We start from the raw sequence: 128,087 nt of genomic DNA, 5'->3' as shown, positions 1-128,087 counted from the left end.
AGAACGAGAGGAAACGGCCTCAAGTTGTGCCAGGGGAGGTTCAGGCTGGATATTAGGAGAAATGTCTTTCCGGAGAGAGCGGTGAAGCACTGGAAGAGGCTGCCCAGGGAGGTGGTGGAGTCACCATCCCTGGAGGTGTTCAAGGAAGGTGTGGACGTGGCACTGCAGGACATGGTTTAGTGGGCATGGTGGGGTTGGGGTGGTGGTTGGACTTGGTGATCTGACAGGTCTTTTCCAACCGTAGTGATTCTGTGATTCTGTGGATCTGATGGTGGGTCCAGTGACAACCACCACACAGAAAAGACCTGTCAAGTCATCAAGTCCAACCATCAACCCAACCCCACCATGCCCACTACACCGTGTGGTGAAGCACTGGAAGAGGCTGCCCAGGGAGGTGGTGGAGTCACCATCCCTGGAGGTGTTCAGAAAACACGTTCATGCGACACTGCGGGACATCACAGAATCACAGAATCACTAAGGTTGGAAAAGACCTGTCAGATCATCAGGTACTGGAAGTTATGAATATAAATGTTTTACACAAATTATTCAAGGTCAGCCTGAACTAAGCTCAACATTTGCCCATACGTTTTGCAACCAGCATTATCAGCTCTTTCCTTTTTCACCCTTCCCCTGCAGAACTCCAGGAGCAGTGAGAAGAGAGCAGATACCTCAGAAGCAAATACACCAACAGGCACTTTCTGTAACTCCTCACCTGTCACAGAGACGTGGTTATTTTCATAACGCGATGCCGTATTGGAAACAAGCTATTGTAAAGTGAAACTTTAAATCCTGGCTGCTTTTTGTGCCGTCTTGGATGGAGGGGCACTTCCATGGGGATGCATTGCACAATACAGTCTTTGCTACATGTATATTGATATAAAAACAACAAAAAAAGTTGTTTCACGTTGGTTTTATATAATGAGGGGGGATCCATTCCATGTTTTTTAAGTGAACCGATACCTGAGGTGAACGCGAAATACATAAGATTTGCCAAAATGCATATTAACACCTTGCTTTGCTTAAATCCTGACATTCTTTGGGCTGAAATGTTAAGCCTTGCTGCAGTGCCCCAGCCTTACACAAAGACACTGCACGCGGCGCCTTCCGTAGGTGATTAGTAACTGCAAGGATGAGCAATCACAGCACCAAGGTTCTTCAAGTAAATGCTCTGCCTTCCAATAAACTGAAATTGCCCAGTGACTGCGTAAACATCCTTCAGATGGCTTGCTTTCTGACAGCAAAACTGCACCCAAAAAACTTGAGTCAATAGGCAAAAATCGTCTCGCCTCAAATAATTTGAATCAGTGGTTTACTTAGGTAAGCGCTAGACGATTGATGCAGCATCGTATGAGTGCAGCAGAGCATATAAAATGTGATCGGAGTAAAATATGAGAAAACAATGAGAAAGAGCCTTCAGCTTAGAGCAAAGGTATAGGGAAAACTTTTTTTTCCAAGAAGCAAAAATCTCCAGATTCCACATCAATGAGGGGGAATAGCATTGGCTGGGCACAGGTTAAAGAAAATATAAGGGACATCGGTACGTACAAGGTAGAGGAAGTACATAAGGTGTTCACAGAGTGTGAGATCGTGCATGTTTATGCATTCGTATCTCTGTGAAACCTCAATTGAAAACACATTTTGTTCGCCTATGGATTTGCCGTTATGGCATCGGATGTTTACAGCGCTTGAGTTCGTAAATGAAATCACTGGTAGAGCACAAAACCTCTGTAGTTTGCTTTGGACCAACTTTTAACACCCTTACCCCCACTTCTCCCCAAAAAAGCTCCACGCAAAGCAAGTGTCTGCTCCAAGGGTCTTACACGGAACCCGCAGGAACAACTGCCCGATGCCGGTGGGAAGAGGAACATTTCTCACTGTTGCATTTCACCCAGGAAAAAAACCCGCTATTTGTACCCAACCTGCGCTGTTGCTTACATATTGCTAATAGCACTAGCTGCATTTTAGGGCAACTTCCCACCGTCGGCAGGCGCGCGGGCGCTGCTCCGGCTGCCCTGGCTGCCGCAGGCCCGTGCCTTGGTGCCGTCCTGCCCCAGGTCAGCGACTCTTCGCCAGAGCTACCGAGCGTGAGGTATTTACTAAGCCCTCACCGTCCGAAGGGAAGGGACGGCGTTACTTCTAGAGGACGGCCCTTCAGCGCTGCGCTCCCTTAGGAGGCTCTGTCCCAGGGTGCAGGGGTGCCCCAAGGCAGGGAGCACCCCGGGAAAGGCAGCGAGTGTCCTGGGGTGGGGAGCATCCCGGGGCAGGGAGCATTCCAGGGCAGGGAGCATCCTGGGGCAGGGAGCATTCCAGGGCAGGGAGCATCCTGGGGCAGGCCATGAGCATCCCGGGGTGGGGAGCATCCTGGGGCAGGCAGCACCCAGGGATGGGCAGCACCCCAAGGCAGGCAGCACCCAGGGACAGGCAGCACCCAGGGAGAGGCAGCACCCCGGGGACGGGCAGCACCCAGGGACAGGCAGCACCCCAAGGCAGGCAGCACCCCGGGGACGGGCAGCACCCAGGGACAGGCAGCACCCCGGGGACGAGCAGCACCCAGGGACAGGCAGCACCCCGGGACAGGCAGCACCCCGGGGATGGGCAGCACCCAGGGACAGGCAGCACCCAGGGAGAGGCAGCACCCCGGGGATGGGCAGCACCCAGGGACAGGCAGCACCCAGGGACAGGCAGCACCCAGGGAGAGGCAGCACCCCGGGGACGGGCAGCACCCAGGGACAGGCAGCACCCCAAGGCAGGCAGCACCCCGGGGACGGGCAGCACCCAGGGACAGGCAGCACCCCGGGGACGAGCAGCACCCAGGGACAGGCAGCACCCCGGGACAGGCAGCACCCCGGGGATGGGCAGCACCCAGGGACAGGCAGCACCCAGGGAGAGGCAGCACCCCGGGGACGGGCAGCACCCAGGGACAGGCAGCACCCCGGGGACAGGCAGCACCCAGGGACAGGCAGCACCCCGGGGACGAGCAGCACCCAGGGACAGGCAGCACCCCGGGACAGGCAGCACCCCGGGACAGGCAGCACCCCGGGGATGGGCAGCACCCAGGGACAGGCAGCACCCAGGGACAGGCAGCACCCAGGGGACGAGCAGCACCCCGGGAGAGGCAGCACCCCGGCGCGGGCAGCACCCAGGGAGAGGCAGCACCCCGGGGCGCCCATCCGGGGGTGCTGCCCTTCCCAGCCCCCGGGAACGGCTCCTCGGGCCCGAAAAGCCGCGGGGGGTGGGGGTGGGTGTGCGCGGAGTCCCGTCCCCGGCAGCCCCCTCCGCCGCCCCTCGCCCCGGCCCGAGCGGGAGGCGGAGGGCAGCCCGGGCTCGCCCCCCCGCCCCGCGCCGCGTCACTCACCGCGCAGCCCCGCAGCCGCCGGACGGGCTCCGCAGCCTCCCGCCTGTGCGCGCGGCAGCCACCCGCCCCGGGCCGCTCCCCGCTCCCCGCTCCCGGGGCCACCCCCGGCGGGGAAGAGGGGCGGGAGCTCTTCGGCGCGGCGGCGGGCGGGGCCGGCGGCAGAGGCCGGGAGGGCGGCGGGGGGGCGGCCCCGGGCCGGGCCGGGAGCGCCGGGGGCACGGCGGAGGGGCGAGGGAAGGGTGCGCGTCCCAGGGACGGGCTGCGGAGCTGCGCGCACCCCTGCGGAGCTGCGCGCACCCCTGCGGCTGCCGGCGCCGTGCCTCCGGGAGGGGGAAGCGCCAGAAGGGCGGTGGGAACACAGTCCGCCCCTCCCGGTTGGGAGAGGGGGGGCACCTCCCGGGGTCCCCGCGGCGGCCCCCGCCTTCTCGTCAACACCACCCTCTCCCTCCCGCCTTCCTTCAGCGCTCCCGCAAACTCCCGCCGCGTTTAAAAGAGCTTTTAACGAAGTAAATCCCTCGTTACTATCGCCCCTTCGCTCTTCCAGGCGGGGGGAGGACCAACTCGGCTCTCCTGCCAGCATCCCCCGCTGCCGCTAACTGCATCAGCCCGAACATCGCAGCGAGGCCATTTGGGGGGCAGACAGGCGGACGAATGAAGAGGAAGGACGAAGTTTGCCCCCTCCAAGAGTCCAGGGTTTTCCATTTGAACCTCCAGGCCGCTTCATCCCTCTTCCAAAGCCCAACGCGACGTCCGTGCGCCTTTCTCGGAGCTGACAGAGTCGATAAAATCATCGTGTGTGAGCGGAGCCAGCCTGTACCCCACGGAACTCCAAATACCAGCAGTTTCTTTTTAAGCACATATCTTGTTTCCCCTCTGTCTTCTTTTAGTTCACACTACGTTTTCACTTTTCACAGTACTGCTTCCCAGCGCAGCCTTGAGCTACACAAAACCTACAGCTTTTGAGCTGCAAAACCAGGATTCACAGGATTTTCAACCAGGACACCATGATCTGGTGTTTCTCACCGAGGCCTCGTTCATTGCTACCCCTCCCGGCACGTATTTACTTCTCCTTGGGAAAAACACGGCAGCAGCCCTTACAGGACGTGCTCAACCGGCGTTGGCAGAACTGAGTGGTGTTTTACTCATCGATGATGCATTTAAGGGAAGGTGCCTGTCGGGGGGCCCGAGTGACCAGAGTTTTGTGTCCTGCTGACAGGAAGCTAAACTGAAAATCACCCATCCGATACCTTTCATAAAGTGTGGTTGCTTTCTTTTTTCTCTCTGCTTAGTTTTTCACACCAAAGCCTGCTTTTCAGCACGATTCTTTCTTAGTTTTTCGCACCGAAGCCTGCTTTTCCGCACGATTCTTTCTTAGTTTTTCGCACCGAAGCCTGCTTTTCCACACGATTCTTTCTTCACTGACTTGCGTGGAGCACAAAGCTCCAGGAGAAAGCACGCGGTGCTTGCGGATCATGAAGAAAACAGCATGCTCCCTGCAGTCGGGTGTCTCGCCACCGCCTCTACCCTCTGCTTGACTGCAACCGAAGAGCCGAAGCCCCGGGTCCTGCTGCAAACGGAGCTGCGAGGACGTTGTGCCAGCCTCCCTGCTGCACCAGGCAGGGGATGATGTCAAGGAAAGTACGGAGTCATCAGTTCTCTGAGAGGAGGGGGTGTCTGCGCTTCTGAAAACGGAGCTGGGGAAAGCACCAGCAGCAGTTGGCAGCAGAACGTGTGATGTTTGGTGGTGACAGTGGCCGGCTCCGGAGGAGCATCTGTACCGAGGCAGAGGAGGGCAAAGCAAGAGGCTGTAACAAAATGCCGTTAGTGGTTGTAGCGTGACCCCTTACACCCCAGGCAAAGCCGTGCTCTCTGAGGTCCAGAAGACGTGCTGTTCCAGCAGCCCGGTTTTCACGGGGTGAAGCCTATATGATCAAACCCAGCGTATGCCAATGCATATGTAAATGCAAGACCTAAGGCAGCTTGTTGAGCCTGCACTTCAGGGAGTACCAGCCGCCTCGGGTGGAGCTTGCTGGCAGGAGGAGAATTACAAACTGCCTCTTAGCAGACCTCTGCTGCCAACAGCAGATGATGGTGGTTCCAGCCAGGGAGGCAGGGAGCGCTTCTCGCACCCGTGGGACACAAGGTGCGGGTGCCTGCTGCTACCTCGCCGCCTTATTTCTGCAGAGCTTCCAGGGATACAAAGCCGAAAGGAATCTCCATCAGTAGAGGCCCTCACTGTGTTGAGGTCGAGATGCTGTCTGCTTCAACCCACCTTCATAAGACGATGAATGCTGGAAGAAGGAAGAAGAGTCAAGAAGGTGGACTTTCCTCATAGATAGTGAAATAAAACATTACATGATGTAATGAAATTTGACTGTGTACTGTCGTGGCAATTCATGCTCAGCTTCTGGAAGTCAAAGGTGAAATGCACGTAAAAGGAGACTTCTAAAGCAAAGCAAAACAAAACAGAAGACCAGGAATGGCTTATTCAGCCATTGTGTCCATTGGCTTTGTAAGGAAAAAAGTTGCTATCCAGAAACGTAAGAAGTTTCCAATGGTGAAAAGCTGCCTCTTTTCCAAATATTTTAACGAGAATCAGGGAACGTTAAAGCTGATGATGGAAGAAGGCTGGAGCCCAGTCAGAAAATAGGCGAGTGCTAATGTTAAAAATACTACTGGAGGAAAGAGAACTCAAACTCAAAAGTGAAATCAGCAGGTGCAGCCCTTACACTCTCTGGTTTTGTCAGGTCGTAGGTCTGGAAATAACCTTGAGAGAGAAGAATTGCGAAGGAATGGCAGTGAGTCACCAGCGCCGAAATGATGAGAGGGGCAGATCCCTGGGAGTTACTTATGGGGGGCTTAAAAACCCACCCAAGAGACGGCGACTGTATCCAAAAGCCCTGCTGTGGTTGCCCTCGGTGGTCAGTCAGGAAGGAGTAGTGTTTGTTTATTTAATGGATTTCCTCCATAGCATTCTCTGGAGTTCTTGATTTCACCACATTGTCTAGTCCAGCTTAGGAAGAGCTGTTGTGATAGTGTTTGCACCCCCGCTCTTTCAAAGGTATGCCACGATTTTTTGTCTTCGGTTTGTGTTCAACGTAATTCCATTTTCTTGTGTCAGCAAAGACAAATAATTATTAAAAAAAAACCCCAAATACTTTCTCTGCCTGCTTGAAGACCTCAGAGGCTCGTAGACTGCTTTCAGGCTGGCATCCCTTCCCCAGTCGAAGGGTCACTCCTTCCAGCCTGCCCTTTTTTTTTAATTTCTCTGAATATCTGTTGGTTTCTCGCTCTGTTTTCGGTGATGAGGTTCCAAAAGAGAGAGCAGTTTCTAGATCTGATTGTACCAGGGACCGCACAGGCAAAGCTGTGCATCAGCGCTGCCCTAAATGAGAGGTCTCTGGCCACGCCGTGAGCACTGCGTTGATCTCGCTGTCAAAACTGCGGTCGCATTTTGTTGCAATTTCATATTTCGTCTGTGGTTTTTTTGCAGTGCTGCCAACCCTCCATCACTGGCCACTCTCCCTACGGACGAGAAGGTCTCCAGTTTTTCCGTGCTGAGCTTTAGCTGCTGATTTCAACAGTTGATAACCAGGGCAGGAGGGAAGAGCCTTCTCAATAGCAGGGCCACCACCGGCAGAGGAGGACAGGGACTTCTGGAGCAGACAGAGCCAGCAACACCAACACGCTGCCCACCAGCCCGCTGCGGTCACCAACCCAGCGTGCAACACCAACACCAAAGCTTGAGAAGCTCGAAGAAGGTAAGACTAATTCAGTGTTGAATACAGGAATAAACAAAATCACATCACAGATGCTCTTGTTTGGAATTATGATCAGTTCTTTGATCCAATTTACCTCGCAGGGCCGTGAGTCCCGTCAGCGCCGTGGAAGAGGTGGGACCACTCGACGTGGCTGAGGGGACACAACAGCTCAGGCTGCTGAATGTCAAACCGCAGCCCAAGCACAGGCAGCTCTGCTTCCAGGAACCGAGCCTGCTCTGCTCGTTAGGGCTACGGAGAGGATTAGGGGACCAGAACATCTTTCTTATGAGGACAGGCTGAGGGACTTGGGTCTTTTTAATCTGGAGAAGAGAACACTGAGGGGGATCTTACCAATGCTTATCAATACCTAAGGGGTGGGTGCCAGCAGGATGGGGCCAGTCTTTTTTCAGTGGTGCCCAGTGACAGGACGAGAGGTGATGGGCACAAACCTGGTCATAGGAAGTTCCACCTAAACATGAGGAGGAACTTCTTCACTTTGAGGGTGGCAGAGCACTGGAACAGGCTGCCCAGAGAGGTTGTGGAGTCTCCTTCTCTGGAGATACTCAAAACTCGCCTGGACGCATTCCTGTGCAACCTGCTCCAGGTGACCCTGCTCTGGCGGGGGGTTGGACTGGATGGTCTCCAGAGGTCCCTTCCAACCCCTGTCAGTCTGTGACTCTGTGATTCCCGCTGCCTTTCTTCCTTCAGCTTCTTTAATGACTTTCAGCTGCTCGGATGTCCAGCTCCTTGCAACCCAGGCGGCAGAGTTTTGGTCCACGGCACTATAGTAATATTGCAGTTACTGCTACAGCAGTAGGATGGGCAATAATTCATTGCACGTCTGTCTGTCTTCAATAGTGCAGGTAGTTGGTGCGCTGGCTCTCTTAGTTTTCCATCTGCTGCGCACGCCAGCGATTCTCATTCAATTTGCCTTAACCCAGCAGGATGAAATCAGTTACTTAATTTGGTAAATGCAATTGCTCTGTCTCCTCTTGACCGCATAACCGAGCCAAGGAAGGCTGAGTTCATGGGGAGAGCATGGGTCCGACAGTGCCAATCTAGAAAATTGTATAGATGATGCGCGAGACACAGCGTCACCCTGCATCCTGTAAGAGGTTAAGAATTGTGGGTTTTTCTAATATCCTTGTGGCAAGATTAATTCCTCTCCGTTAAGGAACAACTTGGCTGGTTTGGTAAGTAGCAATCCTGAAATCTCCTTTGATGGATCGCTTCTATAGTTCGTTTTCTATTCATTGTGTTCAATGCTTGCTTGGATCTTTTATCCAAGCCCTGCTCCTGTTGCTTTGCAAGTGGTATTTTCATGGGATTTGACTCTGTGAAGCTGACATGCAGTGAAGCCAGTCTAGGCGCAAACCACAGCCTCGCTTCTCACATCCTCTTCTACGAAATGCAGGTTTGGTTTCAGTCTCTGCTGTTGTGCTCAGTCCTTCTACCCTCTGAAGGACTCCTCATATTCCCTCTTAAAGAATTAATCCTCTTGAAGGCTAAGGAATGTAAGAGGCTATACCAAATAGTGTAATTTTTAATGAATATTCCCACTTCTGTTGTGCGGCTGTTCCACCTGCTTTCATTTTCCTGTTGCAGCATCTTTCAGAAGGCTTTTGCTGATCCAGGCATTTATTTGCAGCTTTGCATGCATCTGTTGGTCACGACCTGGGCTTTGATCTTTTGTCTCTGCATTCAGAAAGCCCCGGAGGTCTACTGCTGTTATTTAGCTTTGTGAAACATTGAAGTTTTTTATCCCGTTTTAGTCTCTGCGGAGTATTTATCTGCCACTAAAGCTCCTCCACAATTTACTGACACCCAAGTGCTTACAGACCTTTCAGCATGGAGTAGTCTGGCAAATGCATATGCAGAATAAAAGCGAGCGCGGGATTACTCAGAAAACATTTCTATTATCTTCATATTCTTGTACCGTTCCTGTTGCCAAATGCTATACGGTGCTTTCGGATTTTAGATCCCCAGGCTTTACCAGAGGTAGTAATTGTTACTATGTGGACTCTGTGGATAAGAAACGGAGGCAAAGTGACTTGGTGAAGGTCATGCAGCCAGTCCGTGACTAAGCTGGGACCAAACCCCAGCTCTCCTGTGCTTCAAACACTAAATCAGAATTAATGCTATGTCCGACTGCAGAAAGCATGGTAATGGTGGCAGAGCAGCAGCATAAATGTTTTAGAATTGTAGTTGCTGATGCATATTTAATGCATAATTTACTACGTGCTGACTTTATTTATTATGTATTTGTTATGCATTTCGTTTAACTAATTTTCAAGTATACTTTTTGAAGGGGGACGGCAAGCAACAAGACCCAAAGGGAGCGTGTCTCTGCCTGATGTGCACCGTGCTGTTGGTAACAGGGCTTGCGCCCGAGCAAGATCACAAGCTCACACCTGATACACCCTGTACTGATGCGATGGGATGGAGATAAGAGCAGGCAGTGGATGGCTCGGCTGGTCTCTGAGCCTGCTGAAGCTTTGAAGAGACTTCACCCAATGTCTTCTTTCTTTTTAATTTGTTCTCTCCTTCCTTTCATATAAAAAGATCCTTTTCACTTGGGTTGTGCTAGACCTGTGAAGAGCAGTGAGACACGGCGTCATGGTGCACCTCGGTCGTGAGCTATTCTGCTTTGATATTTAATGACATTACGCATAGACCAGTGGGCAGCTGCTGGCTTGCACCAATACTGCTGTGGCCGAGCTCTTCCCCAGGCTGGTGAGGGACGTCTCTGCAGGCCCCCGGCTGTCTCTGTCTGGTGGACAGGGACACCAAGCTCAAGCGACATGGGGTCCCAACTTCTTTACATCAAGGGACATGGAGTCCCGACTCGTTTACGTGAAGGGACATGGGGTCCCAACTCCTTTACGTCAAGGGACATGGGGTCCCGACTCCTTTATGTCAAGGAACATGGGGTCCCAACTCCTTTACATCAAGGGATATGGGGTCCCCACTTCTGCACACCAAAAAAGCCTGCCTTGTGCAAACGCCCCACACACTATAACTTCAGCAGCAGCCGCTTTCTCCGTGTTACTCATTTGGCATAAACAGAAAATGTCTTGTCATAAAATAATTACATAGAAATTTCACTTGCATGGGATAACGTACAAATGAGTTTGCAATCGCGCGCAGGCTGGGTGCGAGTTACACAAGAGGTCGACGCTTTTTGTTGCATGCTGTCTGTGGGTAGAGACATTACTCAGCGTAGACTTCCTTTATGTGCCTCCAAGGTGTATAACCCCATGGTACAACGAAGCCAAACAACCCATGAAACTCATTGCCAAACTGACAAATAACCTGTCGAAATCGCTGGCACAATATACGGCTGCCAAGAATATAACCAAGCTTAGAAAAAGTTTAAAAAAGATTAATATCAAGAATTAGAGAGCGTGTAATAGTTGAGGGAGGGAAGAATAAAATGTCATCATGATTTCATTCAAAGCACTAGGCCATCCATACATTCAAGGGTTGCCCATATGCAGATCCTGGTGCTGGTCTTGCATGGGTATAGTTCCATTCCCATCACTCAGGGTGCTGGTTTACATCCCTAAATCCCACACTTGGTGGAAAGAAGCCACAGGCGGGATACAAAGGGCTTTCCAAGGGCAAAACCAGGCAAACACAAACAGCAGAGCAAAGGGCACGTCTGACAAGTAAAAGTTGAAACCGAGGGCACCGTGTGGTATCCGGGTATTGGACTGTTACCAAAATTCCTGCTGTCTTCATGCACCGCTCCATTTACCCACCGATGCCTTCATTGCCAACACATCACGGGTATCCATCCCAGACCAAGCCTGTCGCCTCTTTTAAACCGTTGGTAGACACAAGCACTGTCCAAATGGGTTAGAAGGGAGGGAGAGGGGGAGATTTATTGTATGGTAGAATAGAACAGTTGGAATATATATACACACACATATACATATACACACACACATATATATGTATTTGTGCCCTTCTCTTTCCATTTTCCCCGGTAACCAGTCCATATTCACCAGCTGCATCCATGCACCCGTGTAAAGGAGAAGTATTTCCCTCACCCCCAAGAACTCAGCGGGAGCTTTGCCGCGTGCACGGTGGGAGCGGGGCAATGTTTCATCCCCGCACCGCTGCGTGCTGAGAGCTGCTGAACCGCAGCGGAGCTGTGCTCCTCCCGGCCACGGATATATTTGCAGGTCTCCATGCCGGAGTGGGTTAGCAGGGCTGGAAATTCAACCCGCAGGTACCTGAAATGTAAGAAGACCAGGCTTTCAGCCTTGTTTTCGGACGGGACGAGCATTTTCACCCACGGGGTTTGGTAGTTCAGGCGATACAGGCAGCGCGAGTCTCAGGATGTGGACATTGAAAAAAATACCTTCCCCATCTCACATTTGGGCTGCTGACAGTAGGTGGCTGTTCTTTGACAATTTCCTTCCTGCACAGGCAGCAATCACTAATTTTAGACTTGCTTACATGTAAAAACCACACTTCTGGCTTGGAAACGGTTTGCTGCTTCTAAAGAAGAATCCCACCCCGTCTTGCCAGGTAACTACTACTCTGTAAATTTAAGCGATGGATCTCTCGGGTTGTTAAAAGGAAACAAGTACAGCACACGACAATGTTGGTTTGAAGGTATCCAGGAGTAAACAACAAAATCCATCCACTGGTGCAAGAGCCGTTAGAGAAACGCATACAGCAAAAATTGAAGGAAAGATTATAATCTCCGGCTTTAGCAGTTCCACTGCAAAAAGTGATTTCGTAATAATGAAGTGGATAACTCTAGCTAGGTAATGATGCATAGGTCAGCATCTACGTTAGCTTTGTAACTTTTAAGTCTTACGAAAATTTATCAAGTCTTGCTCTTTCTATTCTACGGATTTTGGCTCGGTCACGCACAGTCAGATGATCCTTTTGCCTTTTCACGTGTTAACGGCATTCCTACAAGACACGTTCCCTGCAAATATTCCCTGCGCTATGCGGGGCCAGCTCTGTCGCCCAGCACCCTATGAGCTACGCAGGCTGCTCAGGGAGCAGAAATCCCACGTACGTGTATATATTCAGAGGCTCTTTGTGCTACTTATTGTAAATGGCGACTCAAAGCTACATGCAAATACGACGGGATTCTTGCGAGCACACCGAGCTGCTAGCAGGCTGTATTTAAGCTCCCAGTCCCCCCCGTCAGCGATGACAGGAGCCCTGTGCTCTTTGCTTTTTCGGCTGGATGCAAGGCGGGGAAGGCAGCATCTGCAGCAGGCTGCTGCGGGCTGTCTCCGATGGGAGTTCTACGCGCAGAATTTCCCTCAGCTCCCGCTGAGTTTTTGGGGGCTGAGGGAAATATTTCTCCTTTACACAGGTGCATGGATGCAGCTGGTAATATGGATTGGTTACCAGGGGAAATGGAAAGAGAAGGGCACAAATATATATATATATATGTGTGTGTGTATATGTATATGTGTGTGTATGTGTGTATATGCATGGGTGTGCATGGGCGTGCATGGGTGTGCATGGGCGTGCATGAGTGTGCATGGGTGCACATAAGTGTGCATGGGTGCACATGGGTGTGCATGGGCATGCATGGGTGTGCACAGGCACGCATGGGCGCACATGGGTGTGCATGGGCGTGCACAGGCATGCATGGTGTGCACAGGTGTGCATGGGTGCGCGTGGGCATGCACGGGCATGCATGGGTGCACATGGGCGTGCATGGGGGTGCATGGGGGTGCATGGGTGTGCATGGGCACTCATGGGGGTGCATGGGCATGCATGGGCATGCGGCTCTGGCACCAGCAGCCCTCCCCATCCCAGCCACACGCAGTGTCACCTCCACCGGCTGCGGCTGCCGACCAAAACCAGACGGTCTGCGCTGGGCCATGAGAGGTAGGAGAAGAGGAGCGGCAGAGCAAACCTCACGGAGGGTGTTGAGTGCTCAGGTGTTTTACAGAGTATTGTAACCTTCTTTTACGCTCGTATTCCTTAAAAGAATTTGGAGTGTTTCCTTAAAAAGGTGTGGGTGATCAGCGAACAAATACATAATCCAACCTCTTGCATTTCCAGGGAGTTTCTGGTTGCTTTAGGACCATTTTGCAAGACCACCTCTGAAGTGCCAGGCAAACTTTTAAATGATTTCACGACGGCTCAGCAGGACGGAGACTCCTGTAGTTCATGTTCTGTATTTCAGAAGATCCAAAATTCCCTGCCGTGTGCCAAATAAACGCCGTTCCGCTGTGCCACGTTCTGCTTCACACAGCAAGGCCGAGGCGCTGACAAGATGCTGTGAGGAGGTGATAAATCCCTCACCCAACGTGAAGAATCTGCCCGGTGACCAATGTAGAGAGACTTTAAATCAGCCTGGCAGACGATGAAGGCTTGTTCTTACCTGATGTAGGTTTTATTATTGAACAGGAGGGAAAATGAAATTGGGTTATTCTGTCATACAGAAAAGATTTCATGGTCCTGGTACCCACGTCTGCTGTATGATATAGAAATCCTCCTCGGTGTAGTGTCTTTTTGTTAGGAGCGATCCCAGGATGTTTTACACAATTCAGTCAGGATGCCTAAGGGATCATTTTATCCATCTTAACTGCAATCAGCTCCAGGGATTAAATGCTCCAAACATTTAACATGAGAATGATTTTGAATAATAATTGAAGCATATTGCATCCTGCAAAAATCACCTGCTCTCTATTTCAGTTCTTACGGGAATCCAAGTTTTATGGGTTTTATGCTTGTGACAATATAAGGTAAGTTTAAAATTGTGATTTACTGGCCAAAGCATTCCAGGCAGCCACAAGAATTTGTTGTCGATTAAGGAGGCAGATTTCAGATTTGGAGTTCTGCTCCAATTCTGCTGTTCGCGATCTCAAAGGCTGGTATGTGCCACGGTCATCGCTTCCGATTTTTTAATCACAGCTACAATTTCTCTCAAAATAATCTTCCGATGCTTTGCGGAAAGCAGGTCTTTATATCCACCGACTCCCCGTTCATGGCTCTCAGGCAGGAGACCAGCTCTTCGGGGACCAGTGTTTGCTCTTGAACATCGCTGGCCAGCATCTGTCCCCACTGGTTCTCCAGGAGGGACCCGTGTCCCCCCTGGGCTGGGCCGAACGCGTGGCTTTGCCCGCTCCGGCTGCTGTTTAAGATGAGGTTGATCTTCTCCAGCAGACAGACGTGGTGCCCCTCTCCCTCCCCGTCCCACAGGTGGGGAACAGGGCTCGTGTAGTCTCTGAAGAAGATGTTCGTCTCCGGTTCTGGGAGGGGCGCGGGGGGCTGTGTTTGGTAAAGGTTGGCAGCTACGTACCCCGGCGTCTTCCCGTCGGACACCTGAGGTTTGTAGTCACTGATCTGCTCGGGGGCCGTGATGCTGGCAGGCGCTGTGCTCCCCGGGCGCTCCCCGGCCTCGGGGACCTCTCTGCTGGGCTTCCTTCTGGTGGCCACGTTCTTGTACCCCATGGGTGCTGGCACCTCCTCGATTTCCGTAACTGTGGAGTCACCGGTGTCCAAGAATGGCTCATGGAAACTGCTGCTCGTGAAATCGCTCTTTTCCTGGAAAAAAAAGAGTGAATGTAGTAACAAACCGGCAAATTTTACCGCTGGGAGAGCTATTGTTAGAGCATCCCAAGGAAGAAACTGGGCAATGACTTGTTGCCTTCATCTCGTCTTCCTTCCCGCCTCTCTCATCCAATCCACCCCGTGAAAGGGACGGCAGTGAGGTGGACGAGAGGAGACGGGGAGCAGCTGTGCCTGTTTCCATGCTTCTGCGCACACTTCAAGGGCAGCTTGAGTCAACTGTGGCCACTGAATAAAGCGTATATTGAGGCAAGGTTTAAAGACCTCAGCTAAGCTGGGCTCCCATGCACCTTGCAAATGCCTGGGAAATGATTCCTGATCAGTTCCTGGTCCCTTAGAGCTTAATCCGCTTCCCATCCGTGTTTCTCACAGCTCTGGAGCGAGCTTTAATCTAAGGGGAGACAAGGGGAGAAAAGCTGGGAGATAATGGTGCAATTACCTGAAGTGACTTTATCACGCTGCTGTTTTCCACATGAGGAAAGTCTTCAAACAGCCACTTTGGCAAAAGCGACACGACGGTGGCGTTAATTCTTTACCGAAAAGAAAAAATAAACCCCAAGGTGTTAGTCCATTTTATTAGCGACTTGTTCATGGCGGGTGAAACTGTCCCCTGGCAGGAGGGGCACGCACAGTGCATCCATCCTTCACGGGTGGCTTGGAACCCCCAGGTTTACCCCGTTTGAACTCCTGCTCTTCATCTTTCGACCTTATTCCTCCAGGTTTGATTCTGGAAACTAAATGACTCTAGGTAAATGGGGAGGTTTGGGAACGTTTAGGCTGGATATTAGGAGAAATTTCTTTCCGGAGAGAGCGGTGAAGCATTGGAAGAGGCTGCCCAGGGAGGTGGTGGAGTCACCATCGCTGGAGGTGTTCAAGGAACGTGTGGACGTGGCACTGCGGGACATGGTTTAGTGGACATGGTGGGGTTGGGGTGGTGGTTGGACTTGATGATCTGACAGGTCTTTTCCAACCTTAGTGACTCTGTGATTCTGTGAAATCCCTTCCATAAAACTTGTCTGTATGTGAACACTTTGCTAAACTGGGAGGTGGGGGAAGGACCAAGCTATGTGTATGAACCAGAGCAGGCAAGCGTGCCCTGAACTGGTGACATCAAATACACAGCAGTAAGGAAAGCTCATTTTCCTACAGCCAAAGCTGCTGCAGAAATGAAAATCGTTTGCAAGAGTTTTTAACTTCTCTGAGCTTTGCTGATGTTCTCGTGCATTGCTGTGTTCCTGGTGTCGCCGAGATGCCTGTGTTTCATAATTACGTCGAGAGCAGAAGAATTAGGCTGGGTTCAGGAACCGAAAGAGGCAACCCCTCGACATCCTCGAGCCCCAGGTCTCCTCTCCCCTATTTCTTGGTTTGTCGGGAAGATCCAGCCGACAGCTCTGCGCCACAGAGGTCACCCATTCCCACAGACCTGTGTCAGGGACAGCAGTGCCCGGACTCCTGGACACCCCTATTCCAGTTTGTGAGCATTCACTGTTAAAAACCAGTATTAAGAGCCTCCCCATTGGGTTTTTCTGCTGTTGCACTCTCCCGTCTCTGCCTGTCCCTCGGGGTCCAGGCACAAGGGACTTCAGCATCCCCTCCTCAGTCAAATCTGGGAATAACAAGTCCAAGGACAAAACTTACCTACAGAGGCTGTGTTTTTCCTCTCTTTTCCTACCCCTTATATCTGTGTAATAATATATCACATGTCCCTAAGGCTGGCCTTGGCAGAGGAGTGGTTTTTACTGTTTTGGTTGGTCTCTGCCTTACTGTAGAGCACATAGATGTCTTTTCATATAGCAATATAACTAATGGGAGAAGTTGTCCTTAGTCAGAGCAGGTTTCTGCAGTTAATTTTAAAATATTCTGGAAGAAAGGCAGGAGTTGGAAATAAGGAAAAAATTGTGAAGAAAGCAATACCTTTTTCTGGCTGATTTTTTAAACATCAGAATGGCAAAAACAACCGATAATATGACCATGCTGACGCCCAGTCCCAGGAAAACTCCAATGTCATCGTCTGAAAAAAGATTGGGAGGAAAAAGGTCAATCGGGTGGCCCTGCTCCACCGCCCCATCTGCCACGATGTTCGTTGATGTAAAGGGCAGACCTTCAACAAAGCAGCCTTCAGCATTTCACTTGCCCTTTTGCTCCTTGATTAACGAAGCAAAGCCATAACAAAAGCAAAACCCAAACTGCTGTCCTGTTGCGCTGTGCTGTGACCAGAGCATCGCGGGTGCTGTGGCCCCGTCGCCTGGCGATCGCCACACACGCCATGCATGGGGGGGTTCAGCCAAGGAATTGGAAGAAGTGTGGTCGCTGTGTTTAACCATTTCCTACGCACGCCTTACCTTCCAGAAATGCTGAAGTGAATTCTTCAGCTTGCGTTGCTTTTGCTTTTGGTTTAAGTACTGCAACAGATCATAACGTAACCTTTATCAGAAGACGTGCAAACCAGAAGCGTAACTGAAGTTAGAAAAATGGATGGGAAATGCTTAAACGAGTCTCTGGTTCAAACTGCAAGACTGAAACAGTCTGTCGCTGTTATGCTATATGTTAACATTATCCTATGTTTTCCCTGTTTTCTTACATTGCTTGTTGCAATGTACATTATATTATAAGCCTGACAAGAAAGCGAAACTTAAGGCATGCATCGTGCGGGTGCTATTCATCTGTGAGAGCACTGCAGCCTTTCCTGCCATGTGGCTCATGTCCCCATCAAGTGAAAAGCTGCTTTTCCGGCCCTGACCTCTCCAAAGTGTAAGGGAGCTTTTGCTTCCCCATCACCAGATGCTGCAGGCACTGCTCGGGCTAAAACTTCCACTTCTGGTCAAGGAGAAAGTCTGGCTTACCAAGTCTGAGCTACTATCTTCTTACCATGGGAGATCTCGCTGTAGGTGCTGCCCAGGATCTGGTGGTCCTCCGAAGGGACTTAAACAGAGAGAGGAAAAAAGTGTCCGTCACTTCATTTGGAGGACAGCGGGTGACATAGAAGCTATGGCTTATTTTTATTTTGCTGATATTATTTAAAAAAATGAATAATGGTATCATGAGAAAAATAAAGCCCCCTGAAGTAATTAGTAACTCCAGCTCTGGCTGCACTCTACACAACCTCCTATTTCTCAGAAATCCAATTAAACGAGATGCTGATGAACACATAACACTGATTACAAAACATCTTCCATGCGTGTCGCTCCCCTCAGCACCTGAAACAAGAATTTAGTCTTCCTGAGGAACTGCACATCATTTTTCATGAGCACCTGCGGATTATTTCCCACAGTGTCCGAACCCCATGGACTGAATTTTCTGCTAATACTTGTTTGTGTGATGGGCTGTGCGGAGAGGGAAGATCTGCAGCTGAAGACCCTGCCATGGCAAGAAGTGTATTTTGGTGAAATAAGCAGCAAGCTTTCTTCCCGGGCAGATTCAGCAATTCCCTTGGGATCTCTTCTCCCTAACAAATACACGGTGCCGTTGCTGCTACAGAAAAGGGATGAGGCTCCAGGCCAAGGGCGATCCCACTGCTGCACTGGGGCTTGGACGGAACCCGTAGCCTGGACCAGAACCACAGCTACGTGCTCAGGGCAGGCCACCCACCGCATCTCCCCGGGGTCACCTCCCTGCACGGGGACCGGGGCAGTAAGTGGGTTGTGGGGAGGTGGGTGCTGGTCTCTTCTCCCAAGTGACAAGTGATAGGACAAGAGGAAATGGCCTCAAGTTGCGCCAGGGGAGGTTCAGGCTGGATATTAGGAGAAATGTCTTTCCCGAGAGAGTGGTGAAGCACTGGAAGAGACTGCCCAGGGAGGTGGTGGAGTCCCCATCGCTGGAGGTGTTCAAGGAAGGTGTGGACGTGGCACTGCGGGACATGGTTTAGTGGGCATGGTGGGGTTGGGGTGGTGGTTGGACTTGGTGATCTGACAGGTCTTTTCCAACCTTAATGATTCTGTGATGCTGTGAAGCGAGGGCTGCTGCAAGGACACGGAAGATAGTCGGTGCCCTTTCACCGCGAGCAGGACGAGAGGTGTCATCTTAAACTGCAGCAGTTCAAGCCTGGGTCACGAAAGAGGACAACCGCTCTAGCAGCAAGGCTGAGGAGCAGCGGGGTAGGTTGCCTTTTCCTGGGAATCCAAGAGCAGTTTCAGCAAACATCTGTCGGAAACGGAAGCAATACAGCTGATCTTCCCTTGGGAGGGGGTAATCCTCCTTTCCTGTTCCCTATGATTTTCCTATGTCTTACAATGGCGGCAAATGTTGCTGATGATGTGGTTGTGGGTCCGTGTTGTGTTTGAAGGAAGGGAAATGTCCCCAAAGCAGTGGGCAACGTAAGGGGCCCCTTTTGCAGAGTCATCCGTGCAAACACAGCTCACGCTGGCAGCAGGATTGTCCCAGGACGGCAAATTGCCAGCTCTGGGAAATTCAGGAAGGGCAGACTCGCAAGTGCATCTTTAGAAGCACAAGGATCCAGGTGCTTTATGAAATCCCTTATTTGCGCGTCTGAAAATTCCACCGTACCCTTCAGTTAGGCTGACTGCTTTAGGAAAAATCCTGCTGCTCCCCATGTTTGCCTCTCTGTCCCTGAGAGCTGGCTGTCCCAGCAGGGCACGGATGAGGGCCGAGACAATTAAGGATATCCAGCATAATATATCCTATATATGTATTATATATATAATGATATCCTAAACAACATGGGCCACCTCATTTCAGCCAGTGATTTCTGCAACAGAGTCAGTAACCCACCAGTTGAGACTGGTTCAGATGAAAATGAGTGAAAACCTTTCGGAATTTGCAGCCTTTAATAAATGAAACAGTGGCTGTCAAAGGATGGAGCTTACCCAAGCCTGGTGGAGCAAGCCCTGTTCCCCTTGCTTCGTGTTGACCAACACAAACCCAAGGCCAAATGCAATTTTTTCCTCTCCAAAGGGCAAAAAAAACCCAGAAAAGGTACTGTCTCTGATTTTGTGCATTTGAAGCATATGCGTCTCCTAGCAGAGCTCCTGGAGTTCATATTCCAGTTCCCTGAGCAGAGTGTATCCACTCGGCTGGAGTGCGCTGCAGACACTGCGAAGCATCTCTCGAATATATGGGATTGTGGAAGGCAAGTGATGGAGTACATTATTCTGCAGCCTGGGAATTCAGCAGTTTTGGGGGGCAGGTGTTGCTGGCACATTGAGCTTGTATAAATAAAATAAAATTCTTAAGATTGCAGTAATGCCTTACTGATGATGGACGGGCTCAATCTGAATAAGGAAGATGAAGAATGAGGTTCAGCCTGCGGGGTCAAGCTGGAGGACTGTACTGCGGGTGTCAGCTGTGGGTTGTGCTGGTGCTTGGGAAGCAAACCTTGTCGCAGGCACGAGCTTCACTGCTGCCCCATGTCGGTACTGCCCCACATCAACCCCCACGCTTTGTTAAAGGAGTCTGTGCAACCACTAAGGCTGACGTCTCTCTTTTTAAGCATTTAACATATTTCTAAGCTGTTTGTTAGTGCAAAAGTTAGAGCATCATCCTTTTGACACCCAGCTCTTCCCCCTTCCACGCAGACGGAGACTTGCTGCCGAGGTTTACGCCCCACTTGAGGATCAGGACCCTGGAAATTCATGTCACCAGAGCTGGAGGTGCCCAAACCCCGACCTGCCCAGAGCCAGAGGCTGTCACAGAATCACAGAATCATTAAGGTTGGAAAAGACCTGTCAGATCACCAAGTCCAACCACCACCCCAACCCCACCATGCCCACTAAACCATGTCCCGCAGTGCCACGTCCACACCTTCCTTGAACACCTCCAGGGATGGTGACTCCACCACCTCCCTGGGCAGCCTCTTCCAATGCTTCACCACTCTCTCCGGAAAGACATTTCTCCTAATAGCCAGTCTAAATATCCGTCAGTGTGTCCGTGAGGATAACAGCTAATAGCCAGGCTAACAGCCGTGAACGGCCCGGGATGAACCAGTCAGGAATATTTGTTTCCATTTCTTGGGAAAAAATTGAGTCACTGCCCTTCTCAAAGCCATGAGAGGTGCCAACCAGAAACACAGAGCTTTTTTTTTGCAGGGAAAGTATCTGAGCAGCTTCAAATAATGCATCTAAAATTGCATCACAGCATGGGATGGTGAACTGATGACATCCTCAGGTGTTACTGTTGCCTGCAGCTACAGCCGGCGATGTCAGGGCACCGAGGGCACGGACAGGTCTCAATAGCCCTGACCAGCCTCACCTGGGACCTCCACCCACAGCCCCTGCCCAGGGGGCTATTTAAGCCCAGCCCTGGGCTCTCAGCCCCTACTTGGGCTGTGCTGGAGGAGCTCTGGAGGTTCCAACCCTGACCCATGGGCTGACTTCATGACTTGATCTCAGCCCTCCCTGTGCCCAGTGCTGGTGAGGCCGCACCGCGAATGCTGTGTCTGAACACAGCATTGGGCCCCTCACTCCAAGAAGGACATTGAGGTGCTGGAGCGTGTCCAGAGAAGGGCGACGGAGCTGGTGAGGGGTCTGGAGCACAAGTCTGATGAGGAGCGGCTGAGGGAGCTGGGGTTGTTCAGTCTGGAGAAGAGGAGGCTGAGGGGAGACCTCATCGCTCTCTGCAACTCCCTGAAAGGGGGTTGTGGGGAGGTGGGTGCTGGTCTCTTCTCCCAAGTGACAAGCGACAGGACAAGAGGAGATGGCCTCAAGTTGTGCCAGGGGAGGTTCAGGCTGGATGTTAGGAGAAATGTCTTTCCTGAGAGAGTGGTGAAGCATTGGAAGAGGCTGCCCAGGGAGGTGGTGGAGTCCCCATCGCTGGAGGTGTTCAAGGAAGGTGTGGACGTGGCACTGCGGGACATGGTTTAGTGGGCACAGTGGGGGGGTTGGGTTGGTCGTTGGACTTGATGGTCTGACAGGTCTTTTCTAACCTTAATGATTCTGTGACCTGTCCAGCCACCACTGGACACTGTGTGCAGCATCCATAAATGCAGAGGTTTTGTCTGCGCTGTAGTGTCCATGGCACAGCTATGGTGGTGCTGGGAGGTGTCCTCAGATGTTGAGCTGTACATGGTTTACCCTGGTTTGCCGAGGCGAGGACCAGGAGCAAGATGGTAACAGCTCAGGGAGCTCAATATGCCCAGCTCTTGAGGACAACCAAAGCCAATGCACACAGTGCTGGAGATGATGACAGTCCTTACTTTCCCTTGTAAATTGGCCCATGTTCTTATCAAAACCAGTTTCCAGAACCAAAGTCTGCCTGCTTCCCACTCCAGGTAGGAAATGGCAGGATGCAGCTTGGCCAGTTGGTCTCTGTAAAAGTTGTTTTCTGTGTTTTGATTTATCTAAACATTTTCTTGTCAAATGTACAGAGCAGCAACCTCATCTTTTCCATCACAAAAGGGGAGAATGACTCCATAGAAGTATCTTGTGAAGTAAGGTGTGGTTCTCCTGTGCATTAGATCTGTGCACAGGAGCAAAGATCAGCTAGAGAAGGCTTTCATACAGATGCATTGATTAAAAAAATCTCTATTGTCATGTCCTGCAGCCAAGAGGTTTCCATCTAGAGGATCAAGATCTGGGTGTTGGCCTCTTCTCTCAAGTAACAGGACAAGAGGAAATGGCCTCAGGTTGCGCCAGGGGAGGTTCAGATTGGATATTAGGAAAAAAATCTTCCCTGAGAGAGTGGTGAGACACTGGAATAAACTTCCCAGGGAAGTGGTGGAGTCACCATCCCTGGAGGTGTTCAAGGAACGTGTGGATGAGGCATTGTGTGACATGGTTTAGTGGGCATGGTGGGGTTTGTTGGTTGATGGTTGGGCTTGATGATCTTACAGGTCTTTTCCAACCTTAGTGATTCTGTAGAGCCCTGCTTTCCTCTGGTCAGTGGGAGGGTTTTACATCTCGTTTCTAAAACTAAGTAATTCTGCAAAACTGTCGGATTGTGAGAATACAAAGCGTGAAACGGCAAGCTGAGCTCTGCAGCTCCATTTCAGCAAGCATTGACTTCTCCACCCAAGTGGGCTTACCTTGGCCAGAGCTTGGTTTGCTGACTCCGTCGGGGTAGACTGCGTACACTGACACGCTGAGGCGGCCTGCTGCTGCTTCTGGAAAGAAGCAAGATTTGCCTTTAAAATCTATTTGTAAGCTGCCATGGAAGCTCTAGGCTTGCTCGAGGGCTTGTTACTGAGTGGTGAAAGTAGATGGAGGTGTTGGGGTGTCCCCAGCTCTGAGCCCACTGCACGCCTTCCCTCCCCTGGGGAAAGCCACTGCATGGGGCTGTTCCCAAAAACACAGGTGGAAGAGCAAAAGCCTGGTCAGGTAACTGGCTAGGAAGTACCGAAAAACCAATAAACACCAGAATTAATGTGGGAAGCAGGAATGGAGTGGGATGGGTCCCAAGATGTTGGTGCTGCTGGGCTCTGGCTGCATCGGTAAGGACCGGCCGGCTCGTCCCTCTGGGCACGGGGCGGAGGAGAGGTGCTAAAACACCAGCCTGGGTGCATTGAGTGTTGCGCCTTCTCTCTCTGCATCCTTTAAATACACACGTGCATCTCCGGCACTTGGGCAGGCCTCCATGGGTTTAGAGTGGCTTCCCTGCCTGCCAGCTTGCTTGTCACTTCATTCCCTTTCCCTGTCCCTTCTCTCCCTGTGACCTTCACCTGGGGGATCAAATCCCGCTGACTGCCCTCATGTCTCCTATTGCTTCGCTCCTCCGTGCTCCCTAAGGGCTCTTTGTGGTCCCACTCTCAAAACAAGCGAGCAGGGGCTCAATTTTAAGTGAAACTCTGCCTTTATAATACATTTTGGCTTTATAGTATCCTGATGAACTGCACCAAATAGCAAAAGGACGCCTGGAATATCTTACCTTGGATGTATGTGCGTGTTTCTTGGCATGGGACTTTCTTCCAAAAATACTGCTCCTGACTAGACTGGGCGGTGGAAACCCACTCCACTATGAACCAGAGCGGGGACGTCCCGCTGCGCTGGGGGGGCTGCCAGGCCACCGAGACACTGCTCCTGTTCTCAGGCTTGACCTCCACTGTCATCGGTGCTGGGAATTCTGCGGAGAGAGATGGCAAGGGGGCTGGCACCCCAACCTCATCTTTGAAGAGGAGGAGACTTGGAAGGGTCAGCCAAGCCCCGGCAAAATCTGGCTTTCCTGAAAGTCTTTAAAGACTGAAGAGGCAACAAGAAATTCTAAAATGTGGTGGGTTCATATATACACACAAATGTGTATATATATGCACACAAATATATATAAAAATAGCTATAAATTTCTCTATAAAACCCCCAAATTTCTCTATAAAACCATCTGTGCTCACATACATGTATCACAAAAGCACATCTTCAGCTTTGTCATATCTCAGCTGAAATGCTTTACATTCCTTACAAGAAAGGTGCGTGATTCTACTAAGTATGAGAGATTAGAGAATTTTTTCCACCTTATTTCTCTGTAGTTTCTTTTTAGTCATGTATTTGTCCTCAGTTTGAACGGGACTTTCCCCTCCCACTGCTCCTTAAAAGAGACATTTTTCAAAAATAGGAAAGTGTGGTTGTGGGGAAAACCACAACCTGTGGCATGGGGAACCTAAGGTGGCCCAACAAGGATATTTTTTTTTTTCCTCCCTTTTTGTTTGCAAGGACCCAGCTGGGGCTGTCTCCCTGGCAGAGGCTATTTTTGGGTGCCGGGAGCAGAGGAGCACCCTCGCACCGAGCCCGCTGCGCAGCCCTGCCAGCCGACGCCGGCAGGACAAACTTATTTTTAAACTTGTTGCTGCAGCCTTCAAAGTCCAAGGGCTGCGGGATGTGGCTGCAGAGCATCTCCATCTCCGGGGGACGCTGGCCTTGTCTGGAGGAGGTCGTGTTCCCTCGGCGGAGCGGGCAGAGCTCTGCCAGGGCTTTTCCCTTGCTTCAGCGCAAGCTAGCATTTTTTCCCCCTGTAATCCTGATAAAATCCCATCTCTTAAGGCTGCGGTTGGTGTGTGCAGGATCCTACCTTCCCGGCCGAGGGTGATGCTGGCGGGGCTGGAAGCCCCCCTGGAGTTGTGAGCGGTGACGTGGAGGGTGCGGGTTCCCGGGGGCACCAGGATGCTGCACGCCGTGCTGGAGGTGTTGCAGAGGAGGAGCACCCCCCCGGAGCTCTCTGCGGCCACGACGTAGCCCAGGATCCTCCCGCGGGCATCCCGCGGCGGCAGGGGCTGCGAACGGCGAGACAGAGAGCCCCGTGGGGATGGGTGCGGGGTCTGATGCTGAGCAGCCCCACGGAAGGACAGATGTCCCCATGGCAGGGTGACACGCATGTGGATTTTGCAAGGATGGAGAGATTTTGCCCCAAGGACACGCTGGGGTCTCATCTTCCTCCCATCTCTTTGGTCAAAGGGCTCTTTTGGAAGGGCTTCGCCTTCCGCTGCCTCTTGGCAGGTGCTGTCCTCGGGGAGGAGCAGAGCATGCGAAAACTTCACGGGACCTGCCAAAAAAAGACCTTACCTTGATCAAGACCGTCACCTCGTGGCTGCCGTTCGGGAAGGCCGGGCCCAGGCGCCGCCAGACGTCGGGCGCCGCGGCGGGGGCTGCGGGAGGAAGCGTGGGACGTTGGCGTGAGCTCCCAAAGGGGAACCGGAGGGGAACCGGACGGGGCTCCCACCCGCGCACGTGGCTCCCACCCGCGCGCAGCCTTTGCAGAAAGCCCCACTCGGCCGGCGGCCCCACGCGAGGCGGCGGGCCCGCTGCTGCATGGCTCTGCTGCCGCGGAGAGGAAACGGCCCAGACTGCAAAGAGCAGCGAGAACCGCTTTTCAGGACGAGCGCGTCCCCGGCTTCCTCGCCGTGACCGGCACGCAAGCCGGGCTTTGCTCCTTGGGTGTCTTGTCCCGCTGCCGGCCGAGATAACTGAGCCGGCCGTGCCTAAGCTCATCCCGGTGTTAGGAACCGGGATGCAAAGCGGGAAAGCTGACCTGGGAAAACAGGTCTTTGCGGCTGGTGGGACCCCTCGGCTGACGCGGCTTTTCCACTTAGGGCAAGAGGTGCTCCCTGCTGCCGGGGAGCAAGCCAGCTACCAAAGGCGGATAAACACATCCCATCCCTCTTTCTGTTCGGAAAACCACGTGCCTGAAAGTCCCCCTGGTTTCTGTCCGGTTCTCACCAGAGTCTGCCAAAATCGCCATCACCTGCAATGTGCCACGGGGCTGGGAGGGCAGGAGAGGAGCTGCCAGCTCGTGACAGTGCTCAGCCCCCGGCTGTGACATGGGGACGGCAGCGGTGCCTCCTGGGCCGCAGCACGACGTCCGCTGTCTGCTGACAGCAGTCTCTGGCAGCGTGGGGACGTGCAGGCCCCCGTGCATGTGCACGCCACGCACACGCCATGTGCACGCCATGCACATGCATGTTGCTGGCTAACTTGAGCTGCCCAACAGCCAGAGCTTGGGCCAGGTCCCCGCAGAGCATCTCAAGGAGTTGATGGGCTGCTTGGGAAAATGCGGCGAGAGCGGCGCCGAGGCTGAGCTTACCTGCCTCGGGGGTGGTGTAGAAAAAGGGGGTGCTCCAGGCGCTCCAGGGGCTGTCGGCAGGGCTGAGCCGGCACCTGACCTGAAACGCGTACTGGGTGTTACTCTGCAGGTTGTGCCGCGAGCGGAGCCCGTGCTGCGCCGCACCATCCCATGCCTCCACCTGCAAGGGAAGCAGGGTGCTAGGGGGGAGCGGGACCCAGCCAGCCCCCCCGCCGCTGCTGGCCCCCCACGCAGAGCGGGAGCACGCGGCGGTCGCTGCCTTCCTCATCTGCACGGATGGGGACGGGCACAGTCGTCCCCGAGCGCACCCCCGAGCCTGGGGGGTACAGCCTGCTGGGGGGGGGCTGCCTGCCAAGGGGGTCCCCATCGCTGCTGTGCCTCCTGCGGTGCTCCAGCACGTGTTTTTGAGACCGATGCTGTTGCGAGACACGGTGCACATGCAGTCCCCTCTGCTAATGCGCCGGGCAAGCTGAGGGGGTGCAGCGAGAGCCCCCGGCTCACCGCCACACTGGGCTTCTTGCACCAGGGCAATTTTGGGGGCTCCGGTGGGTGCTGGGATCCAGCCCCAGCCCCGGGCAGTGCCCGGGGAAGTTTCCGAAAGGGACCCGGGTGGAGCTGCCCCAAGTGTAGTTGTGTCTGCGGGGGTGACCGAGGCGACGTGCGCGCGCTGAGCATCCCTAGAGGCTTTTTGCCTTGTCCTTGCAGAGCTAGATAACGTTTGGAAATATTTTGAATTTTTCCCTTTTTCTTAAAAAGCAGAGATAACCCTGCCCAAAAGGCTGTCTGCCCTCTCCGAGGGCATCAGCTGTCCTGTCCCCCCAAAGGTGGGGTGCTGCTCGTGGCTGGGGGTGCGTGCCCCCCACCAGCACTGAAGCAAGGGAGTGGGTTTTTAATGACCCCAAATGCTCCTGTGTCCCACGGGCGCTCAGGAGCCTCCGGCAGGACCGGGACTGGTGCGTCTCCTAATGGGGGGCAGCTCGTGCGCATGGGTCTGCGTGGGGGGAGGTTTTGGGGGTTCCTGGGCCGTCTCACATGCCATGCCGGGGTGCCCATGGCTCTATGCCGCTCCTCGCAGTGCACGTTCTCCAGCAGCGTCTGCCTCCTCCAGTGGATGGTGGTGGTGGGAGGCGACGTCTCCGTCGTCTCGGCACCAGCGACCAGGGGCAGAGCAGGCACCACTGCGGGGAGAGCGGGGAAAGCGTGGGTCGGGGGGCTGGCACGCCACGGGGCGCTGCCCTCACGCACGTGAGCCACACCGCTCGTGCGTGTCCCTAAAGCAACGTCTCGGGGCAGTGCATACGGCTACAGACAGACATATGGACAGACAGACGTACCAAGCTCCTGCAGGTCGAGGCGCCGGGGGGCCGAGCGGGCAGCGCCCAGCGTGTTGTTGGCCTGCACCCACGCCGAGTAGCGGCTCCCGCCGCGCAGCTCACTCAGCGGCACCGGCGAGCCCACGAGGAAGACCTTCTCCGTCTCAGCATCCTCCGCCGCTGCTGTCCCCAGACTGGGAAGCGGAAGGCAGCCCCGGTCAGAGCCCGTCCCGGCATCACGCACCCGCCGGCAAGGCGACCGCAGCTCTCAAGGGGTCACGGCTCGCGACTGGGGCACAGTCATCTCCAGACCTGGAGTCTGTCACTCTTACAGTGAACTAGAAAGTAATTGCCTTCGGCTCTTGACATTTCTGTAGGGCATTTGCATTTTCGCTGTAGGAAGGGAACTTTCTCAGTTCTTTCTGGCTGCACGGTTCAAAGTTTGAACCCGAGCAAATTTAGACAGGCAGTTAATCACCTCTCTTCACAAAGCCTACGTATGACGGGATTTAATGTGTTTACTTTAATAACTGAGTCAGATTAACTTCGAAAGCTTGCCAATGTTGTGTCACGGGGGCTTCGGTGGCAGACGTGGCAGAAAGCATCCCGGGTAGGAAGTGCCGTGGCACGCTGCGCAGCAGCCAGCACGCCTGCTTCAGGTTCAAGCTTTTGTACCCCGCTAGAGTTTCGGTTTCGGGGTTTGGGCAGTGTTGGGTGCACACCGCCGGCTGCACCCTCTGCACATCCTTTAGCTTAGAGAGAGTCGATGCCGTCTGCAAAAAATGCATGGCTGTAACGCGTTGCAACATGACGCGGTGTTTGCTGGGCCACTAATAGCACCGAGCGCGTACGGTCCATCCTGCAGAATTAAACCCTCGCTGTAACGTGCGGTTTGCGAGCAGGAGACCAGGAAGACGTGAGCTTTAGAAAACGTAACTAGGGCACGGCGCCCGCTGCCAGCAGCAGAGCAGCCCTGGTGTCGCCTGGGTTTGTGGCCGCCGCACCCCGACCGCACGCCGTGCGCCGGCTCTGCCGGTTACCGCGCTCCCTCCCGGCCCCCTCCGGCTCGTCGCATCGCCCGCCCCGCAGCCCCCCGTCCCGCGGGGCCTTACCTGCGCAGGTGGAGGGTGTAGTTGGTGGGCAGGTGGGTCGGCCGCCCCGTGTCCCACGTGCACGTCAGGTGCCCCGAGTGCTCGTGGATGGCGCAGGTCAGGTTGCTGGGGGGGTCCGGAGGGTCTGCGGAGGCAAGGTCAGGCAGAGCGCATGGGCAGCCCCCCCAGCACTGCACAGCCCAGGCTGCTGCAACCCCCCCGCCCCGACCTCCTCGGTGCTCCGGCTTAACAAAAATGACCGAAACCCCACAGCCGTGGCGGGGGTACTCACAGCCGGACAGGACGTTGGTGCCGCACACCAGCTGCTGCCTTTCGCTGTTGGGGCAGCGGGCTGAGCAGGTGACGGTCCCGAAGGGCATCTGGAAATCGCGCAGCTGGAGCTGGACGGTGCTGCTGTTGAGGGGGTGCAGGGGACCCTCAGCGAGGCTGTAGTTGAGGAGGATGAGGAACTTGGCCCAGGGGCAGCCAAGGGTGGAGAAGCAGTTGATGGAGATGTTGGAGCCCATCAGCACCACCGGCGCGGGCTCGATCCAGACGTGCCCCGAGCACTTGATGTTTGCAACACCTGCGCCAACACCCACCGGGTCAGGGCAGCTCCGGGTGGGTGTCCCACGGGAGGAAACGCCTGCGGGCTGCACCGCTCCGCACGGGCGGCTGCTTTGCTGAGATGCGGGCAGCAGCATGGCAGGACCCCGCGGTGGGGGGCTGCTGGTGCCCCCCCGGCCCCCTCGCTCCCCCCGGGACGGGGACAAACCCCGCTGCCCTCAGCAGCGACCCGGCACCCGGTGACTCATCCCCTCAGATCGGAAACAGCTAGTTTCACCGATTTTAGGTTTTGCTCTAATGCTTAAATGACTGCAGGGAAATAACCTGTAGTCTTGAGAGCTCTGATCCCCCGAGATTAGGGCGGCAGCCCCCGCGCAGAGGCGCGCTGCCCTTCGCTATCAGATGAGGGTTCTGCACCAGCCCCGGCAAACCCGGCTCGCAGCCGGTATCAGGCTCGATCTGGCCTTCCTGGAAAGGGTGCAGCTCTGCTCCGGCTTCGGCTGTGCAGAGGCAGGATCATGCTGCTTGTCACAGCCGCTGAAACACCAGCCTGCTTCAACGCAGCTGGATGCAGCCCCGGCCCAAGGATGCGAGCGGGGAGGAGAGGGTGCTGTGGGGTGTGGGAGCCCCCCGCCACGCTAACGAAGTGCTCCCCCCAAAATCCATAGCCGTAGCACTATAATTTTCCCCACTCCAGCTCCAATTCCCTAGCAGGGCCGGGACGTTTGCTCCGGCAGTCCGCGAGGGTGATGCTGTGGTGGCCGTGCCGAGCCGAGCCGTGCCGTGCCGAGCCGTGCCGTGCCGAGCCGTGCCACGCAGCTGCTTACCTCCACACAGGCAGCAGAGCAGGACGTGGAGCACCAAAGCCTCGCCGGACCCCGCCATGGCCTGGGCTGCGGCCGCTGCCCGCGCGTGGCATAGTCTGGGGGGAGGAAAGGCGTGAGTTGTCCCACCAGCCGCACCGCTGCCCGACGCGGGATGCTCAGGGACTACCCCGGAGGTGGCAATGGGGATGCACGGCGAGGCTTTCATCAGGGGTTTGGGGTCAGGGCGGGCCGTGCCAGCAGTGGGAGCACAGGGGGACAGGCCCACGGGCACACAGGACTCAGCATTTTGGGGAACAGGCACCCCATGGGCAGAGCCTGGTGTCCAGCCCCAGTGAGCAGCCCCGAGGCCACTTTCCCGGGGCTTCCAGCACCGGTGACGTTTCTCTTAGTTTTCACATCTGTGAAATTTCTCCAATCCTTTCCTTATACTTATACAGACGCGTCTGTTCGCGCAGTTTTTGGGAACCCACTGAGGCTGGGCAGCCTCACCTCCACCCTGGGCGGGTGATGGAGCTGGAAACCAGCTCCCAGCACACGCGGGAGGACTGGGAGGTGATGGGAGTGGGCAGCGTGGATCTACAAAAGAGAAATCACACCTGAGCACCCTGAGAGCCTTCCTCGAGGAGGACTGGCATGGAGGGTGAAGGGGATGCTGCTGGCCTTCATCCCCTCCGCTCAGCCCTGGGGTGCACATCTGGAGCGCTGGGTCCAGGGCTGGGCTCCCCAGGACGGGAGAGACATGGATGGACTGGAGCGAGTCCAGCAAAGGCTGCAAAGACCCCTGAGGGTCTGGAGCAGCTGAGATGTGAGGAAGGGCTGGGAGAGCTGGGGCTGCTCAGCCTGGAGAGGAGAGGGCTCCAGGGGGGGTGAGTTCTCCTTGGGTACAGATGTCTGATGGGAGAGTAGAGCCGAGGGAGGCAGAGCCCTCTCAGCGCTGCCCAGGGACAGGGGAAGAGACAATGGGCTCGCGCTGAAAATCGGGAAACGTCAGTTAAACGTAAGAAAATGCACTCCGAGGGTGACCACGCGTGGGGCTGGCGGCCCTGAGGGCTTGCCCTGGAGTCTCCATCCCTGGAGATGTTCAGACCCGACCGGACAGGACTTCATGGGACAGAAACTTCCAACTGTTTCCGTAGCGTCTTTCCCACTCCTTTGCTGCGGCGGGTCCTGCCCATGCCAAGCAATGCCTCTTCTTGGCAGTGTTCCCCCCCCCGGGACAGTCCCAAAATCCCCGGCAAGGGCTTCCCCTCTCTGTCCAAGGAGCCGTGCTCGTGCCTGCATCCCACAGCCTTGCCTGAATATTTCCCTGCTCACTTCACCTTCCTCCCCAGCCTCTTTGGGTCCCCCCCCAAGAAAGCCAACCCCCCCTCCAGAGGGGAAGCCCAGCCTCGCCAGCCCCACGCGACTCGGGGTACAGGGTACGGGTACGGGATGTGGGGTACGGGGCCAGGGCGCAGACCGGCGGGGTGCAAGGAAACACAGCTCCTGGGGGGGGGCTTGCTCTTTTCCAACAGAAATAGCCTTCTGGGAGCACAGCACACCCGTGCCCCCCCGAAGACTGGGGTGATGCCGGCCTCCCCGCGAGCCCCCAGCACCCTGCTCCCATCTGCGGGGCGTCTGGGCTGCTGCTCCCTCTGCCATCGGGAGGTGGGCGCTGAGCAGACCCTTGCCACAGCCTTGCACCCCCGTTCACGTGCACGGCGCTGAAAACTGAGCGCAGCCCCGCGCCTCCTCAGTTTTCTTTTCAAGCCAGAACTGATTAAAATCACCCTAAACAAAACCCGACGTTAGAAACGGCGAGTTTTCCCCCGAGGGACACGCTGAACCAGAGTCCACTGTAAAAGCTTCAAAACGACATTTTTCAACCCAAACCAGGCTACCAGCTACAGCTAATCCTTTCGTATCTCTCCTGCTGCGGGAGCTGACCTCGTTTGTTTTAAGGGCTGTTCAAATATTCATAATGAGTCAAATTTCAAGTGCCTTTCTATTACCTGACCCGCTAAAAGAACCTGACGGCCTCCCAGTTGCCTGCAAACCTTCTGCGAGTTAGAACAAATGGGGAAAAAAAGAACCCCAAACCCTCACGATCTATGAAAAGAGCTGAAAATACAATCAATCTGCCCGGCTGCCAGCTCTAAGACAAGGTTGTGGGCTCTGCCTCCTCCGGAGACCGCTCACATTCGCATTTTTATTCTGATTTACAGGCATTTGCAAACCCCAGAGCCAGGAGGAACGAGACCGAGACCGTTCCCCTCGTCGAGAGATACTGGTCTTTGATCTCGTCTCTATTAAAAAGTCTCCTCGTAGGTCGGGGCTAAAGAAATGCGAAGCAAATGAAGAAGAAGGAAAAAGCCATCCCGGTTGTGCAAGTCCAAACCATGCGAAATCTTTACCGGCAACACGTCTCGGCAGTGGCTAACGCACAGAAGCGGCAGCTGAGACGCGCAAGCTGGGATTTTTTTGCCTTTAAATGGGGGTGGTAGAGGGCTGGAAGCTGGGCTGAGCGGGGGGGTCCTTACCTTGCCAGTCCTCAGGACATGTGCCGCCGGGCCCCTCTGCCTGCCGCTGCGGCCGGGGCTGCCGAGCGCAGCGAGAGGCATCAGCAACTGTCAGCGAGCCTGACCTAGATAGCTGCAGCGAGAAAAACTGAGAGTTTCCAGTCTGAGTCAGTCCATGGGAAAACCCAGCATCCCTTAAAGGAACAGCCTGGGGGGGGTGTCTTTTTAGTCTTTAAGCTGTTACAGATGTTGGAGTCACCCCAGCAAATTCAAGTCCACCCCAAATGGATTTTTATGCTCGCGTGGCTTCGTGCGAGGCGGCGGGAGCCCAGCGGAGGGGTCCTGGGGAGCCGGGCTGAGCCCCCTCAGCAAAAGAACATTTTGCTACCAATCCCAGAAGCCTACAGTGAAAAACTCCTTAAGCACCAAGGTTGTTTTCACTGGCACTGAGTGTCCCCCCCTCTGCTCGTGCCAGTCCCCAGCTCATCCGGGGACGCTACGGGCTGCGGACCCCCGGGGCGGGGGGCAGAAGGGGCCGAGGCTCCGGGGCTCTCCATCCCTCCGGCTCCCGTCGCGGCTCCCAAACCCCCACGCTGCAGAGCCCGGGGCTTCCTTTTTCATGTCGGTTGAAGAGTTAACCTCAATAACAGTGTTAACCTCATTAGACGCTGCAACCACAGGAAACACCGCACCGCTCACCCGCCTCTGCCCTCCCAAGAAAACGTTAGGGAACAAAATTTCCGACCCCCCCGGGGCAAGGCGGACCCTTCCTGGGCCAGCAAGCCCCTGCTTGCGCTGGGTTTTGGCTGATCCAAGGGGGTTTTTTGTGAAAGCGAAGGGGGGGTGAAAGCAAGAGCCTCAGCCTGGGTGGGGAAGCCTCGCTACGTGCTGAAACTATAACGTGTAGGTATAGTAACACGTACAATGCATCTGCATGTATGGTTATACGCACTCCGAGCAAGGTCGGGAGGGTTTCGGTGAGAATTTTAGCTGCGGCGTGTTATGGGTGTCTTTAATGCGTTGTGTAACAAAAGTATTTGTGTTAATCTAGCAAAAACCATTTTCAGGGGGTCTCGCCTTGCGAGTGGGCTTTGCTGGGGCTCGGGGGTCCTGGTGGGGAGGGAGGCGAGCCCCAAGGAGGGTCCCGGGGGAATCCCAGCCCCTCTGCAGGGCTGCCGGGGGCCAGGGGGTTGTCTGCCTGCGGCGACGTAGCCGGGGCTGAGCAAGAAACGCTGGCTGGGACCCGCTGCGGGGCACACATCTGGGGCTACACATCTGGGGCCGGGCAGCCCTGCGGGGGTGCACGTCTGGGGCTGGGGCGGCACCGCGGGCCTGACCATTGGGGTGGGGCAGCATTGCGGGCGTGCACATCTGGAGCCAGGCCCTGGCACCTGGATCTGGGGTGGCACTGTGAGTGTGCACATCTGGAGCCGGGACAGCGCCAAAGGGCAAGCACGTCTGGGCCCAAGCAGCACATCTGGAGCCAGGGCAGCAACGTAGGTGTGCACATCGGGAGCCAGGGCAGCACATCTGGCGCTGGCACAGCCCATCTGGAGCCAGCACAGTGCATCTGGGTGCATTGTGGCTGCTCCCCAGCACCCCAGCACCCAGCCAGCCTCGGCGCCTTCCCAGGATGGGTGTCACAGCCCCTCTGAGCTGCGGGTTCCCGTATTTCCCAGTTCGGTTTCTTCATATCCACCACCAGTCTTTTCTGGTGCCAGTTAAACTCTTGTCTTCTTATCTCTTCCTGAGCGGCCACGGCACAGCACGGCACAGCACGGCACGGCACGGCACGGCACGGCACGGCACGGCAGGCTTCTCCCCGTGTGCCCCAGGATGGTGCCTTCAGCACTCAGTGCCTGTTTCCCTTGGGACCCAGGGTGCTCCCCAGCCTCTTTCCACCCGAACCCCCGCCTGGCCGATGGTCCCCGTGGCACGCTCGCCGTGCCCGGCCCAGGGCTGGGGTCAGTTACCCCCTTCCCACCATGGCTTTCTCCCCACCCCCAACCTGCCTCGGTCACATCGAGCGCTTGCACCCCTGCTCCCCTGGCAGCACCCATATTTGGGGGGGCACCCGCTAGCCCTGAATTCAAGCGGCCAAGGACATGCCCGGGGGAGCGCGGGGGCCACCTCCGCTCTGGCATGACTTTCCCGAGCCGCGCGGCCGCCTCCGCGCAGGCGATTGCATCTCGCAGAGACTTCCTCGCTGGCTGCCGAGACCTGCCCTGCCCCGGCCCCCCCGCCAGCCCCCACCACCACCGGCACCGGGTGCTGCCGGATCCTGCCACCTCCTCCGCGCCCCACCGACCCTCCCTCTGCCCCCGTCCCCCGGGGGTACCAGGCTCCGAATCCCCTTTTCACCCTGCCCGGGATGCGGATGCCGCCCCGGAGTCATCACCAGTTTGGCAGCGGGGAGAAACCTCTGGTTGAGCTGGTCGCCAAATGAGATTAAGATTAAACCGGATTAATTTAATTTTTGTTATCTTTGGTGGGCTCGCTGCTGGCCGGGCACGCTAAAATTACTGCAGTGAGTCAGAGGCTTAGTTTAGCAGGAAGGAAAGGTCGGGCCAGAACGGGCGTTGCTGCCAAAAGCGAAGCACTTGTGCCATACCCAGAGCTGTCCTTGGCACGAGGGACGCGGGGGACGTGGGGGACACGGGGGACATGGCTATCCCAGACACGCGGTCCTGTGGCAGGCACCAGGCATGTCCCCTTCTCGCCGTGCCTGCATCGCCGCAGCCGCACCTTCTGCTGCCGACCAAACCCATTCACCCAGGGGGTCCAAATATTTGGCCTTAAAACCGCCATGGTGGCTTTTGTGCCGCAGCTGCTGCCGTGGGGACAGGCAGCTGCACCCACGGGGGCTTCCCTGCACCCCGCCGTGGGGTTCGCAGGGGTCCCCAGCGCCCTGTCCATCACTGCGGGGTCACCGGTGCTGCCGGGGGGGACGGACGAGCCGGCCTGGGAATCGGAGCCGCTTGCGTCAATCCCGCTGGCGCCGGTGTCCGGGCAGGATTAGGTTCCTCTCCGCCGTTGGAGGAGTAAATATTTCCAGGTCCAAGCCCGCGCTGCGGCTTGATAAGGATGGACAGGACTTAGCGCAGGAACAAGGAAGGTGATGCCAATGAGAGGTTTTTGACTGTGGGTTTTGGCCAGGCTAAAAGGACATCCCAGATATGGGAAAGTTGCTCCCGGGCTTTAAAGTCGGTCTGTCCTTCCTGCAGCTGGGTGTGAGCCGTGCTGGGGAGCGGCCCCTGCTCCTCCTGTGCCCCTTTGCCGGGAGCGGGGCAGCAGCGGGGACACAAATCGGCCGGGGAAGGAAGGAAAGTTGGGGTGAAGAGTTTGCTTCTGCGCTGGGAGGGGAGGGAGTGCGGGCGAGCGTGCCGGGGCGAGCGGGAGCTCGTGGCCGTGGGGCCGTGACGCCCCGTTGCAGGCTGGAGGCCGCAGGGGTTGGCCGTGCCCAGGCAGGTCTGCACACGGCGGGGAGGTAATTGGGGATAAAGCTCTCAAAAAAGGGCCGTTTCCTCTGCAAACACGGCGGCGGCCAAGGGCACCAAACACCCCGCAGCTGCCTTGCCTCCTCCCGCCCGGCACCACCCCAAAGCGCGGCGGCTGCCAAGCTGGGGGCCCCCCTGCACCCCGCCTGCGAGACCCCGCGCCCACCCTCCCTCTGCCCCCCGCCCCGCCACCCACTCCGTGCAGCATCGCCGCCCTGGCTTGGTCCCTCCAGCCACGTGCTGTCCCCAGCTCCCCGCGCACCCCGCTCCCGGGGGGCTGCAGGACGCAGACCCCCCCAGCAGCGAGCGGGACACGGTGGGGTTGGGTTGGCGGTTGGGCGCGATGATCTGACATGTCTTTTCCAACCGCGGCGATTCAGCGGTTCTGCGAGCACCCCTGCCTCTGCCCTGGGGGGGACCCCCGGGCCCCCGCCACCGGCCCCCGGCCCGGTGTGGTGGCGTGGCCGGAGGAAAGCCGCCGTGCCGGGTGGGAACTGGGTGTCCGGCTGCGAGCGGGACGCGCGGGCGGTGGAAAGCAGATAGCGCAGCGGTGACCGCGCCGGACGTACGGGTTAGCTCTTGTCTCCCAGCGAGACCCTGAACAATGCCGGCTTGTCTGACGTAACCTATAGGGTTTTTTGGGTTTTTTCCCCCAAGGTGCCTTATTTTGGGGTTTTTCCACTCGGCAGAACCTGGCGCAGAGGGGAAGATTTAATCTCTGAACGGGAAAGGCCTGGTGCCAAAATCCCGCGTGCAGGGTCACCCGAGGGCAACCTGCTGCAGGGTGCTGGGTGGCCGTGCCGGTGCCAGCGCAGGTCTGTGCCCCCCCCGCCCCTGCTTCTGCTGTGGGGAGGGAGGGGACCCCCCCTCCATCCCCCCACCCAGAAAAGGCCACATGCTGCAGCCTGTCTGGAGTACGCGCCCCCCCCCCCCCGGCAATGGCCCCCGCCCCGTGCCATGCCCCAGTGCAATGCCCCCCCGTGCCCCCCCGCCCCACACCAGGCCCCTGTGCAAGCCAGCCCCCACACCCCATGCGATGCCCCCCCCCCTCCCTCCGGGCAGTGTCCCCCCCGTGCCAGATTGCTGCTGTGTGATGGCCCCCCCCAGACCCCTGTGCGACGCCCCTCGTATTGTGCCCCCCAAGCCAGACCCCCGACCAAAGCCTTGCCCCCCCATGCCAGACCCCTGTGCAATAAATCCCCCGTGGGATGCCCCCCCCCACCAGACCCCTGTGCAATGCCCTCCCCCATGCCGCACCCCTGTGCAGTGCCCCCCCATGCCAAACCCCTGTGCGGTGCCTTGTCCCCCCCCACCAGACCCCTGTCCGCTGCCCCCCATGCCTTGCCCCCCCTACACCAGACCCACGTGCAATGCCGTGCCCCCCCCCCGCCAGACCCCTGTCTGCTGCCCCCCCTGCCGCGCCCCCCCGCCAGATCCCCGTGTAGTGCTGTGCCCCCCCCGGCAGACCCCCATGCAATGCCGTGCCCCCCCCGGCAGACCACCCTGCTCTGCCCCCCCATGCCGTGCCCCCCCCACCAGACCCCTGTGCAATTATGTGCCCCCCCCATGCCAGAGCCCCGTGCAATGCCGTGCCCCCCCTACACCAGACCCTCGTGCCATGCTGTGCCCCCCCCGGCAGATCCCTGTTTAATGCCGTGCCCCCCCCGCCAGACTCCTGTGCCATGCTGTGCCCCCCCACGCCAGACACCCGTCCGCTGCCCCCCCGTGCCGCGCCCCCCCCACGCCAGACCCCTGTTTAATGCCGCGCCCCCCCCACGCCAGACCCCCCGTGCAATGCCGTGCCCCCCCCGGCAGACCCCCGTGCAATGCCGTGCCCCCCCCGGCTGACCCCCGTGCCGTGCCCCCCCGTGCCGTGCCCCCCCCCGGCAGACCCCCGTGCAATGCCGTGCCCCCCCCGGCAGACCCCCGTGCCGTGCCCCCCCGTGCCGTGCCCCCCCCCAGCAGACCCCCGTGCAATGCCGTGCCCCCCCCGGCTGACCCCCGTGCCGTGCCCCCCCCCGGCAGACCCCCGTGCAATGCCGTGCCCCCCCCCGGCAGACCCCCGTGCAATGCCGTGCCCCCCCCGGCTGACCCCCGTGCCGTGCCCCCCCCCGGCAGACCCCCGTGCAATGCCGTGCCCCCCCCGGCTGACCCCCGTGCCGTGCCCCCCCGTGCCGTGCCCCCCCCCGGCAGACCCCCGTGCAATGCCGTGCCCCCCCCCGGCAGACCCCTGTGCTCGCCCCCCCGCGCCCGCCCCCGCCGCCGCGCGGCCCCTCTGGCCCCGCCCCCTGGCCCCGCCCCCTGGCCCCGCCCCCGCCCCGGCCCCGCCCCCGCAGCCATGTCGGCGGCGGCGGCGCGCAGACGCCCGGCGGCCGGGGCCGAGGGGGGAGCCCCCGCGGGAGCCCCCGCGCCCGGCGATGCGGAGCGGGGCATGGCGGCGCCGGGCCTCTCGCTCTGCCTCAGGCTGCTGGCGGCGGCCTTCTACGGGCTCAGCTCCTTCCTCATCGTCGTCGTCAACAAGAGCGTCCTCACCACCTACGGGTACGGCCCGCGCCCCGCCCGCCGTCGCGCCCGGGCCCGGCCCCCCCCGCCGCTCTCTGCCCGGCGGCCCCCCGCCATGCGGGACCCCCTCCCGAGGGTGCCTCCCCCCCCGCCCCGGGCATGCACCCCCGCCCGTGGGTGCCGTGCACCCGCAGCCACCCCGCATCCTGGGGGGCCGGGCACCCCTGTGCGTGCCCCCCCCGCCGTGGGGGGCCTTTACACCCCCCCTGCATGCACCCCCCTGCTGTGGGGCTGGCCCCCCCCTGCACACCCCTCCTTTCCCCCCCGGGAGCCCCTTGCGCGGCCAGCCTCCCGTGGGTGCCCCCCCTTCCCGTGGGGACCCCCTGCGCGGCTGGGCAGTGCCCCCCCGGCTCCGGGCTCCGCGGGGCTGGGGGCTGCCGCTGTCCCCCCCCCCCCCCCCCGCAGGCAGCGGGGGGGTGCGTGGCTGCTGGGCCCCCCCCGACGTGGGGGCCCCCACTGACGTCTGCTCTCTGCCCGCAGGTTCCCCTCCTCGCTGTGCGTGGGGCTGGGCCAGGTGAGTGGGGTCCCCACTGTGTCCCCCCCACCCCGACCCCCATGTGGGGGGCCGTCGGGCTGACCCCCGCTCTCTTGCAGATGCTGGCGACGGTGGCGGTGCTCTGGGCGGGCAAGGCGCTGCGGGTGGTCAAGTTCCCCGACCTCGACCGGCACGTCCCCCGGCGGGTAAGCCCCCTCCCCGGGCACCGAGCCCCCTCCCCGGGCACCGAGCCCCCTCCCCGAGGCCGGGCGGTGGTCTCTGCCCCAGCCCCTCGCCCGCGGTGGGCACCATGGCCTTTTCGGCAGCGGGGCGCCCGTGCTCATCGCCCCCGGGAGCCCGCGGACACGGAGCCATCGGGACGCGTGCGTGAACGTTTCCGTCCCGGGGTGGGAATAATTCCGTGTATGTTATAAAGGGGGGTGCTGCCGGGGAGCTCCCTGCCTTTCCCTGGTCGCTCACGCAGCCTGTTTTCCCTCTTCCCATTTTCCAGACGTTTCCTCTACCTCTTCTGTATTTCGGGAACCAGATCACGGGACTGTTCAGCACAAAGAAACTGAAGTACGGACGGCTTTTCTCTACCGGGGGGTGTGCAATGGGGTCCTTGCCCCGGGGGGGGTCCGGTGTTGGCTGCCGGGCCCTAAGGCTTTGCAGGGGTGCGGGTGACCCGAGCGGGAGGTGCTCGGGACGATACGGTTCATCCTCTGCCCACGCTCAAATAAGCCACGTGCATCTTTCCGAACGCATTCCCCCAGCCGGTGGGTAGGGAGGGACGCGGGTCTGGCCCTCGGCCACCCTGGGTGAGGGTCCGGGGCCGTCCCCGGGGTCCCCCGCCCTCACAAGGTCTGAGATAAGCGATGCTTTTTTTGGGTGTAGGAGTAACAGAGTTTCCACAAGGAAACTGGCGGGCTCGCCGATGGCTCTGTTCTCCGGAGCCCTCATCCCAGCGCCCACTCAGGGCGTTGCTCCGGCACCCTCATCCCGGCGCAGCACCGGGCAGGGGGGAAGCCCTTTCACCCTGCCGAACCTTCCTTTTGCAGCCTGCCGATGTTCACCGTCCTGCGAAGGTTCTCCATCCTGTTCACGATGTTTGCCGAAGGATTCTTGCTCAAGTGAGTCTTCCCAGCCCCTTCTCTCCAGGGCTATCGGTGACGGAGAGCGGTTAGAGTTACGGAAGTCCGAAGGGGTTGGAATGCCGCGCAGCGTGTCAGTGCGCTTTTGGGTGTCGGAGATCCGCGCGGTCAGGGGTTTTTGGCTCTGAGCTGGGTTTTAGGAACGAGGGTGGGCGGAGGAAGCGGATACGGAGAGCGGCGGCGTGTTGCTTGCCTTGATGGGCACAGCCCTTTTCCCCGCTGCCTCTCTGCGTGCCCGGAGGCAGCCGGGCGAGACAAGGTGCGACGCGGAGCTGCTAGGCAGGGGGGAAGACGGATGCGCTCTGTCTCCACTTGCAGCAGCCTGGCTGCGCCACGCGGTTTTGGAAGCGGAGGGCGTTGTGCCCATCCGCCCCTGCTAACGGCTCGCCTGCGGAGACCCCAAAACGGCTCACGCCGCGTGCCGACAGCCCCCTCCCCAGCGGCGCCGGGCTGGTCCCCGTGCCGTGCCAAGCGCCCCGTGCCCAGCTGAGCCCTTTGCTGCGGTAGGCAGAGTTGCAGCGCTCCGTGAACTTGCATCAACGCCAAGTTGGGGTTTGGTGGGTGTGGTTTTTTTTTTTTTTAAACCACGGGGATAATTGGCTAAAAATGTCTTGCTTTTACTTGCTGCTTCTGCACGGATGGTTTGCTTGGGGTTTTCTCCCCTCCTCTGTACGGGCTGGGAGGAAGGGCTGCTCCCGGCTCTCCTCCAGCGCCCTCGCGATACTCCGGTGAAGCTGTGACGGCGCTGTCCTCTCTTCGCAGGAAGAAGTTTTCTTGGAGTATTCAGATGACCGTATTTGCGATGATCATCGGCGCGTTCGTAGCTGCTAGGTGAGCTCCCGCCTTGCTGTCCCCTCTCCCGTGCCCCTGGAGGGTGCCGGCGTGGGCCAGCCAGCACCGCTAAGGTGAACCCAGTACCACGGTGCGTCCCAAGAAGAGAGGAAATGCTGACTTTGTACCCTCAGACGTGCTCTCTAGTAGGAAAGAAGGTTTTGCTGACCCAAATCCCAGTCCCTCCTCGCGTGATTAACTTTTTCTGAGAACTCGCTGGCCAAACAGAAGGTGGAAGGAATCGTGCGAGGGTTACGCTCCGCACAGCTTAAAGCTTTAACTTACATTTTTCTCCTTTCCCAGCGCTGACTTGGCGTTCGATCTGGAAGGATATATTTTTATCCTTATTAACGATGCCTTAACAGCTGCAAACGGTGCCTATGTGAAACAGAAGCTGGATTCAAAGGTAGGCTGACCTTCGGCTGCCTTCTGGGCGTTGCAGTGTTGCCTTGGTTTGGCACGAGCTTGCATCCGAGGGGGCGAAGAGGGGAGGCTCGCCCCGTGCTACCCCCTCCCTCTCCCAAAATCTCCTGTCCAGAAGGTTTGGCAGCACCGCTGTGCTGCTGTCGGTGCCAAGCGGTGCTGTCCGGAGCCGTGCCCCTGTGCCGGTTACGACCGCAGTCCCTTGCGACAGCAAAGAAACGGCAGTTTGATTGATGGTGGCCATAAAGCCTGTTGCAAGGTCATCGCCCAAGTCTCTTTTATATATATATTTTATATATATATAAAAAATGCATATATATATATAAAAAAATGCATATATATATATAAAAATGCATATATATGTATTAAAAAAAAAACTGCTCCAACTCTTCTGTTTCTGAGAATCCCACGTGGATTTAGCTCACAAGACCCTTCAGGAGCAATATGAATAAGGTTTTATGTTTCTGTTTGGAACCGAATTAAATACACAGATGTTTCTTATTTCTAGGAGCTGGGAAAATACGGTCTGCTGTATTACAACGCTCTGTTTATGATCCTTCCCACCTTGACCATTGCCTACTTCACCGGAGACGCGCAAAAGGTAGGATTCCTGCCCCCGAAAGCAAAATCTTTAGTGGCACGATACCTTACAGGCCAAATGGGTCGCTTTGAGGAACATCTTACTGTTTGCTGTAATGCACTTCTCCGTAACGTAGCCTTCTTCCCTAAAGTGGGAAATACTCAAAATGGGAAACTGAGGATTGCAGACAAGCGCTACGGAGCACCTGAGGGAAGAGGCCGGGGCGAAGGATGGTTTGGGGCCGGGTTTTGGGGTACAGAGGGAAGCTGCGTAAGTAGGAAGTAACTGTAGGTCTTACGCCGGACTTGAAATCCGCAGAGTTGCTCCATTCAGGCGTTTTGGTAACGCTTTGAAGAATGGGGAAGTGCGACAGCAGTAAGTGAAACCAAATATTATTTAAAACAAAGGCGGCGGGTATTTAAAACAAAGGCAACGGGTATTTTTAGAATAAAGGGGCTGCTTCAGACTTCTTGCTGTCCTTCCCTCTGACCAGGGTGCTTTACGTGGGGTTGCTCTGGGGGTCGGTTTGCCCGTGCTGCCCCAACAGGGCACGATCTGATTTACGTGCCGTTCCCTATACTTGAAATCTATATTCTAGTATTATTATTTATTACTATTGCACTCGTGTACATGCGGCTGTACTCGGTTGGCTCTCCTGAGTAAGAGCACTCGCTTTTCGTGCCCGCACGAACGTCCCTCTCCACGGGCAGGAAAGGCAAACGCTGAGGTGTTGCCCACCCAGACCCCCCCCGGGTGACTGCTGTGGGCGCCGGTGGCCCCTGCGGACACCCCTGGCCCGTCCCCGTCCCCCCCAGCCATACCCGGGCGGGGAGAGCCTGGTGGCTTTGCTCTCATTAGGAGCTGAATGCCCTGATGATGAGCAAGCGGTCGCTGGGATAACGAGCTGGGACTAGCGAGGAGAAGTGGTTGCGTGGGGTGAAGGTAGCTCAGACCTGCCCTTCATACAGGGCGGCTCAGTGGGATATATTTGGGGATAAAGTGCTCATTTATAAGCAGGAGCTGGCTGACGGGGAGCAAAATGTTGCTCTGTGCAGCCTCTGTTCAGCCTGTGGAGAAACCGCCTCTTTTTTTTCTTTTTTCCTTGAATAAACGTCTTTTTCCCTGGCCGAGCTCCTGGCAGCCGGAGGCGGACAAAGATGCGCTCTGTTGGGGCTGCCGCCAGGAAACTCCGCGTTCGCAGCCTGATGAAAAACCCTCTTGTGAAGGGCGTGCAGCTGAACCTGCCTCGCGCGGGGACGGCTCCTGGGGCAGAGCCGGGGTGGGGGGCAGAGCCGGGGTGGGGGGGCTGCATCGTGGGGGGCCGTGCTGGGGGGAGGCGGGGGGGTTGCATAGGAAAACCTCCCACCGTACTCATGGACGCGTTAAATCTTGTAGTTCATTAACAAGCGTCGCAGGTAACGATGTCTTGTCGTGCCGCGCTTTGCGAGAGGCAGAAATGGGCATGCTGCTGGTGGGGGCGAGCAAAGCCCTGCCGATAATTCCTGGGGGGGAAGGGGATGGACCGCCAGCAGGAAGGTCCCCCCTCGGCTGGCATTTCGTTTCGTGTCCCTGTTGGAAAAGCGCCGTCCCAGCTGCCTGGTGGGACCCGTGTGCGCTTGGCAGCCCCGCTCTCCCCTGCGCCGGTCCCTGCCCCGCTGGGAGGGGAGGGGGGACACCAGCCATCGCCCTGTTCTGCCCTCCCCTCCTCACCGCACCACAGAGCGGCTGAGGCTGGCAGGGACCTCCCGGAGCAGGTGGCCCAGGACCGTGTCCGGCTGGGTGCTGGATATCTCCAAGGATGGAGGCTCCACCGCCTCCCTGGTACTCGGTCACCCTCACAGTGAAAAAGTGTTTCCCGATGTTCAGAGGGACCCTCCTGCGTGTCGGTGTGTGCCCCTGGCCTCTGGTCCTGCCCCCGGGCACCCCTGGGAAGAGCCTGGCTCCGTCCTCTCGGCACCCTCCCTGCAGGTGTTTGTACAGGCGGGTGAGACCCCCCTGAGCCTGCTCTGCTCCAGGCTGAGCAGCCCCAGCTCTCCCAGCCTCTCCTCATAGGAGAGGTGCTCCGGTCCCTTCAGCATCTCGGTGGCCCCTCGCTGGACTCTCTCCAGCCTGTCCATGTCTCTCTCGTACCGGGGAACCGGACCCAGTGCTGCAGGGGTGGCCCCACCACCTCGAATGCTGTGTTCAGTGTTGGGCCCCTCACTCCAAGAAGGACACTGAGGTGCTGGAGCGTGTCCAGAGAAGGGCGACGGAGCTGGTGAGGGGTCTGGAGCACAAGTCTGATGAGGAGCGGCTGAGGGAGCTGGGGTTGTTCAGTCTGGAGAAGAGGAGGCTGAGGGGAGACCTCATCGCTCTCTACAACTCCCTGAAAGGGGGTTGTGGGGAGGTGGGTGTTGGTCTCTTCTCCCAAGTGACAAGTGACAGGACAAGAGGAGATGGCCTCAAGTTGCACCAGGGCAGGTTCAGGCTGGATATTAGGAAAAACAACTTCACGGAAAGGGTTGTCAGACACTGGAAGAGGCTGCCCAGGGAGGTGGTGGAGTCACTGTCTCTGGAGGTGTTCAAGGAAGGTGTGGACGTGGCCCTGCGGGACATGGTTTAGTGGGCATGGTGGGGTTGGGGTGGTGGTTGGACTTGATGATCTGACAGGTCTTTTCCAACTGTAGTGATTCTGTGACAGCGCTGAGCAGAGGGGAAAAAGGATCCCCTCCCTCGACCGGCTGGCAGCACTTTGTCCAGCGCAGCCCGGGACACCACTCCCTTTCTTTGCAGCACGTTGCTGGCTCATGGTCAACCTGGTGTCCACCAGGACCCTGGGGCTGTTCTGCAGAGCTGCTTCCCAGCCGGTGTGTCCTGGTGCCTGGGCTTGTTCCTCCCCAGGGACCGGACTTTGCACTTCCCCTTGTTGAGCTGTGTCTCGTTCCTTCTGACCCCTGTCCCCAGCCTGGCTGGCAGCACCCCCCTCCTGCCTCCCTCCCTGTCCCCCTGCAAACCATCTCCTGCTGCTGGAGCTTTGCCCTCGGAGTCATCCCCAGACCTGCAGCTGGCAAAAACGTGGGGTTGGCTGCATGGAGTGTAACTTTAAATAAATAATTTTTTAAAAAAACAACCAAAAAAACCCCCAACCAACCCTACAACCAAGCAAAACCCAATTAAAAAATGCCCTACCATGAAATCCAGGCTTCTTCTAGGCATTCTGTCAGCACCGTCCCTACAGGTTTAATCCCCCTGGGACGCGCTGCCGGAGCGTTGCAGTTTGCTCCCCTGATCCCAACGAAGGCTCTTCTGGGCTTCCCCCCCCTCCCAGAACTTACTAAATCCATATGTGAGCTTTCCACGTCCCTTTCCACGGTCAGAGAGCTGTCGCTGAGGGTGGCAGTGGCACGGCTCTGTCGCTGGGGTTGCCCCGAGGTGGCCAGGGGGGCTCGGAGGCTCCCGCTGCTGCCGGCAGCTCGCGTGCCCGAAAGGCGGGTGAACGCAGCCGCTGCACGGGGCTCTCGGGAGAGAGACAACCACCAGCTGGGAAATGCCTTTCCCGGTTCCTCCCGCTTGTAGGAGTGTAACTCGCTGCTTTTCCCAGGAGGGGTGTGCTGGGTGCTGGCTTGGGCTGGGAGGCGAAGCTGCGGTGGGCAGCCGGCCCTTCGGCAGCCCCAGGGTGTCACGCTGGGCTGCGTTGCGTCTTGGTTTGTTTCCTGCTGTGGGGTGAGAGCCGATGTCAGAGGTTTGTTTCTCACCTTGCTGTGAATTGCTGTGTTGCCTTTTCCTCCTCTAAGGGCTGTGTTTCTTGCAGGCGGTGGAGTACCAGGGCTGGGCAGACACGCTCTTCGTCCTGCAGTTCACACTGTCGTGTGTAATGGGGTAAGGACGTACGCTGCTGCGGTGGGCACTGCCCGTCTCCGAGGGCTGGGTGGGGGGGGTTCCAGCAGTAGCGTATTTTGGTGGTCTGAGCTGTTCTGGGTTAAAAAAAAATATATATAAATCTGCAGTCCTGATAGGGACACCATTTCTGAGAGCTATGGTAGAGGGAGGTTATGTATGTCCAACCCTGCTTCGGCGCAGGTTTAGCCAAAAAAGCGGTGGTACAAATACCGCTCTAGAAAAGAGGGGGAGAGCCGCAGGGATGAACGGCAGCGCCTGAAGCGTGTCCTGGAGCCTGATGTCGGCCCTTCCTCCCGCAGGTTTATTTTGATGTACTCCACGGTTCTTTGCACTCAGTATAATTCTGCTCTTACAACTACAATAGTTGGCTGCATTAAGGTAAGTGGTTTCTCCGCTCCCAGGGCTGCTGTCAGGCGAGTGTTGCAGTAATTGGTGCTCAGGGCTCGTATTAAACAGCAGCTTTAGCTTGTGAGCGCTTGGGACATGCCGGGCAGCGCGGCTCTCTCCACCTCTGCGTGCCCTGGGTCACCTCGCGCTGGCTACGGGTGCCTCCCCCCCGCCTGCCCGGGACGCGCGGCAGGGTGCTGCTGCCTGCAGGAGTTACCCAGTAAAAGCCATGAACGTCCTCGGGGCATCCACAGCCTCCCCGCACCCACTTTGTGCCGCTCTGGCACCATGCGTCCGCCAGCTCTGCCCGCGCAGGCAGCGGTCTCTGGCAGCAGCACGGGAGGGTCTGGACAGGGCTCTGGGGCTTTTGCTGTGCGCTGCACGGAGGGGAGGGCGGCTCCAAGGGGATTATTTTTTGTATTTTTTATTTTTTTGCTGCTGTCTGGAGTAGAGTTCAGTCTGGAGAAGAGGAGGCTGAGGGGAGACCTCATCGCTCTCTACAACTCCCTGAAAGGGGGTTGTGGGGAGGTGGGTGCTGGTCTCTTCTCCCAAGTGACAAGTGACAGGACAAGAGGAGATGGCCTCAAGTTGCGCCAGGGGAGGTTCAGGCTGGATATTAGGAGAAATGTCTTTCCTGAGAGAGTGGTGAAGCACTGGAAGAGGCTGCCCAGGGAGGTGGTGGAGTCACCATCCCTGGAGGTGTTCCAGGAAGGTGTGGACGTGGCACTGCGGGACATGGTTTAGTGGGCATGGTGGGGTTGGGGTGGTGGTTGGACTTGGTGATCTGACAGGTCTTTTCCAACCGTAGTGATTCTGGGATAGAGAGATACTCTGTGCGTGTTTGTACGGCAGTGGCAGCAAGCCGCCGTGTGTGGCCCTGACTGTGGTCAGTGCATTTAGCTTCCCCGGGGCTAATGACGTGTGAAAACGCCCAGAAACAGCCACGATCCTCTGGGTCACCGCGGCCCAACGAGCCCATCGCAAAAACAGACGGGCGCTCCTGGGCGTTATCCTGGTGTTAGTGCCGGTCTGGAGATGAGGGAGAGCGTCGCAGCCCGGCGGTTGCGCTGCCCCCGCAGCCAAAGTCTCCGTCCAGGAGCGTTTCTCAGCAGCTTTAAACCCAACGCTTCGACTCCGGCATTGCCACCGCTTGCCTGTTTCACGCTGTCTGCAGCCGGGGTTTCCCGTCTCCGTATTGCTTTAACACATAGAGCACGTGCTTCTCTCGGGCTATACAGAAACTTATGCTCTCGTTGCTAAAATCTTGTTCCTTTGCAGAATATTTTAATAACCTATATTGGGATGTTTTTTGGAGGAGACTATATTTTTACATGGACAAACTTCATTGGTCTAAATATCAGGTAAGAACGTTGGGTCTTTGCAGTTTTTATTTACGATTTGCAAATGAAAATCGCCACGCAACTGAGATGGTGTCACTGGTGAAACACTTCCTTCAAAAAAACCCACCCAATCCCTGCGGATTGGTGTCCTGGCCGCAGCAGAGGAGCCAGCGCGGCGCTGACCCTCATCTCACGGCCCGGAGCAAGTCCTGTGCCGCCGGCAGCACCGCTCGCTCCCTGCTTACAGCTCGGGCTGCGGGGAGCTCCCGGGCAGACTCGGGTTGTTCTAAAGGCAGGAGAACGCACAAGCATATTGTAGCAGCAAACTTGAGTTGCGTATCGGAATTGCGTGGTTAAGGTAGCGGAAGAAGTATTTTTTGGTTTATTTGGTTATTATATTATACCTGGTGTTTTAGCACAGCTTTTGGAAAAGTCTCCTTTCTGGCCTGGTGTGTATTTCTGTTTTGGGAAAAGTCTCCTTCTTCTTCCCCTGCCCTTTGGCAGGATTCCTTCAGTGATGGAGCGGGTCCGGCACTCGATGGAGCGGGTCCGGCACTCAGCTAGGGACTCGGGCTAGCAAGCATTTGGGTACAAATTAAACAAAATACCTGATCTTAGGAGGAAAACGGAATTTTCTTGCAAAGTGATGCTTGCAGCGCGTCCTCGACCGTTGACCTACCCGTGTTTTTGACTTTTCTTCGGCGGCTGGCGTTGGCGGCTGCCCGGGGCAGGGCTGCCTCACTAATAAACGTGCTGGCGTAACGGGCAGCATCTCCTCCGGGCTGCTGGTGGCCGGTTTGCCTTGGGCAACGCGGGTGTGCCGCCGGCCAGGAGCGTACCGGAGCACACAGCGGCAAGCGCGCTGCCGCTCCTGCGGCTCCGAGTGTCTCATTCTCGTACCCGCCCCTCTTTTGCAGTATTGCCGGAAGCCTGGTGTATTCCTACATCACTTTCACGGAGGAGCAAATGAGCAAGCAGTCCGAAGCTGGCATCAAGATGGATATTAAAGGAAAAAGCTCTGTGTGACCAGGGAAAGGCGTTTTTTTGGAAGCAACCTATTTCTGCTCAGCTGATCGCAGGCAGAATGTGGGAAGGAATCCGGGGCGTCTGCCATGGAGTAACGGCGATGCTCTTTGCACAATCTAGATTGCTGCCTTTACAAATTATTGGGAAGATAATTGACTGCACGGTGAGGAGTACGTCTAATTCAGTCTGATCATGAGGAATTAATGGGTTTCTAATCACGCTGAGATTTGGCAGTAGAGACTGGCACAAGCGGCGTACACGTTTTGAATTGCGGAGGACTGCGTCAGCTCCGAGGGCCGTACCCTGAGCATCCCTGGCTGCGTCTCGTCTCGGTGCAGCCACCACCCGGGCGGCGGGCGCAGCCGGGGACGGATGCCGGGGCTGGCTCTGCTCCGTGCCTCCCCCAGCCCGGCCGCTCCGGCCGGGCAGCACGTGCTGCGGCGGGACGGTGAGACCACGGTACCCGGCCCGGATCCGGCCCCGAGGGGCAGGCGAACCCTCCCCTGCCCAGAGGAGCGGAGCGGAGGGAGGGGAGCTGCGGGTTGCAGCCCACGGGAGGTGAGCGCTGGTATCCCCCAGGAAAGCCGCTCCTGCAGGATGCTCCAGGTTTGTTCCAGAACCCCTCTGTCGAATGCTCAGTGCTCTCCAAACTTACATTCGTTTGGGGTTTTTTAGGCTTTTTTTTTTTTTTTTGTTCTGCTAACCCACTTTTAAAGCTGGGTTTACCCTCCTTGCTTTGGAAGAGCCCTGCAAACCTTCACCCCTCTCTTTTCCGCCCGAGGTCGCTTTTACAAGGCTCAGGGACGTTCCGAATGTGAAGGTTTTACCCACCACTGGTGAGCTCGGCAGGGCTGGCAGCCTCCCTCAAACCACCCCGGGGTCAGAATCCCTTGGATTTGGGAAAGCTGCCGGCCATGCCGGGGCTGGCCCCGGCGCAGGGACCCTCGCAGGGCGCTTCGGAGCCAACGGGGAGTAGCTGTGGGGTTTGCAGGAGCATTGCTGTTGTCCCACCCGGCACACGGAGCCTCCTCCAGTCCAGAAAATCGGCCGCGAAGTGACAGCTGCCGCTCCTGCCCCTGCAATCCCCTTCCCAGCCATCGGCACCGTGTGCGCGCCTGGAAGAGGTGCGGGGGCTTGAATCGCGTTGTTTTGGGAGGTCGATGGGGAACCGGCCGGTCGCCCTCGGGGCTGGTGGGGTGGGTGGCTCTGCGGGTGCTGCCGCTCGTCGCCGTGGCGTGTGCCCACGCTGCGGCACCGGCACGACAGCTTTGGCCAAGCCCTGCGCTGCAGTTCGTTTTGTGATGTAGGAGGTCGTCCTCAGTTTGTGACCCGTTAGAAGAACGGGATTTTTAATACATCAGGCAGTATTAACTGATTTTTAAAGGTTGTCTTGCACAGCACTTCTTTCTAGGTCTCTTCTTGGATTGTCTTTTGGTTTAAAAAGAATTGTGTATAATTTTGGTTAAAAGAAAATTTTGGTAAAGCTGTATGAGGTTTTTTGTATACATTCCTTTGGTAACCGGGAAAACAGCTTCTATAGACAATATCTTTTGTTTCTGGAAGATATTTGCTAAAAAGGTACCCGCTGTTTGGCGAAGCTGCATTTATTGGCGTGCTTAACGGTGAAGTTTTTATGTGACGGAGAATTTCTGCTACCAGCGCTGGTAAAGCTGCAGCATGAGTCTGCCGGCCCCTGCGCTGCCGCCTGCTCCAAAATCCCGTCCCTGGAGTCGTTCTGGCCAAGCGTGCCGGAGCGCTGACGTCTCCGTGCCGGAGCCGGCGTCTTCCCTTCCCTCCGGCGGGGCCGAACAGGCGCAGTGGGGACTGGCGTGGGTACCGTAAGGCAGCACAGAGGGCTGAGTCGGAGTGGCCCGGAGCGAGGAGCAGCCCTTCGGTGGGGCCTCTCCCCTCACAGTGCAGAATCGGAGAAAGAAAAATGATTGGGGAATTTTTTTTCTTGTGTCCTGAATTTCAGTAATAACTCGGATTTGCCATCAGCTGCAGAGCTCTTTTTTTTTTTTTTTTTTTTTTTTTTTTTGCATGGGGGGGGAGACGGTAAATGCTTCGTGCTGCGCAGAAGACCCAGAGCTACTCGCGCATCAGCTCCAGCGGTGCCGGGGCCGGCAGACCCCCCTGCCCCGTCCCGGGGTCCCCCGGTCCCCGCAGCCCCCTCCGGCGCGTGCTTTCGCACCAAAGCCCCCTCCCTCCGCCGGGCCCGTGCATTCCTCTCGCTCGCTCCAACAGAAGTATTTGCAAATCAACTTGTCGCCACGTTTGCCTGTAACTTCGCTGTGCTGAGGCTTTCGCAGTCAGGATGTCGAGTCTGTCGGAAGTTTTGATTTTTGTTTATTTTTGAATCTACTGGTTAGATTAACTGTCCAAACGGTGAAGTATTTTTGAAGGTTATTTTGTTTGTAACTGGGCACGCTGTGGTGCCGGGGTCCGGGTGGTATTGTATACACTGGGAAAGCGAACAGAGTTCCTACGACAGTATTTTCTATGCTATTAATCGACTAAAATTTTTTCTATATAGAATCTATTTGCAAAATGACCATTTTAATGATTAAAAGGGTGACCTTTTTATTTGACTGTACAGCCGGCTTTATAGGTCAGTCAGTGATGACAGCCAAAAAAAAAAAAAAAAAGGCTTTTATGTGCCTATGTATTTTTGTACTGGCTTCAAATAAAGCGATGCCCTTCCCTCCTCCTACCCCCATGGCTCTTGCCTTCTGCCGGGCGCTGGCCCTCGCTTCCCTGTAGCAGCAAGAAGATAAAGGCGGGCGATGATGAAGTGGGTGAGGGCAAAGAGGGGTGCAGCCGGGCTCCCCCAGCTCCTTTGTTGTCCCTTCTGCGTGTCCTCTGGTACGTTTGGGGGATGAGGGAGGGCTCTTGGGTTTTCAGCGGAAAAGTAGCTAATGGGAGGAAAAAAAAAACCCAAACCCAACCAGAAAAACCTGCTGCTTTGCTAAAATCAATCGCTTTCCTTCTCCCCAGCTAGCCTGAGCCGATGTGGTTTACGGGGATGGAGCCCTCCATGAGGCGCTTAGTCAAAAAACTCCGCTGGTGCTCTAACTGCGAGGGAACTGCAGGACAAGAGCCCGCGCTGGTGCCTGTCGGCAAACACGGTGCCTCGGGTGAGCCGGCGTGCCCGGGGTGGGAAGGGAGAGCAACACCTTTTGCTCCCGGCAGCCCCGGAGCCAGCAATACGTTGGTGCGTGGCCCCGCTGCACCTCCTGCCCAGCGCTCGGGGGCTTTCTGGCTGCAAATAACAGCAGTGTCGTGACTTACCGGGCCTTTGACTCAGAAATAAAAATTAACTGTGCAGTTGTAGCCCACCGCTAACCCACCGCCACCCTTCCCAGTCCCATCCGCCCTCGGTGGCAGCCCCAAACTTGCTCTCTTCGCCTTTACGTGACGCTGCCTTTACGTTCAGGCGTACAGCAAAGCCCACCTCTCCCCAGGCCGCCCCTCCAGCCGCTCGGAGCAGTGCCGGCTCCGGTCTGCGACTGCCCAGAGAAAGCGTCAGGAAGAAGGGGGTGAGAGCGATGGGTTTTAGGGGAATGAAAGAAATGGTTCAAAGTTTACTTGGGAAAGGGATCTTTTCTTTCTGCAGCAGTAACAGAGTCACTACCGCACCGCTACAAGGGGATGGGGTGCTGGCATCCTCGGTAAGCAGAAATACTCCACCTGCTGCTTTGAGCAAAAAAAACTCAGGCATTTTTTATGCAGACAGTATGTTTAAAAAAATACTTTAATAAGCTTTTTCAGAATTGCAGACAGGGAGGGGGGATAAGAGAAGGGAATTACTAACAGTGCAAAATTACTACGTGTGGAAAAAAATGTATAAAACATTTTGTAAATGGGTGTGTGTGTGTAGTTGGTTTTTTTTTTTTTTTTACTATCATGTTTAATCCTTATGAAAGCCCAGCAAGGATTTACACTGTTGAACTGGATTCTCCGTTCCGGCTGCAGTCTTAAAGCACTTTGTGACTCCAGGACACCCGCTCCAGCTGAACCCATCATGATAGTGCTTGAAAAACATACCCGAGCGTCACAAGCAAGTCACGATCTTTTCAACGCGGTTTGGAAACGCGTTCAAACCCTTCTGGGCTCCAAACTGTACTGACGGCTTTTTAAATGAAATCAAAGGTACTATATTTCTAGAATTTTAAATAGCTTTAGTAGTGCAATGACTTATCAAGTTATAGTGGCTGCATTTTGAAGAACATGAACAAAGTACTGTATAAAACACCAGCATAAACAAAATGTAAATTATAATTAAATATTCTTAAAGTCTAGCTGAGCATTACATATTTGTTGATTATGGAATGTCAGGTCTCTTCTACGTATCACCAAAAAAAGGTAAGATAAAAAACAAAGCAACATTCCTGAAAATATACACAGTGCTGTATTTCACACACAAGCCTGAGACAATTCACTTATAAACTTTCCTATGTGTTTTTGGAAGTATTTCCAACTTGCAAACAAAAATGCATGAAACTAAAATGGAAAATAGGACTCTAGTTGCAAAGACTCTTAGAAGGACTGCACCGATCTCAGTCTGAAACCGTCTCAAGACCATCTTTGCTACAAGGCTGTGATACTTTGGGTTTCCGTGAACAAACCAGACTGTAAAATTAATTAACAGCAACCTCTTACTAAAGCAATCACTTAATTAATTGATCGAGATGCAGGCCATACGTTAACAAACCTTACTGATGTGCCTCTCCGCATAAACTGCTGTCTAATTCTAGGCAGATGTGAACTTCTGCACGTCAGCTGAACCGGTTAGAAGGGATCATGCACAACCTTTCTGGGAACAGCAGGTCAGTACACTCCAGGAACTCGGCACGGTGCTGGAGCCAGGCCGGATCCAGAGGATTTGGGGCACGAATCACCATAAAGTCCAAGTACACGTAGTTGAAGAAGAAAACAAAACAAAACCCTTAGCAGTTGGGTTTTTAGGTTGATACATTAGCTTCAAACCGCAGGACCGTACATTTAAAACCAGAATCGTAAAGACTGATTAAGTAAAAATAACCAATTAAAAATTAACAGTGCACCTGTAAGCCACAGGAGGAGGAGATAAGATTATAAATTATACAAATGAACAATTTTTCCTATTTTTAGTACAGTAGATGTGTAGCTGTGGCTTAAAATAAAAAAAACCCAAACCACGGGTATTAAAAATCTTTCTATTATTTCATGGATGTAAACCCTACTTCAGCAACTTCCAAGTTAGGCTAGTGGGACGGTGAGCATCACCCCCTCCACACGCATTTATAAAGAATTTCCGTTTCTCGCCCTTTAATCTTAAACTAGTTAGCCATACCTACTCTCACTTCTTACCCCTGTGAATCTCTATATACCGAACGTATATATGTGCATATGCTGTGCCAAGTACGTGTCTGTGATGGTTCTGCTCCCGCTGAAATACCCGTCCGTTCGAAGTCTGCTAGTTTTCAGAAATTCCAGCTCAGGCTGCACGTCCTGCGCAGCCAGAACCGCTTGACCCATTTCCTGCCCTTCCTCTGCTCAGTGAAATGTGGACGATGATAGCTAGACTAAAAAGAAATCCGTGGATAATCTCACACCTGATCTCGGCGAACAAGGTTTAGTAAACTTAAGCATTCAGCTGACGTGAAGTTTATCTGAGCTCAATATAAAATGAAAGAATGTATTAATGAAAAAGCAAGAAAATGTGTGCAACGCAAGCATCATGCTTAACAAATCTTTAGCATTGCTATTTGCTGTAAAACAGAAGTAAGAAAAATCACGTTTGCAAAATCAAATGACTTCTAACCATTCTTGATGTTGTTTACTGTTTTCTGAGAAGAAAATAACATGTCGGTGACTAATTAATAAGCATATTTTTAAGTAAGTCAATTGGTTTGGTTTGGGGTTTTTTTTTGTTGGTTTCCTTTTTTAGAAAAGACTTCAGCAAAATAAAATGAAGCTGACATTAGACTCAGGATATCAATTTTCTCATAAAAGTTTACCAACTGTACAAGTTAAGAAAATTATACAAGCTTTTGTTTTAAGAAAGGACAGTTCAATCAAGACGTAAGTACTGTAAAAATCTTTCAAAGGCTACAAAGAAATCTGGAAAAATACAGAATGTATTTCTTTAGCCCAGATAAAGAATATGGAAAGACATCATTGATGTCAACAATTTTACATATACAAACCTGACCTGGTTTATTTATTTACCTTTTAAAACTTCTATATATAAAAATAGTTGTGCTCATAACTTTCAGGATTCATAAGGGTTCCTTAACAACGGGATGACCCTTTTCTCTCGCTAGCATGAGTGGAAGTCTCTGTGCCTACTCCGATGCATTCTGTATTTCATTTTAACTCCCTGCAACATTCTGAACCAGCCCCCTGCTTCAAATAGGATGCTTTGTTCACTTGTACAATGCTTAAACAGTGTACTACACACAGAAGTTTCTTTACTGTATTAAGCTGGGAGTATTTTTGCAGAAACTCACTGATTAGTTTCTCAAATATTTTTACGAGCCTTAGAGTTCCCAGAACTACAGTTGCCAGCTCTGAGAAACCGAATAGTCTCCTACTGCTTTTCAGCACTGAAAAAACGAGCCAACTAGAAGGTATTAGAAAAAAAATCTCAGCAGATCGTTTTACGGAACTGGATTTTGTAAGGTAACCCATCAACCCTGAAAATTTTAGACACTCAAAATTTACTCCAAGGAATAAAATCAGCTCCTAGTATTCAGTCATCCACAGTTTCTAGTTCTTCAGGCTTCCCGTGTGAGTTTGCTTCTTGGAAGAACTCTGAAGAACCTGGACTCTCTTTTCCATTGCTGTTAATTCTTCTTCTTTTTAGAGGTCTTTCGTTTTTTTCTTCAAAATCATTTTCATTTCTTGAAGCTGAATGAGCAAGTTTTGGGTCAATGGAAAGGTTTTCAGTTTCATACCCATTTGTATCCAGATCTGTGTGAGGTGTCTTCTTGCCACTCGTAGGTCCATTTACATGCAATCCTTCCATTTTTGCTTCATCTTTATTTGGTATCTCACCTGGCCCGTTAGCAGACACCCCTGCGTTACAGAGACATACCGTAAGAAAGAGAATAGAAGCGTTAGCAGTGACAGAACAATCTGTGGTAGCCCAACAAAGCAGAAGTCTAACTAGTCCCATCACAGTAAAAAGCCAACACGGTTCTCCGTATCCTCACTGTGTGATGAATGAGCGATTTCCTTGCAGACAAAAGACAGACTTACCACGATGGAGTTTATGGAAGCCCTTATAAGCAACAGCAGTCAAGAAAATGTCCTGCAATCCCGTAACTGTACAAGCTGCAGGTAGACTGTCCTCACCTGGGCAGTTTCTGTAACTTCCACTCGATTTTCACAATCTGATTCAGCCCCCAAGCTCCTCCCTCCTCTTGCTACTGCTTTCACTTCAGCTCCTTCAGAATGGCTTCCCTCACTTTTGAGGTGTTCTTCCTTCACAGGCGATCGTGCCCTGGCTCTCCTCCCATTCCTAATACTGCCCTTCAGTGCCCCGTGTCTGGTACGAATAGTTAACGGTGTTCTTGAGCCCAGCACCGGAGAAGCACTAGTGTGTTGCACAATAGCCCAGTTCCCATCTCAGTTGTTTTAAATGCCCTGCACGGGACAAAGTTAGCACTACACACCTACACTAGCATGAGGAAGACAGTAACAGATTGTTTACATTTAAAAGGAAGATTCCAGCGGAGATTTATCTTCAATATGTGACCACTGGCTAAATGCAAACGTCACTTTTTTAAAAAACATTTTTAACTTAAAGCTGCTAACACCTTGGAAAATATTTAAAACTAGACTAGACTTGTTTTTAGAGGCAAGCTGAACTTCTCATTCGGCTTGTCATCTGCGATGATTTGGCAACTCTCTTTAGGAGGGACAGGGCACGCACTTACCGTTCTGGTTACTGTTGCTGGTTGTGCTGTCTTCCCTTTCAGACTGGCTGGTGCTACTGTTGGAAGTTGTAGGAGGAGGGGACGGAGCTCTACTGGAAGCAGCACTTTCACTTTCATCCAGGAGACGGTCCATATAATCTCTACGCAACAGAAACAGCACATTCAGCATTGCACTTGCTGTGTAAAGGATTGGTGTTATTTGTACAAAAATCTTCACTGCATATACTGCAAGTGTGACCAATTCACATTTTATATTTTTTGAAATGCCCAGGCTTATCTTGCGAAGTTAACAACTTTTAAGACCTCCTGAGTTAACTGGCCCATGTATGGTTTGTCCGCAGCAACTACAGATTTGTTGACCAAGCACTGCAGCCAGCTTATATAAATTCAGCCTGTACTTATGCTAAGTCCCATAAGATCATGCACAAGCAGAAACTTCAATATGCTGTGATGTTGTGCGCTGTGTTTTCAAGGTGATGCTCTCGGGCAGGTATTAAGCTCTTGGAATTTGCTGCGGCAGCAATTACATACATTAAAGTAAATAAGTTTTGTGCACATACAACCTCAAAAGGGGTAAAGTTAAAAGCAAATTTAAAACTTCAGAGTTAAAGACATTTCTGTATCTGAAATCTATTAACAGTCCTACAATTTAGGTCACTAATAGTAAATCTCTTATGAAAGATTTAAACAAACAAAGCTGGTTGGTAAAGCCCTTGTACGTATGGTATTAGTCTGGATTAACTCCCGGAACAGCATATCCTCACACATAATTATTCTGGAATTGATACTGCACCCTAAATTCCCACATCTATCTGCAAAAGCGTTCAAGAATAGACAAGTACAATCCTTAATGACACTTCCTCTGATCACCATATGCAGTCAACTGCAAAAGAATCAGAAAACGTTTTAAGTGATTAACCACCAAAAATGTCTACTAATTTGGGCAAAATAAAAAAAAAAAAACAACAAAACCAACAGATGGAAGAAGAGGGGGAGACAGACAGTCCCTGACAACTGGTTAAGAAAATCCAGCAGCTCTGGGTGCTTCTCTGTTACAGTCTACTTTACAAAGCCACAGATGGCAACCCTTTGTGGCACACTGCAAGTTCACTTCAGTGGTCCAACACACAGTTCTAAAATGTTTAAAGAAACAATAATATTAAAAAGAAGGATGAACAGAGAAGCCAGGAACAAATGAGAAGAAAAAATAGCAGGCAAAAGACTTGGAGAGCATCAGCGGAAAGAGTGGGATATTAAAATCATAGCATTGGAATGAAGGGCAGAAGAATACGTTGGCTCACTTGCTCAGATTTGAGGGAGGAGAATACACAGCTATGTACAGACATTTCCCTCTTTGCCTAGCAGAGCGGTGAATGGGGAAAGTGGCCATATACACACAAAAAAGCCCTCGTAGAGGGTACTGTGTTGGCCAGAATTTTTGTCCAACAATAGGTTTCAAGAATATGCTACACCAAGTAGTATAAATCCCACCTGAAACTTGTGACTAATGCCTTTATATAAAACTTGTATTTAAAGTAAAACAAGTATTGACAAAATTCCACATATTTGCAGAAATGTTATATTAGTGAAACGTTTAAACAGAAAACAAACTAAATTAAATAGTGGCTTAATGCAAATTGTTTGCCTTATTCCAAATACATTTATTTTAGAAATTACACACACTAATAAGTTTTTCTTACACCTCGGCTGTTTTCCTGCTGCAAGTTGGGACTATGGAATCCCTCCGTTGTCATACTATTTCAGATTAGAGCAGTATAAAATAAAGATTTAGATCCAACATGTAAAAGCACATAAAAATAATGCATATCTTACGTTACACCAGGATGAAGATTGTATTTCTTCTTTCCAAATCGGGTCTGCTGCGCAAAGAAATCATAACGCTCTGATTTCTTCCACATGTAATAAAATGCTACACACTCACCAACTGATCTTGTTCGTACCTAGGAAATATGTGCCATGCAAGTTTTGATGAATTTAAACACATTTTTGGCAAAAAACTACCATTTAAATCAAAAGGTGTGAAATTCAAAGTCAATGCTTCCTCATACAACATAGGAACTAGTGGAAACTATTGACTCAAAATTTCAGAGGCGCAGAAATTGAACTGCAAAGCTTAATAGTGTTTCCAAGAATACTGAATATATCGTGAGGTGCCACAAGCAACAGCTTCAGGAGAAATATTCAACTTTGTTTCACCAGTCTGTTCAAGACCAGAATAAGACCCTCGGGATGCAGATCCTCCCGTGTGTATGCAGAGCAGGATTTTTGCACTTCTCTGAACTTTGAGTTCACAGTTACAGAGGGTTCTGGACTTTGACAAACCCATTTGGGCGTATACGTAGTAAAAATTAGAAGAAGTAAATACAGTAATTTGTGAAGGAAATTGAGGGTAAGAATTTATTTACAATTACATTGCTTCAAAAAAATGTGAGAACTACACTTTAAAATCAGTGTTTACCTTATTTGCCTGAATCACATGAAAATCCTTGCCATAGACTTTCAGTCCTTGTTCAAAGTTCCTACATTCTTCTTCTGTCCAAACTGATAATTCTTCTATAGCAAGGAAAAGCAATAAAGAAAATACTTAACAAAAAAGCATACGGCCAATAAAAGAAAACTTAAATGACAGAAAACATACGTGGTATTCAAATTTCGTACACCATCTGCTGACTAAATGAGAACCGCCTCCAGAAATTTCACTTACGAGTACAAAAATGAAAATTCTCCCTTCTAGTGAGTAGGTGGGAAATTTGGCTGGCTTAACTAGCTGGTCCGTAGGGACTGTTTTAAGTGGTCCGTAACTCCAGCGCTGCGGCATGGGGAAATAACTAGGCAGCAGAACGAGGAAGAAGGGCTTGGAAACCTGGTCTCGCCATTCTGCCCCTAGAACCATAGGAAGCAGGTATCCTTCAAGCTAGGACACAGCACGGAGGAGTTCATGCTGTGGACTCAAACTGGTTGCTGGTATTTGGAAGAAGCAGGGGAAAAGGAATGAGGAACGAAATCATCTTTACTGCTGGCAAGAGCCGGCAGTGATAGGCTGTTAATTCCAGTTAGGTAGAAAAAGAACCTGTACTGCTCACAGTATTGGGTGGGAAATCTTGGCCCCACTGAAGCCAGACCAAACCCCTAATAACTTTCAGCCACACTTCTAAGAACTTAATATAATTTGGCCTTATTGATTCTTAAGGTCACGAATAAATAGGGATTAAAATAGTGGGAGAACAAACTAATCGTCGCTATTTGACCATTCTTGTCTTGTGATTTGCACAGTAAACTCTGGAGAAGCCACAGGTTTGAAAGCAGAACCAACAGATCAATGTGCAAGGAAAATAACTTGTGCCTTCTCTTAGTTTCTTGTTCCTTTGAGTGTAAAGATCAATACCAAAACAGGAAATGCTTAAGGCTCCAAAAGCATCTTTAAGACCCGGGTCTTTTCAGGGTTATACTTTTTTAAATGAAAGGTTTAGATGCTCATTCTCCTTTAGAATTGTGAATTATTTCCTTTTATATTTCATGTTTGTTCCATTAACTTTGATGACTGAAAAGGTCCAGAAGAACAAAGAACAAAATGCCCAAGAAACGCACAATTCAGTTGCCAAGAACTCATTTTACATTTTAACTTCTTATTAAAGTCACAGATAGAAATATTAAGCTCTATTGACAGGAAGTTAATTCACACGCCCTCTCTCAGCATGTACCTGTTTATACTACATCTGCTAATTTCGTTCTCTCAGAGAACAGTAAGAGATTCACTGAAGGTTGCATTTAAATGGGCACTGATATCTAAGGCTTACATGCAACCAAGCTCAGTCTGCTGACAGCAAAACCCAACACCTGTGAAACAAATAAAACGAGAGTTCAACAATATAAACTTAACTCTCAGTGTATGCTCACCTCTGGCTGCTTTGACATTAAATCTCAGCCTTCGTAATGATTCTTCAGTATCAAAATTGCACTTAACCAGTTCATACAATGCCTGGAAAGATGAAAAGACACACATTTAATGTTCTAGACACCCCTCAATTTACGTCGTGCCACAGAAGCATACGTAGTAAATCACTAATACCTATTAAGAAAAGATTAAAAATAAACTCTCTGAATGAATGAAATTTAAGACAGCACAAAGACGTATTTCCTCTGTTTAAATTTCCAAACGTCTAATTACATAACCAAGTACATATCCAGGTGAAGTATTTCAACATTTCCATCCACTGCATACATTTGTAAAATGGATGGGGTTTTTTTCTATGAAGAAAAGAAAATAAGTATGCATTCATATAGCTTTAAAAAAATCTGTAACTGAAAGAACAGAACTCATTCATACTCAATTATTTATATATAAAACAATGCACTGATACATCAAGCAATGTTAAGCCTAAGTTAACAGTTTAATGTTTGTTGAGAGGAAAAAAACCCATCACATCTCTATTTCCACAAGGAATAATAAAGCTGTTTCAAAAGCAATTTTAATTCTTGGGAGTAAAATAAAATAGAAGAAAATAAAGGGATAATTAATTCTGCAACATTAAACTGCAAACCCTCATTATTCTTATATACCTGCTCATTGTCTTTAATATGTGATCCTTCAGGAATTGCATCTAGGCCTTTCTCGTCACCCGTACGCCTTGATGCTTCATTTAGGAACTCGATCACTTTATCTTCTGGTAAGAAGTCAGGATTCCACAGGAGCTGGTCATCGTTTTCATACACTGAATTAACCACAGGAAAAGGAAAAACAAGCTAAAACAACAATATAGAAGTTTATTCTCTCTTATAAAGCTAGTGATTATGAAACCTTGGAAGATCACTAGAGCACCAACATGAATCCAGAACACACACAAGGACAGGTCTCACAAATGCAGTGATCCAAATGACTAGGACGCTATATGTTATATTGTCCAATCTCTGGTATAATCGGTGCTCTAGATTCTAGGACCCATTTGTGAAACTCCAGAAACTCCACCTTCCCTGTCCTCTTCCTGACGCCACTCAAACCACAAGGTAGCAGCACTTCCCGACACAGTCCCTGAGCGATCCCTCCAGCGTGCCTTTTCCCTAAGCCGCACAGCTTTGCTGATGGCAGCCAGCAGGCATGGGAAACTACTTCAGAAACTAATTATATTTGTTTTCTTGCAAGACGATTAGGATCAGACGCATAAAACCCAAAAGCACACCGCCAAAAATGGTGCTAAGAACACTACCAGGTGTCTGGACCATCAAGTGTAAAAGTCTCGGCTAACGTGGCTGGACAAAACCAGCAACAAAGTCCGCTACTTCTCCAGGGAAGATGACACCCAGATGCCAGACACTGTGAAGTCAAACAGCTCCTGAAAAGAAATTTTGCCAAGACCTTCCTACTACTGCCAAAAAATATTTTCTAAAACAAAATCATTCAGGTAAAGATCGCTGAATTTTAATACTATCAAATCTCTACTGTTGGTTCAAAGCTTTTGCGTGAGCTTTCAGAGCAGGGAAGCCATCGTAAATGGAAATTAATGGGAGGAACATGGCCAAATGATACGTCCTCTGAATTATCTCCCATTTTTATTCTGAAGAACCTACAAGCTTTACAGGATTAAAATACCAGTACAGCAAAAAACAGTAAAATTCAGGTTATTGAAAAACAGAATCAGGAAAGTATCCAGACCTTGCCTGTGTCTCAGTCCTCGCTGAAACACAACCTTACAAAAACCAGCAAGGAAGTAACTTTAACATTGATACCATTAGCTCGGTGAGCACCTTTGACTCTTCACCAGAGAAAGAAGGAGCGAACACTTGGGAAAGCATGGTCAGCACAGGAAGGGAAGACACAGTAGCATTCTGTGCAGGTGGAAAGGTCAGAGTGGCAGCTAGGTGCATCTCCACTTGAAAAAAATTCTTTTTAACATGAAAGTCGGCTACAAATAAAAACCCAAAACTGGTAAGGAAAATTATTAAGTGTCTGGCAAAGAAAAAACAGCTCCATTTTACAAACGATACTCTTTGGAAACAGCTCCTAACAATTTTCTGGGAGCCTTTTTCTTCCAAAAGCTAGTCCTAATCTGATGTTTGCTCATTTAAGAAAAAGATTCTATGTATCTTGGGATACAAACTCCAGCAGAAGTAACGATTCTTTTCAGGAGATAACTGATAATTGGTTCTAAGCCACCCTTAATGATGCAAGCGAAGTACACTGCAATGTTTATGAATGACCGTGGTCAGTAAGTCTCAAAGCAGCTTCAGCACCCTTCCGTTTTCAGAGCTACCCTTTGATTTTCAAGTCCAAGCCTTCTGAAAACATATCTTTTAATTTTGTAGATTTTTCATAACCTGAAATTGTTTAGTAACAGCTAATTTGGTCTTCAGGCACCCTTCTCAGAGAGCCAGTCCACTGTAATTAGCTAAGCGTAGGTTACATGGTTCTTTCCTCAGAACAGCGTGTCAGAACACATTCTGAAAAGCAATGTGGTTATTCTTAAGAGTTGTAGCATTTTTGTGCTTTTGCTTACGGGACTGGATATGAAAGGACTAGCCTTCTTCGTGTTCGGGAATTTTACAATTAGAATTTCCCCTTCATAAGAGAACAACTACGATGATGGGATATGTACATGAAAGTACTAAATACACAGTCTCAGACATTTATTTTTCAACTTTTAAAGCTTCATTAATATTCCAGTTGGAGTTCCAGTTGGAGTCCTGTCAAAGGTTACATCCAAAACAGAGCAGAAAGGAAAGAAGCGGCAGAAGATATAAAACCCCACCGGTATATAAAACTAGAATAGCCCTAGCATGACTGGTGAAAATTTAACTTTCCCCCTCAATGGTTTTTGCCCATGACGTAGGTTCTCCGTTCTGCAAAGAGTAGTGTGCAAGACTAGGAAAAACTGTTTTATATAGGTTACTGCAATGCACAAAGCAGCTATTATCTTTTTTATTATTGGAGGCCAGAAGCCATTTAGAGCTGAGTAAATACCAGGAAAAGCAGGTGACTGACCAGTAAAGCATAATTTACTGCACCTCAGGCAAACACATAGTTCAAGCTCTATTTTCAGACAGAAGCAGGAAAGCGTGCGAAGAGCAACTTCTTCACAGCTAAAAAGCAGATGTTTTCTGATTTGCCATCTTCTGTTTTTAATGGAAGCTCCTGACTTCTCCCGCAGTTTTAAATTACATTCTCTTCAACCTCTCTGGCTACGCAGTCCAGAGCTGACAGAATGTGTCAGCTTCAGTGTGAGCCTGCTCAGAGTCAAGAGCAGGACTGATGCTCTTTTTAGACAGTTTCTAGCTACATCAGGCTACAGCGTGGCTACTGCAACCTGGAGCTCAAAGCAAGACAACTGCTACTACTTGAGTATATACTCGGATTCTAGGAAGGCACTGAGTTTTGTGCTGGTTAGTTTAAAAACTAACTTCTATAAAACAATACAAAAGCCGCAGTCTCAGACTGACCTGCAGTGTGAAGAAATTGCTAGTAATGGGCTGAATGAGCAGGAAAATTTGCTTCTTTTAAGTTCACAGCTGGGTTTGAACTGGGTCTACCTTTCCTACCTTGCAACACAATTTCTTTATTATCTATTAGGTTTTACGTAAACTAAATATACTAGGTGAAGAGGTTAACATAAGCTACATAGAAAGCTTGTGTCCATTACCAAATCAGAATACAAGGGTTCAACAGGCAATATAATCTTTCTTTTCCCCTTCCAAGACTCAAGCTCTGATGATAAAGTACAGAATGAACTACAGTTTGAGAGGATGGTTCTATTTTTCACTTGAAGGAGCTCTTTTATTTTGCAAGACCCATGACATCAATCAAATCTTTTATTTCTCCCCATTAGAAAATACTCTCAAACATAGCAATAATGGTAACAGTGCTAAGTCTCACCTTTTTCATTCTCTTTGTATTTGCATATGCCAGCTGGAATTTCAGCTTGAAACATAGAGCCCACCATGATTTCCTGTTTTGAAATAACAGAAACAAGAAGTTAAGCAACAACAGCCGTGATGTTTTTTTGTCAGCGAAAAGAGAACGACCACCTTTTTTTACCCCTTAAAACTTTCATTGCTCAGGGTCTAAAAATACAGTTAACAGGCACTATATGGAAATGTATTTTTGACTATTTGGGGAGGTCTTTAACACTTCTTACTATCAAAACTCTTACACTTATGGGGAAAAACTGGAGAGGATTTGGGTGATCTGTAGAGCTCAGAGTTAACAGGAAGCAGATCAACTCATTATTCATGAAACACAGACTTCTTAACAGCCCTTCATATTTACCTTTTTCCAGTCTTCTGAGGGAATATAATCTTCATCTTCTTCAGATTCCTCTTCTATTTCACTGTCTACAAGAAATCGTTCAAACATTTACAGAGAACGAGCTGTGATGTGGCCCGTGCATGCCAACGCCAGCCCCCAGCAAAGCGGCTGGGCGAGGGGACCTGGGACGTCCCAGCCAGCTCCTGGGTGTGCCGCAGCAAGGGTGACGGGGGCACATGAGCCCAGCCTCTCATCCCACCAGCCTCCAGCCGCACGGCAGCCCTGCTCCACCTCACTGCCATCTTATCTAGCACCACACAAGTGCAAATGGCAGTTTTAGTGACAATACTGAATGTTTCAGTATTGACAACTTTAAAAAATGACCCACCCAATGTTCACATTTAGAATGGGTTAAGATGCACAACAGGCTCTGAAAAGTTAAGCCATAAATGAATACATCCATCAATTTTACTACTACCTAATTAAAATTCGCTTTCCCTCACCCAGCTGTGAAGCAGTTGAGATGATCCACATCCAAATTTACCACAAACAGCCACTTTCTGAAAGAATTTTTCTGTGGATGTTCCGCATCCACATGTGGGTTTCAACACCATTTTCAACGAGCTCCTAGCTTAGTTACTGCTGTTCTTCTTCCCTTACAGCAGCTATCACTGAATTTAAGGCAGACTACAGCACAAGGTGCGAGAGAGCTGCAAGTGTGCTTTTCTCAGTCTTACCAGCATTTCGTAGGCTTGGACAGAGATGCACAGCAGCGTCTAAAATAGATTATTTCGGATAAGGACTGACAAAAATTCTAAACTATTTATGGTACAGGCTAGTTGCCTTTCACAAAGCAACTACAATATCTGGTTTCTGTATAGCATGTGACAATATCAGCACTAAAATTATTTGTACATTACATTACGTTCTATACACAGCTGAACATTGTAAAAAACCCCAAACCTAATGCAATCCACTTGCATTATGCCAATGCTAATGCTATGTTTCAAAAATAGAGTTCATTTAAGATACTTGCAATCTTCTGCACAGCTACATGCTGAGGTTCCTTGGCATTTTTGGATTAAAATAAACTACAGATTAGAAAATAGTATTTCTACAATGTCATGGCTAGTAAGTATCAAGTATAAGGTGTCATAAGGAACCTTTGCTTTAACTTTTGTTAGTTAAAACACAGAACAATAGGAATTCAAACATCGTCGACAGTCACTTCCATCAAAGGAAGGTAAAATATCTATTGTCCAAAGGGCCCTGCTGATAGCTCAATACTAAAAGGTTCACATCCCATTGAGTAAGATTGCCACAGAAATGAGAGTAGTCTAAAGGGACAGCTACATAACACTAGCTCAACAGTCTCAAACAGATGCAAAAGCAATTTTTAAACAAAAAAGAGAGAAAATAATCAGTCCACAACACTGGCAACAGTATCAAACGTGGAATTTTTGAAGCAAATTTTCTTCATCATTAGCTCCCCTTTCATTATTTCAGGTTTAACAATCTATTGGCCTTTCATTGCTTTTGTTTTCTGTATTAGCAATCTTGAAGAAACCTGGGGTTCTACTTCTAGCAAATTTCAGTTTTCACTTTTCCCTTCAGTTGGACTCTCACCTTCTTTGAATGCATATATAAACTGGTGTCACTGGGCCTTGTCATGATAATCATGTACCATGCAGTTCATTTCCTACTTGCAAACATTTTTACCTATGTCCTTGTATGAACTGGCAGCTGAAACTACAATGGTAAGGTAATACCATACTGAACAGTCATTTACCACACCTGGACTCCATGTACAAGGGAATTTTTCTGAAGGGTACATCCATACAAACCAGTCTGCAGGACCATAAAATGGACTGCTACAACACTCAGAGTAGTGTCATGAAAGGATTTACACTGTCTGAGAGCCTGCTTTTTCAAAACCGTAGAAATTTAAATTTTTCCACAAATTTAATCCTTTCCTTTGAGAAGAGATAATATCTACCATCCTTATGCAGAGTCCCTTATCTGCAGAGAAGATTTAGCTTTCTGCTAAAAATAGGACTTTTTTGTGGCCTATTATTTTGAGCATAAGGATAATCAAGAGCAGCGTTATGAAAGAGAACAAACGTTTCTAGAGAACAACATGCATATTTCAGAAATGGAATACTATGTTAAGTTGAGCGGTTCTTAACCGAAGGTCAATCATAATGAGATTACTGTGCTTAGTACTAAACTTTACATACTTGTATCAAAATATTTACATCGACGAGGGCGAATTATCTCCTGTGGATCTTGAGAAGCAACAGATGGTGCTGGGTCGTCATTAGATGATTGTGTCTCATCTTCCTGACCTGACGAATCTTTTATGGTCTCCTCCTTAAATATAAAAAAGCAAACAGGAGATCAGCTATCCCTTGTATGTGACAAACACTGTTTTGGCAATATTTTTTCCAAAATTGTCAATACATCAAACCCAAATATCATTTATCTGACTTGAAGTGACTGTACAGATTGTGGCCTGTCCAAGCTGAGCCACAACAAATGTGTAAACACATCGTATTATTTATTGACCAGGATTTTAAGCAGATCAATTTAACACTCAGACTCTAACATACAAATCAGAAACATGAACCACAATTAAACATCACGCCTAGTTTTTTAAATCAGTCAAGCAAATCCCTGCAGTTTTCATGTAATTTCATTTAACTTTGCATTTTACTTCGGTCTTTAAAACCCTTCCTTGTGAATTTTCAATAAAAAAGGGGAGCAATTATTTACTGGCTATACTTCTCTCGATCAAATCAAAATGGTACCTTCCATAAAAATTAATGTCAATAGTGTGGTTCAACCCCTCAGGAATAGCGTATCAGTAGACTCGAGTATGTACACCGAGTCATTAGAAGATCAAAAGTTAGAGCAAGTTTCTTTATTAGAAGATAAACCACAATAACTATGGGAATTATTACAGTTAAGGCAATTTAAAATTATAAAGGTTAAAAAAATTTAGCAGTGTTTTTCTATTTCAATGCATGTTGTCAATATTTTTTATGTGTTTTACGACTATGTTGTAAGCACTCATACTTGCTAGTTCTAACACAGAAGCATTAGGCACAGCACATGTTTATGTGTACCTTTACCAGCAACCAGAGTATTATCACATGTGCAGCTTAAAGCAGATTAAAAATAGAAAATAGCTAAGTGCAGTATAGCCAAGTAAGCTGTAGGAAGATGAGCACTTGCAGAGAAAGCGTGAATGATTTATAAAATTATTCCACCCCCACAGACGTATTTTACTGCCTCTCTGCTAAGCGCCTGCAAGCATTTCAGAGCTCTCATTCTTGTACCCCAAGGCAAACAACCGTAAGAGGCTAGCTAGCTCTCTTTGTGCCCAGTGCTCCCCACCGCCTTTGCTCCAACCCCATCAAAACTGGGGTAGAACAGCCGAACACATACATGCCATTCAGCCACGGTGCCACGTCTGCAATTAGGCTAACCCACTGGCTGCCTTTACAGGGCCAGACCGTGAACCATCGCTGCTGCTGCTGGGCAGGAACGCACTTGCTGCTGCAGCACGCTACAAGGTGTTAGTGCCCTGCCGAGGGACGGGGGTGACTCCTCTTGCTGCTAACAGCAGTGACAGACACTGAGATTTTATCCATTTAAGAGAAAAGATAGGCAGTATCTTAAATCAGCTAGTAACAGAACTGAAGAGCTACAGAGGAGGTCACGAGACCACGCAAGATGGAAGTTGTGTCAGGAAGTAATTAAGAAGCAAGGACACAAGAAGAAAGTGAGACTTCAGGAGCACCGCCGTGCACAACAAAATCAACCACTTTCGTGTCTTGTTTTAATCTTGCGCACTTCATGTTACGTAAGTTTCTCCCCCTCTCCAGCCGCTGGAACCTTTTTGGGTGTACTATAACTATGTGTGTATGTATGGAATATAACTGTAACTATCTTTCTTCTTTTTGAACTACTCAACCCACACAAATAGCAATCTTTTACAGCATCTGTCAAGAGAGTCTGTAAATCCTAAGAACTTCGTTTCCTGAATCAGATGTTTCACTCCTCATCTCTATGTCGCATTCCAGAGATTCTAAAATGGGTAAGACATCAAAGAACAAAATGCATCCTTTTAAAAGCCAGATTAGGTAATGCAACTTCCATTAATGCCTAAGCTTTTTTGTTACTGACAATACAAAGGGTTTCATATTTTAATGGAATTCAGGATGCAACTCTGAATGCCACCAGTAATGGAGAAGTTACAACTGTGCCCACGGCAGGACAGGATTGTTACAAATATGTATGACATACGCAAGTAGAAATGACTCTTCTAAAATCAGAAAATTTATTTTAAGAGCACACAGAACAGGATTTTAAAGACGCTAAGTTCAAAACCGTATATTTTGCAAAGAAATTTGAAGCATTAGACTCAGTTAAGAACTTAAGTACAACCAGGGCTGCCAGGCTGAAAAAATACAATTTAAAATGCTAAAGCTAGAAAACTTGCAGCAATCTCCAATACTCAAGAGACACATTTAATTCAATTCCACACTTCACTGTTCAGTTTCAGCAGACCAGTTTTTCATCTTGAAACAAGTATTCAGCCGTATCTATAAAGGTGCCTTCAGGCATCTGAAACTTCAGTTCTGAAGTCAGACTATTTCTGAAGGACAATTACAATCTCTTCTTACATGATGCTATACGTAATACATGTACCCTAATTTGCCTCAGCAACAGTTTGGAATGGTACAGATGAAATTAAGAGCAATGAAGAGAAATACAGATGGGTAATTAAGAATAAACATTAGAGTTCAGTACACAAAGCATCTGAAAACAACTATATTATGAATTATCTCTGCCATGCCCTGGCATCTTGAGTGGCTGTCTGGTACAGAATGGCTGTATCAAAATCAGTTTCAAATGAGTGTAAACACTTACTTTGTTTTCACCACTACAGCCACTGTTGTCATCATTATCAACATCATCATCATCTTCTCCCTCCTCCTCTTCTTCTTCATCATCTTCATCATCATCATCTTCTTGGAGTGGAATGGTACCATCATAGCCATAACGGCTAAGTAGCTCCTGGATTGGCATATCACTTTCCTGATAAACATCCAAACAAAATTTGAGATTTTAACAAAAACATTTCACATCCCACATCTGCTCTACAGCTTAAAGGTGTGCACTTTAAACATAACACAGCAAAAACAGGTAGATGATGATCACGTGTACTAAGAATGGCCACTCCAAAATGAACGGACAGTCAAAATCCGAAGTTTTGGCTCCTAAGAAAAATGTGTGGGTTTTTTACGCAGGGGAACATTTTATTTCCCAGTCCTTTATAAACTTACAGCAGACCTCACGGACCAACAATCTCTCAAAGGGGCCATAAAGCTTGTTAAAAGGGCACCAAAGGGCGGTATGCCCCATCCCTCCCTTGGTACTTGCCTACTGCTATTTGACCAAAAGACAAGCACTGCAACGTTGCAGGTTACATCTGGTTACACCATACCCCTTCACTACATGGAGCAAACACGCTCCTTATTGAAATATATATTGGTATTTCCCTTACCGCCCCAAAACTACCTGAAAAAAATATAGTATTTTGTAGATATTTGTGGAAAAAACAGATAAAACGTGTGTCAGCGGCAACTGCTTCACACAGACAGCTAAAATACTGACAGTTTTTTGCAGGCAGGAACTTGTCATAGTGCAAGGCAGTGATTTCTGCAGTGTCTCCAAGAATTCAGCAGAATAAGGACCAGAATTTGCAGTACCTGGCTTGAACATGGAATTAAATCGTCGTTTGGGGAGCTGCGCCACGGGGACAATTCCATACAGTTCTACAACCCTGGCTTTGAATACAAAATTACACCAAAAAAGCACCTCTCCGTCTCTCTGTACCTCTCACCTTTCTGGGCAAAACAAAAAATGAGGGGTTGGATGGGGGTGAGGGATCACCTTATGTTCAGGATCACCTGATAGCCAGGTAAACATAGCAATAATGTTTACAGATTCATATACATTTTAAGCTAGTTGTCTACAAAACCACCCACAGTTGGAAGCAAATCTGCTAAAATATGTGCACATTTAAAAACCTTTATGCTGGTCCACTCTGAAGAGAAGTTTCAAATGATACAGTTGGTTCTCAAATTTAGTGGCTCCCAAACTGTTATCAATTGCATTCGCTTTGTTAATAAAAATTATTAATTGCCGTGTCTGCAAATTACTTACTTCATTACCTTTAATACCTCAGTAGCCAGCCTTCAGGGGCAGTATATGGCATCCCTAATGAGATTTTTCAGAGCAGAAACTTTCAGAGAGCATTTTAAAATTATCCCTCTCACAAGATCAAATCCTTTGTTGATTATTTAGAGGTGTCTGCTTGCTCTAAATATTTCCTCTTAGTATGTAATGTACATCTCGTCCGATAATCAGATTTTTTAAGTTATTGGCCGACCTTAGACTTCCTCCAATGAACTCATTCCCTAAGGGCCTTCAACTGACCAACACATCTCCAGTTTCTGGAAACATCCTAACAATACCAATTGCAAAAGGCAAGTGTAGTTAGTTCTGCTGTGTAAAAATAAGAGTAACACAGGGGTTACTAGTACTCGTTGTCTGTGTATTTTAGTTTATTTTACTTCAAAGAACTAAGCCATTCTACCACTTACAGGTCACTCTTTGGTTAAGCTATATAGACAGTAGATGCAGACCTTGGGGACCTAATGTCCTCACCTTCCCTCTTGACCTCTCGGTCCCTGTCGTCTCATTTTAGGGAAAGAACTCTTAGAAGTGGGGAATTAATATTTTACTGATACAGACAACATGACAGGACTGTGATCTTAATTAAAACCTGACAGTACAGCTATCAGAAAAATCCTATTTGTAATTATCCAAACAAATGTTTTCCAGTACATTTTGGAAAGTAATACACTTGCATTAAGCACTATCCCATTTGTAGATAGACTGAGAATTAAAAAGAACTTTTACTGCAATTCATAGGTATGTGTGAACTATGTAACAGTCATATTACTTACTATATGTTACCTAGGAAAGTGGTATTGTATTTAGAACATTTTTCTTAGGTAGAGCCTCTTAACTTCAAATAGTCCATGACAATTCAAAATCTCCAAGGGCCAGCAACTCTCCAAGAAAAACACAAATCGTAATTTCTGTATTGCTTCAGGATATTGCAAAAATAGAAAATGTTAAAAAAGTAACAAGGACTATCAGAGACATAGAAATGTCTTGTGTGGAAGATGCTTAATAACGAGAAATGGATTATAACTCATGCATCTGGAGTAGAGGTAAGGGAGGGGGAGTGAGATAACAGAGAATTGTATCATAAGCAGCACAGAGAAGGCAAATATAAATGACTGTACGCTCTTCTCATTGAAGAGCTCGGGGCAACCACTGAAATGAACACAGAACAGAGCTGAAAAACCAAACATGTTTCTCGCACTAAATGAACTGTGCAACATTGCCACATGCCTCGTGGACACAAGGTTTACAGAGGTTAAAAATCAAATGGACAAATCCACGGGAGGAGGAAAAATAAGACTGACAGGCATTACAGATGAAGAGACAACCTCTTTTTCATACGTGCCTGAACTGCACCCTGCTAGGGGCTGGAAGAGTATTTGGGAGAAACGCCGCATGCTTCCATGTGTGGTTCTCTGATTTAAAGACAAGAGGATGCTGATGCATAACCCTAAGAAAACCCGAGAGCCCTCCCTGAAAAGGGGGACCACAGAAGGAGAAACCAAGTGATTATAAGGAACAACAAATGGAAAAAGAGAGGGAGTCAAAGGCTCAAAAATCTGTAAGTAATGCAGGGAGGCACCACACACAGCACCCTGGCAATGCTCACCCCGTCCCAGAGGCACCCAGGAAGCCAGCACACAGCACCCAGTAGCGCTCTGCCCACAGACAGGGCAGCACAAAGGTGAAGAACTTGGCCTCGCGCTCGTCAAATCCTCCGTGTCACACCCCCTCCAGCCGATGCTTTGTGCAGTCAGCTTAGCTACGAGTAGGAGGCGGTTGAGTTTCTGCAGCTTGCTGGGGCCTGGTCATTTATTCTTTCCAGACAGAGCGTCAATGCAGAAGGGGGACTTCAAATCTCCAGATACGCTACTGCCATTTAGACAAAAATGTATACACGTACTTGCACAGACAAATGCAGGATGCTGCTCAACCTGCAGTACTAACGCATTACAGAGTCACCAGTTTCAACCAATGACTAGAAAAGATCCTCACCCTCAGAGGAAGGTGTAATTTTTATGACAGTCAGGAGTAAAATCATTAAGGTTCAAAAATTCTTTTGCAAAACCTGACTGCCACCTCGTCTCTGAAGGAGCTGAACTAGTAAATCAGGCACATTCACAGCCTGGGGGAAATCTGGAATAATACGCGTAAACGTCGGGGGGAAAGAAAAAGACAGGACAGCACTTGTCTTGCCAACAGTTTTGAGATTTGGATTGCCTATCACCCATGACTGAAAGAAAGAGATAAAAGTAAGCCTTGATGTGCAGCCTGCTATCCCACAACTAGAAGTAACCACAGGTCTCTAGCGAGATCCTGCTGGCATGGAAGCATCTCCAACTCGGTAACAGCCCCGGCTGCAATACACGTGCAAACTGGCCGCAAGATTCTCTGCCAGTCTGTAAAAGCATCCCGCAGAGAAGAGCAGCACACGGAGCAACGTGAATCTACGTTACGCCACCGCCCACCGCCCCGAACACGAAGGAGCTGACACAGAGAGAAATTCTAAACTTGCAGCCCCGACAACCAAGGTATGAGGGAATACACTGACGGCTGAAATACAGTTATAAAGGAAGCACTGTAATGCGGTGATAGAACTACACAACCAGATGTTGACTCTTCACAAAATATGAGGGGAAAACCCCCTATTTTCAACTTAAAACCACATGACATACACGTGGAGCTCCATTTCTCATTTAATCTAGGTGAAGCATATTTAGATTCACAAACTATTTATTTATCTTTATGTTTACCATTTAATATCAAACCTGAAATTACCAGAAAGACATTCTCATTTACACCAGAAATGTAGATTAAATGCACTAAATTAATTTAAAGTCATATTGGCATAATCACTTATGCTAAATAGGATTTGTACATCGAATATGCATCCGAGAATCATTAATGATCTGTTCTGGAAGCCTTTTCAGCCAATGAGGTCACAGACAGTATCTAAATTACTCTGCATTTATAATGAACCTAGTTTGTAATTTAAGAATATTACTCCTGCCTGAGAAGTAATTTAAAACAATAAATAAGTGACAGCATAACCTCAAAATGCCAAATAAATCTTATATGCAATTATTTCAGAAGATACACATTTTAAGATTTATTTATCACTATTAACAATAATTGTGAGTTCTGATCCCTCCTCTGCTGACAATTCTCTGCTTTGAGCATATCACTTCATCCGCATCTCCATTTCCTCTGTCTTAAAAATGAAGACACTCCTATATGCTCCATTGAAGTATTATACAAATGTTTATATAAAAATGCAAAAGAAATGTAAAATTATGGGATTTTTTTTTTTAAATCAAGATTTATATGCACTAATCAAGTGCAAGCGCTTTAGAAAATAGTAACACTGGAATATACAAGTTTAGTGAGAGCATACTTTAACTTATATTAGCTCTAGAATGCAAATCCTATACCAGCACATATATGCAAAAAGAAACTAAACAAGCACAGCGTTATACATTACTAAGTATTTAAGTTTCCTTTTCCCAACTTTTGAGAACTGCAAATTTAGCTCAGCCTCTTTCCACCGTCTATATTATTTGCCTATTAGTGTTTTAGGGGTGTTTTTTTTTAAATTCCAAATATAAGGGAAAAAACCTGCATATGTTTTGTGTGAGACTGTGGGCTGTGGTTATGTTTTATGACTACTTAAGGCTACCTACCCTGTTAAGATCCTCTATTTCAGAACTGAAGTTTGTTTCTCCTTCCATCATTTCCTCCTCTTCTAATGTCCGTTCATCATCAAAGTCATGCACCAGCATATCAGCTGATGGATCAAATTCATGGTCATCAGATGTTGCTGAACCTCCTGATAGAAAACATTTTAAAGAATGTTTTTAGTTAGATCATGGCCTCGCAGAGTTTAATTTTTTTATTTTGGTGACATTTTAATACTCAGATTATACTCAGAAATTAAAATATCTTCAAAATCCCTCAATCTTAGGGAAAGCCAATCTCATTATTCAGAGGACAGTGAAAGCTGTCCTTTAGGTAGTAAGAGATCATGGAAAAAGGAACCAGGAGATACTGTTTAACTAGCTAGTTCTCAAAGTACTATATATCTGGATGTCGGGCCCCTAGTTAAATGTTTGTAAAATGCTCAGTTTTTGAAGGCTTAATTCCTAAATAATCATAAACCTGCCTGAATCAAGACTTCCACTGGGAGCAGAAATACTCATAAAACATAAACTCCGGGGAAGTGGTTTCCTTTATTCTTTGGAAGCTTTCTTGTTTACAGCTACAAAGAGAGTCTAAGGACTTTTCCAAAATTTAAAGTAAGCTTCAGAGTTATGTAGATTTTATTTACGATGCAGAATCCTTAGTTATTTTTCCCCATGCATTTTTTTGACAGTTCTTTGTAAAGAAGTCTGGTTATATTTTATGACAATGAAAAATAAACGAATGGATGAATGGTTTGGCAGATGCAGCATTTTTATGTAATTCAGCAATACCTGATTTCTAATTCTAACTCTGCTAACATTTTTCCCCTTGTCTCCGCGGACAATTCAAATTTCATTTTCCAAAGCCTGAAGAGTATACCCACGCTAAGAGGGTGCAAGAGGGAGGGGTTGACTAAAAGGGTTAAGGTTAACTATACTTTGTAGTTTGAAGTGTTAAAGCAACTGATTATGTTTCTGAAAGAAATAAGAGCTCAAGAGACAACGGCAGTCCAGCTAAAGTAACTAGTGGAAAGCTCTTCCACTAGTAGGATGCCAAAAACCGTGGAAATAAATAACACTAAGTACAGTGGTACGAAAGTGAACCAAAAAACCCCAGATATTCGTAATTTACACTTAGGATGACTACTAGATAGCCCGTAATTCTGGGATACCAGAATATCAGAACATAACCAGCTTTAAAAACAGAAGTGATGAAACCCCTCATTTTTAGTAATTCAATGAGGTAAGAAAATACTGCTTTTCTTGATGCTTTTGTTCTTGATGCTATTATGCATTAAAACATAATTTTTGACTCTGTTTAGTTCTAAGGCCAGCGGGTAGCCATGGCTAGAGGGATGGTAACTGTATTACTGGGTGAAGTAGTATCTTCCGTGTCCCCAGCATCCACTGACATTGTGCTCCTTAGGACGTCCGCATTCCCAAACACGTGTCCGTGCAGCTTTTGCAAAGACAAGAATCCTATTTCCCCAGTGTATTTTACCATTTAGAAACTGGTGCTGGTACAGACTGGAAAAAAGCAGTGACTGCTTAAACCAGTACTGCCATCAACCTATTCATCAAATTATATCCTTAAATTGCTAACTGGAAGAGACCAGCAAAAATAATTTTTCAAGGGTGCCCTCTTCCCTCACAAGTTTAGGAAATATTAAAAATATTTACCTGGGCTTGAAGACTCAACAGAAGGCTAAAAAAGAAAACACAGGAAATTATTTTTTCTATGTTGAACCTGTACAAACTCAATTCAATAATTCATCTGATACAAAGCAAGTTACTGCAAATAATGTTTTTACAAATAAAGCACCACAAACAAGCTGAAGCAATTTAGGGTAAATAGTATTCTTTTTCTCCTTTATGTATCAATATTGCTGCCCTATTTCAGCAAGAATAATTGGAAGAACTGCCCATTTTGTGAAGCAATAATTGAGTCGATGAAGGTATAAAATAAAGCTAAATGATTCATTCCGAAAATAGTATTACAATTCCACAGGCAGCTCAGTATGGCACAAATCGGTGCTACTGCCAGATGGGCAATGCTACTTTCTCTCCATCTCTATCTGCTCATTTCCAATTCTTCCTTTGTGCCGATACAAACCTGAAAACTAACAGTAGTGATAGGTTAGTTTTTAACAGATCCAGCTCCGCTCTAACTCCGTGTATCAAAGCCGCTTTTCCACAACCAAGGTACGTGCCAGATTACATTGACGGTGGAAGCACAGTTTAAGAGAAATTATTCTTCCTATTTGAAACGGCATGCTATGCAATGCACAAATTCCCTGTTCTATTTAAATTCAGGTACACACTTTTTAAAAGTAATCACAAACCACAACGAGAATTCCTCATAGAACCAAAGGAAAAAGCAATTTAATCTTAATCTCTGACCCAGCTGTGAGAAAAAAAGAAAAACAACAAAGAAAAACAACAAAAAATCATGTTGCAAGCCAGACTTTCTTCCCCAGTACGTTTATGCACCAATTAATATGATCACAGACTACAAAACAAATATATTTTTTGAAATACAGGGAAAAAATGAGACTCCCACAACATCCTTTGTGTAACAGAGACATCCTCTGGCCTACCATATTTGGTAACCTTACGTTTATCATCAGAACAAACGTCGTCTTTCATAAAATTCTGCTTTCCCTTGCTTATAACTTTGTCAATCTTTAACCTCCTGGGGTGAAATTTGCATGTCAAACATGCAAACCTCATTTGTTTTGAAAATTCAAGCAAATGTTTCAACTATTTTCAGGAACAGACCTAATGAAGTGGTTTTTTCAACGTTAGGAAGACTGGCTTTTCACTTCAGAGAGCTGCAGTACCCCTTTCCCTGCCACCTTCTGGAAACGGAGATATTGTTTGGTATTGCGGATATTATGCATGACATAATATACAATGCTGTCTTCATGAAAAACCGCCTGCATTTGGCCACGAAATAATCTGGAAAACTTCAGTTTGCACATTCACGGTAGATGCTTGTGTGTATGCGTAATACTGTATCGAGACTGTACTCCTACTGGAATTGCAAAATCTGTACATCCAGAATTGTATGCAAAAAAATTAAATCAAGATATTATGTTAGAAACTGGTAAATTTAAACTCAAGTAAAAACTTGTACTATTATTACAAGATTTTCTAAAGCATTTTCCTTCTCCTTGACTTCATCTCGTAAGGCCAAGCAGTCACTTGCACAAGCCACTTCCACCCAAGACACCTGGCCTAGCTACGTAGCGAAGCAAAACCTAAAATGTAAAAAATTCCGTGTAATTATAAAGCTCTTTTACATTAGCAGCTCTTCAAAGCGAGAAGAAATACACCTTCTTAGGAATCAATGACCAAAATTCACTTACATGTCTGCCTACATTTTACCAGAGTCTACAATGCACAAATGAAAACTCAAAATATATTTGCCTCTGTCAAGCAGAAAGCAGCATACAGAGGTAAAAACACATCGTGAATTTGCCTGAAGGGTGGATAGAAGATACAGTAGACAAGAAGTTTTGCTCTCCTAACATCGTACAGCCTAAAGAAAATATAGAATACATACACTGTCTTCAGGTGGAGACACTACAGTCTATTTTTCCCATACTTACTAACATCCAAATGTTTTTAGTTTATGCCCAGTATCACTGCTGACTTGCAAGAAACAGCTTTTTGGGCAGTATTAGCTCTAAAAGGCAGTACTGCACAAAAAAGCCAAGAGAAATCACATCTGCACAATTAAGTAGACTCATGTTAAGCCGACAAGCACTAAAAACATTTTTGCAAAATGTTGCACAACGCCATAGGAAGTTTCGCTAATGACTACAGCTGAAAAATCTTTCTTTGCAAAGATTATCTTAACAAATTCCAGCATACAGTATCACTAGCATATACTGAGCTAACGTCGCATATCAAAGTCAGCCAGCAATGACTGATCTCTATTTGGTATGTTTTGTTTGTCTGATAAACTTGCAAAACTCGGTAATGCGTAGTATGTAATACACAATCATTAGTGCAAATTAACAAATTCTTAGCATATTTATTGTGGCAATCACAGGTGGGAAATCAAACAAATTCAAACTCTTTGTTTCTGGCAGACAATACTGTGAATAAGGTAGACAATACTGCATGTTCAGCGCAAGGAAAAAATAATAGAGACAAATATCAGTAAGATGTATCTTAGAAAGTTTTAAAGACTAAGTCTTCCTCAATAATTCTCTCATAACAAATACGAAAGAAATGAGCATCGCTAACGCAGATTATAGCCGCCACTAGCAGCAAGAGGAACCTTTATCACCCAAAGAGGGCATAGCAGAAAAGCAACTTGGAGCTAAACCGCTCATATTAACTGCAACGATCTAGCGGAAGCAAAACAGCAATGGTAAGCGATTCACCAGGGCAGCGCAGAGACACTGCTGTACGGTCTGCGGGTTGTGCAGAAGTCGAGGTGCAGCTTTCCCATCCTCATTACGGGGCAGCCTCTGCCAGGGTATGAAGTCCTCTGCAAATACATCCAGCCTCAACCGAGACCGGGAAGCAAGCTGCGGAAACCCCATCCTCACGCGAGGGTCTCTGGAATCCCGCGGTCCCCTTGTAACACAGTATTGACCTGGCACAGCAGTAGTGGTGTACTTTGCATCCAGCTATCTGCAGCATGCAAATAATGACTCATCATTACAACACAGACTGCTCTCACCAAAATCGAGTGCCTTGAATACCGAGTTGCTCTGAAATGGAAAGAGGAAAGCAGAACCAGAGCTGGTAAAGATAAGAAGGGAAAAAGTATGCCCATGACTTACGATGAAAGATTATTCCAGAAATGACTCTTCATTGGAACAGAGAGCTGGATTTAATGTCCTAAAAAGCCCTGAAGATAATCTATTCTGAGGGATAAAACGTGTTACTTGGTAAACAATAAATTCTGCAAATGCCATCTTAAAAGCGTTCTTTCTGCCCAACCATTAAAACGCATCGTTATTGGAAGGCTTTTACACAAGCTAACACTCCCGTTGGCAAAAAACCCCTCTTTCCACGATACAACCTGCACTTACTCATGGCCAGTTTCTCTAACCTAGTACTAACGCTACTGTTAAGGCTAAATAACCACTCCCCGCCTCCCCGGTTATTTTTTGATGTAACAGAGGCATTTCAAGGGGGGTCTCAGCTGGGAAACAGTTTATGCATTTATAGACCAGTAGTGCTAGTCTCGGCTTTGCAGTGGTAATCCACTGGGGAATTCTGGCTGGCCCACGCGAGAGCCTTGCCGTTTCACCTGCTTTCCCCCAGCCCAACCTGCGAAGGAAAGTTCTGGGGAAAGGCCTTAAGTCAGAAGGAAAGGAAGGAAAAAAGAGCGTATAAACAAGGGATAACAGGAGCATCAGAGAGCAGTGCCTCCAGAACGGAAGAAATCAGGGAGGTCAGTGAGAAGAGGGTCATGGTACGATTATGTTTGTGTCCAGAAAAGTAACTGTGACTCAAAGCAGAAGAGCACTTGTGGAAAAGCAAAAATAGCTTAGACTCTGCTTTCGTTACAGCACCACCAGATAGGGTAGGGGTTCCGAGGGAAAGGTAGCAATCACTTTACCGCGAATTAAGGAGAGCGTGAGTTCAAGCAAACAGGATCTAGCATGGTGGAACAGCAGCAGCTCTGTCCTCACGGGGGGAGAAAAACCCAACCTCAAAAGCACAGCTTTGCTTTCAGCCAGCGTTCAGGATGTGCCAACAGCCAGAAAGACCTGTAGGAGGCCTGTTGGTCCGTGAGCCTTATGTAAAGGGGAGCAACCAACTCCCCACCTCAATTTGGAAGAGCGAGTTTCCTATGTTGAAATCCTCAACAAGCAGAACCGGGTCCGCTCTAGCCTCTGCCCTGAAGCCATGCAGCATCCTTTGGATTCATATATACCTTGCATGGGTTTATGTACATGTGCATAGATTTTTATGAGATTTATATATAAATGTTGGAGCCTGTTGTTTCAGTCCCACTTGAAGTTTCTGTCACGCTTTACAAGTTTTCAGGATGGAAAAGGCATCATTCCCATCTTCAAGGACAAGGATCCAGAGAACTACTGGCTGGACAGCCTCACCTCCACTTCTGGGTAGGTGATGGAGCAAACACAGAGAAGGACAAGGAGGTGATGGGAGCAGTCAGCATGGATTTACAAACGGGAAATCATGCCTGACCAGCCTGAGAGCCTTCCTCGATGAGAAGACTGGCGTGGTGGATGAGGGGAGCATGCAGGGGACACTCCTTGCCTTCACTTCAGCAAGGCTTTCCACACCATCTCCCGTAACACCCTCACAGGCAAACTGACGAAGCACAGCCTGGAGAAGCGGGGATGCAGATGGAAAACGGGCTGAACAGCCCAGCTCAAAGGGCTGTGACAAGCGGCGAAGTCCAGCTGGAGGTCGGTGCAGGGGGCAGAGCCCAGGGGTTGAGGCTGGGGCCAATACGGTCCAAGACCTTCATTAGGGACCCGGACGACGGGACAGAGCACACCCTCAGCATGGTTGCAGCCAACACAACACTGGGAGGAGCGGTGGATACAGCAGACAAGCGTGCTGCCAGTTAGAGGGCTCTCAACAGGCTGCAGAAAAGGAACCTCATGAAGTTCAACAGAGGAAGGCGAAGTCCTTCACCTATGGGGGAATGACCTAGTATAGGCACCTATAACTGCTGCTGAGGGTCTCATCCAGAGAGATTTTATATACCCCCAGGGGTGGAGACTCCCCAACCTCCCTGGACAAGCTGATCTAGTTTCTGATCACCCTTAACTAAAAAAAAAAAAAAAATTTTTTTTTTTTACTGTTTAACTGACATTTCCTGATTTTCAGTGCGAGCCCATTGTCTCTTCCCCTGTCCCTGGGCAGTGCTGAGAGGGCTCTGCCTCCCTCGGCTCTACTCTCCCATCAGACATCTGTACCCAAGGAGAACTCACCCCCCCTGGAGCCCTCTCCTCTCCAGGCTGAGCAGCCCCAGCTCTCCCAGCCCTTCCTCACATCTCAGCTGCTCCAGACTCTCAGGGGTCTTTGCAGCCTTTGCTGGACTCGCTCCAGTCCATCCATGTCTCTCCCGTCCTGGGGAGCCCAGCCCTGGACCCAGCGCTCCAGGTGTGTGCCCCAGGGCTGAGGAGGGGGGCAGGATCACCTCCCTTGACCCGCTGGCAGTGCTCTGAACGCAGCCCAGGGTGCTGGGGGGACTTCTTTGTCACAGGAACACATGGCTGGCTCAGGGCCAACCCGGTGTCCACCAGGACCCCCAGGTCCTTATCCTCGGAGCTGTACTGTGTCCAGCGCTGGGCTCTCCAATTTCAGGGGAGACATGGACAGAATGAAGCGACTCCAGCAAGGGGCCACAAAGGTGACTGAGGGAGTGGATCATCTGACATAGGAGGAGAGGCTGGGCGAGCCTGACCTGTTCAGCCTGGAGAAGAGATGGCTCAGGAGGATCTGATCCACGTGCAGAAATATCTGATGGAAGGGCGTACAGAAGACTAAGCAAGTCTCTTCTCAATGGCATCCAGTGACAAAGAGTCAATAGGCACAAACTGAAATACATTTAAACATAAGGAAAAGCTTTTTTCACTGTAAGAGTGATGAAACATGGGAACACGTTGCCCAGCGAGGTTGCGGTGTCCGCCTTGGAGGTATACAAAACCAGACTGGCAACGGTCCCGGGCAACCTGCTGTAGCTGACCCTGCTTTGAGCAATGGGTTAGTCTTGATTATCTCCAGATGTCCCTTCCAACTTCACCAATTCTGTAACCAAATGCTCCAATATATATTGCTGTGGAGCCTACCATAATGAAGCGTTTTCCTGTTGGGAGTGGACATAAAACCATAGTGTGGCATAAAAATATCTCATAAAAGTCAAGCACACTTTAAGAAACAAAGTTCAGCTTTCAGTATTCTAAAATAGTATGGAGAAGGCATGACAGCTCAAGAAAGCAAACAGCCTTCCCTATGGGCTGAAATACTGCTAAAGCAATCACCTCCTTCACAGTCTCAAAAGCGTTGCTAAAATACGGCAATGCCTCTAGAGCTCAGAATGACCCCCAAGACTTTTAAACAACTCCAAAATATATACCCAGTACAATCCTAGTCTGTGGAAGGGAAAAAAAATACAAACCCCAACCAGAAAATCTGCAAAAACCCCATCACCTCCAGAAACATCAAATCCGTTTCAGGCTACCTCACAGAATGGATACATTCCTTGAGAGGTTCTAGTTCACTCTTCTTTTGGGAGAACAGCCTCTGGGTCTCTATTCCTTTCTTCCAAGCTTTGTCTACCATATCTACCTAGTCTGTCCTAGTTTGTGGATTATCATCTCTGCATTTCATACATTTCTAGTCTAAGTGATGCACTGCTAATAATTTTCTGCCTTCTATTTCTAGCTAGATGCAGTGTCACATTACATTTCATCCATATCAATGGCCAGCTGCCGCCAAAAGTAGTAGTCTGACCTCTTCCCACTACTCCATGTGCTTCTGCCACTTGTGCCAGGTCCAGCCATCAGGAAGCTGCAGCACGTGCTGGTTCACCAAACCAATCTCAAAGAAAACTAACACTACTTTTCCATCCTATCAGTGAGCCAAAGTACTTCATCTTGGGCCTTTGCAATTCCCAGACATGTTGCAAACAACCTAGAGCACGAGTCTGAAGCTTAGACACATGGAGAAAGGTGTGTGGCAGGAGAGCAGGAGTAACCCCTTCAGTTGTAACCTGTTAGCATTACACGTAAGGTGAAAGAGCATCTATGATTAAAGAGTTGTTTCAAGACAATTACTGCAATTCTGGATTATTCAGTCCTATTTCCTTGCCTCCAAGTGATCACGACTCTGGCCAGGGTAAAACAGAGGCTTTGAGGGCATCTGCTGGCATTTCCTGGCAGTAGTTAAAAATCATATAGCTACATTGGTATCATCAGATCTTAAGTCCTAAGCTATGGGATGTCAATATAACAGCAATTCCTGCAAAAAAAGGATACCCCTGTTCTTCAGTGGCTTTTCATTTTCTGCTTTGTACATCTCTGAATTGCTGCAGCACTTTTCTGCCTCAAGGGCACTCATGGGAACAAAGAGCTGCTACCTATAAAAAGATAATGGTATCCAAGGCCCAGTAAAGAAAAACTATGGCATATTTACAATACACAGTTTTATGCATAACACCATCAGAAAAGACAACAGTGAACATTTGTTGTGGGTTCAAAAGAATGAAAAAAATCATTCATGAACTCCTAACTCATGGACAACTAGGAAAAACCTCAAGCGACTAAGTGGGACATGGCTTAATGGGCATGGTGGTGGGTTTTTTTTTGGTTGATGGTTGGACTTGATGATCTTACAGGTCTTTTCCAACCTTAGTGATTCTGTAAGGGAGTTCTGCTCTATGGATACACTGTTGAGCACCTTTGTTAATGCTCCAGATGAGCAACTTGAAGGAAGTACCAGTTGTGAGATATGAAGAATACAAGCCTCACAGTAAAGAGAAAAAGAAAGGACATTGAGCAACTGAACAGCAGGCTTGGGTGGCACTAAAAGAATCTGCCACTGTTTTTATTCCACATGTATTTTTAGGAGTCTTGGGAAAGACATGCAGAGTAGGTGTTTTCAGAAGGTTAGCAACACTTGCAGCAACAACCAAGCCAAAAGATTGTATCAAATACATTCTCCGGTGTATGGATATGGGAATAAACAGAACTGAAATTGGCCAGTCTTTCAGACACCTTTGGACTGTCAAGTGATGAACCCAGCAGACACATATCAGACACAGAAAAATACAGTGGTACTCTGACAACAAAAACTCTGTGGACTTTGGGATGTCTGTATTACTATAATTTGTGATGGAAGTTAAATGGTAAAACTGAAATGGCATCACAACAGGTTTATTTAATACAAACAGCCTTCTGGAGACATCAGTTTTGCACAACTTATTTTTGAACCCATTAGTTCAGAAGCAGAGGTATGCTTCCAGGCAATGCCCATTTCTGCAGGCTGGCAGGAGATTTTCATGTCTCATTCCAACGCTTCATAGCTGCTTAGACCGGAATACTCCAAAATGCGGAAGCTGTGGAAGTAATGCACTGAGTTTTCTCTTTACATTTCTCCTACAGCCTGCGAAGAAACACCTGAACAGAACTGACAGGGCACTACACAGTTTCACTCCTACCTACAGAACTGCTGTTGTAATTGCTAACATCTTTCATGCTGTTCAATATAATCGATTAGTAACGAAACATCTTAAAATAAGCAGTACCTGCAGTCTCTATAAGACAATGACAAATATATATTCTGTTCAAATTTACTCAGTTATCTTTAATAGCTCCTTAAATGTTACCTAAAACATTTAAAAACTAAAATTAAATTTTGTTTATATTGATAGCAATAAGCCTGACAAATTCATCAAGCTGATGCTCAGCTCTTTTGAGCTCTGCTACAGGAAAATACCAGAGTTAACTTCTGGGTTGCAGCGGCTTGCTTTATCAAAATTTGGGGCACAGAAAACTTCAATATTAACTGGAAACCAAACCTTAAAACGCAACAGAGTTACCTATTTTCTAACACCACCAAGAATGAGCACTGGGTAGAGAACACATGTAGTTACCTCACAAGTGATGCTGAAGCCACATACACGTATACTAAAGCTACATTTCACTAAGCAAACTAATTAAATTACTGATATGCAAGTAGTAATACATATTCTGTTCATAACGTATGATCATGATGATCTTAAAGGTCTTTTCCAACCTAAATGATTCTGATTCTCTAAGTCACATTTATTCCCAAAATGCAGATACACAGTTATGTGGATAATATTCAAAGACTGCATGAAAACTGAAGTTTTGAATACACAAGGTTTAGAAACTAACTTTGTACACCCTGAAGTTCAAATTATTTGAGAACAGGAGCTCATCAGCTAAGAAATTTTGTAAGACCCACGCATGAACTGTTGAAGTCTTAAGAAGTGATTGTGGCAGCCATTTAATAAATTCTCCAGTGAGCTAAGCTAAATGATGGCCTGGAGAAAACGACTAGTTAAAATGGCAAAGAATGTCCTTTACTCAAGAGGGCACATCTCCCTTTTCATGAACGGGTATTTCAGTGGAAGGCTTGCAGTTCCAGCCCGCCCCTCTCTCCCTGTGCTGTATATCAAAATAACCTAAGTGTCAGAGAAGGGTTTGCCTCATTTTTACCTTGGAAAGAAACGAGCAACATATCGAAGAAAAAACCCACCAAACCAAAACTCCTGTCCCTCATTTAATGGTTTGACCTGTGAACACTTCTACAGCCAAAACTACAGTGACATCCAAGCCCTTCTGCACATGAAATGTAAGCTTTTATATACAGGGATTATTTTTTAATTTGTTTGCTAAATGAGAAAATTCTTGTATTTCCAGAACACAGAGATCGAATGCAATGTTCCAGCTGACAGATCTCAAACGTGTACATCTAAGCTTTGAAACTACCACCTTAACAAAGGCCCCCTGACTTGGCCATTCCCTTCCTAGTCTTGATTCCACTTAAGAGTTTATAAAGTCGATTTTTTCCCCCACGAGGGCAGCCAAGCATTAGAACAGGTTGCCCAGCCTCTTTCCTTGGAGGTTTTCGAGACCAGACTGGAGACAGCCCTGAGCAAGCTGGCCTGACATCAGAGCAGACCCTGCTGTGAGCAGGCTGGACCAGAGACCTCCTGAGGTCCCTTCCACCCCTAATTATCTCATAATCCTGAGTTTTGGGATTTTGCAGGTAGTCCTGAAAAACTATGTGTTTGCTCACTTTCCTCTCCTCGGCCTGCTTCTTCTGAGAAATACAGTGGGTAAGGTTTGGTTTTGTTTATTACTACATGATAAAAAAAACCTAAAAAAATTCAGCTTCAGTTTTTCTGAAGAAATTGCCTGATCAGTTTCAGAGTGCTTAACTGGCAAGAACACAGGTTGGGTTTTAACGCAGTTGACTCAGTCCTGTATCAATCTACCTAAATCTCTTCCACCAGGAAGAGACTGGAAGGGGGAAGCAGATGATACACAGTATTTCACAGGGAATATTGTTAATGTGGATATTGTTAAAAGTAGCATCTGCTACTTTTAAAAAAACAAACAAAACGGTGATTCAGGGGCACAGAGAAGGCTGACGGATGTTGGGTGATGACTCTCCCTGAGGTGATTTAACTTTCCCCAGCCTGCTATCTGCTCCACACTTCTGGCAGAGGTTATAACGCCACAGCAGGAGCAACAAAGTGAAGGTGCACCCAAAGTGAATCTGTACAAACTTACAGGCTTCTGAAGAGAGACGCTGTCATGTTTTCCTTTCTGCCACACTTGCTGTAGAAGGAGTAGCCTCCAGCAAGAGGAAATAGCACCTTGAAAGTCTGGGGGAAGACATGGCAGGACAGACGAACAACGATGACACAAGACTGTCAGGGCACCTTCTGATCTCCCCACAGATCTCTGAACTAGAGGGACTACCTACCTCACCAGACTGAACACTCGCACCCAAGGCGAGCGCAGACCTCTGCAAGAAGTACTGAAGAGCAGAGGTAGCTACATTTTCCAGGGCCCCAAGTCAAAAGAAGAGATGGCACACTTTCGGGTGGTAAGAGCAGCTTCTGTCTGCTGGCTCATGACCATGCTGCTGCTGAATCACCTGCTGAACTCACACACTAACTTGACGTATTTCAAGAAAGTGGAACTGATTCTCATTCTCCGTCGAGCAGAGTACATGACTGGAACCAGGAACCACCAGTTGTATCCCAGGGTAGTCATCCCTGCTCAAGAACCAGTGTAAAGTGATTTAGCTAAAGGACTGAGTCATCAGAAAGACTAGATGAGATCTGATGCTATAAAGCTAACTGAGGAAGACTGCTAGGTGCAGGAAGCCACAACCAAAGAAGAATGTCTTGGTTGACAGGACTTGTTCAGGTAGGCAGGACATTATGCTCACTAGAACTTCACCAAGAGAACTTCCATTTTCAAGGAGCATTACGAAGCATGACCACAACAGTTAATCCGAATATCATCTCCGTCTTATCTGAAGCACACACTTTCAGCTGGACGTTTTCTAACTATTTATTGTTCATTTCCATCTACAAAGTACAGCACCAGCCTCAACTTCTTGTAATATCCTGAAATTTCTTATGAAGAAAAACTGGAAGTCTATGGAGTGATCATAACATACCGTAGGATTTCAGATTACATCGGATACAGTCACAAGCCAAGCATCACAAGAAAACAATTTGTGACACGAATGGATTAGCAGTGAAATATTAATACAGACTGGGGCTTCCAGCCAGGAAAAAAGCTCAAAAAGAAACTGAACTTTTCAACAATCCCACTGTCTACCTAAAATCCCTCTGCAGCATTAGAAAGAACTCTAAGTCCCAAGCAGTAAGCCCACAAACATCAATATTCTATTACGCACAAAAGAAGTCCACAAGACACTTCTATTACAACAGAAAAAAACCCCACTCTTTTCCAAGATTAAAAATGCAGAATGCTAAATGCTATTGTTTGTCCCTTCAATAGCTTGTCAGAAAAAACGAGGGAATACAATCAGTGACTATAACCAACCACTCTGGAGTTTATACTCTCACCAAGGAAGTGAGAAAACCAAATTCCCAGATCTACATTAGGTTCACAGACGCCTCTGTGAAGTATTCTACAAAAACTGCTCCAAAATGAAACAAAACAAACAAAAAAAAAGACAATTAGTTAAAGCTATGGCCAAATGAGGAAAAAAAAATAATTGTGCTCAACAGGATGGACTGATGTGAATCGCCAATTTTAATCATGATTTACATCAGTCAGCAGGAAACCTTGATTTAATCTATTTTGACCTTATTTTGTATCCAGGCGTTACTCAAAAGCTCTGTCCTCCCTGACTGTTAAAACATCTCAATTTGCAACCACATTAGTGATCGTGTTAACTTTACTACCACTTCCTACAGGGGAGACTATTACACATTTATGCACATTGTTTTAAAGTAATAGCATAGCTTAATAAAAATACAAAGATTAAGAATGTAAAAGAGGTTATTAGCAATGGTTATTAGATCATGTATTTCTTAAACATTATGTCCTAAAGTTCTTTCAAGCTGCATATGAAAATGAGAATTCAGCTACATTCACAAAGTTTAAAACTCTTCAACTGAAAGAAGCATAAGATTCAGAAAAAAGGAAAATTTTACCAGATGTTATGAATTTAAAGACGACATATTAAAGCACTGCCACACAATGTTAATCAACTGATTTTTCTGGTCAAAAGCAACTAAACTTTCAGAAATCCAAACAACATTAAAGTGCACCGAAAGAAATCAGGCTGAGTCAGTTTAACCGTCCACGGACACCAGAAGAGAAGTGGTCCTGCTCCTCTCCAAGACACGCATGCTCCTGCTTCTTCCCACACTTGCCTGACACCTTAGGACGCCAATTCAAATTTTTAACCCCACAGAAATTCACTCTGCAGAAGGAAAAACTTAAGTTCTTATCCCAGCAGGAATAACCTCACTGAGGGGTGAGAAACACTAGGAGCTGGCATGAAGGTGGTCAACCGCCTGCTCAAGAGTTGGGAGAAACAGGACCGTGTTTTTCAGCAATGGTGAAGAGCTTCCTGCTATCAAGAGTCAGAGCTGCACAAGACAAGGATGCTGCCTGAGGAGAAGCCGAGCCAATCTCATAGCTTGACATTTTTGGAAGGAGGAACACGTCACCCTCCCGCGGATCCTCATGACTGGTTCTGCTGCCCAATGCCATCCCTCACACCAGCGCTAGTCTCTGTTGGATCTTCCCATTAGCTGATACAACTGGTTACCCTGCAGGGAGCTCTTCACGTCCTTCTAAGCTAGCGAGACAAAGCAACCCACAGTAGAGGTTCAGGGAGCATCTACGCAAAAGCAGTGGAAGGAATAGGATCCCCCCTTCCAGGCAGCTAGGAGCTGTTAGACCACCTCCGCTGTTGTCCATCCCCTCAACCCATAATTAAAATCAGCTTGAAACTTAAACCAAGCTACGCCAATCAAAATCAGGGATAATGTGTCCCCACCTCTCCCACCCCACCTCTGATCAAACATGACTCACCCTCTTTCCCATGCAGCAGCCCCAGTACTTCTCTTCCTTCAGCAAGTTAGTAAAAAAAAAACACCAACCCAAAACACAAAAAAAACCCCCCACCTCATCATTTCCCTATTAGTTTTGCCTGTTTAGTATCCTGGCAAGTGCCTGTTGCAACCTGAGTGGTGCATCCTATGATGGAACAAAATAAAGCAACAGCAGGAACTCAGCGCTTCTGGAAATTACAGTAGGTATTTAGCTGCCTATCTTTTCAACGCAAAAGTCTGACCCCAGCTCTTCAAGTTTTTGGAATCGGAAGATCTCATTCTCACTTACGTTTTATTCAAGCATCATAATGGCTGAATAAACAAAAAACATTCTCTTTTAACTACTAATCAAGCTTTTCAGTCAAAAATCTTTTCTTCTCAATAGACATTAAAATCCTCGTATTTGGAAAAAATATGTATGTATCAGCATTCACTCCACCACAAAGACTAAATAAGTAGCTTAATGCATGATATGGAAATATTCACAAAGCTTGAGCTCATCTTAAGTTAGAGGTTTTCTTTCCTATTTATGACTAGAACAATCCTCTAACGTGTTGGAATATAAGGACTCAAACCAACCACGTAAGCATGCTTCAAAGCAAAATGAAACCCTAACACAGGTTATTAATCCCAAATCTAAAACCAGTTTAATATATATTCAAAATCCTTTTTTTTTTGTCTGTTCTGTATTCAAACTGGTAAGCTTCTAGAAAAGTGAAACAGCATTTTTTGTTAATTTAGTTTCACTTTCTGGACTCATTTACTTACTAACCAGGCTCAGAGCTCCTACCTGAAGCGCTTTCCCGTCAAATTCAAAAAGTTTCATATTTATATTGTTTATTTTTTGAGGTTTTATCTCTAGCATCAAAGCCTGGCTGATTCTCTAGAACGCAACATTTTAGGATCTTTCCTGACTGAAGGATGAGTTCCTGTGCATTCCCTCCTAAGAGTCAGCACAAGATTTTTCGGCTGGGGAGGGACGGGGAAGAGGGCAAGAGGCACAAGAGCAGCCCTACTTTCCACCCACATTTTCAAATGCAGGCTGGTCCTAGGCCCCTCATCCGCTGGGACAGGGAAGTCCTAGGGCTGCCTGAATTTTCAGTCTTCCCTCGCTCTCTCTCAACATAGCATCACGCAGCGCATTACTTTCCTAACACGGCCCTCCTCCAGCGTACCCAGCACACCACCACGCAGCGGCAGTCGCCTTCAGTTCCTCTAGGCAGATGGTTGATACCAGAGCTTCGGTGGCGATGCCGCGCTAAGGAGGCTTCCCATCCTATCCCCTACGTATTTCCTCAGTTGTGCTAAGAACCGTATTCAGGACATCGCTCCTAGCTAAAATCACTGAACAAAAATTTTTTTTTTTTTTAAATTCTGACTGTTTCCCCATCCAGAACGCAGCACAGCCATGCAAACGGTTGCCTGCACAATTCAATGGCTGAGAACGAATGTCAGCCAAGCCTACATCGCTGCTGCCACCCCGGTGCCACTGAACTCATCCCACAGGCGGATCAAAGCTTTCGCAGCCCCTTTATGCTGCTCCTGCCCCTTAACCTGAAATAAAGAAGCCAAAATAGGACAAAGAATTCAGCTTAGCTTTTCTTCAAAAAAGCAAAATACCAAGGGGAAAAAAAAACCCTCTTCCTTTCTTAGTAAAATATCAAGACCAAGACGTAATAAAAGCCTTACCCGTTGGAACAACGTCCATAAAGTGAAAAACAAAACCTGCCTGACCTCCATACCCCACTGACTTTTTATTGCTCTCTGCAGCACGAACCCCCTACAACTCTCAGTGCTATCACTGCTGTAACGTCAATATACGTACGTGACAATACAGAATAGGAAGTAATTCAGCGTACCGCCTGTGGCTCTTTAGCAATATGGCGAACTTCAGCTCCCACCAGAAGAGAGCTAGCGTGAATATTTCACAATAATGCTGTGTTTAATTAACAAAACTCACAAGCAATTGGTGAAACTTGAGACAAAGACCCTGAATACTGTGATGCCTACATCAGCGTGTGTCCCAATATGTCTCTCCAACTTTACAGATGACAGGAGTTTAATAGCCACATTTTTCCAGCCAAGGAATTACTCAGGGATCAGACCTGTGATTCTCTGCCCCTCAAGATACAGAAAAAAACAGACAGGCAGATTCTTTTAGAAAACTTCTAAGATTAGATTAGTACATTTTGTACCAATAACAGGAAGAATGCTTCATTACCATTTTCATTTTGGGAGGGAAAGATAAAATAAATTTAAGTAAGACTTCACACGTATTCAGGAACTTCATGGGAAGAGGGAAGAAACCTCATCTGTAAAATATTCTAATCCTGATACCTCCAACCCCTCCCCAGTCTGGCTGGAAGAAACGCCTGTCCCACAGAAGAGGTTGTTGCTGTGTTTTTTGTTTGGTGTTTTTTTTTTTTAGTAACATACCTTTCAAATAAGCATTTCCAATTCATTTGTCAACACTGTTCAAGCAGCAAATTACCTTAAGATTGGAATCTTAGGATAATTGGAAGAAAACTTAATGAAATAGCTATTCATCTGTCCTAACTTGCCTCCTAAGAAGCAAAAAGAACTGCTCTTCCCGATTCTACCAGGATGGACAAATCCACACCTCAATAACCAAACACATATCTCACTCTGCCTCCCACGGAAGAAAAGAGGTCAATAAGCCTTTTCGCATTTCCTGCAACTCCCCTGAACAGTGCTTCTCCCTTTTGCAGGAGAAAGGTCTCCCTCCCAAGAGCCTGGAAGGGCTGCCCTTCTATCTATAAAGGCAATTCTCCCCTTTGTCTTAACGACTGCAAAAAGATATTTAAAGAAAACGAATGTACGTTTTATCCTCGAGCAACGGCGCTCCGATGAAAGCCCGGGAGAAAGGGTTCTTTCACGCCGGGACAGACAGGCGGTAGGAGCCGACAAGCAGCGCACCCCTCTCCACCCCAAAGGGATTACAGCCCCTCAGGTAGGGCTACCCCACTTCCCCCCCCCCCGATGAACCCCGTCCCCGGGAAGGCACAGGCCCCGCTCCGCTGCCCACTCCCCCGCCCTCGCTGCTCAGGAGCAGGGGCCCGTCCCCCGCCGAGCCGGGGCTCCTCTCCGGCATCCCCCCGAGAGGGCTGCTGCCGGTAAAGCCCTGCGGACGAGGCACAGACCCCGGCCCGGCAGCGACCCCCCGCCGGTGCCGCCCTCGGGCGGGAGGCGCCGCTTCCCGCTCCCCCGCCCGCCCGCGCCGCGCTCGGGTCCCGCCCGCGCCCCGCCGCCGCCGCCACCGCCGCCGCCGCGGCGGGCCTGGCGCCGCGAACCGCCGGGGCGAGGCTCCCCGTCCCGGGGCAGCAGGCCCCGGAGGGGAGCGGGCGAGGGCGCCCGGACTGCGGGCGCGGGGCGGCGCCCCGGGGCCCGGCGCGGCCTCCCCGGCCCCACAACTAACTTGCGGGACGCTCCGCCCGGCCGCGGCCCCGCGCAACAAGTTCCCGGGCAGGCCCCCGCCCCGCCGCCGCGCTCTCACCTCCGCCATGTTCGCTGCGCGGGCGGGCCGGCGGGCGGCGGCGGGCGGGGGCGGGGGGAGAGGGCCGGGGAGGGGTCACATCGCCGCCGCGGCGGAGGAAGCAGCGCCGGCGGCTCACGGTCTGCGCGGCGGCGGCGGGGGCCGGGGAGCGGCGGCAGGGGGCGGGCAGAGGGAGGGGGCACGCCACGCACTACGTCACCGCGCACAGCTCCTCGGCCACCGCCCCGCGCGGGAAGCCTGTGGGCGCCCCCCGCCTGTCACTCAGGGCGCAGGCCCCGCCCCCGCCCTGTCAGCGCGGAGGCGCCGGGCCGCGCTCCGCTCCCCGCGCCCGCCCGCCGCGGCCCCTCAGGGCCCCCGGGAGCGAGCGCGGCCTTTTACTCCCCGACGGGGTCAGCTGTAAAAGCGGGTGGCCCGCGCCGGACGTCGGTGCCGGTGCCGCTCCTGAGCCGGCAGTCGTACTCACGCGGGGAAGCCGCACGGGCGCGGAAGCCGCCTCAGCGACGAGGAAGCGTCCGGCGAGGTCCTCGGGGAACAGCTCTCGGCCCGCGCCCGGGGCTGCCGCTGTGCGTGAGGCACTCTTGGGCGGGATGGTACCAACAGCGCTAGGTTGGTCCTACGTACGGGAAAAAACAGCAAAATACAGAACACACGCCCAGCCCTGGTTCTGCCCCTTTTCCCTAACCCCTTCCCCAGCTCTCTCACCTGCCCAGGTCCAGCTCTGTCCTAGGGCCGGCACAAGGACACGCAGAGTCCTGCAAGGCAAAGGGGAGAGCTCCTGATCCAGAAGTCTGGCATTACAGTTGCTCTTAAACGTCAGGACGCGACAGGCTGTGAAACACTTCGGAAAAGCCTCTCTGCCCCCGCCTCCGGGGCACAGCCTGCGCCTGCTCTTCCCCCTGCTGCAAGTGCCTGCCGGCCCGGGGCTGAGCCGGGAGGCTGCCCGCTCCTGCTCTTCCCCCCGTCAGAGGCGCACGGATCACGCACGATCCGCAGTTCTCTCACGAGCCACTCCTCTGCCACCAGTTTTCCCGAGGAAACGCATTTTAAATCCTCGAAAATGGTCCCCGTGGGGCGACGCTGGAAGGAAAGCACCCACGCATGCAACTTTGCTGACTCAAGCAAACGAGGGGAAGAAGAAAAGAAAAAAAAAAAGACGAACAAACCCCTAAACCTCCCCCAAAACGCCCAGACCTGCCCCGGTCCCCGCCACCGGGGCCGAGTTTTACGGCGGGGCGGAGGGAGCTCCCGTCTCCCCGGGCCGCCGAGGACCTTTGTGCTTCAGTGACAAAGGGGGAGCGGGGGCTGCCGCGGCCCTGACGGCAGGGGAGGAGCCCCGGGCTGGGCAGGGGGCGGGCGCCCCGGGGCCTTGGGCGAGGCGGGCTCTCGGCAGCCCGGCAGGCCCAGCCCCGCCGGGCACGGAGAGGGGCCCGGGGGCGGGGAGGCCGCGGCCCCGCGGTGAGGCGCGAGGTCCCTCCTCGGGCGGGCGGACGCGGGGGAGAACAAGGCCCGTGCGCCGCGGCCCGACCTATCGGCGGCGCCGTCCTTGCCAGCCAATCCCCGCGCCGCGTCTTGGGGCGCGCTGCCATGGTTACCGCGGGACGCGCTGCCCCCGACGAGCTTCGTCGCCATGCACGGCCCCGCCGGCGGCCGGCGGCCTCCCCCGTGAGTGACCGACCGCTGGCCGGCGGTGCGGGGCGTCCCCGGCAGCGCTTTCCCTGCGGGCAGCCCGCGCGAGGGCTGTCCCGGCTGGGGGCCCGCGGCGCGGCTCTCCCTCAGGCGGCTCCAGCCACGGCGGGCGGGGGCAGGCCGGGAGGGAGGGAGGCGCGGGCGGGGTACCGGTGTCCGGTCTGAGCGGGCAGCCGGCGGCAGTGCGCCACAGCGTGCCGGTGTAACCGGCCCCGCACGCAGCCACAGGCTGCATCTCTTGCCCCTTTATTGCCACATCAGTTCCCGCCTGTAAGCTCAGCCCCAGAAAACCGAACACGGGTGTAATGCCTTTCAGGCTTTTCTTTTACAGCAGGCGCTGCCCACCCCCCTGCCCACCTCGTTCCGCCTGTCACCGCTTAAAAAAGCCTCCTCAGAAGCCGACTGGAGATTTTCTGAAGAAATTACATTATTTGAGGATGATCCCACTGAATGGTTTAGATCTTCTGAACCATTCATTAAAGTTAAGAGACAAGTCATTTGGTGATCGTATTCAGTTGTTAGCGTTTTGTTGATTGACACCGAACTCCTACGGCTGATTTCAGGGTAAGACAAGGATCAGGAGCAAGTTCTGGTAGCCAGAGACGGGCGAGCATCGGAAGTGGCATCTACGCAAACAGAGCAGCAAGTTGCAGAAGCCAATCCGCGACTTCCGATGGCAGAAGTGTGGACCGGGGGTCCCTCGTGGGTAACAAGTATGCCCTACGGGTGAGAAGCCATTTACACTATGACAACATAGTTTTAAATGCGAGTTATCGCGGATGTTAAAAGTTGTCGGAAAGGAAGTGGGAGAGGGAGGAGAAAAGAAAAGACATGTCTGAAGTTGGAAGAGCTGTGGAGAAAGAAAATGGTCCAAGACCTTAACCCCTTCTGAAATGAAGATTATTAGCATCCAAAAACAGTCTGCAGGAATAAAATAATCAGAGTAACAGTTCTCCTCCTAGTATGAGAACTACATGCTTTCAAATCTATGTGATATGTTGACTGTAGCACCTGTATGTCTTTACCTAAAGAAGATTCCCATCACATAATCCGAGAGTTGTTTAAAGACCTTACTGAATACCTTCTTGCAATAGAATATTCTGAGCAGCATAGTAAAAAAAGATGCTTAATTGTTTCTCTCATTGCTTTTGCTGTACCGTTAATTTGACATGAATAGGTGCAGTCAATAAGCCACTCTTGGTAGTCATTACAGGACCAACAAGCCAGAAAAGACAACTGGGTTGACCAAGAAGTGGCTCTGATACAGAGACGAACATAGTTTTTCCAGATATTTTGCAGCCGTTTCTACAAAGAGAGTTCCAAAGAAGTCCCAGGCAAAGGCGACAGCCCTCTCAAGGCTGAAGCCTAAGGGGAAAGCCGGAATGCAAACCCCCTCGCCCCTGTCCGGGTGTATCTTAGGCATCATTTGCAGAGAGGGGTTACCAATCTGTTCTGTCAGCATCCTGCCTGCGGTCTTTTGTTCCAGATGAGATAAAATGCTGCAAGTGTCATCACTGCCGCTTCCTTTGGGAACACAGTGAAACTATTATCATTATTTCTTCAGGTTTTTGATGACGAAGGAAAGGATGTGACACCTCATCCACTCTTCCATTCAGATCCAAAGACTGTTGCACCCAGGCAAGGCAAGCTCTTAGCATCAGGTGCTTACTTCGGGGCCACAGGATCTGCTCTTCTCTCTTCTGTTGCCATGCATCAGACACCAGGAGGGAATGCTAGTTTAGCTTCGCTCTCAAGGTAAGTCAGTATTGTGTCTCTTAAATCCTGTTTTGCAGGGTACCTACCCTGCAGCGGCCACACATCTGCTCTTCAGAGAGGCTGGGAGCTGGAATAATAGTGCAGGGCTAGTAACTATAGTCTGTTGTCAAAATACAGAAACGTGCCTGTCATAGTCATCATTTAAAATTGGACGAATAGTAACGAAGAGAATAAATGGAATTAGTACTCGTGACTGTGCCAGAACTACTGCTGAAATGGTAATACACACAGGTGAAAGCAGACTGCAGCACACACTGCTGTGATATTGCTAATTTTATTCAAATTCTCCTTCCTGAAACACGTTTTTGTTTAACATACCAGAATGGACCATTTTTAGAGATGGTGAGGAGTACCTCACAGTTCAAAAATGCAGACATCCAAACTGCAGGTTTTGTAGAGGTTAGGCCTGCATACAAAGTTATCATAGAACGTAGACACCAATAAGTGACAAAACACTGTCCTAAAGGTAGAGGAGGTTGTGTTCTGGTTGTCTGAGCAAGGCTGTACGCTGAGAAGGGGCATTTGCGGCTCGTTAATATACTCCCTTTAGCTACTTCAGATGCTCTCTGCCTTTCCCAAGCTTGTTTTTTCAAAAACTAGAATTTATCAGTATCTGCTTAGCTGTGGGTATGGAAAAACGCTTTGGAAGCAAAAGGCCTGGTTTCATGGAAGAGTTACAAACTTATTTTAAAGTATTTTGTCTGTTTTAATGATACTTATTAAGTACAGACAACCCTTTTTTCAAACTTAACTCTTTCAGTTCAAATATCAAAATACTGTTAACATAGTAAGACTCCTCTCTTTTAAACTGATTTAAGCAAGTTGCCTCTGTGTGATTACGTGCATCTGCTTCAAAAAATGTTCTTATACAAAAACTTTTGAGTTAAAACTGCTAAATTACGTGTTTCACTACTTACTAGCTTTCATTGACAAACCTTCAGTACAGAGGGAATAAACTAAGTCAATGGACTTGAGACATTTTATCTTCGGGCTGACAAATTCAATTCAGTCATGCAAAGGAAGGTAAATAACTATTTGTGTTTAAAATGAAAAATAATGAACCACATCACTTTACCAAATGGTATGTACACATTCCAATTGTTTGGAGAGGAGATGCTATTTATTTAGTCAAAGGGACTACAAGACTAGTAAAGTCAGCACTGGAAAAAAATGCAAGTTAAAGAAAAGCTTTATTTACTGTTTTCTTTGGCAAAGTTAATGCCATTGTGATTTCTGAGAAGAAGAGATTGCTCTTTAAGAACTGTCTTTTTGCCACGTTTCCTAGGCTGGCTATTACAAAGGATAATCCCAGAGGTAGGGATATTAACCGGGAGCAAATACACACAAAAAATGACTTAAAAATACAAAGTATCTCCTGAAAAATAAACGCATCCTTTTTGGAGACAAGAGCTCTTCATTTACAAGACAAAATGAAATTATTTAACTTTAGTTTTAAATACAAATCTTAAAAATTGCCTTTTTCAAAAGCCTTTGGTATATTTATAATTGTTCACACTTAGCTTTTGAGGAAGAGAAAATCTGCTGAAAAACCTCCCAACTGTACCTAAGTTTTGAGTTTTACTTCTAATTGTCAAAGCTATCCCCTCTATGAACATTACCTATTTTTTTTAACAAGCTAATCCCTTCAAAGGAGTTTCTTGTGCATTTCAAAGACATTTCCGCATGTGCAAAGCACCAAAGGATCTAAATTCTGGTTGAGAACAGTGCTATCTGTGGGCATGTGTTATCACGCAGTAGGTAGCCAACACTTCACGTTACTCTATGCTAAGAATGAACCCAGGAGCTCAACAGCTTCTTTTCCATTAGCTATTTAATGCCTCAGGATATGCCGTCAGAGGAATTCTTCCTTTTTAAGGCTTTTTCAAACCACTTCATGATTTTCTTTCCTAAGCCTTCTATGACTTCTTTTACAATGCAAGCATCACTGAATGTGCTCTTACAGTCTTCTGTGGTTTATCCTGATAATAACGCTGCTATTTTTCTAGTGCTTTGCTAACTGACATCTGGACTCTCACATACTGTTTCTGCTTATTTCCTTGTTACTGAAGGACATATGGAAGCAGCAGTACTTCTGTATCAAACGCATCAAGAACTGAGTCCATACTAGATGAAATAGTAGAACCTGGCTCTCGACGAGACACGACTGTTAACTTACCTGGTAAAGAACATAGACTGTATAATTATAGATTTAAACTGTTCTTTGAAGCACTGTGATTTGTGAGACACTGCAGTCAGTGCATGCAAGATGCCCAGCACTTCAAAGGAACTCGGTGCCTCTCAAGTTTTGGCTCCTGATCATTACAATACTTTTAGAATTAATTTGTCTTCTTTTAAATTTAGAGCAGAAAAGGTCTCGCTTGTTAACCTCATACAATTTTTCAGATGTGCGGGTGAGGCAAGAGGAGATAAAAGAAGAACTGACAAAAGCAGACTTAGATAGGAGAGTGGATATTTACCTCACAGAGACGGAAACTATCTGGATATTGGATATGCCATCTACTGCGGTGTCTGTAGAATCAGAAGATGCTGGAAGAGTTCTGTATGTATCTTGGTAGTTGTGTACATGCACGTAGTATGCTCGGCACATCCAATTTCTGCTGATCGCAAAGTCCTGAACAGGCTGCTCACATGTAGGTTCACTGTTCTGACTACTACAATCTGTCATTTCACCTTTGTTTAAAGCCGTATGGGGCTTGAGTCTCTCTTTCGGCAAGACAGCCTAAATGCCTTACAACTCCATCTTGTTGATCGAACTCATACTCTCTTTCACCAATAAATTAAGACAGATTAGCAAAAGCAGAGGATGGTGACAAGAGAACACACGGCGGATGGGGGAAGAAGAAGACAGAGAAGTGTGGTATACATGAATTACACAATTTCATTTTGATGAAAACAGTGAGAAATTGCAAACCTCGGCATTGACTCTTGTGTGTAGCTTTACAGCTAATAATTTCTTAGTAACAAAGACATAAACAAACAAGGCAGGCCTTGGCTTTCTCGGAAGCTCTCCACAGTGCTTCTAGCTAGAAGAAACCTCAGCCCACCACACGTGACCTTGCCTGTTAAAATATTGTGTCTCCCCTTAGTTGCACCTAGTGTCTCCACTTCAGAGTCTCCTTCCTGGACTACCGTGAACTTTGGTAGGGAGTTAACCCGGAACACAGTTTTTTGGCTTACTCCCAAGAGCTGACGGGGACAGAGCACAGCAAAGTTCTCTCCATGACGGATGTCAGACAGACAGACTTGTCACACAGCTTTTGTAGACGCAAGCCCCAAAGCCTGAGATGCAGCGTACTGCAGTTGGCAAGTCAAACAACTTAAGTGAGGTTTTTTCTGCTAGTATACACACAAAGTTCACGGTAGGACTCCAACCCCCACTGTCTGTGAATCACACTGGTGTGATTTTTGGGAAGAAAGAAGAGGAAGAGCATCCTGTGAATCAGACATAGCTGGCGTACACAGCACGTACTGCCAGCTGTATAGGAACAGACAGTGACTCTTCCTGAGCACAGAAACCTGTTGGTAGACTAAGACTGGGTATAATCTATGTCTGCCATATTTGAATATTGAAACCAAAAACATAGAAAAAGTGACACAATTCCCACTGACCATTCCTACAGAACCTGAGGGCTGGATGAAATGTACTAGTTTCATTTTAGTCTCTTGGATGCACTGCTTTTCACTCCCAAGTGATGAGAGCTACATTTCTGAACTCCTCTGAATTCCACCAAAGTGCAAAGGTAGTTGGAGTAGGGATTTCTGCTGACGCCTACCCTTACAGGCCACTTCTGTTTTAGAACAGCATCACAAGGTCAGAAAGAGATGCTGAAAGACGATACGTAGAGTGAAATAAAACCCAGCAATCAAAAAACCCTGCCAAGCAGTAAATTTATGACATGGAGTATCCCCTCCTGTTCAACTTGTGGTTAAATACACTGAGAAGTTGAATGCAAATGTTTTTCAGAAAGTCAATATACACTTGTTTGTTTTTTTTTTTAGGGAGCGGAATAGGATTTATGTTGACATTTGCAAAAATAGACCTGGTAATGATCGCTTTGTAGAAAAAATGATGCAAACCATTAATGGCGCCGCAAAGAACAAGGAAGTGCAATGTGACAAAATCATCATGGAAGATAAAGGTAAACTTTCTGAGTACCATGTAGGAAAGGGTATTTACTAAGAACGGGCTCTCATTTACTACATTGTACCCTTGGCAGTTGGGTTTATTATCACATTTACTTTACTTGTTAAATATTTATTTGGGAAAACTCTAGCACACAGCTAGATCGTGGGACCTCAGAAGACTCCCCGCACACAGGTGAGGATACTGAGGAAAGGGTTTTTTTCTTTCTTCCATCTCTAAACAGGGGAAGATGTTTCCTCAACTTTCGCTTCCAGAGCTTGAAGTCCAGACAGGCTCGTGTGATTTGTGGTGGCCTTTTCTGCCCCTCCTAAAACCTGAACATTGGTGCTGGTACGCTGTATCCGTTGCAATAAAATAGTCATTACGCTAGCTGAGAGCTGCTGTGTCCTGCCTGCCTCAGCACTTCACAAGCACAGCATGCTTCTTAGGAGGCAGAACTTCACCTAATACTCAGCTACGCTCTTGAAATATGAAAGGACGTAGTTCCCTTTTTTCCCCTTAGCTTTTCAGTGATGCTGGTCTCTATTTCTATTTGTCATAATGCAAAGAAGACAACCTCTGTTACAAGATTTAAAATCTTGGGGAAAGCAGAATGTCTTGGCCCTCTCACAAGATAGCTGCAATTCTACAAAATGCTCAACCTCAATGCTCTAAACAAAATTGTAGAGGAGTATCTAGGTTTTAGATGCGCGTGCTGAGCTTTGCCTCGCTATGGACTTTTTTTTGTGTAGGAGGCCAAAGTAAATCCCCCCAAAAATGGGGAGTGCTGTTCCAAACATTTTTCCTTTGTGTTCGTTAGTGTATGTAAAATGAGTGAAAAAAAAAAGAAGTAAAATAGACATTAATCTGATTTGAAAACATATTGTCCCCTTTTTTATGTACCTTGAGCATCAGCAGGGCTCATTCCAACCTGTGTTTGAAAAGCTGAGCACACAAAGGCAAGGTTACGAAGCATTGTTTCACTGGGAGATGGCCCTGCTGAAGGGAAGCCACACACCCAGAAGACCCTGATGCAGCTGCTGCAATCACACAAAAGCTGTTGCTACAGCCTTGTCCGCCCCCCAGTTGGTTTCAAATCCCCTCTGCCAAAGAGTTGGGAGCATAGTACAAAAAGTAAATCTTGTTCAGCTGTACATAGTCCTTTATAATAACGTACCGATACAAGAGACTTGTATAATACAGTGTAATTCATTTCTAGGGATGATGGTCACTTCCTGGGACTTGTACGATTCATTTAACGTATCAGAAGTAGAACCTACGTCAAAAGCAGAAGGTAGCAGAGCCACAACTGGGACAAGCAGCAAATCTTATACAACTAAAGAGCACGATCAGACTATGTCTGTCTCTTCTGACAGAGGTAACATTTTCCCAGCTTTACATTTCTGCCATGTTTTCATCCTTCTAAACTATGCATATCGCTATGTTGTGTAGTGAAAACAACATGAAGAAAATGCTTGGTCTGCCTGTCTGGCACTTGAAAGAGAGTTTGCTAAAGAATCTTGGACAGGTCTGCACTGGGTCCTTTTTTGTACAATGCCATCATAAATGATCTTAAATAAAGATAAATAGTGACAAAGTTTGCTGGTACTAACTTACTTAGGACAGTAGAAGCAAAACACCAGTTGCAAAAAAATCCAGAAGTATCTCACCATACTATTTGAGCAATAAAAGAAAACAAAATTAAAGCAAGAAGAAATTAATAGTGGGAGTATTTTTTTTATGACGATAGTTTTCTATGCTTTTTGCAGGTGGAAGAGGAGGAGACTTCTTATTCCCATGACTTTTATGTGCAAAGTATTATCATGTTAAAACTGTTTTTTCCCATATTATCTGTTGTCAGGCAGCACGACTTCTTCTACAATGATTTCGGAAAGTGCTGTTCTTGCCAGAATCCATGAAGAGGAGGAATGCCATTCAGAGGCTATATTAACATCAGAAAACTTTCAGCAGGATTTGTTTTTCATGGAGAGGATTCTAATGGAGAATATTTTTCAACCCAAACTTGCAGCTTATCGGCAGTTTCCTGTCCTTACAGGTTTGTTTATTTTTGGCTACCCTGTTTGCAGCACAAGGCTTTGCATGCTATTGGAAGTCATGGAGTTATGTCCCTCCTTGAATGTCCTTACAGACGACAAGTCATTTAAGAAATAGACAAAGGAAAGGAGAGTTTATGAGATGACAACATGAACTTTGCAGTTTTACACTCACTTTAGCAGATATCCCTACCATACTTGGTGGAAGGATTGAGTAAAGGAGTTCTGAGCTGCCTCATCTCCCCTTATCACCACAAACTGAGACTTACTCAAAATATTAGTCAAACTTGTTTCCTGACAGTTAAAATACAGATTAATTCTGCTACTTCTCCAACCATTTTTTGCATTGGAATGCCTTCTACGGGGTTTTTTTAAAAATTTATTTTATAAGGAGACTGATGGTAAACAGAAGCCTGATAGACGTTCAGTGTCTAACATAAAGTACATTCATTGCAGACTGTAAGAGGCATTACCTGGACCCAGGTGCTACATAATATTTTACTTTTTACAGGACTTCCAAGTTAACACAGGGATTAAAAAAAAAAAAGGCAGATGAACACTGCTTTTACTGTATTGTACCTCTTCGTGTCACAGAGAGTTTCAGTTTCTCAGGCAATGAACCTGTTATACTCTGTCACTCTTCAGGAACTAGCTACAGCTGGAGCATGATACTGGCCAGGAGGACTTTTGTTCTGACAATATGGCAGTTACTGTGTTCTTATTTTGTTAACAGTGATCTGAGATCAATTTACGATTTGCACATTCCATAAAATAAAGGGGTGAGCAAATGCAGTCTAAAAATATACTCTACACTTCATTTTCCCAAGTAACGAGCAACTTGTTACAGCATCATGTAACTTAGCTACGGTGTTACAGCATCAATGCCCAAGTGTGGCTCTCTAAAATTTGGCATCTAACTTGAAAAAATCCCTGTTTAAACGAATTTTTAAATAGCAGAGATTAGTAACATTCCCGGTGGGGGGTGGACATAAATTCATAACTTGTTGCTGGGTAGCTAAATCCATTCATTAAACACCTGGAGCATAACTGGCACACTACAGCTTGACCCAGCCATCTTCTATGTCCCTATCAACATTTTAGCCACAGTTTTAGAATTTAGGATGTCTTAATTCCTCGAATCTTCACTTGATTTTTTTTTGCTGCAAAATATTTGCTGAAAGGGCAAATTTTTCTTCTGATGTGAATGACTGGAGTTAGATAAGTGAAATGTTACTGCCCAGACTCTACCATATTTGTGCATTTTAGATCCCAATGTTACATCAGACACTAGTGGAACAGCAGCAGCCATGAAAGAAGCTAAACAGGAAGAGCATGACAGGGAAAAGAAGGATAAGGAAGAGCAGAAGGAAGCATTCCTTGACCTATCAGTTCTCTCAGATTTAAATAAAACCCCAGAAGAAATTGTACCTCCCAGATTGGAACGGCTGTGGTCATATATATGTGATTTAACTAATAGTCACAGCGTGAGCAGTATGGCTTGGAACAAAGTAAACCCAGTGAGTTAACAAATCGCTTCTTCTAAGCTGTTTACAAAATGGTATAAGCAATTGTTGGTGTAAATAAACTCCTGATTCTGACGTACTTTGTTGGGAGGGATCTCAGAGAGGTGGATTCATCCCTACAGCCAGGTAGGTTGTCTTTGCATCCCACTCTCTGTATTTTGTCCTTCCATATAACACTATTGCTACATTATTCTACAGGCTGGACAGCTGTGCTAGGCTTTTCCTACAAATGTATCACAACAGCATTAATTGGCCCAGAATTTAATATAATTGGTCCAGATTACCATGGGCAGTCACCTGAACAACAATGTTAAGATAATAGACTTGGTCTGTTACAGAACTGGAAATTGAGATTCAAACCCCTACTACTAAATTTTATCACCATTGATGGAGTTTAATCATCATAGTTTAGATACAACATCTTTGTTTCTAACAGTAATCTCCCAAGAAAGCAGCTTTCATCAAACTTTAAGGATAAGATGCATAAAAACAGGCACAGATTTCTAAGCAGCTGGCCCAAGTTTATTTAATTCAGTTTCAGTGGAGGTGAGAATGACTCAGACATCTCCACTTTCAGGGTACTGGTAAGGCTCAGTTTTTCCAACAGAGCTCTCTTATGGCCACAACAAAAATAATGAATGGAAGGAAGGTAAAAAGCAGGTGAGGATGAGAAACATAAAACCAGTAAGATTGCCCCAAGGGGAAGAAAAGAGAGAAAATAAAGACCATTTAATAACGTTAGTACACCAGATCCCCAGACATTCTAAAGTTGGACACATTTCTAGACTTGAGTCTTAAAATTATAGGGCAAACAAATATCTTCTTTTAAAGTGTTAGTTTCACAAACTAGTTGCTTCGTGTAGGAAAAAGAAATAATGGAGCTGAAGACTAAAATTTTCCTGCTGTTTCTTACTTCTGTTTATGGAAAAGAATGAATGGAATTCATTGGTCCCCACTGCAGAGAGCTAAAAGCTAGGAGTTTGAGGTGGTCACTGAAGCTCCTTTTACAGCTAACGTTGAGAGAGAAAAGTAGAAGTATTATTACGTATTCCATTAAATACTGCACATTAAAATATAGTTATAGAATAATGTATATTCATCTCTGGAAAGGGACATATTTTTATGATGGCCAGGGAGGGGGATTGCAAACACAAGTGATAGTGACTATGAACGCACTTTTAGTTGAACCCATTTCCAGTATTCTAGAAATTCTGAAATTCTGTTTTTCCTCTGTGTTATTCTACTTTGCATATGACATGAGCATTATTTTTCCGGACTTTGCACAGAGAGTCACTCTTAGCAGAAAGTTGTCTTTTAGAAATATACTACTGAACTTCAAGTTAAACTGAGATAGATCTGTTAATCTGTGCTTTTAGGATCTTTTAGCTGTTGGTTACGGAGCGTTTGATTTTAAAGAACAGAAGAAAGGCTTGGCTTGCTGTTGGTCATTGAAGAACCCCATGGTAACGAGCAGCCAGTTTGTTTTCTTTCTTTTTCTTCAATGCATTTTTCTGCTATACTATTTCTGCTTTATTGATTTCCCTCCTCCTGTTTCAAAAAGCAAGACCTAGCCAGTAAGGTTGAATTTGCTAGCCGAAACCACACCTTTCTGGAAAATCGATTCCGACCGCAGTACCTAGTGATGTGCTCAACTCTTGACCCAAAGAAAGTGCCTGTAGGAAGCAGTTTAGTTTCTGTGCCCATCTGTCCTCTGAACTGACACTTCCAGCAGAGGTGCTGACTGTACTGGCGGTTTGGTAACACGGACATCTGTTCACAGGAGCTAAACTCATTGCACACAGGCCACCAAACAACTAACAGATGGTTACAACTCTCAGGTAGTACCAGTCTATGCTAGGCAACTTAGCAATGCAGATCTCTGTCTTCCATTTCCAAGCCCTAAAGCAACCTACCCAAGACTGTAAATCTGTTTCGTTATTACTGTGGGTAGACCCAGGTGTGTAGAAGTAATTTTTTAGACTGCAAAAGTCTTGAGCACAGCAAATGTGAAAATAAATCCATTTACCTTTTGGTTTTCCAAACCTACAGACCATTTGTTCAATACCTCCAAACTCTCATTACAGAGAACATATGTATTTTAAATTTAAGGCTTATCCTTTTCAATCCATGTTCTGTTGTACCATGAAATTCTGTTAGGCTGAAGGAAAAAGAAGTATATAATTAAATATAATTATGTAATCTAACTTCTCATAATACCATCAAAAAGACAGTAGATTTCATAGTTGTAACATTTACATTTTTACATATCCATCTGAAAAGTGATCCTTTTTAAACTAGCCATTTTTTAAAAAAATCTTGGAAATCTCCGTTACAGAGCGACAGTAAAAAGCACCTGACTGCCATCAAATTATACAACTTTAGTTCGATTTGTTCTACAATCTTCACTTGGCCAAAACTGTGTATGAGACTAATTTAAATCCTGCAAAGTCAAGTCTTTGATGCATATTTATCACGTCAACAACAATCAAATACTCTTGCAATTCCCTAATGTCACCACGGTCCTCAAGTCCCTAACGTTAAGAAGTAAGACCTGGCATGCACACTGAAATACAGTTCTTTGCAAACTAACACTCTGCTGTTTCCCATTTCAAGGGCTTGGTGCAGTGACTCTAAGGATTTAATCTTGTAAAAAACTGAATCAGTTCTTTGGTTACATGGAGAAATTACATGAAAATAGTGGTTCACAGATTACCTGAAGTACGTTAGATTGCACCTTCAGCTAAGTTTCTGTAATTGGAAAGGTACTTACCTTCACATTACAAGATCGAAAACAACTGGAGAAATTTTCCAAAATGCCTAGTTTGTTTTTAAAAAAAAAAAAAAAAAAAAAAAAAAAAAACAACAAACAAACAACCAAACAAAAACCCCACACTGTACTCACGTAGCTGAATCTTAGAGAACTTGATTTTTAGGTATTTGGTTTGGATTAGGCCCACCTAACTTATTGTACAGTGTCATATTTCTGCATAGTCTTTATTTTTTCCTAATTTTATCAGTTGCAGCAAGAAATAAACTGAACCATTTAGCATATAGTACCTAATTTCTGTCTAGAAGTGGTCACTGTGGTCACCAGCACTTGAATTTTCCAGCAGAGCCTGGCAATTCAGTATCCAGTATTGAGAAAATTGAGGTAAATTAAGAAAGCAACTTAAAACGTTCTTGTATTTTTCTACTGGTCAGTGGCCAGAGCGTATTTTCCGGTGCGAGCATGGTGTTACTGCTTTGGATTTTTCTATGGCAAGCCCGAATCTTTTAGCAGTTGGAATGTACGATGGTTCTGTCGCAATCTATAATGTACGGAGCTGTAAGGACGCTGCACTTTTGGACAGCAGGTAAGGCTATGATTTCCCATCTCCTCCCACCTTGGTCACGTCTTAGCAAATAACAAATAAAAGAATATCCACAACTGAGAAGCTGAGGGAATAGTAACACCTTGGTAAGTAAGGCTTGTGAATGCGCAGGGATGTTGCACAATTTTGTCATTTCCAACTTTTGTCAGGATCTTCCAGTTTTGACTGGAATTGCCTACATAAATGCTAAATACTCTCAAATACTAGAAGTTTCTGGAGCAAAACTGCAGACACAAAAATTTATGGTAATGCATAAATGCCTGGAAGGGACAGAGTGGGCCAACCGTGCTTTTCCCATCCACCTGTTCACACTGATACAGCCAAATCCTCAGACACTGCCACTGTCCCTCTGTACTGCCATCATGCTCTATTCTTATTCCTGCCGATAAATTACATTACTTTTAACACCACTGGTCCTTATTTGGGGTATGAAACTCTCTGTGCCATTGCTGTGCATATGAAACGAGTTCCCCATGTTGGAAAGGAGAAACAAATGAGTACTATGCTCTGACTTTTTAAGAAAATGCAGCAAGTTACCACCACGCATCACTTTATTCTCCATGTACTAACTAACTAGGACAATCCTGACCCAGATAATAAATCCTTATGGGAGACCAGTGGTAGCTTTTGGTGTTTTCTCATTGATCCCACTTGCCAAAAACGGAAAGAATATCAGAACAGATGAGGAATAAGCAGTAATTAAGAAGAAAATGAGAGAGAAGGGATGATCGGGGAGACATTTGCCTTGAAGGCAACTCCCCAAGTCTAAGGCAGCCTCCTACAAGGTGCAGGTTGATTTCATGACTTAGGTATCAGTGAAAAGTATGTCAGCACATTAAACAGTGCCCTGAAACTAAATATCAAACATGACTGATAAAAGAAAAATTTTCCTGGAGAAAACAGCCCATGTTTAGATTTTTTTTTCCTTTTTTTTAAAGAAAAGCTAAGCAATATTTCTGTCATAAGACTTGACATTCATTACAAAGTGGAAGGTTCATTATTTTTCACATATATTGTCTTGTCTTTGTTCATATATGATTTATCATGAGCATCTTTTGTCCCAGTGAATCCTCAAATAAACATACAGGTCCTGTATGGCAACTGAGGTGGGTGGAACAGGACAGAGATGCAACAGGAGATGGCAAAAAAGAGAGCTTAATCTGCATCTCAGCAGATGGCCGAGTGACCGAGTGGCTTATACAGAAAAGACTAGATTGCACTGGTAAGCATCTTCCCCTGAAGCTTTTCCACAGAGGGATAATACCTGACATTGCAATTGCTTCATTTTATTTCAGGTGACATTCTATATACCAGTTATCGTATACACAACAGTTAAGAGCATTCCACAGAAGGATGAGTTATTCATAGCACTGTCACATACCCCTTTGACAAAAACTCTTGCTATTTGCACAGATCTGATGAAAATAAAGCGAACAGAAAGTGAGAAGAAAAAATTACCAGGTGAGAAAGAAAGGAAAAGTGAAGCTCTGATCTCTCGACAGGCAGCTGGAATGTGCTTTGACTTCCATCCAAAGGTAGGCTCACAAAGTCCATCCTGGCCTAAGTATTACCCAGGAGAGCTATGCAGCAGAGGTGAGATCCTCAGCTGGACCTATGTTAATATGCACTAGCCTGCACTGGTATTTAAAGCATATTTAATTCTGAAACAAATTGCTTCTTAGCTAATAACAGTTTTACACAAACTGGACGATATGGTGAACCAAGCAAGTAATCCCTTCGCGTGAACAACTCTATCATCTCAGCCATGTTACTCACCTTCGCTTTGGGCCAGGTCCTAGGGTAGCTTTCCTCTGTGTGTTGCTGAAATCAGTGCAAATTTGACTGTTCAACATCTCCCGAGTCCAGGACTTAGATGGCTGTGCTTCTCCTCTTTATCCAGCTGAGTATTTTGTCCTCAGAGTGTTTGAAGAATTCATGCATTTGCCCATGTGGGTTACAGAAAGTCGCAGATTTTCAGGAGTCAAAAATCACAGCATATGTTCTGCATAGATGGAGAACATGCATAGCAAATCTGATACATTCTGGCACCGCTATATCGACTGCAGAAACACCTCTGCAGCACACATGCAAGCAGCCCAACACACAACATCCTGGCAACTCCACCTTCGTTCTTCAAAGGACTGTCACTGCCAAACTCATCCAGTATTTTATAGATTTTTGGATGAATGATAAATAGGTCAATCCAACTTAGGCTACTTTTACCTTTCTTTCAGGATACTAATTTTTATCTTGCTGGAACAGAAGAGGGTCATATCCACAAATGTTCTTGTTCATGCAATGAGCAGTTTCTAGAGACATACAGAGGCCATAAGGTGAGTGATACATAGAAAGAGTAATGGCAGCAGAAACTGTTCAGTTAAGTTCACAAATGTAATAGTTTCTTTGCTTCTATTTACTACACAAAACATCTGCAACAAAAGAAACCTGAACTTCTTTTCTTATATGAGGAATTAATTTCCATAGCATAAAGCATCACAGTCTTACAGGATTACCTTCTACACTATAAGGACAGTTTTTAAGCAATTTATTAAATCTTGTACCATAAACTGTTTTAAAGCTTCAGTTCTGGCTTTATTTTAAGAAAACAATCAGTAATCTGATTGTCCTGCAAACCGCAGTTAAATTGTCTTACCTCTCAGAGAAAGATGGCAGAACTTTAATAGCCCCTCTTTTCTTTGAAAGTCTTTGCGTCATCCAAGAAGCTGCCCTTTCAGCATCAGCTTCTCCTAACAACTGGTGAAGAGATAGAATCAGCTGAATGCTTTTAATTTTTAAGATCTCTCCTGTCTTATCACATCTGCTGCATCCTGATTTCCTACGGGTACACATAAAACAACGCTGGTTTTGCTATTAAGGTCAGAGGACAGTCAGGGATTTCCATGGAAGGTCACTATTAAAAACCATCCTGTGAGGCTGTAGCTCTAGAATAACACAAAGTTCTTTTTTGTTTCTTCCCCAACACCAAGGCTCCTGTGTACAAAGTCGCTTGGAATCCATTCAGCACTGACATGTTCCTAAGCTGCTCTGCAGACTGGAGCATTATTTTATGGCACCAGGATTCACAGACACCCATTTTAACTTTCAGTTCTGCCACCGCTTTTGTTCATGACATTATGTGGTCTCCAAAATCAACCTTCATATTTGCAGCAGCAAATGAAAGCCAAGCAGAAATCTGGGATCTTAGTGTCAGCATGTAAGTAATTACTGTTCTCACAGAAGATTCTGAAACTTCATGGCACAAAGGGTACACATTATTGCCTAATCAGTATTGTTATCAGATCATGACAGCTCTATGCCATTTGCTTGCTTAGTTATTGAAAGTATTGCATTTTGAAATACTCATTTTGTAAAAGCAGATGGAGGTTACCAGAGAATTGTGACTGTAAGAGAAGCCGGATGCCTCATGGAACTGATAAAGGGTTAAACTGCTTTTTTGCTGGAGAAATCATAGCTTCTACCATTGCCACAGTTAAAAGGAAAAGTAACAAAACTGAGCTACTTTGGACCTTTTATAAAGATAAGATGGTCAGAAGTTCAGATACTTCTCATGTGTTCCCACTACTGTAAAGTACGTGCACATCTCACGTGCAGTTTCGTTAATCTGTGGCCTTGTACTATGTAGTATTAATGACAGTATGGAGCCAGCAGTGAAGTAGGAGGCCCACCAAACCTTGCGGTAGCAAAAAGCAAATTATTCATATAATAAAAATATTAACACACACCCCATATTAGGCATGGGACAGATTTTAGACAAGCAGGATATCTTAGTTAATAGCAGCTGGAGTTTTTGTTCTGGTAAAGACAGAATCAAACAGACCAAACAAAACACTGCCTCACTTCTCAGTTTTTGAGATAATCTAGAAAATAAAAGGTAAAACATGCAACATTTACCAGGCCTGCATTACTGCTGGACTTTATGTGATGGTACACTCAGGCGAATGCAACATTACCTATTAATTCTTGCCTCTGCTGGGTTGCAGCTTGAACCCCGTGGTCTCTTGCTTTGCCAGCCCAAGAGTGAAATTCACATCTGTGCTCTTTGCTAAGAACACCAACTGCCTTCTGGTGGGAGACAGTAAAGGAGAAGTCAGTGTGTTTGAGCTGCAGAACCTGGCTGCTCCCCACAGTGATAAGGTACGATTCACTAGGAAAAGGTGGTAGTCCTCCGAGGCCTGCACGCTTGTCTGGTACTTCATTCCTCAGAAAGGGGTTTCTGTTAAAGATCTCGCTAATAATACTGAAATAGGTGGAATCAGATAGAATTCCATAACCAGATTAAAACGTGAGGTGGTTCCGGCTCTTCTGCATGCCATACCACTAGAAACTTCAGGAACAGGTAAGTCAACATCATACTTGAGGTTTCACTTGATCGCAAATCCAGAGGTTTGCCACAGCTGGATTTGTGAGGGACACTCGGGGCAAGGGCAGGGAGGTGGAGCTTCCTCTAAATGCAGCCTGCTGGTGACTGGGTTTGGCAGAATGCCCTTACCTGCTGACAACGCAGGAACAACGTGTCCTCTCCTGGCCACCAACAAGGTGGTCTCATGTTGTGGGTGTCAGCAAACCCATTAGCCCTTTGGCTCTGTATTGCCTGCACCCCCTTAGAAACCACTACGTATCCTAGCGAGGGCTTTCCTGTCCTAGACGACACGTGAGAATTTGACTTGCCTTACAACCAAGTTCCTTTCCAATCATACCATTGCATAGATTCCGCGTCAGCAGCAGTGTAAAAGCCGACTGATGTCAACTGTGAATCCCTTCGGTTCACTTTTGCATAAATCAGTGCTAATTTATACCAAAGCCCCACTGGGCCCTCCTTGCCTGCTCCAAAATCCTGATGCCACCCTGGGTACTGCAGCACCAGGTGGACCCCTCCTCTAGGAGCTATCTGCAGGTGGCCCGCAGCCCCGAACAGCGCTGCTCCCTTTGTCCTTTCAGCTTTGAGCAAGTACCTTTGGCTTACTGGACTCGGGTTCCCAATTTGTAAAGTGGGACTGCTACTTTTTAAAATCCCTACTGAGTTACATGGTGCAAAAAAATAACTTAGGTTGGAGAGAATGAAAATGCTGATGTTAATCTAACCTTCAGTCTTAGGGTATTAAGCATTAATAATTCACAATTGTCAGCATTGCATATGGAAACTGGTAATTACCAGCCTCGTTTGCCAAGTGCTGTAAACCACAGAGCAAAAAGATGTTTCCCTTAAAAACTGAGGCCATTGTTGTTAAACTTAGAAAATAAAATCAGTGGGTTTTTTCCCTACAAATTGCCATGAAGCAGCCCAAGCCCTCTGAGCAGAGAAATTCTTCAGTTCATAAGAGTATAGGGATAATTTTCCTGATACGTCACCAGAACAGGACTAAAAATATCAGTGCTTAATTTCACAGGCTTTGGGCATGTGGCATAACTGGTCACCGAGTCACAGAGCCTCGGTAGTCAGAGGGAGCCCCGCTTTCCAGCACCATCCATTTCTTTCACCCCCTTTTCTGATAACGGCAAAGTCTTCCTAGGCTTAGGTATGTACGAGGCCTAGCACGACAGGCTCCATTCTACAGCTAACGCTAAAGGGAGGTAATTATGTCACAGGCAATCACACCTAAGTACAGCTACCATACATGTATCATCTTGAAAATTAATTTCCTTTATAAACAAAATATATGTTTGTATGCTGCTAAGTATGATGCTACAAACGCAATCCGAACAGACCTGCGAAAAAGTGCTGTTTTCAAGGAGCACTGTTAGAGGTAGTATTAACACAATTCCAGAGAAGAACCAGCTGACATCATACAAACCACCCTGGCCTGCCTTCCAGATGCTCACTGCACGAACAATTCTGTTCTCCGGTCGTAAATAGGAATTTTGGATCACTGCATGTTTTATACTGCAACTGCACTGTCCTACAGCTCTTTTTTTATGTCTTGGTTTACAGGTTGATACCTTACATAAGATAATTGGTCCTGCTGTAGGTATTTCACAGAAGCTAAATGATACCACTTCTCAGTTGGTAAACGGCAAGAAAGGCTTATTGTAGTATTAACAGAAACCGATTATTCTTTTTCAATCATTAAAATTTCTCTTTGAAACCACACTGGTTAGAAACTTCTTTCAAATGCTCTAAATTTCCCCCCTGGAAGTCCCCCTCACTAGACAGACAGTATTAATACACAGACAGCCTTCCCTATAATACAGATAAGGTGATAGAAAGGTCTCCGTAGTCTTCCCTCCTTGGGTTTTTTCTCCTTGTTTTCTTCCTCCAAGGTCTTTTCTCCTTGGGTCACTCAAAAAGCAAAAATGCCAAAATCACCTGCTGTATAGGCCACTCCATAATACAGCCTAAGGCCTTACCAGATGTAGTCTGTATCTTCCCTGTGAAACCATACAGTAAATGAAAGGACCTTTCATCGGATCCATCTTGCCTGTTATTCCATAAACCACAGCTGAGGGTGAAAGCTGAGCTTTGAGCGGCATCAGTGCTCTGGTGAGCTGCAGATCATCCCACACCAGCTGAAAGCAAAGACCAACTCTTTCAACCCCTGGCAAATTAGGATAACGTAAAATCGCAGCTTAAATTCACTCTGTCGCACACTGATGCTTTTCTGGAAGCTCCTCACACGAGGTAACAGTGTGGTCCTGGTTCCACCCAGCATTGCCGGTCAGAAGCAGGCAGCATTTGGCTGCCTAGGCTGTCTGTTTCGGGGGCAGATCAGAAGAAATAGAAACAAGCACCCAGCAAGCCACCAGCTGGACCTTGGGGTCTCAGAGGATTCTCAGAGACTGACTGCTCACAGAAAATAACGAGCATCTCTACAGATGAGTAATTAAGAGTAAGATCTAGGCTGCAGCCCTATTGCCCGATGGGTGCAGCAGGGATCCCCCATCCATCAGCTAGGCGATACAGAAGGGTGGCAGTAAAGCGCTCTGCCTGCCAACTGACGGTGGCAATAGTTGCCTGCTCTTGAAAGCATTATGTAGCGAGACACGTATTTTATAGATGTGGAACATTCAGACTTTCTCATTAGCCTGACAATAAATGTCCAATGTTTAAACACATCGCTGAAGTTAAAGATCATTTGTGATGCATTAACATTCACTTCCTTCTGTGTTCTGCACATTTTACAGTGAACATGCAAGCTCACCCTTGACATAAAATTAATCTTTGTGCATTTCAAAGACAGACACCCATTAAGGTGAATCACGTGTTAATCATTATTACAAATCTGAACAAAATACACCATATATTTTCCATCGGTGGTCATGACTGTTTACTTACTGAGGCTACTGGTAAAAACTGAGCTTTCTGTCACGGCTGTAACACATCATAATTCACCCTGCGCATCGTGTAAACTAATTAACTGTGACATTATGGTGCTGGAAAACACTTGTGGTGCTAGGAAGTGCTAAAGATCTCCAAAGTTCCTCCTGTATTTTGTTCTCAAACACAGAATTTCTGACCTCATAATTGACAAATTTTCTCCTTAAGGCATTTTATTGCAAGAATTTTTTATAGAAGCTTACAGGAACTGCAGCCAGCAACATCCATGGCAGCATAACCAATCTACTAACCTCTGGTCCCAGAGCACAGTAACAGCTCCACGCTGCTTCAGTGAACCCACTTCTGTCTCTTGGATATTACCAAAAGGAAAAGGATGGCTGGATGCCGATCCGTAGCTATTGTGTGCTCTGTTTAGAACCTCTCCCTCTCTTTTCTATGCCTTTTTGGACAAGGGCCACGTCCACAGACCTCGCCGCCGTGACACGTGAGCCGCGCAGCTGCAGTGGAGCTACTCCACTGCACCCAGGCATCTGCGAGGCAAATACCTATGGACGCAAGCTGTCAAACGACGACATCGCTCCGTACAGTTTGTTACAGCCAGTTCACTGTGCTCAAACGCCCCGCGTGCTGCAAGATGATGTCCTATCACGCAGCACGGTAGGATAGCGAGGCATCTGCAGGCTTGGACACCTACATTTTGCCACAAAAACCCCTCAGTATGTGATTTTCCCATGAGTGACTGCCCGACGCCGGCAGATTCCTCTGAAGCGTCCGCAGTTGCCAGCTTGATGAGGGGATGCTTGGCAAGAGAACAAGGCAGGGGTTACGAAGAGGTATGCAACTGCAGACATCACTGGAAATTGTTAACTCCCTTTTAGTTTGGGATCACTAACGGAAAAAGACCTGCCGTTGCTTAAACTGCGATAACTGGCACAGCTGGGCAACGGGCTGTGGTAGCACAGCTGTGTGGGAAACACACAGAGACAAAACCCATTTATCTACAAATCACATAATAAACACCCTTTCATTTCTGCAGAACATACACATTAACACTATTGATCTAAGCCCGTACCCTATAAACATGTTATACTACTTGTGTTCCTACAGTAAAGTAGTTACCTAGCCTTAAGAAGTCTTTAACACCTGACCGAAATCCCAGCACAAATCCCAAAGCACTTAAAACATTACCGGAAACAAGCGATTAACTTGTTTTTAGCAAACATTAAGTCATCCTCAGAATGAGCCGTTACCCAGTGGAGCGGATGGGCCATCAGTATAAACGAGAGGATTTCAGCAGAACTCCCCACCTTGGCCTCGTGGCTCCCTCCCACCCTGCCGACAGCCAGCCTCCAAGCACAGTGTCTGCAGAATGAGGGGCAGGGTGCTGGCGCTGGCCCTGCTGGCTCTCCTGATGGCGGCACATGAAGGAAAGGGCCAAGGAAACACCGTGAAGCTCTGCGGGAGAGACTTCATCAGAGCCGTCATCTTCACCTGCGGCGGCTCTCGGTGGAAAAGGCATTTGACCGATTATCGCTACCTGTTTGGTAAGTACTAATTGATGCGTTACAGGCTCCTCGCCCCCTGCAAGGTACACCTAGCTCTGAGGGGATTCGGAAGAACCAAACCACCTGCGGGCTGTGCTTAAGGGCAGAGCTCCGCCCTCGATTGCTGTGGCTCCCCTAAATAGGTGCCCCTCAAGCATGAACAGCATGGGCTTTGCTTTGAGACAGCAAGTGAGGTGGTGCAACTTGATGGTTTTTTGGTTTTTGCAGCTTGCTTAGTGTGCTATTTTGCTAAATAAAAACCATTTAGCTCAAGATTTTCCAAGTCAACCTGAGGAACCACCAGTTAAGCCCAAGGCTTTCACTGAAAATCTCTATGCCATGACATTTTAAGTGTCAGAGACAAGCCTTGCTGCAGTCAATGCAAGTTTCACCATTGTCTTAGTAGCACACCTCTCCTTCCTCACTAGAAACCAGAAGCATTATTAACAACTCTCAGAATATTATAATTAAAATTATAGTATGTCAACGATATACTCTGCAATTTAAATATCTTCCTATGGCGTTGTATGTATTATTTATTAGCACATTTTTAGACAGTCAGAAAATTCAGCCATTTCATGCACTGCTATAAATTTGTACTCCAACAGGTTAAAATAACTAGAAAAAAGAAAATAAATTAGGCAGATGACAGGAACAGAGCCTTTCTACACTTTCCATGCAGTTACATCTGCCTTTTTTGAAAATTCTATTGTAGCAGCAGCTTTAAACAAACATAAAAAGCCATGCCACCTGCAACACCCTGCCTGAGAGTCTGTTAGAGGAGAAAAACCCCCACTGCTAAACTAAGTGAGATAACTACTCTACCTTTATAAACTCCCCAAGGCAGTGCCCAATTGCACTGTGGTATTTAAAATGCACTTGGATCGCAAGCGTAATTTCAGTGGGAACATCCAGGAACTTTGAAATTGTGATGCCTTAACATATCTGCATTTCAAGAAACCCACAGGCAGTTGAGGTTAATGTGCTGGTCCAGTGCCACTGACACATCAAATCATGGTTTTACCCTTCGAAGCAAATACATCAGTGTAAGACTGATAAGGCAGCTATTCCTACAAAGAACACTCTTGAACATAAATCCATAAATTACTCTTTTTTTAACATGTTAATCACAGAATGTTTACCTCGCCTATCTACTTTGATACTGCGCTGGAGAGAAGTCAGTGATCTGATATATCTCGGTTGTTCACATCAGAAACACAGAGGGTAATACTTTCAGCTCCCTGGCTGTAGGGGGGTCTGTCATTCTAGTAAAGATAAATGTTATAAACTACTCATGATTCCATGACTTCTAATTTTTAGCTTCTAATTCTTATGCGACAGAGAGTGAAAATCCCCTGCCTTTTTCGCAAGAGAACAATGGTTATGCCGACTTCTCAACCTACCCAGCCCAGAGGTTGGAGACCGAGAGCGAAGAAATCCACAACGCCAAGCCCGAGACAGAGCAAGACTTGCAACGCGCCAGGAAAATGTCTACGCTAAAAAAGCGCGAAGTAGCCAAGTCGCTTACCACATCCTGCTGCAGCATCGGCTGCAGCAAGAGAGAGATCAGCTCCCTGTGCTAAAATGCAGCAGATGCCGACGAGGTTCAATGTCACAGCTTTCATGTATTAAAATAATCATGACATAAACCACAATTATTTCCATTGTATTCTTTAAACACAGTTATTTCAATTATATTCTTTAACTGTAGCTTTATTCTTTGGAGTACACTAGGAATTAAAGGCTGAATGTTAAGTGCTGTAGTGCAAACCTGCAAAAGGCTGCAGTGACAGTTCAGGTTGTGTTGTCTGGATTCCACAAAGTGTTCACAGCGGTTTAAACTTTCAGTCACGAGTACAAATATTTCTTCCCATCTACCTCCTGTTCTAGTTTCAGCTTGGCACATAAAATGTAATAAAACAAGCAGTTTATTATACACTTGCTCTCTTACTTATGAAAATCCAACAGCAGGTTTCAGCCATGAAATGTGGGTAGCACAAAGTCTTGTTGTCGGAATCAGAATAAAACCCACGCAGTGCAGATAGCTCTGCGCAGCACATCACGCCGCAGGGCCGGTCCGTCAGACCCCCCCACGGCGGGGGAACGGCTGCAGCAGATGTGACCCGCTGCAGAGCCCACCCGGGGCACCTCTGGGGCCGGCAGGAAGGCTGGAAAGGATCTCTCCATCCCCCAGGCCGGGCAGAGTAACTTGCAGCACGGAGCTACTGCGGCTCGACAAGACACAGCATCTGCAATACAGTGTGTGCACGGAGCCGGGGCCACGGGGCCTGGCACGCGCTTAACTGCCTGCAAACGCCATTTAATGGTGATATTTTTAAAATGCTTTTGGTTTACTTTCCAAAAATGCGGTTTCTACTTGGGGATCACATAGTGAGGGCAAATTCAGGGAGAAAAAAGTATTACAGAGATACCTGGTTCTGAAAGCAGCTAGAATCAGGTGCAAAAGAGCATGTCTCAGAGAATCACTTCCCAGAGAAAGCTCTGGGAAATACAATTGTTACGTTCACTGCCAAAAAGCTTACGGTAACCACATTTCAAGACAGGTGAAAGTCGCCTTGGTCCTTCACAACCGTTTTTCAACAACAGAAACTGGAAGAGTTAGGCTGAACACTCATTTCTCCTGCTCTTAAACTCAACTACCTCCTTATTCAAAATAGACAGCATAGACATTTGCAAGAGCAAACAGTGAAGTGTTCTTGAACACATACGACGAAAACGTATCGCTCACAGGATCCCACAGGCACCTGCTTCCGATTTGCATGCTCTGCTCATTCAGCTGCCCAATATGTGTCACCACAACAATCTTGTATCTCGGTATCATAAGGTCTTTTACCCGAGCTTTAATAACCTGCAAGAAAAAAACACATTTAGACACAAGTAGCGAGTTGTCTTTACAGGGGACGCTCAGGGATTTGGTTTTCTGGGACAGACACGTGTAAGCACTGCACTGTAGGGGCCTTGCAACAATCCTGGTGACAATCCTTGAATTGCAGCATTTGAAATGTGTACTGCAAACTCCCCCAGCCCCGCAGACAGGTGGCACGTACACTGCTGCAGTTGTTTCAAAGAGAACCAACACTTCCATCTGCTAAAAACAGGCACACCTTCCCGCTGGGCTACTGAAGTGTGAGCACAGATGTTAAGTAAGGAGTTACCGTACGTGAATATCGTATTCTCCTCCATATGTGTTCACAATTACCTGCTGATTACAGGGGGGAAAGGACGAGCAGACAGCACCGCTTTTTTAATGCCGGTGAGCTCTTGTGGGCCAAATCAGCTGAAAGATTAAAGGGGTCAGGACAGTCTTTCCTCAGCAGCATCAGCAAGACTGGATTTAACCGACAAGGAGCTTGCCCACGTGTTGCTGTGCAGAATTCAGCCCCTATCACAACTGGCCTATTTTGGAAAGGTCTGATACATACTTAAAACTGATTAATGGCATTTCTGGACAGGGCAACCACAGCATGGAGTTTTTACTGAACCGTGTGCTTGGCCAGAGCCACCGCCGCTCAAACAAACCTCATCATTACCTCGTATAAGCCCGCACCTGTCTCAGACCAACCCCTGGTGCATCTTGACGGCCTCCTCCAGCGTTTGTTTTACACTTTATATTTGGGGACCTTCCCGCCCCAGTGGCCACCTCCCTGACACCCCATCGAGGCGTGAGGACAAAATGGCCGCCCCACCCCTCGAGCGCAGCGGTACCTCAGCGATGTCCTTCGCCATGTCCCTGCAGCGGGCCGGCTCGTAGGGCTGCTCCCTCAGGCAGCTCCCCAGCACGTCCTTCAGGATATCATCCACAGCCGCCACCGGGAAGCGCTTGGCGGGACCTAAGGGGCAGGGGGGTGAGGTTAAGCGCGGATTTCTGAGGGAAAACCCACCGCGCTGAAGCCAGAGGAAGGCGCCTCGGAGGTCCCCTCGTCCCGCCCGAGGCGCCCGGGACCTACCCGAGCGGGGGTCGCTGCCGGCCGCGCCGCCATGCATCGCCGCGCCGCTGCTGAGAGGAGGCGGAAGGGCGGGAGGGCGGCGGCCAGCGCCGCACCGCGGCCGCCGAACGGCGGCCGCGGTGCGGCGCTGGCCGCGCCCTCCCGCTCCTGCGCGTTCCCGCCCAGCCCGAGGCCCAGAGGCCGCTCTCCCCCCGCGGCCTCCGTGGATCCCCACGGACCTGCTGTGTCCCGCAGCCTGCGTGGGTCCCTGCGTGTCCCTGTGGCCCTCGCAGGTCCCCACGGCTTCCACGGGTCCCCACAAGTCCCCCACGTGTCCTCGCGGCCTTCAGGGGCCCCCGCAAATCCCCGTGGGCCCCCGTGGGTCCCCACACGTCCCCGCAGCTCCCTTATGTCCTCGGGGCTCCTGAGGGTCCCTGCAACCTCCACAGGTCCCCGTGGCTCCCGTGGGTTTGCACAGCCCCATGGGCCCTGTGGGTCCCCCGAGCCCCCACGGGTCCTCACGGCCTCCGCAGGTCCCCACATGTGCCTACAGCCCCCACGGATCCCCAAGGCTCCCACACGTCCCCATGGCCCCCCCACATGTGGTGGCTACAGCCCCCATGTGTCCCTATGGCCTCCACAGGTCCCCACACGTCCCTATAGCCCACACAGGTCCCCGTGACCCCCGTGGATCCCCATGGCCTCCACAGGTCCCCACACGTCCCTATAGCCCACACAGGTCCCCGTGACCCCCGTGGATCCCCATGGACCCCACAGGTCCCCACACGTCCCTATAGCCCACACAGGTCCCTGTGACCCCCGTGGATCCCCATGGACCCCACAGGTCCCCACACGTCCCTATAGCCGCCCCATATGTGGGGGCTACAGCCCCCATGTGTCCCTATGGCCTCCACAGGTCCCCACACGTCCCTATAGCCCACACAGGTCCCCGTGACCCCCGTGGATCCCCATGGACCCCACAGGTCCCCACATGTCCCTACAGCCCCCACGGGCCCCCATAGCCCCCACATGTCCCTAGATCCCCAATATGTCCCCATGGTCTCCGTGGGTCCCCTCGACTCCCACAAGCTCTCACCACCGAGGTCCCCACGTGTCCCCACAGCCCCCATCCATCTCACGGTCCCCACGGGTCCCCACGGGTCCCCACAGGCCAACCCCGACCTGTCCCCAGGCCGGGAAGCTGCGCACAGCTTGGGCAGCGATGACATTTTGGGCCGGGGACGTGGCACCCTGACACCTCTGCCCAGCTCCTCCGGGTGCCCCTGCCCGTGCAAGCAAAGCTCACTCGGAGAAAGGAGGGTTTTACGGTTTTTGTTTATTTTCAAGGAAAAAAAAAAATCACATTTAAATTGCAACTCAATCGGGTATTTAATGTGGTTCTTATGTATAGAATGAATAAACTTCGTTCTGACGTGGGGATTCATTTGTTGCAACATTATGCGTGGTAAATAATTGCATATTCAAGATTTTGTGAAATGAGCGACGGGGACAATGGAGGAGAGACATTTATAAAAAACATTATTTACAAAAATGATACCCACATAGTCGTATTCTAATCTATAAGGCAAGTAACATTTAAAATATGTTGTTTCATGATTATCTTCAACAAGTCAATACAACACATTCATATTACCAGTGGTCAAATACAAAGCTTTGCTGCAATAGTCCGTGTGCAACAAACCTGTACGTCTTTTACAGTTTTTTCTCTGAGAACAGTAGGTAAGCAGCAAAGTTTTCATCACAGACTAAGCAGTACCTAGGCCATCGTAGACTAAAGGTATAATATATCCCATTGCACGTTTAGGCAAAAAAGGCCAGCCATTAATTAACTTATTTAACTTAAATCTTAAAAATAGACCTGTGTATCTTCATCCACAAATATTTATAAACATTTTATACACGAGGGAGTTCATAAAACGGTACAGGGCGATACCTGGGGAAATCCAATTCACTTCTGGGGCTTCCTCTGGGTTCAGAGGTGTCACGGAGAGGTTCTCCCACACCCTGGGCCCTCCACCCACCAGCCCGTGGCCGCGGGACCGGAGCTTCAAACCACAACCCGACTCGATTCCTCCCTCAGACCGCGACTAACGTCTCCGTACGGTTTACGCCATCAAAGCAACCGGGTGGTTTCACCAACCTTAGGGCGTTTTGGTGTGGAAAACCCCTCCCGCGTGGATTACCAACCCAACAGCAGGACGGCACGTCCGCAGCGATTCGCCCTCTGTCCAGAAAGAGAGCGATTTCGAACGGGGGAATAAGGTATTCTGAACACCTCACTAAAACCTGGCGGGTTTCGTCGCGTACTGCTTGGCCTGTAGTGAAGTCCTGCTTGTGTGCAAACCTTCGAAGAGCATCGCCACGCTAACGCTTGCCATTTTAAGAACAACAGTCAGCGGCATTACCTGCGGTCCCCCCTAAAGTGATAGGGGAGGTCATGCAGGAGGTGGGGGGTATTTCTGCAGATCTTTTTCTAGCCTTGCGGTGAAATAAGAATGAAAAGACTGATGATTATAAAAACTCCCCGGCTCTGCAAGAATTACTTTCCTTGGGAAATTGTGAGAAAAAGAAGAAAAGAAGAATTCCGGCTATGAAATGAAATGTTTGAGACAGTAGTTTCTTACTGGGAAAGTACAATGTGATGATGTTACGTATTTTGGTGATGGTAAGCTTCAAAATTAGGTTTTTCAACTGAGACACTTTCACATAAAAACAACAAAAGGGTAGGGAAAAATCACTCCATATTCAGTGTATTGAAGTGGCTTTCTCAAGCAGATGTTGGGCGTTTGGGTAACAGACCCATGGGCTGTATTTCCAAAAAAAAAAGGTGAAACGGAGCAGGATTCCTCTGCGATGCAGAACTGCACCACGTGCCCGCTGGCACCGCTGCCGAAGGAGACGGGGAACCGAGGCAGAGGTCCGAGGAGGGCCGAAGGTTTTCAGTGCAAGATGTTTGACTCTCTCTTAGGTCATTTAAAAATATGACATCTTTTCATTGCAGTCCAGCTGTTTAAAAATGCTTCTGCTGCAAGAAAGTGAAGTGGTGACTCTTGATGTGATGCTCGTGCTGCAGGAATCTCTGCAGCTGGGGTTTGAGAGAGTGCCGTCGCCAGCTGGTTTGAATCATCCGGAATTAGGTAAAGGAATGCAAGTATGACTTGTGGCGGCGTGGGCAGCGTGGCGAGGTCTCGGCAGGGACCTTGGTGGGAAAATAATCACCCGTGCAAGAGCCGACCAGTTTTTACAACTGGGCACTAAACAACTACCCTGGGTCTCTGTGATCCCGTTAAAAGGAGACGGCAGGAAGGTCTCACCTGCAGGTGTGCGTGGCTTCAAAATGGTAAGTTTAAGCAGCGTATGTCTCTGGTGTTCCCCATGCAGCCCAAACCCTGGGCACTGCCGTGAGAGATACCCCGAGAGCATCCCGCAGCGAGGGTGTGACGGTGCCTGCAGCCTGCCTGGGAAACCGCCTTCCCTCCCCATCCCCTCCCTGCCTGGCCAAAACGCGATGTCACTTTAACATAAACTTTTTTTCCCCCTGTCTGTGTTTTAAAAAAACCCTCTAATAGCTAAATCCTGAAAAGGCATACTGAAGATAAAATTAATTTAGCTGAAATGGTGAAATACAGCACTAACATCTTTAAGTCCAGCCTGTGTCGGGAAAAGCGTTCAGTTGCGTAACTTCCTCGGTACAAGATCACACTCGTGTGACAAAGCTTTTGCGAGTGAAGCCGCACACATATGTCCTGAGAACTCACACCAGCTGGGCAGGAATAGGAGTTTAACGGACAGCGGCCTTCCAGCAAAAATAAGAAGCTTTATAACAGGGAAGTGATATTGAAGAACAAATGCAAACACCAAAAGAAAAGCTTATTATTTGATAGTATTTCATACTGTTGAGCAATTTCATCATTATTAAGAAATATTGTGAAAGTAGAAAATTGGTCTGAAACGTCTCCTGTGCCGAGCACTATAAGCTGGCTGAGAATTGTGAATATTTGCAACAAACAGAAGAAGACAAGTTGCAAAAAAAAAGACTTCCTGCTCCTAACTAACATCTGAAGACCCAAGTCTGCAGGTATCCGTGGGGAAAAACCCTCCCGCTCCGTCAGCGGGCGCCTTGACCCTGCAGGCGTGGGCTGCTGGCGGCTGCCGGGGACCCCAGAGGAGAATCCCTCGGCGGAGAGGTGGCTGAGGACGCAGTCTAAAGGGAAAGGTCCACAGGAGTAACCAAGCTAAAGCCTCTCTGCGCATGCATCGCAGCTGTTTATTATTTGAACGCCTCCTTTATTTATGCTTTTTTTTACTCAGCTAGTTAGACCCGCGTGCTGCTGAGTTAAGGGGTGCAGTGCTGGAGGGCTGAGCCCCCTTTTTAGCCTCAGCCTGACTTGGCAAAAGACCTGCTGGACCACGCGCTCAGAAACAGAGCGCCCGTGCTTAGCTCTAGAAACGCGGGTGACTTCCAGGCAAGCGAATCGCTGCTGCCTTTTCAACTCCCTGCTGCCGTCGCTCCTTTCTGCTAGTGGGCAGGGAGCACCAAACGGATGCATTCCCTGAAGATACGCAATTTTTCCTGCCTGAAAGCGGAGGTGAAGCCTGCAGAGCTTGAGTGCCCTGAATGCAACGGGGCAGCGCATCCCCCGTGCCCTCTCCAGAGCCGGGAGCTCTCGCCGCTACTACAGAAGCCAGAATTGGGGATAAACGTCCCTCTATATGCCCTTAGTTGGTGCTCTAAATTTAAGTCTCATATGTCCCAGGCTGCTGCCCATAACGTTTTTTCTGCTGAGAGCTTCTCAAAGCCAGGCGGAAAGAAGACCAGGCTCCTGCACTTCAGACGTGGAAACACAACCGGTCTGTTCCCTCTCCCCGCGCGGGGTGATGCAGGGGTGCCACGCTCGGACAGCATGCGGGAAGACCAACACCCGACAAAATGAGCATCCCCGGGGCGCTCTGCCTCTCTGCTCAGACATCAAACAGGGCAGGAAAACTAAACCATCAACGCGGACCGGCGTCTTGTCGCAAAGGTCATGCTGGGAGGGAAGGTGGAGACAGGCAGTTCCACGCTCCTGAGCAAACGCCCAGTGACCCAAAACACTATGCAAAAAATTGGCAAAAGCAGTACACAAAAAAACCTGTCCCAAACCGCTGTGTTTGGTCCCAGTGTCGCGGGCTGGGAATAGCTGTTCCGTGTCACCTGCCGGTGGCTGGAGGGGGACCGTGTCCTCGTGGGGCTGCAAGCGTGCCGGCACATCGAATTCGGGTCTGCCAGGTGATTCGCCCCAGAAAGGGTGCAGGACTTTCTCAGCTCTCTACCCAGGCCACGGGGGCTGCATCCCCGCACCGACACGCACCCGGAAAATGTGACCTCCGTTTTGTTGCACAGCACAAATGGGATAAGCTCGGGAGCTTTGGGTTATGGGTTTTCTTGTTTAAAAAGCATTTAAAAACCCAATGCTAATGTAAACACCTTGTCTTTCGAATGAAATATAAAGTAAAATATCTATGTTCTGGTAATATTTACATTATAAAATCCTTATTTTCAGGACTATGACATAGATCTCTTTTGGAAGCATGAGTTTATAACAATTGTACACGGCATGAACCAATTATGCAAAAACTGATTCTTAGATTTTGCCCTATATTCCTGTGTCAGAAAGGGGTAGGTTACACAGTTTATACATATTTTCATTTCAGGGGAAAAATTATTAATGGAGTTGAACACTCTATCTGGGAGTACTGGCAAGTTTACTTTCAGAAACTGCAAAGATGTATGAAGTTGCATAACTGAATTGTGCTTTATCTTCTGTGTTGATACCTTTTGTGAGCACGCACACAAATCAACCACCCCATCATACATATCTCAGTCTGGGAGTCATCTCAGAACTGAAACAGCTCCAGATTTTCTTATTTTCTGTTAAGATGGGCATGGTTTTCTGTTTTCTTCCGTCACTCCAAACTGCTCTGTGAGCAAGCGCTTCCCAACATGCACAGTCTAAGTTTTCCAATGCAAATGCACAAGCCTAATCCTGGCAACATTTGGGACTGTAAAATTAGCACTATTTGTCATCTCATACATTTCTAAAGTCCCCAGCACCCCGCTCGGGGGATGCTTCTATGCTTCTCTCTGCGTCTGAACAGCAACGGCATTTAATTTCGCAAAGATCCCTACTTTTTTCCACATATTGCCAAATTCTCCCATTAAAACCAGCTCTCCGTCTTGGCAGATGCCGCTCCATTAATGCCATGCGCGCTATCACCATGTTGCCAGCAGCAGGCTGAGTCTAACGTCAACTAGAAATCAAACGCTGCACGCCGCACAGGCGATGCACAGAGAGGAGCGGCGCGTTGCGCAGGAGCCCGGCTCCGAGCCCGCGTCGGCTCAGGGAAAACGCAGAGGGACAATTTTTCCCTGGTAACCTCCAGTTTAGCACTTTTAGGCGTTTTCCCATCTCCATGAGATAGACGCCCCTGATGCCAGCGAGGCGGGCTCCGGCCCTGCGGGCTTTTGGCAGCCCCCCGCGCTGCCCCTGCTCCCCCGGCATCGGCACCGGCACCGGCCGGCACTGGGTGTCCCACCAAGGGTCAGGCTTGGGCTGCGTTCGTTCTCCGATGTTCACGTAGATACGCTTTCCTGCCTAAGTGGCAAAACGGAAAGGCATGGGGGGGGGCTACCTGTCCTTAAAGCATTTTCTTAACCCGTGAAGCTTTCAAAAATGGAGGGGAAAAAAAAGGAAAAAGCAAGCAAAGGAAGGTAGAAATGCAACCAAAAATCTGGAGACTGCTCGGAAAATAGGTCCTTAAAAACAGCAATAACATTTCCGGACAGTGCTGTAAGCTCAGAGTCGCTACCCAACCTCTTTGCCTGCTTATTTCCTTATCTGCATCTCTGCAAAATTAAGGACAGGGGGCAAAGAGAAGCGCTCGTCACCTATGGGACTCCTGACGGTTAATCTGCGGCTGCAAAAGAACACGGGCATGTTCCGGAGGTTTCTTGTAATGGAAATTTGAAGTAAATGCTCTTTGTGGAAGTGTCACGTTTTTCTGAATTTTGATGGGAGACTGTATTAGGAACCTCCACATTTACAGCAACATTTTTCTGGAGTTAAACCAGCTAAACCTGAAGATAGAGCTTTTTATTCATCACCATGAGACATACTAAGGATTGAAGAAAAAGTAAATCAGCATGTCGGTTCTACTTAACTCTCTCTTTATGAGGCACCCCCTTCATAACAGCTATCAGTATTGTATTTAAATCGCATATATTGACAAAATGTAATCTACCTCTGTAAGCATTGTGCCATTCAACAGTACTACTATTAAATTTATATACCACAGTTTAAATTACATCCATTTCATGAATGGTAAAATGCTAAAACTCAAGTGTCTAACTGCCAAAATACAGCCTTACTGGAATGAGTACAATTTACAAAT

At 48.7% G+C, this 128,087-nt stretch overlaps 6 protein-coding genes across 6 annotated transcripts; 3 read left to right on the top strand and 3 right to left on the bottom strand.

Moving 5' to 3' along the window:
- Positions 1-14,028: 14,028 nt before the first annotated feature.
- On the bottom strand, positions 14,029-29,983 carry IL23R (interleukin 23 receptor). Its single transcript, XM_059822297.1, is given in 14 exon segments — positions 14,029-14,649; positions 15,113-15,203; positions 16,588-16,684; positions 17,542-17,595; positions 22,649-22,726; positions 23,488-23,682; positions 24,619-24,820; positions 25,110-25,192; positions 26,128-26,287; positions 27,160-27,305; positions 27,462-27,623; positions 28,548-28,676; positions 28,824-29,117; positions 29,926-29,983. Coding segments are annotated over 14 exon segments (2,370 nt in total).
- Positions 29,984-38,258: 8,275 nt separating this feature from the next.
- SLC35D1 (solute carrier family 35 member D1) lies at positions 38,259-48,635 on the top strand. Its single transcript, XM_059822079.1, has 12 exons — positions 38,259-38,461; positions 38,963-38,996; positions 39,077-39,163; positions 39,469-39,536; positions 40,016-40,087; positions 40,871-40,939; positions 41,243-41,345; positions 41,871-41,963; positions 45,733-45,800; positions 46,121-46,199; positions 47,487-47,569; positions 48,466-48,635. The coding sequence occupies exons 1-12, from the start codon at positions 38,259-38,261 to the stop codon at positions 48,572-48,574; spliced, it is 1,068 nt and encodes a 355-aa protein (XP_059678062.1). The 3' UTR covers positions 48,575-48,635.
- Positions 48,636-52,460: 3,825 nt separating this feature from the next.
- MIER1 (MIER1 transcriptional regulator) lies at positions 52,461-93,323 on the bottom strand. The gene is made up of 13 exons (XM_059821676.1): positions 93,297-93,323; positions 76,375-76,399; positions 74,698-74,843; positions 69,689-69,856; positions 66,991-67,123; positions 64,775-64,839; positions 64,382-64,454; positions 61,078-61,229; positions 60,415-60,496; positions 58,976-59,070; positions 58,330-58,457; positions 56,497-56,636; positions 52,461-55,633 (listed from the first exon to the last, which is right to left on the bottom strand). Exons 1-13 carry the CDS (start codon positions 93,303-93,305, stop codon positions 55,308-55,310), a joined length of 1,542 nt encoding a protein of 513 aa, XP_059677659.1. The 5' UTR covers positions 93,306-93,323; the 3' UTR covers positions 52,461-55,307.
- A 1,600-nt stretch (positions 93,324-94,923) lies between these two features.
- Positions 94,924-112,032, top strand: DNAI4 (dynein axonemal intermediate chain 4). Its single transcript, XM_059822227.1, has 16 exons — positions 94,924-94,958; positions 95,546-95,708; positions 96,547-96,620; positions 98,828-98,953; positions 99,175-99,318; positions 100,779-100,918; positions 102,122-102,260; positions 102,768-102,958; positions 104,223-104,473; positions 105,856-105,942; positions 107,681-107,832; positions 108,915-109,072; positions 109,264-109,385; positions 110,085-110,183; positions 110,838-111,064; positions 111,852-112,032. Exons 1-16 carry the CDS (start codon positions 94,924-94,926, stop codon positions 112,030-112,032), a joined length of 2,289 nt encoding a protein of 762 aa, XP_059678210.1.
- Positions 112,033-116,513: 4,481 nt separating this feature from the next.
- Positions 116,514-118,271, top strand: INSL5 (insulin like 5). The gene is made up of 2 exons (XM_009819933.2): positions 116,514-116,688; positions 118,030-118,271. Exons 1-2 carry the CDS (start codon positions 116,514-116,516, stop codon positions 118,269-118,271), a joined length of 417 nt encoding a protein of 138 aa, XP_009818235.2.
- Positions 118,272-118,910: 639 nt separating this feature from the next.
- DYNLT5 (dynein light chain Tctex-type family member 5) lies at positions 118,911-120,693 on the bottom strand. Its single transcript, XM_059822168.1, has 3 exons — positions 120,657-120,693; positions 120,415-120,539; positions 118,911-119,557 (listed from the first exon to the last, which is right to left on the bottom strand). The coding sequence occupies exons 1-3, from the start codon at positions 120,691-120,693 to the stop codon at positions 119,354-119,356; spliced, it is 366 nt and encodes a 121-aa protein (XP_059678151.1). The 3' UTR covers positions 118,911-119,353.
- Positions 120,694-128,087: the final 7,394 nt, after the last annotated feature.

Source organism: Gavia stellata, chromosome 10, assembly GCF_030936135.1.
Source record: "Gavia stellata isolate bGavSte3 chromosome 10, bGavSte3.hap2, whole genome shotgun sequence".
In the NCBI taxonomy this organism is placed as follows: Eukaryota; Metazoa; Chordata; class Aves; order Gaviiformes; family Gaviidae; genus Gavia; species Gavia stellata.
The sequence above is the reverse complement of the archived record's forward strand: the minus strand, read 5'-3'. Positions and strand labels throughout refer to the sequence as shown.

Coding starts and splice junctions, on each gene's coding strand:
- SLC35D1 (XM_059822079.1), top strand. CDS start 38,259: ATGTCGGCGGCGGCGGCGCGCAGACGCCCGGCGGCCGGGGCCGAGGGG. Junction 39,164..39,468: donor ACCGGCACGTCCCCCGGCGG/GTAAGCCCCCTC, acceptor CCCATTTTCCAG/ACGTTTCCTCTACCTCTTCT. Junction 46,200..47,486: donor CAATAGTTGGCTGCATTAAG/GTAAGTGGTTTC, acceptor GTTCCTTTGCAG/AATATTTTAATAACCTATAT.
- MIER1 (XM_059821676.1), bottom strand. Junction 61,230..64,381: donor ATACAAAGAGAATGAAAAAG/GTGAGACTTAGC, acceptor TGGTTAATTCAG/TGTATGAAAACGATGACCAG. Junction 55,634..56,496: donor CAGCAACAGTAACCAGAACG/GTAAGTGCGTGC, acceptor TCTGTAACGCAG/GGGTGTCTGCTAACGGGCCA.
- DNAI4 (XM_059822227.1), top strand. CDS start 94,924: ATGCACGGCCCCGCCGGCGGCCGGCGGCCTCCCCC. Junction 105,943..107,680: donor GGTCATTGAAGAACCCCATG/GTAACGAGCAGC, acceptor TCTACTGGTCAG/TGGCCAGAGCGTATTTTCCG. Junction 107,833..108,914: donor GCTGCACTTTTGGACAGCAG/GTAAGGCTATGA, acceptor CTTTTGTCCCAG/TGAATCCTCAAATAAACATA.
- INSL5 (XM_009819933.2), top strand. CDS start 116,514: ATGAGGGGCAGGGTGCTGGCGCTGGCCCTGCTGGCTCTCCTGATGGCG. Junction 116,689..118,029: donor CGATTATCGCTACCTGTTTG/GTAAGTACTAAT, acceptor CTTATGCGACAG/AGAGTGAAAATCCCCTGCCT.
- DYNLT5 (XM_059822168.1), bottom strand. CDS start 120,693: ATGCATGGCGGCGCGGCCGGCAGCGACCCCCGCTCGG. Junction 120,540..120,656: donor CGGCAGCGACCCCCGCTCGG/GTAGGTCCCGGG, acceptor CCTGCCCCTTAG/GTCCCGCCAAGCGCTTCCCG. Junction 119,558..120,414: donor TGGCGAAGGACATCGCTGAG/GTACCGCTGCGC, acceptor TTTTTCTTGCAG/GTTATTAAAGCTCGGGTAAA.